Source organism: Pituophis catenifer, unplaced genomic scaffold (assembly GCF_029215685.1).
Source record: "Pituophis catenifer annectens isolate HBS135680 unplaced genomic scaffold, rPitCat1.0.hap2 SCAF_1, whole genome shotgun sequence".
Classification (NCBI taxonomy): Eukaryota; Metazoa; Chordata; class Lepidosauria; order Squamata; family Colubridae; genus Pituophis; species Pituophis catenifer.
This window is the reverse complement of record NW_027256881.1, coordinates 236,938,818-237,082,996: the sequence shown is the minus strand read 5'-3', so window position 1 is coordinate 237,082,996 and position 144,179 is coordinate 236,938,818. Positions and strand designations below refer to the sequence as shown.

The window sequence follows — 144,179 nt, the reverse complement described above, 5'->3', positions numbered from 1 at the left end:
AATTAGACATGCAACTTGGCAGATCTTTAATAACAGGAAACAAGCTATGATCAAAAAACGTTTAAGCCTGGTTCTCTTTGGATTTAGTACAAACCAAAAACTAATTACAGTAGCTAGTTAAGGAGCAATCAATTAATCTTTCTTCCTTTTCTTTTCATTTCTCCAAGTTGTATTCCCTCTCTGCATGTACCTGAGGAGTTCTGAGTAGAAACACCAGTGATTAAAAGTAACAAAGCCCATATTCTTAGATGATTCTCCATCGTTCACAGCAACTACTCAAGAATTCTCCCAGGTGGGAACCAAGCCCTCGGGTCTCTCATTGGCTTCATTTATAGCTCATGCAATACTCAGGTGCCTTGGTTTCTTCCAATGAAACTCTATAAACTATTTCCTTTCCTAAATGATGAAGCCATTTCCTCTACTCTGAGAGAATTCAGAAGTGGTATTCAGGCTAGGTTCACACTTGTTTCTGGGATAAAAGACAGGCTGCTTTTTGGTTAATTCATGTAACATACTTTGTCAATAGTAATTCCACCATGTTGTTCAAATACTAAGACATTTTTGAGTCAGGAATAGACTTTGTAACCAAAGTTTATTCAAAGTTACAAGTTCTAGTTTCTATTAATCCAAAATATCAGCTATTCTGAATTCAACATTCTAATATGCTCAACAGAAGTATACAGAAAGTTGTTACAATACATTGTAAGTAAACTCATAGACATAACTAATAATTGCTTTGGCTTTGGCTAGTATGATATTTAAACCCAGCAGTTTGCTTGTTTAGCAGACCATAGCTAAAACAAACCATGGTGGCACAGTGGTTAGAATGCAGTACTGCAGGCTACTTCTACTGATCACTGGCTGCCAATAGTTTGGCAGTTTGGGTCTCACCGGCTCAAGGTTAACTCATCCTTCCATCCTTCCGAGGTGGACCCAGATTGTTGGGAGCAGTAGGCTGACTCTGTAAACCACTTAGAGAGGGCTGTGAAGTGGTATGTAAGTCTAAGTGCTATTGCTCTATCAAGCTCACTGTGTGTTATAAGGAATAAAAGAGCTACAAATGGGAGAATTTATAACACATGTTCAATATAAGTTATTTTCAAACAGTTGTCCATGCATTTTCAACTTGTTCATCTTTCAAGAATGTTGTGTGGCATTAAATATTGGGTCATCAAATAAGAATTCATTTCTTTAGAATACTGCCAGAATAATCTAGTGTTAATGGCAGTCTAATGTTAGTGTTAATGATGGTCACGTAGACCATCAGCATGGCACTTCTCTATCAACTTTATAGGGCAGTGATGGCTAACCTTTTTGTCATCACGTGCCAAAAGCGGGAGTCATGTGGGGAGGGTCACACGTGTGTGTGCCCACACCCATAATTCTAATACGCCCCATGCCCCACCCCCATGCATGCATGTGTGACACCCCCCCCGCGCTCTCCCCGCTTTTGGCATGTGATGGCAAACAGTGTGCTCGGTGGGCCCATTCTTTTGCTCTCCCCAGGCTCCCATTTGCTGACTTCCAGTCCCATCAAAGGGCCTCTTGGGGGGGAGGCCGTTTTTGCCCTCTCCAAACTCCTAGAGAGGCTCTGGAGCCTGGGGAGAGCAAAAAACGGGGCTTCCCCACCCCCCAAGCCCTCCAGAGGCACGAAACAGCCTGTTTTCCTACTTCTGGGTAGCCCAGAAGGCCCGAAAATGTGTGCACTGGAGCTGAGCTTGCGTGCCCACCAATATGGCTCCATGTGCCACCTGTGGCACGCGTGCCATAGGTTCACCATCACGGTTATAGGGAAATAAGAGCAGATGGACTACAGAAAAAGGGACTGGAGAGGAAAGAGATACATCCATAGCTGCCTAAATCAGCCCTTAAAAACTATGATCTCATCCATGAAAGATCAGCTGAGCTCATTTCCTATGTAATTAAATATTAGTATGTAATATGTGCAGAGCAGGGGTGGGTGCTACTTACCTTTACTACCGGTTTGCAATGGGGCCGTACGTGCACACGCTCTTCTACGCATGTGTAGAAGCGTTCCAATGATGTCGGGGTTGGTGGGCGGAGCCTCCTGCCAGTTTTACCACCGGTTCTATAGAACCAGTGCAAACCGGGGACAACCCATCACTGGTGCAGAGGTATTAATTGAAACAACCCTTTTCTTGGGTAACTTATTTAAAAGGACATTGGGTTCTAGTTTTAACCTCATCCTCTCTTACTCTGTTGATCTTTGAAATTTGCCAGTGAGAAGGCACAGATCTTAGTCTCTAATTCATTATCCTACCTGAGTACAGGTAGCTCTTGACTTACGATCACAATTGAACCCAAAGTTTCTGTTACTAAGTGAGACAGTTTTTAAATAAGTTTTGCCTCCTAAAAACAAGTTTTAAAGACTACATGTAAAAATAGAACCAAAGGGACAGGCAGCAAGGATTTTACCCTATCAATTACCTCCATCAGTAACCCCTCCCCTTGGGGCCCAAGGCAACTAGCAAACCAGATTTTGATACTTGTTTTCACATTGATGACTGTTGTAGCATCCCCATGGTCACATGATCAAAATTCAGATGCTTGGCAACTGACTCATCCTTATGACGGTTGCAGAGTCCCATGACCATCTTTTGTAACCTTCTGACAAGCAAAGTCAATGGAAAAACCAGATTTATTTAACAACTGTGTTATTAATAACTACAGTGGTTCACTTAACAAATGTGGCAAGAAAAGTCATAAAATGGGGCAAAACTTTGACTACAAAACTGAAAACTGGGCAAGATAAACATTTGGCTCATCCAATGGTTTTAGTTGAACCTTGTTTTATTATTAAACAGGACTCTCTAGGAATCATCTTTCAGTGGTACTCAGCACCTGCCTTCCAGGCTTACTGAAGTCCAACTTTACAATCACAGTTGTGTCAGCCTGCATGTCTTGAAGGACATGTCCACATTAGGAGGCATTACTCAATACCTCTTGCTTTGTTATGGGAAAGCAACAGGACAAGGGAGGAGCCCTCTGCCCCTCCTTTTCAATCACAGCATAAATACTTCTCTGGTCTCATCACATTGCATGATAGCCCTGCATGATGATGAGAGCTCTTATGGGATTCCTGCTCCTGCTTCTCAGCCAAGGACAGCACTGCCTTAGGTGTGGTAAGTAGGAAAAACTGGATGCGGCCATTTGAATTCCTAGTTCCTTGGGTCCTTATTCCCTTTATTTCAGGAGGTGCTCTTAGAAAACACAATACATTTTCCTCAGTACCACAAATCTGCTGTGATAACTTATGCTTCACTAGCTTCTTTATGGATGTAACCAACTTCAAAATCTTTGTTTTCCTACTGTTAGCTGCCTGTGTTCCACTTTTAAAGGGTGAGTAGTCACTACTCAGCATCAAGTTCCTTGGAAGGAAGAACATAATCTCCTTCCACGATAAAAGGGTTTATTAATACACCTATGCAGATACACAGAATTTAATAATAATAGATTTACTGTAAATGATCTTTATTTTATGTCAGATTCTTAGGGAACCCTTATTGGCACATCATTTCTTACCAAGTTTTTTATTATTTCTTCCCAATTCAGCACAAGTCTACACACTACTATCCATACAACCAGATTCTTAGTTGGATAAGAAAAATGAGTTATCACCACTATCATTGTTCAGGTTCAGTTTCCAATGAGTTATTATAGTTTTCTGGCAATAACTTGACTTATGAGTCATTGAAAAGACAACAGTGGTTCCCAATTGTGCCTTTGTTAAGACAGATTGCCTCAGCGGTAATTTCTCCATTCAGTGCAGTGTTTTGGAAATGAATCCTCAAAAAGAATTCAGATTAATCTGTCCTCCAAAACTCATTGCTCACCTGTTCATTCATACAGCTCTGTTTTACACAACACCATTTTCTTGATCTTTTACTGAGACTCTGCAGCAATTCAGAGAGACTCAAGTTTATCTCCATGCCCTGAAAAACTTCAACAATTTCCTACACATTGGGCAATTAAAAGTCGGATTTTTAATACAGCAATTGGATTAAGTGATTGAATTAGATTTTTCTCGTATCAATTTTGTCAGCTCCAGTTGTCTCCATCTCCATATTCACCCTCATTCTCATCTTCTTGACATTAAATCCTACACTCTTTCTGCTAGAGTACATCTAATTGAAAGTCAGGCAAGTTTCAGCTTTAAGGGGCTCTTGGACAGTACATCATTCTGTGGATAGCAGGGAAGATAATCCTGTTTCTATTTGCATGCGTGTCTTCAAGGAGCCAGAATGAGCAAATCAATTTACCAACAGAAGCAGAAACAAGAGAAAGAATGCAAACTAGTAATTGCAGTTCTAATCTACAGGGCACTGCATCTATTCTATCCTTGCTTGGATTCCAGTTTAGGGAATATCAAATATTTTCCTCATTCTTACATACAGTATGGTTACATTTCCCCCATTTCTCCAAGAGATGAGATGTGCTACTGATACAATGTTTTTTCACAAGTACAATAGATATGTCAACTATTAATAAAATAATTGTATTAATTCCGTTTGTCTTCATTCATAACACTCAAGAAACTTTAGCTATACAATCCTATAGTAACCCTCTTCTGATGCAAAACAATCCATAAAAGCCTAAGACTTCATGAGTAAAAGGAATGATAATGGTTTGCTCAAGACTACACATCATTTGTGGCTGCAATAAAGGTGATATTGGAGGTTCACAGCTCCTTCTTAGCATCAAATTAATTTAATTTCTTATACTTTGCATTTGTTGGATAATTTTTTAAAAAATTAATGTATTTGTATCCTGCCATTGTGGTCCAGTGGTTAAAATGTAGTATTGAAGGCTAACTTTGCTCACTGCCAGGAATTGGATCCTGACTGGTTCAAGGTTGACACAGCTTTCCATCCTTCTTAGGTTGATAAAATGAGGACCCAGATAGTGGGAGCAATATGCTGACTCTGTAAAACACTTAGAGATGGCTCTAAAGCATTATGGGGTGATATATAAGTGGTATTGCTTCTTGCTATTTATTATTTTTCCAAATAACTCAAGGCAACGAACATAATCAACATAACTTCCTCCTATTTTCCCCACAACAAAAACCTTGTGAGGTAGGTTGGGCTAAGAGAGAGTGACTAACCAGCCTAAAGTCACCCAACTGGCTTTCATTGTTAAGGTATGAGATTTGAAAAATAAAGTAAAACATACTCAGTATTAGAATCTAAACAATAGCAGCAGAATTACACTAACTGTAAATACATGCACAGTGTCGGTCTCTCATTTAGTAATCAGAGGAATTGCCCCAAAAGCTCCATTTAAGCTTTGACACTTAAGGAAAAGCTTTTGATCCTCCAGAGAGGTAAGCTCAAGAAGAGTAGTATGCATTCCTGCAATTTGGGCCGGCCTTGATCACCCATTTCTGAAGAGCTTCTAGTATCTGCATGACATTGCTATGATAATTATTGCCAAATTGTGTTTTTCCACATGGTTCTACACTAGCATTTAAAAAAAAAATTGAACAGCCTTATTTCTGAATGTAGGATCATTTATAGCAATAGTATGTTTTTAAGAGGCACGGTTTTGGCATATACAGTGACATATGGTGGTAGTGAAAGGCCTAGGAGAAGCTCTGTTGCCATCTTCTATTTCTCTAGAGTAGCCTAGCAACGCCCTTTCTTTAGCCTTTTTAAGCATGGACCCTGGAGGAAGATACAGTGCTATTTTTCCTGGGCAAGAAAGGTCGGAAGGACACAACTTTCTCAACACAACTTCTCTTCCGTGAAATTTATCTCATCCTAACCATTAACCTATGTGACTCAACAAAGGCTTGCTTAGCAAGTGGCTGTTCTCTCACAGATGGCATGCAACATCTTGCCAAGGTACATAAGTAGCATTCCTCCTGCTAATATGCAACCCACCGATTTTCCTGAAAGGATTTGTTCTTTGGCATCACCTTGCCAGACCTGTTCAGACCCAGTGTTGGGGAAACTGAGATAAGCAAAGGAAAGTCAACAGTGCTAGAAATGAAGTGACTATTCGAAGGTGAAAGGTTGTTAGGGAGGATCCAAAGCTGTCCTAGCAGTTTATATAAAGGAAGACGAGCAAATTTTCACCCTTGACTTCCAATATTCTGCCACATCAAGGAAGATTTGGTTTAAGAAAGGATATACCCACATCTGAGCCCAAAATGTTTCTCTTCACTACTGTAATGTGTGTGTTCTACACAGTCACTAATGCAGCTTCCAGTTCTTCAGGAACTTGCTGTAAGTATTTCAAGTTAATTTTCCTCTTGCATTAGCCCTTCTTAATCTGATGTTTCTCCCTAACTTGATTAATAACTTGAATGAAGGATATGGGAATCAGTCAATAACTTGACTGAAGGAGTTACAGTCCAACACATTTGGAGATCTTCAAATAGGTTGGTTACGGTGATCAAGTAGGGGCAGGATTTACTCTACATTTAAATGGCAATAGGTCTCTTACACAGTCAAAAGCCCATCTTTGCAGCTATGTCCTTTCCAAGGATCATATAACTGTTTCAAAGGCTATCGCTGGGAGTCTCCATATGCTCGCGCAGTCACATTACTTCACTGACAGCCTCAGCTTTGCCAAGGACACGAATGTTTTAACAGTCGAAAGGAAGTGGTTCATTTGCACTAATGTACTGTGCAAAATGTCTCTTTGCACAACCCTAGGTAATGTATGTAAACATTTCAAATGTTTGTGCACTGAATGAAAAATTCATGCATAGAGGGTGTTTAGGCAGGATCAACTTTCCTTCATGAAATAGTTTTGTACAGAAAGGTAACTAAAATGTGAATTTGAGCCTTGTCCATGACTGCCAGTTTCTATTCTCCATACATCATTAATGATGAAACCGAAAAACTTCAGTTTACCTAAATCTTCTCATGTTTAATAAAAGCAAGACATGGCTAGGAAGCCTTCTCTCGTATAATCCACACCCAATTGAACTGCAGAGCTAAAATTCCAAGCCAGCATGCACATTAGCTTTCTGAATATACAAATAGTTTTCAATGCAGATCTAAATAATCACTTACTGTACGTAAAAATATTAAGTAGTATAATGCAGAAACTGGTTTATCTCCTTATGTGCTGTTGATATGAATGTAATAAAATCAGGGGAACCTTCCCTAACCTAGTAGCCTCCCAAATGTATGTGTTCGTCTGATATGCACACCAATGAGTGCCGATGGGATAATTTTCAACAAAATTATCAAAGAATATAAGAAATGACTGAAGGAACTTGAGGAAGCAGCTGTTTAGAGATAATGACCAGCAGCCTATTTAAATCCCCCCCATCCGCAGATCCATTACTTTTGCTATCTGCCTGTTTTCATTGATCACAGTGAGTCAGTAGAAGACACAGAAAATAGGAAAGTAGCCCATCAGAAGACAACATGCAAAAAGTCAAAACATAGTGCCAAGTGTCTCATTGAGCAAAAATGCTTCACGTGTATAGAACTGGATTAATATTAACTTAATATTAACTCAAGTTAACTTACTTGATCTGTATTCCTACTGAAAATAATGGCACTTAAAGTTGCATGTATCTTCTTCCATTGATTTCAATAAGTCAGTTCAGCTTAAAAAGAGCAAGACGGGGTAAGTTTGATTGAGTTAACTAACAAAACCTTGCATGAGGATATGTGGGACGGCAATTTTGGCTAGGATCCAATCCCTTGGTTGGCGTTTAGCAAAATATCCACATTCATAGCTGAAGGTGAGGCTCAGACAATTGTAAATAGCCTCTATCCAAAAAAAAAAAAAAAAAAGGACAGAGAGATACAAAAGTGCAAAAAACTGAAATGTAAACTGAACACGGCTTTTTTTTTTCTCACTGTCTGTGATAAAGTTCACGTGCAACATTTTTGCCCAAAAGCAGATAAATTCACATAGGTCTGGATACCTTTATGAATAACAGATCTGCTGCATGAATATTAACAACTCAGCTGTATGGATCATGCATGATATATGCAAAGTATTTGAAGTTATCCTTATAATTACAGAACTCGCTGCTGAGCAAAAAATTTTGGTGGGCAAAAAAAGGAGCCCCAAATCCTACCAATGCAGAAGAAAAATATAATAGAGATGATTTCTGAGGCTGAACTCTACTACATCAGACAAGCTACATCAGAGTTCTCAAGGAAGAGGTGCTGTTCTTGGTAAACCTCTGGTTTCTTTGTTCTAGATGTCCCGAGTGATCGGCAATGGTTGGTTAAAGGCCTCCAGACTCAACTGGAAAACTCTGCAGCCTGCCTGCAGAATAAACCTGATCCCAGTGTCCTGATTGCTTTGAACCTGGCTGAAGACCACAATCTTAGTGTGATAACACAGTTGGTGAGGCAGATCAAAGAAACAGCTGGAACAGGTATGAGGTTGAAATGAGAAGTTTTTAATAAATGAGTTTATTGATTTCTATAATCACTTCTGAACCAGTTCATATCTTTAAATTGTACCATTTTGTAAAGAGGGAAACATGGAAATAGTTTTTCATGTGTCACTTTTGAAGACTGTGGGTAACTCGCTAAGCTGAACCAATAATGAAAAAACCCACAAAGCTTTATGATTTCTTTTGTTTTTACTAATACCTCCTAGGTTTGACTATGATGTACCTCCCAAACTTAATTAAAACTTAGTAAGTCCAATTCTGATTCTAGAATTGCCACTTTTTCTTTATAATATAATAGGTAGAACACTACAGGTAGTCCTCAAGTTACCACAGGTCATTTAGCGATGGATCAAAGTTATGACACCAGCCCCCAAAGTACTTATGATATAGTCTCAAAGTTACAAATATTTTATTTTTATTTTTATTTATTTTATTTATTTTTGTCAAGCATATATAAGATTACAGATAAAAATATAAACATGATTATGAATACATGAAATGTATAAACATGATTATGAATACATGAAATGGATACGAATAAATGGGGACATTATGACAGGGACAGTAGTCATGCTGGTGCGCTTATGCACGCCCCTTACAGACCTCTTAGGAATAGGGTGAGGTCAACAGTAGACAGTCTAAAGTTAAAGTTATGGGGGTTTGAGGAAGTAACCACAGAGTCAGGTAGTGCATTCCAGGCATTGACCACTCTGTTGCTATAAAGTCATATTTTCTGCAATTGAGTTTAGAGCGGTTTACCTTAAGTTTGTATCTATTCAGAGGTGGGTTTCAGCAGGTTCTGACCAGTTCTGGAGAACCGGTAGCAGAAATTTTGAGTAGTTTGGAGAACCAGTAAATACCACCTCTGAATGGCCCCACCCCCATCTATTATCTGCCTCCTGAGTCCCAGCTGATCAGGAGGAAATGGGGATTTTGCAGTATCCTTCCCCTGGAGTGGGGTGGGAATGGAGGTTTTAATACAGTATCCTGCCACACCCACCAAGCCACACCCACAGAACCGGTAGTAAAAATTTTTGAAACCCACCACTGTATCTATTGTGTGCTTGTGTATTGTTGTGGTTGAAGCTGAAGTAGTCATTGACAGGTAGGACATTGTAGCAGATAATTTTATGTACTATGCTTAGGTCAGACAGAAGGCGGCATAGTTCTAAGTTATCTAAGCCCAAAATTTCAAGTCTGGTGGCATAAGGTATTGTGTTGTGAGCAGAGGAGTGAAGGACTCTTCTCGTGAAATATCTCTGGACTCTCTCAGTTGCAGCACCATAGCAATCATTCACCCTTACAACAGACCCCGCCCCACAGGGACCTAACAGGCATTGGATCTGCTATGCTAGCCCACTGGCTCCTCCCCATTCTATCACCAATCACTCATTTACCTTTCGAAGATCTGCAGAGTCAGTACTCAGGATCATGTGGCAGAAAAGCGGTCAACTTCTCAGACAATGGTGAAGATGTTTTCATTAGATCCTGTGTTCTTACACATCCTTCTGTCCCCTTTGCAAAACAGATGACAGAGGCCTGCAGGAACGCGAGATCAAGCCCCCAAAGGCTTGTGTCCTCTTTGCCAAAGGCTTTTGGCATGGGGAACAGAAGCCTGCAGGGGCGCTTCTGTTCTCCACGCCAAAGTTTTTGCAAAGGGGATGGAAGCCTTCGATGGCGCAATCTTACACTCCTTCAAGTCTCCGTCCCCTTTGCAATAAATTTTGGTTTAGAGGACGGAAGCCTGAAGGAGCACGAGATTACACTTCTTCAGACTCACCAAGGCTCCCTGATGCCCCAAAAGTGGATCTGGTGTCCTGCACATGCAGCCTTGGTGAGTCAGTCAAACTGAGCAGAGTGCACTAGTCCTGCTCTGCCTCTGCAAAGAAACGGCACTGCTGTGCAAATCCCACAACAGAGATGCTGGAGAGGAGACAGACAGCTCATTTGATGAGTGAGAAGGAGCAGTCAATCTGTTCTGGAACTCTGGACATCTTTGAAAGATAAATGAGTCTCCACAGGTCCAGTGAGGATGGGTGGGGGAAGCAACTAGGGGGATCCCAGGGGATTGTAAGCGGAGTATGAGATATTTCAGTGGGTGGGAGGAAGCCTTGGGTGATTGAAAGCAGGTCCTCCATGGTCTTCCCCACCCTGAAATATCTCATGCGCACTTAACAACCTGTGCATTTGATTAACAAATGCATTGGGGAAAGCAGGGAGGGATCACATTCATTTAATGTGATTCAATTAACAAATCCTTGGATTGCAAATGTAATTGACAGGCTCTATTACATTCGTAACTCAAGGATTACCTGTACTAGGCAAAGTTTTCATTATGACCATATGTCCATACTTGGCAAACTTGGCTAAATGTTTCCCTGTTACTGTTTGGCACAAGGAACCAGAACAATTTCATGAATAGGCCAAAACGTTGTTTTTTTTTAAATTGTTGATCACCTATATTACAAGAATAAGCCTTCACAAGTCTGATTTCACTTACTGTATATCTCCAATTTTAAAGCAGCTCTCCCAGAGGTTTTGTGCTGCAGTCTAGACTTCCAGTCAGGACAGGAAAGGGTTCCTTATTGCTTTCGAAGCATTACTTACTCGGTCTTTGTCCTCTCTTATCCCTTCCTGCAGAGATGACCTCTGGCAAAGTGGCCCTTTATGTCCTAGCTCTTCGGTCCTCCTGTCAGAATCCTGCTGATGTCAGGACGCCAGAAAAACATGTCAATCTGGTCCAAGTCCTTGAGGAGAAAACAAAGGAAGAGATTAAGTATATCGGTAAGGAGACAAATGGACATTAGATTCCTACCTTTTTCTCAAATAACAAAATATAAAAGGGATGATGAATGCATGGCTTCTTGACTCTGTGCTCTTCCCCCACCATTGCCTTCAAGGATGGTATTCAGTTGAACTGAAATGCCCAATTGATAGTCTGTTAGAATATCTAGCAGCCAATATCTCTTAGCCATGTTGGCAGTGCCTGTTCTTTGTCTCAGTTGCAAGTAACATTTTCTTTTTTACATTTGAAAGACTGGTACAACTTAAAAATCCTTGTATAACTTTTCCACAGATAACTCAAATCCCTTTGCTCCCTGTTTCGCAATGCAGATGACAGCCGAATCAATCTGCTGTTGGAATACAGATCCTGCTGTGAATTCTGAGCCCATATTTTGCATTTTGCAATATTTTCCTATTTTTTTAAAGGAAGAAAATGCACTTTTATAACAGCTGCAAAATTGATCCAGCCTGGTAATGATAATTGAGGATAGATTTGTAACATGCATTTATTTATTCAAAACTTTTACCTAGCTACCCATCATAAACCAAATTCTCAGCAGCTGTCCACAAAAACAAATCTTTATCTACTGACAATAAAAACCTGATACTATAGCTAAACTTTCCCATGCAGCACATTGCATTTTCTGCCAATCAACACTGTACATAAAAATGAATGAAAACAGCAAAACCTTTGCAAGATCTCTGAAAGGTGATGTTGCACTGATGAAATTGTGGGGAAGATTTGTCTTAGTTCAGGCAATTCTGTGCTAGAAAGAGTAGAATTCATAAAGTACACAATCTAGTTTAGCAATCTGACATTTATCTCATCTATCCTGAATTTCCAACAGTCAGTACAAGTAGTCCTTGACTTATGACCATAATTGGCACCAGACTTTCCATTGTTAAGCAAGATGGTTGCTAAGTGAGTCATGTCAGATTTCATAATCTTTTTTTGCCATGGCTCTTAAGTAAACGACTGCAGTTGTTAAGTGAATCAGGTAGACATTATGCAGATCTGATTTCCCCTATTGACTTTGCTTGTCAAAAGCTGGCTGGGAAGGTTGCAAATAGCAATCACTTGACCCCAGGACACTGCCACTGTTGTAAATATCGAGGTGCTGCAGTGGTTAGGGTACAGTACTGCAGCTACTTCAGCTGACTGCTAATTCAGCAGATCAGCAAATCAAATCTCACGGGCTCAAGGTTGACTCAGCCTTCCATCCTTCCAAGTGGGTAAAATGAGGACCCAGATTGTTGGGGGCAATATGCTATTTAGTATACTGTCTTTGGTGTAAGCTGCCCAGAGTCCTCGAGAGTGGGCGGCATAGAAAAATGACTAATAAAAATAATAAATACGGTACATATTGGTGGCCAAGGCCCTGAATTTTGATCACATGACTATGTAGACCCTATGACAGCTATAAATGTGAGTACCAGTCATCACTTTATTCAGTAGCATTGTAACTTTGAACAGTTGCCAAACAAATGATTTTAAGTTAAAGACTGTCCATATTGAGGGGTAGGTAGTATTATAAATTATGCCTAGGAGAGGTTTATAGCCTTTTGATATATTCTCCCTATAGCAATATAAACTCTAGTGTAGCAAGAGAATGGGACTTCATTTTCTGCCCCTTCTCATCATTTCCCCAGTAGTTAAACCTAACTTGCCTTCCAAATTAGAGGGGAAAATCTGCAGCTACAAACCCAATCATTTCCCATTAACTATGTGGACTTCTTCCAGATGAGTAGACTTCAATTTTGATGCTGGCTGGGGAATTCTGAAATTGATTTCTACAGATCTGGAAAATGCTAGTTGATAAAAAGTTATTTTTCATGATTTAGAATCCTGCACCATTATGATTATCAGTTCCATGGGGAAACCATGGAAGTATAGCTAGTTTGTGATTTCAGATCTCTCCTTCCCCAATAGTACTGTTTTAAATTAGTTTTCCATTTCTGCCTCGTTTTGAACTCAACCTCCAAACAGTAACAGGCTGAAAGTAGATGTCTTATGTGAGCACACAGGAAGTAACAGATAAACATGCTTACTTTTCAGATACCACTGGGACTCCCAAGACAACCTACTACCAGTTGGCTCTAGATACTTTGGCTCTGTGTGTAGAAAAAAGTCCAGAATTAGAAATTACTGCCACCACCCTGGCCAAGGCCGCCCTGAATAATAGTTTCAAATTCGATGGTCGTTTCTCTGTAGGTAAGAAAATGCTTCACAGAGACACAAACATATATATGATTTTGAATATGATTTTAAATTACCTTTTTATTCTGAGCTTCCACATACCTCAGGATAGCTCTTTCAGTGTTACCCTGCAATGATCCTGGCAAACAGGTCAAACTGGGAGATGGTGAGTGGGACACTGGGGAACTTCATGGTGAGAAAATGATTGATAAGCTAGAAATTTATTAACCATTACACCAAGGGTCCTCAACCCCCAGGCCACGGACTGGTACCAGTTGCAAGTGAGCAAAATCTAAACCATTTCCCTCCTCTCCCTCAATCTGTGGAAAAACTGTCTTCCACAAAATCAGTCCTTGGTGCCAAAAGCTTTGGGGGCCACTACATTACACTATCCATAATGACAACTTATAATAAGCAGCCTTTTCCAATTTGGCCTGCTTCTCTCAGATATCTTCTATTATCCAGTATTTAAACCAAAGAGATCCACGACTCTTCCTAGATTGGCAAATACTCCTGACTTTCTCCTCGCTGCTCCATCCCTTGTTTGATGTAATTCACAGATACTGGTGCCGTAGCAAGTCTAGCACTGTTCTGTGTGTATGAAGGAAGGATCTTGTCTCAGCAGAGCAAAATTACAGGAACTATACAAGCAGCCTTAACCCTCATCACAGAGCAGATCCTTAATGAACAACAGACTAATGGCCTCCTTGGAAATATCTATAGCACTGGCCTTGCAATGCAGGTACATCTGACCTTTTATTTGGGGAGGATGAAAATCCAGCTATCTGGTCTTTATCCCTTTGAATCTTACTGAGCATCTCTCTCTCTCTCTCTCTCTTCTCTCTCTCTCACTCACTCGCTAATTTCCAGGCTCTCAGTGTTACTTCTGAGTTCTACTCTCCTAATGCATGGAACTGTCCTAAGACCTTGAATGAAGTGCTGAGTAAGATCATTGAGGGAGCCTTTAGCACTCCAGCTGCTGCTTCTCAGATTCTGCCTTCTCTGGTGGGCAAGACGTATTTGGATGTGAGGGGTCTCACTTGCAGCTCCGAAACTGGTAAGACAGCTTCTTCAGTGGAAAGAAACTACTCTGGAACCTCCCGTGTTCTCTGAAGAAGAAAAAACAGCAGATTTGGCTAGTGAGATAGAGTCATGAATTCTGTATTATAGGTCCACGTTCCCCATCACTACATTTCCACACCAAGAACAGGTACAGTTCTGATGTTATTGATTATCTTGGAGACACTGGAATTATTCTGGAAGAAAGGAAATGATGGAGGTTGGAGATGAAAATAAGGGAACACAGTCATGCCATTTAGAGTCTAATAACATTTGGAATAATCACATAATCCACAAAGTAATGCTATCAAAGTTATATACTATATTCACATAGCATGATTCTAATTTTCACTTAATTCTGGAATCCCCCCCCCAAAAAAAAAGATGTTGTGGGGCTGAGGATTATGTATTGTGGCATGATCTGCTTAATTCACTCTTATGGATTTGCAACTTCTACTGAATGGATCATCCATAATGACGAAAATCAATTGCAGCTGCTAGCAATAGTAATATTTTAAGCATCTTCAAATGGATGCCAATCTGTGCCTCCAAGTCTCAACTCATATCACTGGCTATCCCTCTTCTCAACTGTGCAAGCCCAAGATTGGCATTATATGCTAATGCCAATGAGTTATTTGCCAATAACTCAATGCCAATGTAACGAGTTATTTCGCCTGCCTTCTCTTCTCTCTCTTTGCAGTAACAGTGCATTATACAGTAATCAATGAGCTAATAGGACCTCACTTCAAGTATTCCACAACTGTGAAAGTGCCAAAGGGTTCTGTGCTGCTTGTTGTCTTGGAAGCAGCTCAACAACTTAATGCAAATGAATTCAGGTAAATAGTCTCCTAGTAGATTCATTTTAGATTCTGTCTGTGTCATTTTAAGGGAGGCATTCAACCCAGGATGTGAACTACTGACCTACTGGCAGTTCCTCAGTGAACTTTTTACATTTTTAATTCAAGAAACCTCAAACCTTTATCAATGTAGTTTAACCTGCCTTTGGGCTGGAGGCTGGATAAATCGGAGTATTTGATTTCTATGAATGATTTTCACCTATAACATTCCTGACCTTTTCCTTTTTTTTCTTTTGTGTATATTAAATACCCCTTAAATTACTTCCTTCTTTCTGCTTTTGTAATGAGTTTGGCATCTTGCAGCTTTCAAACAGAGGAGACATCTTGGGGCCCCATGGTCACCTCTATCAATGGCCTCCAAGGCAGCACCAATGAAAAGACCTACTGGCAGTTCCTCAGTGGCAAAACACCCCTTGAACAAGGTACATTTTCTTGGGAAGAAGGAAAGTGCTGAAAGATACAACATAGTTCCTCCAGATACTTGTAGCCTTTATCACACATCTTAATTATGATTAACTTGCTAGTAAATATGCAGCTACTGTATAGGATAATAATAATCTACAAGACCAAAATAATAGGTTGATGCCTGTTCAAATGGCAAAGTCTTCAAGTCGAGCTCAACTCCTCATGAATTCATAGATATATCTAGGTAGTTTTCTCAGTGCAACACGGAAATTATGTGTCTTTGCCTTCTCCTGGAATAAACTTTCAACTTCCCAGTCTACCTTACAGTGCTGGCATGTCCTAGAAATATCCTATCCAGAGACTAATCAGCTTTGATTCTACTTAGCTTTTGACCCCAGACATGCTTCAATGCACTTGGAAATGTGAATATAGTATTTGCTTTCTACTCTTTAAAGCAGCTATATCTTTTGGGAGATTACATGGCAGCTGCATCTTAGGCATGCTTTGAGTGGGGCACAGGGCAAATGAAAAAGTGTGCTTCATGGCTCAAATCCTACAACTTATGCATTTGCATCTAGTATCAGGATGCAACTATAAAAGTATGATGCTGTAGTGTGATATTACTGTATGCATATTATTTTTCATAATCATGATTGGCTGTAACCAGCAAGGCAGCTGAGTAACTTCATATATCTAATCTAAAACTAGTTTTTAAACATCTGCACATATTAAGGCTTATAATAGATCTAATGTAGAGTATGCTGTAGTTTTTCAACATCATTTTTTTTTATGTTGGCAGGTGTTGGCAGCTACAAACCAAGAGATAATGAGCTAATTGTGGCCATCTTCAGTAGATACTGAACTATTACCTATAATAAAGAACTGAGGTTCAAGTCTGTATTTATCAGATGATCTCCCTTCCAGTCAAAAAATTATGGGAACTTAGAGCCAAGCCTTCCTCATGGAATTTGATATGTTACAGTTTTGGCAAGATGATAATAAAATAGTGATTCAATGTGTGCAATGTTCTGTAGGTTTAAAATTGTTTAATAACTAAATGCCAACAACACTAAAGTACTGATTTCTTTCACATTCACAAAGTAAATCATTTTTGCTAGGCCAAAGTAGGTTACAAGACAACATAACACTAGTAAAAACTTCTATTTTGGAAAAAAAAGCCTGCAATTTTTTTATCAGATGTTGCTATGTACACTGAGAGCATATGCACCAAAGACAAATTCCTTGTGTGTCCAATCACACTTGGCCAATAAAGAATTCTATCTATCTATCTATCTATCTATCTATCTATCTATCTATCTATCTATCTATCTGTTGCTATGTATTTATTCAGCATAGGGAAAGAAAAGATAGGCATACAAAATGCAGTTAAATAAATAGAACCCAAAGGCTAGCTGAAACTATTGAAATAAAAAGGCAGTTAAGTAATACTTACAAAGGCTGACTTACATATATGATTACAAATTTAAACAATATGAATATAATTGAAATACAAATACATCTTACTGAATAAATACATAGATTCATAATAAATGAATAGATCTTACCGAAAGGGCAAATATTTTTTTCCCTCTAGTTAACTTGCTGCTGACAAACATACGTCTTTTCTTTTAACTCTGGTCTTTAAATGCACCCTGTCTTTTGTAACAGCTGTTCAAAGAGAAAATTGCCCTCTAAAGGGAGAGACCCAACAGTTTAAACATTGATTTATTTAGCCAGTTTGATGTTGTTCCATCTCAAAAGACACAAAGTGATTTACAATGTACCAAAAATAACATCAACCTTAAACCAACAGAAAAAAAGTGAATTACAAAAAATAGCCCTGAGCTAACCCACAACTGTTCACCAGAATTTGCTTTAATATAATTGGTAATATTCCAATGTTTATACATCTTGAGGTTGCCATTAAATGCTGCTGGCTTTAAAGGAGAAAACATACTTTTATATTGGTGCCACTAAGGACAACTTAACCGATCTTGTGCATGGGCTGAGAAAAAGATGAAAGCAAAAGTCTTTTTGTTTAACAAGATATGTCCTTGACTTATTACCATAATTGAGCCCAAAATTTCTATTGCTAAGCAAAACACTTGTTTTTATCTGAGCATTTTATTTAACCATGTCCTGACAGCATCGCTACAAATCAATACTTTTGAAAGCAAAATTTTATGAAGCCACAGTGGAGATGAACCCTCAAAGGAGATATCTAAAACTTTGTTGGTGGAAGAATCAATGTGAATCTGACTGGACATAAATAAGAGTATTTTAGGAATTAATAAAGATAAGAGTGGCAACTCTCAATGATTATTGTATTGTATTGTATTGTATTATTGCTCTTATTGTATTTACTGATAGCTATTCAGTGGCCCTATTTAGGATGACCTATTTTCTATTGGGTGGAGGGCCCAAGCAGAACATCTGGTGGACCATTGTGAAGATTATTCAGGCTACCTGGTGTTTGTATTTGTATTTATTTATTTGTCAAATAAATAAATCTCATGTATGAGATAATAGGTATAAGTATAAACATGGATATGAACACAGGAAATGAGTACAAATAAATGGGGACAGTAGGACAGGGACGGTAGGCACGCTGGTGCGCTTATGCACGCCCCCTTTAGGGACCTCTTAGGAATGGGGTAAGGTCCATGGTAGACAGTTTAAGGTTGAAGAATCCAACAGTCTTCCTATTGGATCCAACAGTCATACCTATCATCCTTTCCTTTCGGATGTGCAGATGATGAAAACTGGAGGAAATAGATTATCTTGACCTATCTCAGTCAGGTTTCAGGCTGAGATTTAATATTGAGACAGATTTGATGATCTGCTGGCAGAGCCAGGATGGTGGTGATGGTGCATCCAACCTGTTGTGGTCCGCCAGCAGTCTGCGGACCTGGCAGCGGAGTCAGACAGTGAGGAGGCTGGGGAGGACAATGGGCCAGTCCTAGAGTCAGGGGAAGACCCAGATGAGAGCTCTGCATCGGAAGCAGAGATGGGGCCAGGGCCATTTGGGAGCGATGCACGGACTCCAGAGTCTCCAGAGGCGGACAGCAGAGAAGCAGAGGAACAGAAGGAGCCTGTTCCTAGTGCACGCATGCAAAGAGCTGCCAGAAGGCAAGAGCAGTTGAAGCAAAAAGGACGACTCGGTAGTAAGGCCAGAAGATGATTGGCCACTCCCATAAGGCTTAAAAGAGCAGCAATGAGCCGTTGGGTTCTTTGTAGAAAAGCAACATTGATTCCAGTGCTTCTTATCAATGTCTCTTTAACATTGTGGGGTTTTTGTCAAGAAAAGCCTTTGGTACGTTGCCAAAGACATCAAAGGTTGGTGATAAGGCCGAAGAATTTGTTTTGGACTAAAATTGAGAACGAATTATTTCTCAGTTGTTTTAATAAAATAAGTTTATTCAGGACTGAATTGTGTTTGGTAATCACTACGTGAGCCTCGGTCACAACACAACTTTGTGCTCCTTAATCTCTCAATGGCTTCCAGTATCATTGACCATGGTATCCTTCTGAGTTGGATCTGTGAGTTGCGGATTGGGGGCACTATTTTATTTTGGCTCTCTTCCTTTCTCTGGGGCTGGTTCAGTAGGTGCTGGTTGGAGAGATTGTCCCCTAGTTCCTCACTTGTGGGGTGCCACAGGTTCTATTATCTCTCCTCCTTTTCAACATTCACATGAAATTGCTGACAGTGGTGGGTTTCTCCTGGTTCCGCCCGGTCCCGCCGAGCCGGTAGCGGTGACGATATGACATCACCGAACCAGTTCTGGCCTGCCCCCCCGCCCCCCCCCCACATTATTCTTACCTTTTATTTAGCCCCACCCCCAATCTATTGCTGCCTCCTGAGTCCCAGCTGATTGGCTAGAGGGAAAAAACCTGTTTAAACTCTTGCCGCGGGGCCTCAAAGGGCCACCCTACAGCTGATCAGTGTTAAAAGAAAACAAATGAGTAGACCGGTGCCTGCAAAAATAAACGGGTAGACCAGTGCCTGCAAAAATACATGAGTAGATCAGTGCCTGCAAAAATAAATGGGTAGACCGGTACAGCTCTGCAAGCAGTTAAAAGCCTGGTAGACCAGTACTTCTGCTAAATCCTAAATAATTGTCACATGACCATCAAGCCATGCCCACAAAATAAGCCATGCCCACAGAACCGGTAGTAAAAAAATTTTAGAACCCACACCTGATTGCTGAGTGAGCTCATCTGCCACTTTGGGGCTCACTATCATCAATACTATATATACTGACGATACTCAATTATATCTTTCAACTCCAGGCCAGCCAAGTAAGGCTGTCACAGTTCTATCCCAGTGTGTGGAGACTGCAGGTTTGGATGGAGACAAACAATCTTAACTTAATTCTGCCAAGACGGAGTGGCTGTGGGTGGACCACCCAGATCTGGAGATGTTCCAAGTTTGATCTTGGATGGAGTTGCACTTCCCCATTCAACAATAGTGTGCAATTAGGTGGCCGCTGTGGACTCATAGCTCTTGCTCAATGAGCAGGAGGAAGCTGAGACTAGGACAGCTTTCCTCCAGCTTCAACTGGTACATCAGTTTCACCCTTTCCTATATTGGAAGCCCTCCAGGCAAATATTCATGCTATAATCACCTCATGGCTAGACTACTGCAATGCGTTTTACATATGGCTGCCCTTAAGACTACCCAGAAGGTTCAGCTGGTCCAGAATTCAGCAGTGTCGACAATGATGGGCATGCCTAAGTTAGTATGCTCATGTAATATTTCTGCTTTGCAAGCTTCACTGATTGCTTGTTTGCTTCTGGGAATGACTCACAGTGCTAGTGGCTATCTATAAAGGCCTACATAGCATAAGGCCTGATTACCTGAGGTACTGCCTATTTTCTATAGTATCTGGCCAGCCAGTTTGAATTGGCAGGGTTGATGTGTTCCAGATTCCATTGATTAAGCAATGCCATCTATTTAACCCTGCACTTGTGCTTTCCATGTAGCAGCAGCTATCTTCTGGAATGAGGTTCCCTCCAATTTTGAACAGCTCCTATCCTACTGGTATTTTGAAGAGCTTTAAAAACCTGGCTCTTTGCCCAGGTCTTTGGAGAGAACAGCTGATGGCCCTTTCTTCCTTTCTGTTCCCTTCTGGTTTCTTTTCCCATTGTTGTCCTTTAGTCTTGTGTGTTTTTGCATTTTTTGTATCATTTTTAAATGTTTTGTTTTAAAATGTAAATCACTCAGAATTGCTGGGAGTCAGTATATAAATTTAACCAATTATTATGGCTTGCCACACAACCAGCCAGATATTTAGGCTGGATTTGGCATTTTTATCAACCTATTGAGTTCTTCCCAAGGACCTAGGAAAGGCAGATGTGTGATGACATTGAAGGTATTGTAGGGTGTAAGCTATTTCAAGTAAAATCTCCTCGCACTATGACTGCATAACTGTAACTTTGTTGCTTGTATCCTTACGATTTATATTGATATTGTTTCCTGATTGCTTATTTGTACCCTATGACTATCATTAAGTGTTGTACCTGATGATTCTTGACGAATGTATCTTGTCCTTTTATGTACACTGAGAGCATATGCACCAAAGACAAATTCCTTCTGTGTCCAATCACACTTTGCCAAGAATTCTATCCTATTCTATTCTAAAACTGTTGTTTGCAACTGACTGGTGGTGATTTTATCAATACTGATGGTGTTCAAGTGGTGCTTCACTTGTTTTGGGATTCCAGCCAAGGTGTCTATTACTATTGGTACTATCTTCACTTTCTTTGCAAGTCTTTTGTATTTTATGATTTTCTTCAGTTCATTCTCTTCTAGTCTGCTGCCTACAGGTACTGCCACTTCCACCATCCAGATCATTTTGTCTTTCCTATTGTCTTATTATAAATATTAAAAACTACTATGGTGGGGCTTTGCTTCAATATTTTTATTCAAAAGGGGGAAATTTGTCCCTGCAACAATAGACATTTTTAATGCAAAGATTGAACCTCAAATTTTATATGGAGCTCCAATCTGAATCACAATTGTCAAGAATAACATAGCCCAATTGCAGAAGTTGTTTTAATATCTCCTTTAAAAGTTCTAAGTATTGTTCCAAGCTCTTGTTTCCCTGGAAACTATACAATGTCCTTTGAACAAACACTTCAGTGATGGATTGCTCCCAGTTCAGTCCGGTTCTATAGAACCGGTAGTAAAACCGGCGGGAGGCTCCGCCCACCCGCCACAATATCGTGGGTGATCTGCGCATATGCAGAAGCTTCTGCGCATGTGCAGAAGTTCATATGCACAAAGCAAGCGAGTGTGCATGCTCCCGTTGTGAACTGGTAGTAAAGATAAGTGGAACCCACCCCGAAACACTTGGCTAAGTATTATTAAGTTTCGGTCACAAATATACGTTTTTGAGAACAAGGAAGGATTGCTATGTGAAACAGATATACTGTAGATAGAGATACATGATGTAAATAGGTGGCCCAAAAGATTAATCAGATTGGCCTTGACCCTGATTATTTGTTTTAAGGTTATGACATCAGCATTTTATTGTATTTTAAAAAGATTGAGGGATAATTCAGTACAGAATGGCAAAGGCTAAACTTCTATGTTTACCTATGAATAAATTGCAAATATACTTTTCAGCTCCCTATGTTTATATTTAATTAGATACAGAACAGCCTTTTCAAAAGCCAGATTAAATGTGTCGCCATAAAATATGCTGTATGGTAGATTTCAAAAGACCCTCAGAATTTGTACCTGGAATGTGTGAGAGAGTGTATGTCTTTTCAAGTTGGCATTAACAAAAACTGAGGCACACGAGACCTTATTTCTGATGCACATTGGATAATTAAGAAAGCCAAAGAACATGAAAAAAGTCATTATGTGCTTTATTAAATTATAGAAAGGTCTTTGATTGTGTCAATCACATAAAGCTGTGGAATGTTCTAAGAAAAATGGGAATCCCAGGACATCTCATTGTCCTCACCAAAGAAATGTTTACCTGAATGGGCTGCCCCCTTTGGCCAATTTCAACTTCTTTGTCAAGTTTGTTAGCTTTTGTTTTAGTGTAATTTCTCACCTTTTTGCCCTGGAAATGTCTGTGAGGTTGGGATTGAGGAACAAGGGAAGATTGAATGTTAGGGAACGTTTGATTTCCTTTCCATAATTGTATAGGTGCTTTTGAACTTTTGTGTTAGAGAAGACTCCTGAGAATACCACGGACAGCCAAGAAAACAAACATAAGAAAATGCCCTATGCCACCTGACTTGAAATTCTGGGTTTAGAAAATTTAGAACTACGTCACCTTCAATGTGACCTAAGCATAGCTCATAAAATCATCTGCTACAATGTCCTACCTGTCAATGTATACTTCAACCACAACAATACACGAGCACACAATAGATACAAACTTAAAGTGAACCGCTCCAAACTTGATTGCAGAAAATATGACTTCAGTAACAGAGTTGTTAATGTCTGGAATACACTACCAGACTCTGTGGTCTCATCCCCAAACCCTCAAAACTTTAACCTAAAACTGCCTACTGTTGACCTTTCCCCATTCCTAAGAGGTCTGTAAGGGGCGTGCATAAGAGCACCAGCGTGTCTGCCATCCCTGTCCTAATGTTCCCTTTAATTGTATTCATTTTATGTATTCAATTCATGCTTATACTTATATATGTTATCTAATATGTACTCAACAAAATAAAATAAATAAATAAATAAAATAAAAAAATATGGAACATTGAACAAATTAGCAGAGATTTCTCACTGGAGACACAAATGATCAGGCTCAAATTATCCTACTCTGAAGACATTATGCAACACCCTAACCAGTGGTGAAATCCAATTTTTTTTACCACCGGTTCTGTGGGTGTGGCATGGTGGGCATAGTGTGGCTTGATGGGCATGGCTTGGTGGGCGTGGCAGGGGAAGGATACTGCAAAATCCCCATTCCCATCCCACTCTGGAGCCAGCCAGAGGTGGTTTTTGCAGGTTCTCTGAACTACTCAAAATTTCCCCTACCGATTCTCCAGAACCTGTCAGATAGAACCTGCTGGATTTCACCCCTGGTCTAACTCTCTGGGGGAGGCTTTAATGCTGAGAAAAATGGAAGGAAAGAGAAGAGAACAACCAGTAGCAAGATGGGTGGACTCAGTTAGTTATGATAGGTTTGCCTTGGAAAACCTGAAAAACCAGGAATGGATCATCATAAAGCAGGGGTCCCCAATCCCTGGTCCGTGGACTGGCATCAGTGTGCAGCATGCCAGCAAAGGTCCATCTGCAGGATGCAGGCAGCATGCAAAACCACACCCCTCCAGTCCTTGGAAAAACCTCTCTCCACAGAACTAGTCCCTGGTGCCCAAAAGGTTGGGGGCTGCTGTCATAGAGAAAATCTGTGTGATTGCTAAGAACTGTCACAAGGTGGATTGTATTTTATTGTATTATGAATTTTCAGCAGGATGTTATCAAACCTACTTTAAAATCAAGACAGGTGGAGACATTTCTGGATGTGTTAAAAGTTTTACTCACAAATAAAAATCCTAAAATTATAACAGCATCAGCCCAACTTTTACTATGGCAATAAAAAAAAAGTTCTCTGGTAACACATCAATAAGAGATAGTTTAAAATGTTTTATGTAATATTTGCCAATTATTTTACATGTTAAACTGTTTTATCTAGTGGCAATTTTTAGATTATATTTGCACTTTGCTATTTGAGGTTCGGTGGTAAAATTAAACAAAAACTCCTAGAAGAAATGTATACATTGTGCTAGCTTGTAAATTTATAAGTACTATCCCAACAGTAATGTCTACCTCTGTTGGAGAAATCCAACAATTATGGAATAATTTTGCAGACAATCCAAACCTGGGCAGGATGGCTAATACTTTAAATGAGTTTGTCACCCCTGGTCTAGACAAAGGAGTTCTTGAGAATTCAAAAGCTGCCCCAGTGCTGACATTTGAATGGATTCTATTTTTAACATCTTTTATTGGCTCTTAATCCTGGTTGGCCCAGCTTTGAAAACAAACACGTTTAAATACACAAAGGTAGATCCAAAACCTGGTGGACTGCCATTTGCTAGCTGCAGATAATACATATTTTTAGAACCTACATATCCTCAATCCTGGGTATTATTCCAGTCGAACTTCCATTTAAAAAGTTCCACTAAATAAATGGAAGGATTACATGTTTCTTTACTTCTATCTCACAGAATCTATGGGTTGTAGCAGATTCCCCAATGTTCCCCCTTTTTACAACTTGGAGCGATGTCCTAATAAATATACTTTATTATCCCCTAACCCAGTAATGGTTCACTAGCCTGGTGAGCTGGGTGTTTTCTATTTTGAGCACATTAAAGGAAGAAAACTAATTCTTCTGTTAACATCATGTAATGCACACCAGTATGGATACAGTTTCCTAAAAAATATTTCATTAATTCTCATTAAAAATAATTTTCATTAGATTTGTATCTTGGTAGATCTTTACTAATGGGAAACATTTTGTAATAAGAGAACATTTAAGTCTGTTCCTCTGAGGGCATAGTATTAGTATAGTGCACACAAGAAGCAACCAGCCAAAGCAATTTCTTTCCATATCTCCAAGTTGTAGTCCCTCTCTGCATTTACCTGAGGAGTTCTGAATAGAACTCAGTGATTAAAAGCAAAAAAGCCCATATTCTTAGAAGATTCTCTATAGTTTATAGCAGCTATTCAGGAATTCTCTCAGGTGGGAACCAAGTCCTGGGACCTCTCATTGGCTTCATTTATAGCTCATGCAATACTCAGGTGGCTTGGCTTCTTCCAATGAAACTCTAAAAGCTATTTCCTTACCTAAATGATGAAGCCATTTCCTCTACTCTTGAGACAATTGAGGTAATATACTACATACTCAGGCTGGGTTCACATTTCCTTCTTGGATAAAATACAGGCTGCTTTTTTGGTTAAATCATATAACATACCTCATCTATAGCATTTCTACTATGTTCTACAAATCCCCAAACTAAGAAAGTTTGGAGTCAGGACCCTGGTGGAAGATACAGTGCTATTTTTCATAGGCAAGACAGCTCAGAGGAACAGGTCCAATTCAGTTTTATTTCCTCTTTTTCTCAACCCAGCTTCTCTTCCATGAAAATTATCCCTTCCTAGCCATTAACTCAGCAGGGCTGAGCAAATGATTTCTTAGCAAGTGGCTGTTCTCTCACAGATGGTTGTCAACATCTTGCCAAGTTACATAAGCCATCTTCCTTCTGCTAATATGTACACCTGCCCCACCAATTTCTCTGAAAAGATTTGTTTTTTGGCATCTTCTACTCAAATCGGTTCCCACGAAATGTTGAAGAAATTGAGATAAGCAAAGAAAAGTCAACAGTTCTAGAAATGGAGATAAAAGGTTGGCAGGGAGTCTATATAAAAGTTGTACCAACAGTCTATATAAAGTGGGGGGGAAAGCATGCTTTCACCGTTGACTTCCAGTATTATGCCACATCAAGGAAGACCTGGTCTAAAAGGAAGGACAAATACAGATTCCTATCCCAAAATGTTCCTCTTCACTATTATCTTATATGTGTTCTGCATAGTCACCAATGCGGCTTCCATTTCTTCAGGAACTTGCTGTAAGTTTTTCAAATCGCTCTTTCTCTTCTATCAGCCTTCCTTAGCCTGATGCTTCTTCCTAACCTGAAGATCTGTTGACTGATCTTCACAGTCAAATGAGCCTTGCAATGGACTTTGATGCAGGAATTGGGTATGTCTAGTTTAATGAAAAGAAAGACTATGAGTGATATGATAGCAGTGTTCCAATACCTAACGGGCTGCCACAAAGAAGAAGGGGCTAACCTATTCTCCAAAGCATCTGAAGGCAGGACAAGAAGCAATGGATGGAAGTTAATCAAGGAGAGAACCAACCTAGAACTAGGGAGAAATTTTTTGACAGTTAGAACAATTAATCAGTGGAATTACTTGCCTTCAGAACTTGTAGGTACTCTGAAGAAATTGGACAATATTTGTCCGAAATGGTACATGATTTCCTGCTTGAGCAGGGGGTTGGACTAGAAGACGTCCAAGGTCCCTCCCAACTCTGTTATTCTGTTATTTTGAAAATAAGTGCTTCATTTGCAAAACTATACTATGCAAAGCACCTTTTTAACAGCCCTAGAAACATAATATTTGTGCACTGTGTGGATTATTGATGCATAGAGCATTTATGTTGGGCTAACTTTACTTCATGGAAATAGTTCTGTACAAAAAGGTAATTAAAATGTAATATTGCATAAAACTCAATCTGTCGTTATCTCTAACCTCTATTATTTTAGTTGATCTTAAGTTTCTATGAAAATAATGGACCTTATGCGTGTGTGTTTTCCTGCATTGACTTAAGTGAGATTTCAGAACAAGAGAGTATACTCCATTGAGATAACTGTGACTAAGCCCTACATGAGAATACTGTACATAGGATGGCAATTTTAGCCTGGATCCAATGCCTTGGAATCAAAAAAAATGCAGAAAAAAAAATGTATTTTCACCCAATAATGTTTTGCTTCTTTACACAACCACCACATATGGTAATATGATCCTGGCAATTGGTGGCCATTTCCAACATTTAGCTGATTTATTTTCATCTACATCTTAGCTAATCTTTCTGGTGGCATTATTGGGTGAAAATACAGGCATGGTTAGAGGAAATGTTGCAGCAACATATAGAGTTAAAAATATTCTTATTGGGAATTTTACCGGAGAACTATAGTAAAGAAGATACATATTTGATTATTCATATAATAACAGCAGCTAGAATTGTATTTGCACAAAATTGGAAAGCAGATAAAGTCCCGTTGGAAGATAAAATTATAAAGAAAATTTTAGAATGTGCAGAAATGAATAGATTAACATTGAGAATAAAAGATAAAGAAGAGTTGATGTATTTCAGGACGTGGGATAAATTCTACGAGTGGCTAGAAAGGAAATATGAAATAAGGGTATAGAGATAAAACAGATAGAGAAAAGATGGGAGAAAACAATGAGAAAAATAGAAACCCAGATGATGCCTAGGTAAAAGGAAAAAGGGGAGGGGGGTAAAAGAGAAAAAGTGAGATTATTATAAAAATGTACACAAATGATGAAATAGGTATAAATATTAATCAAATAAGAAATTGAAATGAGAATAGGGATAAATAGAAAATCAGGGCTGCTCGAATACCATTCTAGACTGAACTGAAAAGAGAAACAAGAGAGAGGAGAAGGAATAGAGAGAGAGGAAGGGAGAGGAGAGGAGAGGAGAGGGAGAAAGAGAAGAAAGGGAAAAGGAAAGGAAGAGAAGGGAGGGGAAAGAGGAGTAGGAGAGAAGGTTAGAAGGGGGAAGAAGAGAGGAGTGGGGGAAGGGAAGGGGAAGTAGGAAAGAAAAGGAGAGGAAGAACAAAGAAAGTAGGAGGAGAGAGAGGAAGGAAGAGAAGAGGGGGAGTAGAAGAAAGGTTGTAGCAAAATAAAGAAGGGTAAATGGTAAAAGAGCAGCCCCGAATAAGCAAAAATTGAAAGTTAAAAGATAAGATGAATGGAAAATGGTGGATAAATGACTGTACATGTAAATATGTGTATGAGAAATAAAAATAAAATTTTTTTTGAAAAAAAAATGTAATACAGGGAGTCTTTGAATTGCAACAGTGCAGTTAGTGACTGTCTGAAGTTACAACAGCAGTGAAAAAAGTAACTTATGACCATTTTTCACACGTATGACTGTTTGCAGCATCCCCATAGTCATGTGTTCAAAATTAAGGTCCTTGGGAATTGACTCATGCTTATGACACTTGCAATGTCCCGGGGTCATGTGATCACCTTTTGTGACCTTCTGACAAACAAAGTCAAGAGAAAGTCAGATTCACTTAACAATCATGTTACTAATTTAACAACTGCAGTGATTCACTTATGGTAACAACTGTGGCAAGGAAAGCTGTAAACTGGAGCAATATTTACTTAACAAATGTTTTGCTTAGCAACAGAAATGTTGGGCCCAATTGTAGTCATAAGTCAAGGACTATTTGTAGGGACAATTTCTGAGGCTGAATTGTAATTCTGTTGACAAGCTACATGAGAGTTGTCTAGGAGCAAATGCTGTTCTTGATAAATTTCTGGCTGTCTTGGTTCTAGCTGTTCCAAATGATCAGCAAGGGTTGGTTAGAGGCATCCAGAATCAACTGGAAAATTGGGCCAGCCTGCAGGGCAAACCTGATCCCAGTATCCTGATTGCTTTGAACTTGGCTAAGGACCACAATCTTAGTGTGATCATGCATTTGGTGCGGCAGATAAAAGAAACAGCTGGAACAGGTAGGATGCTTGCAATGAGAAGCTTTTACATAAACCAATTTACTGGTTTCTATAACCACTTCTGAACCAGTTCAGTTCTTTAATTTGTTCCATTTTGTAAAGAGGGAAACATAGAAATAGTTTTTCAGCGGTCACTTTTAATAACCGGCTAACTTACTAAACCTAACCTGATCATGAAAAATACCATGAAGGTTTGTGATTTTGTTTTTACTAGTACATCCTAGTTTTAACCACAATATATCTCCCCAAATTAAATAAAATTAAATGTCCTATTCTATTTCTATAATTGCCTGTAAGCTTTTTCTTGGTAGTAAATGGCCACTAAATGGCAAAGTTTTCATCGTGATCATATGTACACACTGGCAAAAGTTCATCTGCTAAATGTTTCCCTGTTACTATTTGTCACAAGGCATCAGAACAATTTTGGGAATAGGCCAAAGCAGCTTTTATTGTTGATCACCTGTATTAAAAGAATCTTGCCAGACTGCATTCCTTTGGGTAAGGCTTCAGTAGTCTGATTTATTATGTTTCCTCCCAGGGTGTGACTCCAGGCCGGTCCCCCTTTTTACTCTCACTTCTCGTTTAGCCGGTGATTCCTCCATGGTCACATAACTATTAAAGTAGATATTTAAATATAGGATATAATAGGAAGTATGTATCAGTGGTGGGTTGCTCCCGGTTCGCACCGGTTCTATAGAACCAGTAGGAAAACCTGTGGGAGGCTCTGCCCACCGACCCCGACATCATCAGAACACTTCTGCACATGCGTAGAAGCTTCTGTGCATGCACGCAGCCCCGTTGCGAACCAGTAGTAAAGGTAAGTAGAACCCATCCCTGGTATGTATGTATGTATCTCACTTTTGAACCCTAACCTACTCTGGATTATAATTCTCCACTCATGTGGAATACATTGTGGATCAATATTAACTATCCTCAAAATTTCTTTCTCTCATATTTAAAATAAATTTCCAGACAACAAACAGTCCGTTGGGTGGCATAAATACAATTGATTTATTTATAGTCCTCTCAGAAGTTTCATTAAGTCTAAAGAAACCTGCTGTACTGTAAGTGGTGTTAAATTGCAGCTAAAAATCCCCTCAACAGACTAAAAGCAGTAGGTTCCAATGATGATAAAACAGAAATTAAGAACCTCATGGCAAGAGCAAAATAGTTTTGATTAAAAGGCTTAGAACCATTTTTTCCTGGAGCTGAAATTATATTAACATATCTGAGTCAATACTAATTCAGCCATATCTGTGTCTAGACTTTCACAGATTGTATTATGGTGCATCTGACACCAGGAACTCCAGTCCATGAAACTTTATATTATCATTGGTTTGTCTTTAAAATATCAACCATATGGTTCTGCAATGTATGCAAGGAAAAAGAATTAGAAAGGGTGTCCAATTATATCCCAATTTTAAAGCAGCTCTCCCAGAGGTGTTGGGCTGCAGTCTAGACTTCCAGCCAGAATGGGAAAGGGTTCTTTATTGCTTTTGAAGCATTGCTTACTCAGTCTTTGTCCTCTCTTATCCCTTCTTGCAGAGATGACCTCTGGCAAAGTGGCTCTTTATGTCCTAGCTCTTCGGTCCTCCTGTCAAAATCCTGCTGATGTCAGCACGCCAGAAAAACATGTCAACCTGGTCCAAGTCCTTGAGAAGAAAACAAAGGAAGAGATTAAGCATATCCGTAAGGAGACAAATGGGCATTAGATTCCTGCCTTTCACTCAAATAACAAAAGGGATGATTAATGCATGGATCCAACTGTCTGTGTTCTTTCCCCACCACTGGCTTTCAAGGATGGTACTCGGTTGAATTGAAATGTCCCTCTATTTTAGGAATGTTATCTATGCAATTCAGATAGCTCCAAGCAGTTCCAGGATCAACATCAAGTTAGCACTCAACTGTCTATCTATGGATACAAATACTCAAACAATTTTATAATTATTTTCTTAGCCAGTCTGGCAATTACCTGTTTTTTGTCTCAATTATGAGCATTTGAAAGACAAAATCTGCATTTGAAAGACAAATGCAAGTTTAATTGCTTACAAACATTCTTAAACTCTTAATTAAGGCACATTTTCATCAGACAACTGAATCCAGTTCTCCAAGTACAATATCTCACAATTTCTATTCATTCTGATCTTCATGCACATTTATTCTTCAGAAATCAATTTTCTGAATAAAATGTACTTTTATAACAGCTGCAAAATTGATCTACAATACTGATGACATAGCTCATGGCTTTGTAATATAACAGATTAATATTAACAGCATTAACAGATTGTATTGTATCAATACAATAAAAACATTAAAACCAAAAGAACCAACACCACAGCTAAACTTTCTCATACAGCACATCATATGTCCCAGCCAAACAACGCTGTACATAAAAGCTAATGAAAACAGGAAAATCTTTACAAGATCTCTGAAAGGTGATGTTGCACTAATGTACTTGTGGGGAAGATTTGTCTTAGTTCACGCTGAAAACATGTTCTGTGCTAGAAAGAGTAGAATTCATAAAGTATAAAATGTTGTTTAGCAATTAGATATCTGTATCTTTGCATCCTGAGTTTTCAACAATATATCTCACAGACACTTTCCACAAAAGTCAGTATTGTGGGGTAGGTAATATTATAAATTATGCCTAGGAGAGATTTATAGCCCTTTTGAGATATTCTCCCTATAGCTGGGGTGAAATCCAGCAGGTTCTGACAGGTTCTGGAGAACCAGAAACAGAAACTTTAAGCAGTTCAGAGAACCGGGAGCGGAAATTTTGAGTAGTTTGGAGAACCGGCAAATGCCACCTCTGGCTGGCCCCAGAGTGGGGTGGGAATGGAGATTTTGCAATATCCTTTCCCCAGGAGTGGGAAGGGAATGGGGATTTTGCAGTATTCTTCCCCTGGAGTGGGGTGGGAATGGAGATTTTGCAGTATCCTTCCCCTGCCACGCCCACCAAGCCATCCACATGCAAGCCACGCCCACAGAACTGGTAGTAAAAAAATTTGGATTTCACCACTGCCCTATAACATTATAAACTCATGCAGCAGGATAATGGGACTTCATTTTCTGCCCCTTCTCATCATTTCCCCAGTTTTGATGCCAGCTGCGGAATTCTGCAATTGATTTCTACAAATCTAGAAAATGCTAGTTGATAAAAGGTTATTTTTTGTGATTTAGAATCCTGCACTTTATGGTTATCAGTTCCATGGGGAAACCACGGAGGTATAGCTAGTTTGTGATTTCAGATCTCTCCTTCTCCAATAGTACTGTTTTGAATTAGTTTTCCATTTCTGCCTCATTTTGAACTCAACCTCCAAACAGTAACAGGCTGAAAGTAGATGTCTTCTGTGACCACACAGGAAGTAACTGATAAAAATACTTGCTTTTCAGATACCACTGGGACTCCCAAGACAACCTACTACCAATTGGCTCTAGATACTTTGGCTTTGTGTGTAGAAAAAAGTCCAGAATTAGAAATTACTGCCACCATCCTGGCCAAGGCAGTCCTGGCTAATCGTTTCCAATTCCATGGTCATTATTCTGTAGGTAAGAAAAAGCTTCACAGAGACACAAACACATATATGATTTTGAATATGATTTTAAATTACCTTTTTATTCTGTGCCTTGAAAATCTTCAAGATAGACCTCTTAATAATACTCTGTAATGATCTTGGGAAATAGGTTGGACTGAGAGATGGTGAGTGGGACATTGGGGAACTTCATGATGAGCAAGTGATTTATAAGCTTGGAATCCATTATCCATTGCATCATCCACAATGACAACTTGTAATAAACAGCCTTTTCCAATTTGGCCTGCTTCTCTCAGATATCTGCTATTGTCCAGCTCCTATACCGAAGAGATCTATGACTCTTCCTAGATTGGCAAATACTCCTGACTTTCTCCTCACTGCTCAATCCCTTGTTTGATGTAATTCACAGATACTGCTGCTGTAGCAAGTCTAGCACTGTTCTGTGTGTATGAAGGAAGGATCTCGTTTCAGCAGAGCAAACTTGTAGGAACTTTACAAGCAGCCTTGGCCATGGCCACAAAGGATATCCTTAATGAACAGCAGACTAATGGCCTCCTTGGAAATATCTATAGCACTGGCCTTGCAATGCAGGTACATCTGACCTTTTCTTTGGGAAGGATGAAAATCCAGAAATCTGGTCTTTATCCCTTTGAATCTTACTGAGCATCTCTCTCTCTTCTATCTCTCTCACTCACTCACTAATTTCCAGGCTCTCAGTGTTACTTCTGAGTTCTACTCTGCTAATGCATGGAACTGCCCAAAGACCTTGAATGAAGTGCTGAGTAAGATCACCAAGAGAGCCTTTAGCACTCCAGCTGCTGCTTCTCAGATCCTGCCTTCTCTGGTGGGCAAGACATATTTGGATGTGAGGGGTCTCACTTGCAGCTCCGAAACTGGTAAGGCAGCTTCTTAGTGAAAAGAAACTCCCCTGGTATCTCCCTTGTTCTCTGAAGGAGAGATAGAGAAATGGAGGCACAGTCTAATGAGGCCTGCATTGTAGAACCACCTTTCCCCATCACTGTATTTCCACACCACGAAAAAGTACAGTTTTGCAGTTATTTGTTATGCTGGAATTCCTGGACCCCATAACAAAAAGGAATGATGGAGGTGGAGGAAACAGTGCTATTTCCAGGTAATATTTATGTCACCTGAGTGCATTTTGGGTAGTTCCCTGGAGGGCGCCAGAATCAGATAAGGTAAACAAGGACAAGCACTTTTTAGCCATACTTTCAAAATGTATTTATTTGAGGTGTTCAAAGATTGAAAGAGGCATGATGGGAACACTCTAAAGCCATTGGAAAGGCATGGGGCACAATTTTCAGCATTTTTTATTCAAATCTATTTTTATTCAAAATAAATTTTATGCTACCAGAAGTTTAAATCACAAAAATTAGTGGCTTGTGTCCCTATTTAGAAAGAATTGCAGAACTCTCCACAAAATTATGCCACCAAAGCCAAACAGATTTTTCATCTAATTTGAATGCTTCTTGGATCCCAAAAAACAATGGTGATCATGTAGGTGATCATTGGAAAGCCCAGCCTGTAATGATCCAATTTATTCAGTGTTATTGATCTGCAGCTTCTGCTCAATAACTCATCCATAATGATGAAAACAGTGGTGCCTTTAGCATCACACTTCTTGTCATACTGGCCAGGGTTGGTTCTGGAGTTGTTGTACAGTGATTCTGGAAAGTTGTACAACAGGAGAGCTGTACACCATCGTTGTTATACCAGATGCAAAGAAAAAATGGGTAATATAGATATGGAGCTCTGGAATAACAAGCATATTTTAATTCTGCCTATGGATGTACTTTCACTGCACCAAGAAGGAGCAATCTTTAAATTTGCTACCAAGTCTAGCTCATATTGCTGACTCTTCTAAATCTCAGCTGTGAAAATCTAGAAACAGCCCTAGGATATTAAGGTGTAATAAATTAGTTCACCTGCCTTCTCTTCTCTTTCTTTGCAGTAACAGTGCGTTATACAGTAATCAATGAGCTAATAGGACCTCACTTCAAGTATTCCACAACTGTGAAAGTGCCAAAGGGTTCTGTGCTGCTTGTTGTCTTGGAAGCAGCTCAACAATTTAATGCAAATGAATTCAGGTAAATAGACTCCTAGTAGATTCATTATAAATTCTGTCTCTGAACTTTTGGGGGGGGGCATTCAGCCCAGGATGTGAAACTTTTCTTATTTTCAGTTCAAGAAACCTTAAACCTTTATCAATCTGTTTTAACCTGTCTTTGGGCTGGAAGCTGGATAAATTTAAATATTTGATTTCTATGAACTATTTTCACCTATAACGTTCCTGATATTTTCTACTTCTTTCCATTTTTCTTGTGTATACATTAAATATCCCTTAAAGTATTATGATATAATTCACCATTTTCTTATTCATACTTCCTTCTTGCTACATTTTTAATGAGTTTGGCATCTTGCAGCTTTCAAACAGAGGAGACATCTTGGGGCCCCATGGTCACCTCTATCAATGGCCTCCAAGGCAGCACCAATGAAAAGACCTACTGGCAGTTCCTCAGTGGCAAAACACCCCTTGAACAAGGTACATTTTCTTGGGAAGAAGGAAAGTGCTGAAAGATACAACATAGTTCCTCCAGATACTTGTAGCCTTTATCACACATCTTAATTATGATTAACTTGCTAGTAAATATGCAGCTATAGAATAATAATAATCTACAAGACCAAAATAATAGGTTGATGCCTGTTCAAATGGCAGTTTTCAAGTTGAGCTCAACTCATGAATTCATAGATATATCTAGATAGTTTTCTCAGTGCAACACTGAAATTATGTGTCGTTGACTTCTCCTGGAATAAGCTTTCAACTTCCCAGTCTACCCTACAGTGCTGGCATGTCCTAGAAATATCCTATCCAGAGACTAATCAGCTTTGATTCTACTTAGCTTTTGACCCCAGACAAGATTTCCAAGTGCGACAATTAATTGAGAGCCTACTCAAATGCACAATTCCCAAAGGGCAAGGTGTACAGAGGAAACACAATATACATATTTTACCTATTTACCAAAGTGACTGATATGCAAGTCCAGAAAAAAAATCAAGGTTGTTAATCATTTTGGCACACAGTCTAGTTACATCAGCAAGGGCATCAATCAAATGAAGTTAGGGATTAAATGTAGTCCCAGAAAAAGACTGAGCAAAGGATCAAGTTGAAGAAGAGGTAGAGGAGTACAATTGCAAAATGAAGATTCAGTGAAAACAGAGGGACAGAACCTTAAAGGTTGAGAAGACTAACTGGTGTTCTAATTAATGGATGCCTAACATTATCCGGTAATGTTTAGTTATTGATATGCATAAAGCTGACACAAATATATTACTGTATAGAAGATACCGGTAGTTGTCCAATCTTTTAGCTTGCATTGAATGAAGAGGAATTGTCTTGAACCACACATAATGCATATAATATAGTTAAGGTATATAAATAACAAGCTTCCTTTATTTTTATTATCCTGTATGATTGCATTACTAACTGTCTAAGGCCACATGCAACTCATGGGGAATGTGTTGGACATGCCTGGTATAGTGGATAGGTGCATTCGATGCTTTGGATTTGATTCTAAAAAGATGCTTCAGTGCACTTGAAAGTGTGAATATATCTCAAAGGTGCTTTTTCAAGAGGCAACTGGACTTCCTTGTTTTTCTTTGAAGACGTTTTGCTTCTCAACCAAGAAGCTTCTTCAGCTCTGAATGGATGGTGGGGAATGGAAGGATTTATATTCCTTGCAGACAGATGGTTGTGTGAATTCTTCTAGATAGTTGTTGAGGCCACTTGGAGGTTTATCTGTGTCCTCAGGATCATCTGAGTAGTGCAAATGGGTGTGGAGCCTTCTTACAACTGGAGATAGATGATGTCATGTCCCTCTCCCTTTGCTGAGAGAGGGCTGTTCAATTTTGACATAGATGGCCTCTTTGACCCCTCTTTCAAACCAGCGGTCCTCTCTCCAAAATGAGGACATTGCTGTCTTCAAGAGTGGTCTTTGTCTTTTAAATGCAGATGGATTGCTAACTTCTCCTGATGGGTTTGTTCTCCTATGATGTGCCATGTGTTTCATAAACCTCCAAGTGCCTCAACAACTCCCTAAAATAATGCAAATGACCAGCTGTCAGCAACGAATATAAACTCTTCCATTCCCCACCATCCAGTCAGAGTTGAAAAAATTGGATGAAAAGCAAAACATCTTCAAAGAAAAACAAGAAACTTCAGTTGCCTCTTGAAACAAAGCACTTTTGGGACAATCATGATCTGGATGACTGAGAATCCCCATAAACAAGTGTGAATACAGTACTTGTTTTCTACTCTTTAAAGCAGCTATGCTTTAAATAAAAGGAATTATTTGTTTAGCAGTGATGGCATTGGGAAAAAACTGTTCTTGTGTCTAGTTGTTCTGGTGTGCAGTGCTCTATAGCGTCGTTTTGAGGGTAGGAGTTGAAACAGTTTATGTCCAGGATGTGAGGGGTCGTCTGTAAATATTTTCACAGCCCTTTTTTTGACTCGTGCAGTATACAGGTCCTCAATGGAAGGCAGGTTGATAGCAATTGTTTTTTCTGCACTTCTAATTATCCTCTGAAGTCTGTGCCTGTCTTGTTGGGTTGCAGAGCCAAACCAGACGGTTATAGAGGTGCAGATGACAGACTCAATAATTCCTCTGTAGAACTGGATCAGCAGCTCCTTGGGCAGTTTGAGCTTTCTGAGTTGGCGCAGAAAGAACATTCTTTGTTGTGCTTTTTTGATGACGTTTTTGATGTTAGCTGTCCATTTTAGATCTTGCGATATGGTAGAACCTAGAAATTTGAAGGTCTCTACTGTTGATACTGTGTTGTCTAGTATTGTGAGAGGTGGGAGTATGGAAGGGTTTCTCCTAAAGTCTACCACCATTTCTACAGTTTTGAGTGTGTTCAGTTCCAGATTGTTCCGGTCACACCAAGAGGCTAGTTGTTCAACCTCCCATCTGTAGCAGGAAGCAACTCTGACAGGACAGGGTTGTATTGTGATATTACTGTATGCATAACCTATTTTTCATCATCATGACTGGCTGTGGTCAGGCATGCAAGGCAGTTGAGTATCTGCATATATCTAAAGCAATATTAGTTTTCAAACATCTACACATATGAAGGCTTATAATATATCTAATGTAGAGCATGCTCTAGTTTTTCAACATCATGTTTTTATCTTTCCAGGTGTTGGCAGCTACAAACCGAAAGATAATGAAGAAATTGTGGCTATGTTCAGTAGATATTGAATTATCACCTACAATATAAGATAGGACTAACATTCAAGCCTGCTTTGTATTAGAGGATCTCCTTTTCAGACAAAAAATGTGGCAAGATGACAATAAAAATGTTGATTTGATGTGTGCAATGTATTGAATGTTTCAAAATGAATTAATAACTGAATGCCAACAAAAGTAAATTATTATAAGACATTATATATTGAAATACTTATAAAAGGACTGACAATTTTATTACATATTGCCAGGCATATTTTCAGCATAGAGAGAAAAAGATGAACATGCAAAAGAGAGAATCTCAGAGATCTTTGCTTCTACAAATTGAAACGTATCAAAATAAATGGAGAGAGACTAGAATAACACTTGCATATACTGGTTTACATATGAGTATAAATTTAGCATGTATAATATAATTGAAATGGACATGAATACATCCTAGTGAAATGGAGAAGACTATGTTCAGTTTCATTAACTGCTGATGGACAAATGTTTTCTTTTTAACTCTGATCTTCAAATGCTTGTCTTTTATAATAGTTGTTGAAATAGAAGGCTGCCCTCTAAAGGCATCTTAGATATTTTTTTTATTAACTAGTTTGATGCTTCCCCATTTCAAAATACTCAAAAGTAGTTTATAATACTGTACAGCAAAAGTAAAACTACAACTACAAACCAACCAACAGAAAAAAATAAATGATCTCTTGTGCTCTGTAGGGTCCCATCCTGCATTTCTTGCCTGGGACTCCTGCCTCTTCCTGTTTAATGATCCATGTGGTCCTGAGGCTACAATGACAATCAGGTCTGCCAAAATTGCTGTCACTAAGCAATATAGTCACATGAACTGTGCTTTACAATGGCATCACTTAGTAAAAGCAAAACCAAAAGTACACATATCGACTGGGTGAAACTAGGCTTAATAGCAGTAACGGTGAGAGGGATTTTGGTCTTAGTGGACAACCAGCTAAATATGAGCCCACAATGTGCAGCTGCAGCCAAAAAAGCCAATGCAATCCTAAACTGCATTAACAGAGGGATAAAATCAAGCTCAAATGAGGTACTAATACCACTCTATAAAGCCTTTGTAACACCACACCTGAAATACTGCATCCAGTTTTGGTCACCACACTATAAAAAAGATGTTGAGACTCTAGAAAAAGTGCAGAGGAGAGCAACCAGGATGATTAGGGGACTGGAGACTAAAACATATGAAGAACGGTTACATGAACTGAGCATGGCTACTCTAGTGAAGAGAAGGACCAGGGGAGACATGATAGCAGTGTTCCAATATTTAAGGGGCTGCCACAGAGGAAGGGGTCAAGCTATTTTCCAAAGCAACTGAAGGACAGACAAGGAATAATGGATGGAAACTGATCAAGGAGAGATTCAACCTAGAAATGAGGAGGAACTTTCTGACAGTGAGAACAATCAACCAATGGAACAGCTTGCCTTCGGAAGTTGTGGGAGCTTCATCACTGGAGGCTTTCAAGAAGAGATTGGACTGCCATTTGTCAGAAATGGTGTAGGGTCTCCTGCTTGAGGGGGGGGGTTGGACTAAATGACCTACAAGGTCCCTTCCAACCTTAATCTAATCTTTATCTAATCTAATCAAATCTAATCTAATCTAATCTAATCTAATCTAATCATCTAATCTAATCTAATCTAATCTAATCTAATCTAATCTAATCTAATCATCTAATCTAGTAACGGAAGTTCCACTCCCAATTGCTACCATAACCACAAGACCACCTAGAAGGTAAGAATTAATAACATTATTTTACATTCCTTCAAAGGAATAGGTTGAAACTTGTAATTAAGTTATAAATGAGGCTTAGTGAGGGGGTGCATGATTTTCCTGCTTTATTCCTCTCTAGATGACACTGCTACTTCCAAATGGATCTTTTAATGTACAGCAGTTTTACAAGTCATCTGGATGACATTTAAGGCAGAAATATGCCAAAATATACACCTTCAAAGTCATTACAAATCATTTTCTTTCTTTCTTTCTTTTCTTTCTTTTTCTTTCCTTCCTTCCTTTTATTTATTTAATACCTTGCCCATCTAACCAATAAAGCAATTCTGTATGGCAGAGTTCCTGCTTTGAAAGACCTTTATGCTGATCATTTTTTATTTTAACATTTTCCCCCTCTGTATTCTATGACTGCCTATTCTTTATTAACTAAAGAATCCACCATCTGCTAGTAGTATTTCTCTCTCCTAGATAAACTTATCCTAGTCCCAAACAGCCCGGGAAGGAGGGGGCGGGGGGCGGGGGGGGGAAGGAAGACAGGATCCGGTAGGTTTTATTTTTTTAAATAAAATAAAATTTAAATAAAATACCCATACACCAACAGACTGTAATAACTATACTCTGTGCCTTGAGATCTGTTGATATTAAAGATGCAGGATGATTTACTGCCACAAATTTAGGCTGTTTCAGTACAGCATGGTTATTTTACTGTCACACCCACACACATTCCCCTTATTCGCCGTAATGTCATAAAAAAATAAATTAATTCGGGTAGATCAAAAATATACAAGGAACACTGGATGAATCGAAGTTCGCCTTCTCAGCAGACTCTCTCTCCCAGCCACCCCAGCGGCGTCACGCATGTGCCTTTCCCGGAACCAAAGTGTCGCAGTGCTTGTTTCCTGGGGATATGCCTAAAGTTCTTCCTACCGGAAGCGTTGCTGCCCGGGCCGGATTAGACCCGCGCCCTTCGCAATACAGCCGAAGAGAGAGAGAGAGAGAGAGAGAGAGAGAGAAGTGGTAACTCTCTCCGTGACTTTGTCGGAGCGATAGAAGGGACCACCTCGCCCGGCGTTTCTACAAGGGTGGCTGGTCTTCGGGATTAAGGGAATGTGGAGGCTGGCTAGGCGCCCTTTAAGCGCCCTCGCGGGGACGCCGACACCGACAGGTCAGAAGGAGGTCGAGCCGTCTTCTTTTATGAATCGTGGAGGGGAGGATGCATTGCAACGCCTTATGCCAGAGGTCTTCAAACTTGGCAGCTTTAAGACCTGTGGACTTCAACTCCCAGAATTCTCCAGCCAGCTATGCTGGCTGGAGAATTCTGGGAGTTGAAGTCCAGAGGTCTTAAAGCTGCCAAGTTTGAAGATCCCTGTTTTATGCCTTTTGCAGCGCAGCCGTTAAATCTTCCATACAGCAACAAGAGCCAGTTTCACCACCACCACCACCACCACCACCACCACCTCTTTTCAGGGATATGGAGTGAAAAGGTTGAGCACCTGTCGCTCGAAGGAACCAGGTTAACTATGCGTCATAACTGTACAGCAAAGGCAGTTATTTCGGATCTATAATAGTTATGAAAGGAGACAAATGTTAACCGGTATAAATTGTCCACCCACTGCAAGTCTAGACTTTGGGAAAAAAGTGCAAAGAAGAACAACTAAGATGATTAAAGGCCTGGAGACAAAAACGTGTGAAGAACGGTTGCAGGATTTGGGTTTGGCAAGTCTACAGAAAAGGAGGACCTGCCAGGAGGGTGGGGGGAGAGGAGGGAGATGACATGATATCAGTATTCTAGTATTTGAGAGGCTGCCACAAAGAGGAGGGGGTGCGGGTCAACCTATTTTCCAAAGCACCAGAGGGCAGGACAAGAAACAATGGATGGAAACTAATCAAGGAGAGAAGCAACCTGGAATTAAGGAGAAACTTCCTAACAGTGAGAACAATTAACCAATGGAACAGCTTGCCTTCAGAAGTTGTGGGGGCTTCATCACTGGAGGTTTTTAAGAAGAGACTGGACAGTCACTTGTCTGAAGTGGTATAGGGTCTCCTGCTTGAGCCAGGAGTTGGACTAGAAGACCTCAAAGGTCCCTTCCAGCTCTATTCTGATTGATTGATTGATTGATTGATTGATTGATTGATTGATAATAAAGTTTGGAAGGCTGGTGCATTATCTTTAAGATAAAAGTCCTTCTGTCCTCGGTTGTCAGCTTGGACAGATGGGTTGGCGATGGTCTTGAGAAACAGCAGTTTATTCTGTTAATTGTTCAACCTTTTGTGTTTGATTCCTTATGGTTTTCTTTTAATATGATATTGTAACTGGTTTTTGCCCATTAGTTGGTGCTGTTGAGTATAATTCTTTCCAGTCTCAAATAAGCTGCTGTGGCTTGTAGAAGTATTAGGACTATAATTCCCATCATATCCAGTCAGCGTGTTTGATAGACTACACAACCTGATGTCTTCAGCGGAAATATAACTGTAACCAACCTCCTACCCTGAAGTACATCCCCTGATTATAAGCCCAATCAGGCTTTTGAGCGCGTGGCAATAAGGCCAAGCACTTATTTCAAGGTTCAAAAAAATATATGACAGGGTCTTATTTTTGGGGAAACACGGTAATATGAGAGAAATGTTTCCAGGATATGCTACCGGTTTGTTAGATGGAAGATGCCTTTATAAGAGTTGTGTATGGGCCAATTCCTTTTTGGCAATAACTTTTTGTGCATTATTTTGTTTTAGGTTTTGGTGGAACCAAAATTCTCACTGCTGGTTACAAGAAATATGATCCACTTCCAGATTATACAGGTACTCTAAGGGATAGAGGAGAATGTTACTGAAATGATGTTACTTTTATTGCTTTTAAATGTATGTGTATAATAATACACTGAAAGTGAGAAATATACCATTCTTTTGGTTTGGTACTAACACATTCCCCCTCCCCCCACCCCATCCACTTTTTACTTTTAACATTCCAAACTCTTGTTGCTGACGTTTGGCAGCAAATCACTGAATACCATAAAGATAAAATATTTTTCTATGAATGATATTTGTTTAAGGTGTTTCTAGAGAATTAATCATTTTAAGAACAAATTTTGAAGCAGTACAGTCAATTAAAATACAAAATATAGATAATAAATTTAAAAAATAGTATAGTTGAAAACTGAGGAAAAGAAGGAAGAATACAAGTGAAGTCCACACACACACACACACACACACACACACACACACACACAAACACAAACAAACATGCACACATATAAATACGAATGAAAAGCATGAGGGAAAAATAAGTGTTCAATAGGCCCCTAAAAGTATAATACACGGCCTCATTTATTTCAGAAGGGAGAATTTTCCAGATTGATAAACAGATACGTAATTTGAACACTTTTACTTTGTTATTTTCTTCTGGTGGAATTGGGGAATATGTTTCTAAGATATTTCCAGTGTGTGCCCTTGAGGTATCATACAATTAATGTACATGGTTATCTTTATATGCTTTGTAATACTTAGCAAAGCAATACTGTGACATCTGTTAAAAGTTCTTTGTATTAGAACTGAAATCAAACTAATTATAACATTTTTAGTTATGCCACTGATAGTTCTTTAACTAAGGCTGAATCAGAACTTGCTCCTAGATCATAACTTTAGTCCACAGAGCCTCTTACATTATTTCAAATGTGAATTTGAGCCTGCTTTTTTAAATTTCAAGAGATAGCTTGCTCAATTTAAAGTAAATATGCAATCTCAATAAAGGCAGTGGACAGTAGACAAACCACCCTGTCTTCTGCTGCTTTTGAATTAAGCATTAGCAACATGATAGGCTCTTTCCTTGGTCCCAGCTTAGATTTAACTGAACGGAATAAAAATATGTTTTGATACGTATGAATATCTCCAAGTAGTGTCACTGAAATGTAAGGGGAAATCTACTTCTAACTTAAGGCCAATTTAGACTACTGTAGTTGCAAAGCTGAAATAAGCACACATTTTTTGCAATCACTTCTAGTACTCCCTCTTTTGGTCAATACAATGTACTTGCCTGCTGTATGTAGATGTTATTTATCACTTTGGATTAAGTTGCTGGCATGTACTTCCTCCTCTATATTGCTTCAAAGTTGGTTCTTACATAAAACTTAAAAGGACAGAATTTCTGTCAACCTTTAAGATACATTTATCAGAACTTTAACCAGACACTCTTAAATAAGATGCCTTGGTCTCTTGACTTAGTAATTGTTAAATAATGTTTTGTTTTAAAAGATAGTGATGGTGCTTTTATATAATTGTGGTAGGGAGGCAGTTAGAAGGCACAAGCATAATTCATGAGCTGAAATTCAAAAATTTGAGCACCTCTCCTGAGTAGTCCAGCAGTTGTGAGAAAAAACTGAGTCTACAATTCCATTCTTTTAGGAATTATCATTCCTGAGAAACCCAAACTGAAAATGGTTGAGAGAGCACCAAACTTGATTAAGGTTAGGCGACAGCCCAAGAATTTACGTGACATCCGGGGTCCATCTACCGAAGCCACTGAATTTACTGAAGGAAAATTTGGTATTTTGGTAAGTAAGAATCTTTTTAGTTCTTTATAACAAATATAAGATGGTGGCAATTGAATGTGAAAGAGGAGATCCCCTCTTGCAATTTCAAAAATGTTACTTAATGATGGTCTTTCTTATTTGAAGTATTAAAAAAAAAAATTCCCCCTCAACTTTCCTTGGCCTGCAGGCTTTGAGTGGTGGCTATCTCCGCTGGATTCACTTTGAAGTGATGCGTCTGAGTATTAATCGGCACATGAATTCCAAGACAATGTTTGCACTGTGGAGAGTCCCTGCTCCTTACAAACCCATTACTCGCAAAGGACTAGGACATCGTATGGGTGGTGGCAAAGGTGCAATTGATCACTATGTGTCAGCAGTGAAAGCAGGTCGCCTCATAGTGGAAATTGGTGGGCAATGTGAGTTTACTGAGGTGAAACACTTCCTCACTCAAGTGGCCAAGAAACTGCCTTTTGAAGCCCAAGCAGTCAGCAGGGAAACCCTTCAAGAGATGCGGGACAGAGAAGAGGAGAGGCGGCGTAATAACCAGAATCCATGGACATTTGAGCGGATTATTACTGCCAATATGCTGGGAATACGGAAATATCTGAGCCCTCATGATTTACAGTACAAGGGTCGCTACTGGGGAAAGTTCTTCCTGCCTGACAGGGTGTGAGTGGAGACTTTTGGAACCTGATCTGCTGCAGCCATTCTTTGAAAACTTTGTCTTTCTCAACAGAGAGATTTGTGCATGAAGAAACAAGCGAGTGTCTATATATCTGGAAGTCCAATAAGTATGGAGGGTGATGGAGTGGTGATAATGATGTAGAACTTGGGATAAATAAACTCACCCTGGAAGTTTGTTACAGTGTTTGATATTTTGACCTTCATCTGAGAAATTCTGTGCACCTTTTATTTGCAAAAAGGGTTGGGACAAAATTCGCAAAATCCAGTTTAAATATTTGGATGTGTAATGAGTTTGGTAAAGAAAATATCCTCTCATAAACTGGAAGCATTTTTTCCTGTAAGCCACCCAGCTCAATAGATATGCTGGGCATTTTAGAACATTTTATGGGAGTTATTTCCTATTCACAAAATGGTTGCAATCTTTCTCAATAGAGATTTACCAGATAGTAAACCAGTGAAGTACTTGCTACCCTTCCAGCATACCCTTTTCTTTGAGTGAGTGCATTTCCAAGCACAAAGCACCAATTATGGCTACTCATCATTTGTAATGATATGTGGGAATGACCTGCAGCCTAGGCAAGAATCTTCCTCCTGTTTCCCAAGGACATACCCACATACCATCACACCATTATTATTTACTACAATAAAAATGTCTCTGGGATCAATATAGATGTAAAAATAAAGCTGTCATTTGCTGCTGCTACTCTTACGTGTTAATTAAAAGACTAACAAATACTAGTCAGATGGTATAGGCAGCTTTTAATAAAAACTAGACTATTGGGTAATTGTTTCAGAGATATTTTCTTACCTAAACAAATGGAATGGCCACAGCAAAGAAAATCAATAGGAGCAGGAGTGATTTCCAATTTCCTGTCAACTTCCCCAGTTTCCTTATGGGACATTGGCAGGAAACAAGGGAAATCTCCTTCCCTCCCTCTCCTTCCTTCCTTCCTTCCTTCCCTCCCCTTTCTTTCCTGCTCCTTTCTGCCAGCGTCTCCATTGACTTCATAAAAAATAGGTACTATGTGGGTTGGGAAAAGGGCACATATGCAGCATGGATGAGGAAGAGTATATCGAGTGCACAAGGGATGCTCAGCAGGTGGAGGAGTGAGTTGGGGAGGAGGCACAGGGCTGCACGAAGTATTACACAGGACAGGAAGGATGCATGAAAGTGCTGCATGGGTTGGGAAGTGTGTGTGAGGGTGTATGAGAATTGCCAAGTTGATTTAGGGCGTGCCATGATTTAGCATAGGTTGGAGAGGGTGCACAAGAGATGGAGGAATCAGGGAGGGCATGAGGAGTGTAGTGTAGGTTGAGCAAGGTGCACAAACGTGCAGAGGCACCTCCTAAATTGGGGAGTGTGTGCAGGATGCAGCATGGGTGAGAGAGGTTGTGTGAATGATTCGTATGGCATGAGCACAGAAGGGAATGGGGAGATTGTACAGATTATGTACCTGAGCAATATGCGATCTCTCCTGCCTGCTTTCCTGTTCCTGATACTCTCAGCCAGCCACAAGCAAAGACATGGCTTGTGGGAAATTAGCAGAGAGCCTGGACAATTAAATTGAGTTTATACTTCCAGCTGGTTTCTCCATTGACTTGTGGGAAGTTGACAGGGAGCATTGGAAATTATTATTAGTCATATTTCTATGCTGCCTACTCTCCAAGGACTCTAGGTAGCTTACACCAAAGACAGTATACTAAATAGCATATTGCCCCCAACAATCTGGGTCCTCATTTTACCCACCTCGGAAGGATGGAAGGCTGAGTCAACCTTGAGCCGGTGAGATTTGATCCGCTGATCTGCTGAACTAGCAGTCAGCTGAAGTAGCTGCAGTACTGCACTCTAACCACTGCGCCATCTCGGCTCTTATTACATTATGACAATAATGTAACTGCAGCTAATTATGGCAGCACTAAGTGGCCACAAATTTGCCACATTTCAATCCCACAGGAGTCATGGGTCCTGGACTTGGGACACATTCTGTAAATTAGTCCATTTGAGGTATGTTGATTCAAAAATTGTTGTCCTGTGATTTACCACTTTGCCCAATTGAATGTTACATACACAAAAGTTTTAGTAGTATATAGATTTTTAAAAAATGTTTATTTAGGACCATTCCTGCTGTAAATTTAGATGGAAAAGAAGTTATTCCAGTATTTGCAGCTAAACTGGGAAGATCCTAGGTCCTAGGAGATTCTATGACCCAGATTCCTCCCCCCCCCCAATACTAGTGTATCTGATGAATTCTTTGTTGACTTAGTCCATCACACATGATTCTAGATGAAATAAACTTTTTATTCAGGAGAATTCCTTTGTTAACATCTATGCTTTTGGAACAGTAGCAGAATAACTTAAACCTGGAATTACTAGAATAGTTAATTATATAGTTACAAATTCCTCCCTTTCCTTATCTAATAATGAATTCATTTCAAAGGGGAAAATAGATGTTTACCCAAATGGAAGCGAAATGGGTATCATTGGACCAGGATAAAATGAATAATATGCTAACCTCTCATCCTAACCAGGGCCATGATCCAAAGCAATATTACATGCTTGAATAAATAAGTTTTAATTCTTTAAATAAAAGACAAACTTTCTCTCAATATGTAAGAAATGTATTAAGTCAATATGTAAAAATATGTTGAAACAGTTGATGTCCAAACAAATCTTCGTGAATATTGAAGCCTTGCCTCCACTACAGATGCCTGCAGCTTGGTTCAAAATTTGCCATCATACAGTTAAATGAGCTAGAAATATATACATATCTGTGACTGGAATCACAAGGTTTATGAAGATTGTTCTGGATATTATTCAGAAGGTGAGAAAATATGGGACAGATCTTTGTCCAGATGTCTAATTTCATATCATTGTAGCAAAAAGAGTCTTGGAAGGAGTCTTGGAACAAGTCATTCCTTTTGACATTTGACATAGCACAAGCAGAAAGTACAGCCAGGGAAAACACCTCACATTTAAAAGCAAGGAGGTGCATATAGATTTTGACAGCAAAGATAAGGCAGGGGAATATGTAGCTTATTGTCGTCTTCCATAAGAATCATTTAAAATGTCTCCCAAGAATTGGGTTTCAATGCCAAAAAGTTTACACTGGGTAGAAGGAGCCAGCATAACTGGTAATGATGTTCCATAAAACCTAAGCATTAATGTTGACCGATCAATCAAGAGTTAGGTTGGTTGGCTTTCAGTAGATGTTATAAAAAAAGACCCTTATGTTCTAATGTTCACTTCTCCCTTCCAAGCTGAAGTTTCTAAGCATTGCTCTATTCTGGCTCCTTCTTCCCCTCTTTGTACCAACTAAGACGTTTTGATAGGTTAATCATTGGCTATGACATCTCCAAAAGTGGGAGAACAGTAGATAAAGGATTGGGGAAGCCTGAAAGGCCAAAAACATCTTACAGATCCATCCTGAAAGGAAAGAAAAGAAAAATTAAAAGATATAGAGATCATAAGTCATGTCTGAGCATATTAATCAAAAAAGTTCCTGGAAGTTACTATCCTAATATGTAGATAGTTTCCCTCCTGTTAATTAGAATAAGATATCTTTTATCTTTTCACTTGATTCAGTTTAAGAACATGATATTTAACCTCACTTACCTAGATTGCATAAACTTATATAAGTAGATGGCTATTTTTGTGTAAACAATTACTGTGGAGAAGTATCAGGTGAAGCATTTTCACCACAACTAGGCATGCACTAGTCTAGGTGGAAAATAGAAATATAGCCCAATACAACCGTAATCTGGAGGATCCCAATTGCCCTGGTTAAGATGATAACACTAAGCTTCTGTATTTGCATACAACTTACCTTAGACAAATGGCAAAGAACAAGTAATGAGTGTTCACATAAAGAAGCTCCCAACAGTAGAAGCCAGGATAATGATGAGGATGATGCAGCATAACATAATCATTATCTTCTTCTGCTCAGCAAAAGGAAAAATACCCAGATATATTAATAAACATGGAGGTGGTAGAATTGGAGGAAGAATGGGACTTATTTTATATGAGTTTACATAGTACAGGTAAAGTCTTCAACTTACAACCAGTATTGGGACCAGAATTTCCACTGTTAAACAAGGTGGTTTTTAAGTGGGTCACATTTACAACCTTTTTTTCCATGGTGGTCAGGCAAATCATTGTAGTTGTTAAGTGAATCATGTTCTTCGTTAAGTGAATCCAGCTTTCCCCATTGACTTCGCTGGTCAGCTCCTCTCTGGGAAGATCACAAATGGCCTTCACGTGATCCTGGGACTCTACAACTGTCGTAATTACATGCCAGTTGACAAGCATCCGAATTTTGATCATGTGATTGTGGGGATGCTTCGATGGTCGTACGTGCGAGGACTGGTTGCAAGTCACTTTTTTCAGTGCCATTGTAACTTTGACCGGTCACTAAACAAATGGTTGTAAGTAGAGGACTACTTGTAACTGATTTTAGACTATACAATAGGAAGGTTGAGACACAACACAAGAGGAGTTGAAGAAGATACAAACTATTCTTTCACAGACCCAGATTATATTGCAAAATTCTCTTCATTGAGTTTTTGTCCCCTAAATTCAGTTCATGTTGGGAACTTGTACAATTCATAGTTGTTTTAGATGGAAAGGGTACTATCCAAAAGTCCATTTCTAGTTGTGCATTTATTTACCAGGACATCTCCGTATAATTACTAGCAACGAGAGGAAAATATTCAGCTAAGGTTGGTGTCCTAAAAATACATAGGGTGAGTAATTCTATGTTCATAGAACCATTCTTACCACACCTTCTTATAGATGCTGCAACCATATGGCAAACATGATTCAGGCCAAAGGAAGTACTGTACATGTTCCTCAAAATTAATTGTATGGTTATACCCACTATTTCAGGAGTTCAGTGGACAGACGCAAAAATTACAGACTGATGTTCCAATAATTCATTTATTCTTAAGCATTTCTTTAAAAAGTTTAATCAAAAACAATTTCCTAGAATCTCCGCTGTCCATAGGCAGCTTACTATGTTGAAGTGCAGTTTTTCATCTTTATAGATAGTTTTCATAAATGGTTCTTTCACTGCCACTCCCATTTACAAGTTACAGACATCAAAGCCAAGAGACTACCACACTTTCTTAGCTCTGTCTGTGTGCCCTTGAAAGTGTTATATAAATTGTTTATTCATGGTTAGACAAACTAGAATCTAAACGGTGGAACTGGTGGAGAAGTTGATAGGTCTTACTTGGAACTAGTACGTAGTCATCTCTCCCCAGATAAAATGGGAATCACTTTCTCTTTGGTTCCAATCAAAGGACTGTTATGTCTCATATAATTAGAAAGTAAATAATCGTTACAGAATTTGAATATGCTGCTGATCTCTAAATCTGCATAAAACACTAATGCCAGAGTCCCAAAATCTGCTATAAAATGAGCCGTCTGCATCCCCACATCAAAGATCAGGTGTAAGCAGAGAATTTGGTTGATTCAGTCTCTGAGGTAGATTTCCATGCAGCAAATATACTGATTTTGAAGGCAATAACAATTGTGTTAACTTTCCCCCCAGGGAAAAATCTGGCACTCTTCTGATGATATAACTAGCTTCTCTAAATAAACAAAAACTATCCCCTCAACTAGAAAAATTCACACACTTTTTAGGCAATACACAAATATTTCCATTTCCATGAGTTATAACACTGTAGGAATGGAACAGGTGCAGCTGAGCAGGCCAAAAGGCATACAAGTTGTTAATCACAGCAAAATGTTCTTATATACAAAAACAAAAGTTAAAAAAAGTTGGGATTTCTATCAGAAAAACATTGCTATAACCATATTCATAAGAGAAAGATTCTTTCTTTTTCATCTTTAACAAAACAGAAGGATTTTACCAAGTAATAAAATATCTTCTATAAACAGATTAGATGTTAGAAGAAATGGGTCTCAGCTGCCATGCCACATCTACTAAACCTAATGTTTTTCTCCAGACCACTTTTTCTGCCCTGCAAACCTTGGTCAGATTACAAACAGCAAGTTCAGTGATGGGTGCAACATTTATCAACCAGAAACCGTCAGCACAAAATTTAAAATATTAAAACAGAAAGAACCCTCCCAGACCCCAATTTCCCTAATCTTCATGTCCTCAAAAAGATAGACCATAAAAATAATTATACATTAGAAAAAGAGATGAGATACAATTGTGCCTTCAGTATTTGATTTGAAAGAAACTAAACTTTGCAAATAGAGCTGTACAAAACATGTTGGGTTAAAATGGACTTTCAAGTGTACTGGAAATGGTCCTATCTCAAGGTGACATATTCATTTTGGTTCCAAGGTCAAACAATTTTAGTGCACTCAGAGCAACCGCTCAAAACTGGATTGTTTCAAACTCAAAACACTTTGAATACACCACTACTTACAGCACCTCAGAAATATAATTGCTTTCCAAAAGTGAAAGGAGCTGTCTAATATGAAGTAACACATATCCCAAGGAGTGTCTTTGTTAATGAGTATTTGAAGACAGGTCTTCCTTCTTACTTACTTAAGCCTGTTATATGTTCCCAAAATATGGAATATCCATGGATATACCAAAACATTTGAGCTGAGTAGTTAATAAAACACAAGCAACTCAGACTTGTGAGGGTGTGAGTGCTAATAGTCCATCTCTAATGCAAAACACAGATATTGGCCTGATTTAAAACATGGACTGAACACCAATTGGAGTGCCTCAATTTTACTTGTTTGCTTAAAACCATTGTGTCTTCCAATAATAGCTTAACTGACTGCAGACTCATTTGTCATGTTCATAGCTACCATTCCCTCACTTGATGTGGACTGAAGAATCCCCTCTGGGCTATCATCTCATGTTTTCTGTAAAAAATACAAAACCTGCTCCAGCCTGTGGAGTATAAAATGGGGTAAAGATTAGGGGTTACCTAGCGGTTTAAGTCTTAGTTCTAAATGGACTGTTTGAAAATAACATCGTCTGACATCTCCAATAATCTGTACAATGTTTTTGAAAGGGTTAAATCAAAGCAGTGAGGTAGGCAATAAGGCTCCCCAAATTCCTCTCAGGTTCATTTCCACCGTGTTGTTGATCATTCCAGAAGAAATCCTTGAATTGAAGCCAGCAGGTAAATCAGGAAGGAAAGGAGGAATGGATAAGGAGTAGATCAGATGGGAACTCCTCTCTGGAATGCCAGGAGATTTCTGGATGTTCTGGTTGCAGGAAGGTACATTAGGGTCTTCAGGCTATGGAACTGGAACAATCTGGCTCTCACAGGAAGCACAGGTGCAAGTGCACTCATCAGGCAGAGCACCATTCATACTTCATCCAAGCAGGGTAGGGAAGGAAAGCACAAACCATGGCATTGAGGTTCAAGAAGGGAAATCTTGCTACTGACTTAGAAGGAGCTTGGGAATGTCTGGAAGATGGAAAGGAACAAAGTGGGAAAAGTTAGGTCTTAAAAAGGAAAGGGCAGCCTACTTTATTTTAGTCATATATCAATATAAACTCCTATGGGAGTGATAGAGCCTGAAAGGAATCATCCCCTTACCTGGCTTTCAGTATGCTTAATGAATTAAAATTCTATTTTTTTCCCCATGATGGCCTTCCTTATTAGCCCTGAAGCTTCAGTCTACAAAAAGGCAATGAGAGACCATCACCATCATCTTTGAGGTATAACAAAATTTACACTCTGAGTGAGGTGCTCAGAGAACAATGTTGAGGGGAAGTGATGGGAGTAATATGAGGAAAAATAGCTGATCTGTTATCAGGGACCTATAATATCATGGGAAAATTTCACAGATCAACCAAACATAAAAATCAACTAATTTCTACAGATCACCTTGTAATATTTTACCAGAGGACAAGTAATACTGTTAATACCATTCTCAAATACAATTTATTTCTGTGAAGGACCATACAATAGATTCCTATTCAGAAAGTATACATCACTTTTGTGGGAAAACACAAACTTCTCCAGACTATCAAACATTTGCAAGGTTTATTTTAAGAGTAGTTGACTAAGCCATGGTGACCTAGTTCATGTATAATGAACTTAAGCCATTGTTTGTTAAAAGAACAATGGCAGAGAGGGCATGTGGTACTAAGCTAAAACCACACAAATCATACCACAGCTTAGTTTGATTCATGAAGCTGGTCATTCTTTTCTACCACTTTCCAGTGCTGGGAAACCAAATTCAGAATCTTATGTAAAAGTGCAAATTGGACATCAGACCCTTGTCCCACAAGTTGTAGAAAGACCCATATTGGAGTATATGCAGTTCTTTTTATAAACCAAGGGATACATTTGGGTACTGTGATTAAATAAACCAATCAGCCCTGACCCAAGTATTATGATCATCAAACCGAGAGGAAAACATTAAAAATTTTCACTGGCAGTGGCAGATTAAACTAATCCTGAAAAAGCAGTCAAGAACTGAAATAATAATTCAGCTTTCCAGGCTACTTACGGTTCAGTGCCAGAAACCCAGTTGGTTACATTTATTTCAGTCCGACTGAAAGTCCAATAATGAGAGCTACAATTCCCAGCAAGACTACTATTACCACAATGATAATTATTGTTTTCTAGAAGAGTGAAAAAAGGAAGATTTAACCAGTGTGCCGACAAATGGGAGGTAAAGTTTGAGCAAATTGGATGGATAGCATTTGATTAAGTTAATGCACTTTGTTTGTAGTATTACTTCAATAGTACTATTAATAGTAGTAGTAATGTACTTTGATACTATTGAAGTAGTATTAGGTAGATCAGGCAGGAAGCACATCCAGATGAATTAATTATACTTCATTGTAAGATTACATTAACAGAATCTTGCAAGTCTGGAAGTACATTTCTTCTCCTCTTGCTTTTACAACCCAAGAAACTAGGAAGTGTCCCTTCTGAGATGTTTGCCATGTCCCCATTTCTTCTACAGGCTAAGCTGCCTTTTATTTCCACATACCATCACAGAACAGATATTTGCATTTCTATGACTTAGTAGAATTGATCATCTATATGTATAATCAACAAATGATCTAATCTATCTAATCTAATTTATTTCTGCTTTTTAAATTTTGTATGTATGTATTTTATTGTTGGCTGTTCACCGCCCTGAGTCCTTCGGGAGTAGAGCGGTATACAAATCAAATAAAAGTAAAGTAAAAGTAAAAAGTAATCACCACTGAATATGTTGCCAAATGTATACACGCTCAGTTCTATTCGACAGAAGCAAGTAATCATGTAAGGAAAAGTTCAAAGGTTAAGCTATATTGTCATGGGTATGAATGGCTTTAGAACCCTCCATCCAACTGTTCAATTTTTAGAATAGATTGGATTATCAGAGCCAACCAGACAGACAATCCCTGGTGTACAAGACTGATTTTATTTTTTAATTATTAGGCGGAGTTCAGAAAGATCAGGATGACAGGGAATAGGATGGAGGCTTCATTTGGACTTGGTAGCTTCTGTTTATATTAGTTTATATTAGCAGAATAAAAATTCCAAATTGGATCATTTTTCCAATATAATGGAATTTTGGAAAGAATTAGTGTAAAGAGACATTGGAGTCTGTTAGCAGATAATTCTGAAATTTGAACAGATTGGATTCAAATTTAATATGGTCAGAGAAATCAGATAAAGTTTTAAAAATAGGCTGGATCTGTCTAGAAGCTGCTGGGAAAAATATTTCAGAAAAAAATCCCTAATGTTCTCTTATGGGAGAAGCAGTTGGGCAGGGTGTAGGAATATTGCTGACTGCTCAGTTCTGAGTTTCCCCTTTGAACCTTTCCTTCCTCCTGGTCCTGTAGCCCTCAGCAGCACTATTATTAAAGTGTGAGAAAGAATTCCAGAAACCATGATCTCTATGCCCTTTTTATCTTGTTTTTAAAGAATTGTAAGAAAAGAGCTACTTGTAAGATATATTTCAATACAAAGTTTGCCTTAGATATTACATACAGACACACAAACACATACTGAAGCCAAGGATACAATATAATACAGATCCTTATCCAGTTTTCACTTTAAAATGGGATTTGCTATCCAAACCTGCGCACCTGAATCAGTAATGTGTGTTAATTAGAGCTATGCAGGACTTTGGAATCAAAAGAAAAAAGATGCTCTGGCATGCACATGATTGTGCACCATTCAACAGTTTTTTTTAAAGCAGTTGAGTCTTTTCCAGGAATCATTTAAGGATAAGGAGTCACCCACAGGTGCTACTTGCATGCTCATATGGGCTCCTAAACACCCATTTTCCTTAGAACTCAAAAGCTCTGCACAACCTTGTTACCAGTAACCCAATCTGGGTTATTTCTTCAGCCAACTATCAAAGCTATAAAGAGGATCCTTTCCTCTGTGAGCAGAATGCCTGCAATTGTCAATTTAGAGTTTAATGAATTCATTTTCCAAAGTTCAGGTTTACAAATGTGGACAAACCTGCTTTAATGAATGTATCTTGATGAATGTATCTTTTCTTTTATGTACACGGAAAGCATTTGCACCAAGACAAATTCCTTGTGTGTCCAATCACACTTGGCCAATAAAATTCTGTTCTGTTCTATTCTATTCTATTCTATTCTATTCTATTCTATTCTATTCTATTCTATTCTATTCTATTCTATTCTATTCTATTCTATTCTATTCTATTCTATGGTGAATGCTGTACAAAAAAGCTATAATTCTTAGGCTTTCTTATGCCACATCCCCCAAACCAGCTAATTTTCTCAGCATAAAAACATTTTATTCTTTAATATAGTTTTTTAAAATTATTGTAAGCCTTTCAGAACTATTTATTTGAGAAAAGCGGCTATAAAAATTGAAATAAATAAGCAACACACTGTTCTTGAACAATGAGTTTTAACTACTTACAGTTTCTGGCTTTCTTACAGCAGGAAGTGAAAACTGGAAGCAAACTAGTCCTCTTTGCCATTTTCAACTGAGCAAACCTTCTCATCTTTTACCAGCTACAGAACTTTCAATATCTTCTACTTACTGACTCCTTAAGCCAAAAGCATTCTTAGGTGAACCTCTGCCTACCATATAGTTATTGAAGTTGAGGGAGAATTTTACTACAAATTGGTTTATTGACAGTCATGTGCCATACCCTTTATATAGTTTACCAAAACCAACAGGGATAAGCCTTCACATAAGCCACAATAATAGAAAGAAAAGACAACTTAAAACAGAAGATATTTGGAGTAGCGTTTGAGAGAAGTTCAAGCCTCACATACTTTAAAGACATTTAAAACATTTTAAAAGGAGCTGTGAAAGAAGAGATCATCTTCAGGTTGAAGGGAAGGAACAGAAGAGGAGTACTCATGAAACAAAACTGCGCTTAGCAAAATAACTAATAACGTTTATTGACAAAGTGGGAGGGTTTGAAGTGGTTGCAGGGTAGGCTGAGGTACAGAAAGGGAGCAGGAACAAAGAACTGAATCTGAATCTAAAATACAAAGCTGACAGAAAGATGTCTGCAGGAGGTGACTTCAACAAACAGTGGGACAAGGGTCTAAACCAGGTGAAATGGGGCTGGGTTCCTGTAATTCTTCTCACCCTTCGTGCTTCACTCTGAAATTTTACAGCCTTTTTGGTGTCAGCAACAGCCCTCTCCACAAAGCCTACTGACTGGTCCATATTGCTCTCTATGCGGTCAATCATGGCTCCCTTGAGGAGGAAGAAGATGGCAGAAGCCAAAGAGAGAGGCAGAAGCAAAAAGTGTAAAGTGGCAAAATGGCGGAGAGTGCCAAGCTGGAGGTCTGTAGGAGAGGCTCACCTTGCGTGCCCTAGTCTTATATTTTAAAGCCTTCTTGGTTTCCTCACGTGCTTTCTCTATGTGGTCCATGGTGTGCATCATGTTGAGTTCTATATTATCTACAATTTCACCCTGTGAAATTTTAAAAAGGGAAAGAGAAAGAATATGAATACACTAGAAAGTTACCCCCAGCTTTCCAACCATCCTGCCTCTCTGGTCCAGCCATCCTTCCATAACAGTGCTTTCTCTCTCCCCAAAGCATGTCAATTCTTCATCTTAGCTACTGTAGGTGCCTCTCTGGGTAAGAATTTGTTTCAGGTCCACAGACTTTCAGCCACAATAATCAAGCATAAATTCCCTTACATTTTCTGCCTCCCTCCCAAACTAAGTTTATGGTCTAAAAATATACTCACCATAAACTGACTTGCTTGCCATCTCCTCAGCAATGCATTGTGAGCAAAAAACAAGAAAAGACCCTTAAAGACTGGCATCGAAGCCTAAATACTATTAAACTGACTGCTTCTCACCCATAATTGATTCTAACAAGGATTGTGTTAATCATCATCATCATGTGAAGGGCCTTTTGAAAAAATTCAAATTATAGTATAATTCATTAAAATGGTGCAATGCAGTAAGCAAAAGTGTAGATAAATCTTACCTCTGATACCATATCCAAGTTATTTCAGCTATGTTTCTAGCCTCCCATTATATATGCACAGCCAACCAAACCATAATGCAAATCAATAAGCCACCAAATTTGATAGTATGAGCTACAGCATTCAAAGCCATGCTTAAATAAATTCAAGTGGGTCTGTTCTGTCACGTTAAAAATGGAGTGTCTTTAATCAAGTTTTAAATTTGCCTTCTAGTGTCTTTTCAGCTGTAATTAACAGACTAACAGATTAACAGAGTTGGAAGGGACCTTGCAGGTTTTCTAGTCTGGTCAGGCAGGAAATCCTATACCTGTGATGGCGAACCTATGGCATATAGCCATATCAGTGGGCATGCGAGCTCAGCTCCGGCGCAAAACAGGCTGTTTCCTGCCTCGGGGGGGGGGGGAGGCCCGTTTTTTGCTGTCCCCAGCTTCCAGAGCCTCTTTAGGAAGTTGGCAAACAGGCCATTTTTGGCCTCTGGAGGGCCTCCAGGGGGGTGGGGAAGGCCGTTTTTGTCCTCCCCAGACTCCTAGAAAGGCTCTGGAGCCAAGTGAGAGAGAAAAACGAGCCTATCGGGCCATCATGTGCCAGGAGTGGGGGGGAGCAGGGGGGGTCACGTGTGCATGTGTGGGGTCGGGGCGCATAGAATTATGGGTGTGGGCTGGGCACGCAACCCCTCCTCCTGGCACACGATGGCAAAAAGATTAGTCATCACTTCCTATACCATTTCAGACAAATGATTGTCCGATCTCTTCTTAAAAACTTCCAGTGTTGGAGTGTTAATTAGAATTATTTGATTCCAAAAACATACTTAAACTTACCTTAATTGAATCTCATTCGCTATTTTGCCATCCGTTCACTCAATTTCAAGCTAATTTTTTTCCCAGTCAATTTATGTCCCAGTTTTTCTCCAACACTTCAAGGAGTATTCCTTTTCCAATTTTATTTCCGAACTCCCGTGTATAATGGATTAGGCCAGTGTTTCTGAACCTTGGGAACTTTACAATGTTTGGACTTTAACTCCCAGAATTCCCTACTCAGCATGCTGCTTAAAGTTGCCAAGATTGAGAAACTGGGTTAGACTGAGAAATAATGACTAGCCCCAAATTACCTAATGGGTTTCTGTGGCTGATTGAGTAACAGAAGCAGGTCTCCCAGGTTTAGACCAACATCTCATCCACTGCATACCTTCTTAAATCCTTATACTGAACAGTCTATTTTGGATTTCACTGTCCCATGCCTAAGTCCTCCCTTATTTTATGATGACAATGCCGTTGAATGCCTCTTTCTTCCCAAGCTCCTGATGTATTATAAAAAAAGGCCTAGTCTTATTTGGGGAACACACATTGTTCTTTTTTTTATTCATATTTTGCTTCATCTAGAAATGATAATGCCAGATAATCTGGAGCGCTGCCAATATGACAAGACCTTGAGGTGGACTGGTAGAAAATGTATTCATTGTCCTTTCCCTTTCCTGGTTCTTGCAAGACTCTGTCATTTCAGTCCCCCAAGGTGATTGGTTTTTTTTTCTGAAACAGGTTCTTTTAATTTTCTTGGCTATTTTTCCAGCCTCCTTCCACCAAAAGTCAGTTACCTGATTTTCTACCAGCATGGCAATGTCCACAAACATGTCGTGAAGCTCCTTGATGCTATTCTCAAGCCGCAGAATATCTTTATGTCGTCCCTCAATCTCACTCAGCGCTTGCTTCGAGATCTGGGAATCCATGATCTAGAGAAGATCCAGAGACCATTGCATGGAAGAAATGCCTTTTCTGCAATAATCCCAAACAATATTCAACAGATGTTTGCTTTTGCCCCAATATAGCATCTTCTAAATGCTAAATTCTATTGAGAGAGAGAGAGAGAGAGGGGGGGGGGGGGGAGGGAGGGAGGGAGGGAGGGAGGGAGGGAGATGGATAGATAGACAGACAGACAGACAAACAGACAGACATTTCACTTTCACTTCCCATCCAACTCATTCATCCTTCTATTTCTACAATCAATAACACTTAATGCCATTTGGGAAAACACTCCAAACCATCCTTCTTGCAATTCATCAGCATTTAGGATCGTAAAGTTATTTCTTATGAAACCCCACCAGCCTGCTTCATATACACACTCACCCCAGAGGTGAATATCGATGGATTCCCACTCTCTAACATTTCCTCTAGTTCTTCATCTGTTGTATTTTTTCCAGCTGTAACCCAGGGGAAAGAGAGAGAATGTCAATTTTTATAATATGAACGAACATTGTTCATACACATTGTAAGAAATAACACACAATAATAATAATATTCATTTTTGCACTTTTCTGTTCTCAGATCCAGGCAGGGGGAAATGTAATTCGTAACTACACTAATGACACTAATTACAACAGTCATTATTCTGTTATAATTTATTGTTCCATAAAAGCACATCCAAAGTGTATGAAATGAAAATAATAAAAAAAGAAAATCAGATAAAGTATTAGTTTTAATGTGAGGGATAATATGATTATTATACATTTACTAGTTTACAAAAACATTTGATAGATTTGATGATCGCACATTTTGTATAATCAGTCGAAGATTGGTAAAGGAAAACAGGAGATATTTGCAATGAAAATAAAGCACACATGAAAATACATAGAAGGCTTAGCAAATGGTTCAGCACTGAGCAAGAAGACAGCCAAGAATGTCTGCTGTCACTCAGTTTATTTAATGTTTTTTTATGGGTGAATATTTTGGATCGGGGTCTCCAACCTTGGCAACTTTAAGACTTGTGAACTTCAACTCCCAGAATTCCTCAGCCAGCAAAGCTTCACTAACTGAGGAATTCTGGGAGTTAAAGTCCACAAGTCTTAAAGTTGCCAAGGTTGGAGACCCCTGTACTAAAGACAAAGCCACATGTAGCTTTTCTCCATAATGGTCTGTCCTAACCCAGACCTTCAGGTCTTCCAATGGTGCATCTGTTGCTACTATAACTGAATCCATCCATTTTTCTGGTTTACATAATATACTAATATTATCAAGTCAGCATCTTGAGGATTCCAATTTTCATTTTAAAACTATTCCTACTTCTTAAGGCTAAAAAATGTAGGGCAGGTTTAAAACATTTTATTTATTTTATTTTATTTTATTTTATTTCCAATTTATATACCGCCCTTCTCCCTGAGGACTCAGGGCGGTGTACAGCCAGAATTAAGAACATGAAATACAAATATTAAAAAAACAATTAAAATATATATAAATTTGGCCCAAAAATTAAAAATCACAAACCAATTTAAAACTTTTAAAAATTTCTTCTTAAGCCAGCCTGGCTTGCTGGAAAAAGTGGGTTTTAAGGGCACAGCAGAAGGCGCTGAGGTCTTGGATTCTCCTTATCTCTGGGGGCAACTGATTCCAGAGGGTAGGTGCCCCCACAGAGAAGGCTCTCCCCCTGGGGGTCACCAGCCTACATTGTTTGGCTGATGGCACCTTGAGGAGGCCCTCTCTGTGGGAGCGCACGGGTCGATGAGAGGTCGTCGGTAGCAGCAGGCGGTCTCGAAGATAGCTAGGCCCTATGCCATGGAGCGCTTTAAAGGTGATGACCAACACCTTGAAGCGCACCCGGAAGACCACCGGGAGCCAGTGCAGCTCACGCAGGAGCGGTGTTACATGGGAGCGCCATGCTGCTCCCGTCACTACCCACGCTGCTGCGTTCTGGACCAGTTGGAGCCTCCGGGTGCTCTTCAAGGGGAGCCCCATGTAGAGAGCGTTGCAGTAGTCAAGGCGAGAGGTGACGAGGGTGTGAGTGACTGTGCACAGGGAATCCCAATCAAGAAAGGGCCGCAACTGGCGAATCAGGCGAACCTGACAAAAGGCCCCCCTGGTTACAACCGTCAGATGTTCCTCCAAGGACAGCTGCATATCCAGGAGGACTCCCAGATTGCGAGCCCTTTCTGTGGGGGCCAAAGACTCGCCCCCAATAGTCAGTGATGGAGTCAACTGACTATATCGGGATGCCGGGAGCCACAGCCACTCAGTATTGGAAGGGTTGAGCTTGAGCCTGTTCCTCCCCATCCAGATCCGCACAGCCTCCAGGCACTGGGACATCACTTCAAGGGCATCGTTGGGGTGGCCTGGGGTGGAGATGTACAGCTGGGTGTCATCAGCGTACTGGTGGTATCTCACCCCGAAGCCACGGATGATCTCGCCCAGCGGCTTCACATAAATGTTGAACAGAAGGGGCGAGAGGACCGATCTCTGCGGCACTCCACAGATGAGAGGCCTCGACATCAACCTCTGCCCCCCTGCCAACACAAACTGTGACCGGTCGGAGAGAAAGGAGGAGAACCACCGCAACACGGTGCCTCCCACCCCCAACTCTTCCAGCCGGTGCAGCATGATACCATGGTCAACGGTATCAAAAGCCGCTGAGAGATCTAACAGGACCAGAACAGAGGAGCAACCCCTGTCCCGAGCCCTCCAGAGATCATCAACCAACGCAACCAATGCCGTTTCCGTGCTGTGCCCAGATCTGAAACCCGACTGGAACGGATCTAGATAGGATGTTTCCTCCAGGAATTGTGGAAACTGTCGCACGACCACACTCTCAACAACCTTCGCCATGAAGCGAAGGTTGGAGACAGGACGATAGTTGGCCAATATTGCCGGATCCAGGGATGGCTTCTTGAGGAGAGGCCTCACCACCGCCTCTTTCAAGGCAGCGGGGAAGTGACCCTCACTCAACGAAGCATTGATAACACCCTGGAGCCAGCCTCGTGTAACCTCCCGGGAAGCCAGTACCAACCAAGAGGGACACGGGTCCAGTAAACATGTGGCCGCACTAAGTCTCCCCAAAATCCTGTCCACATCCTCGGGAGTCACAGCATCAAACTCCTCCCAGATAATATTCTCAAGACTATTCCTTGTCACCCTGCCCAGTCAGAGTCCAAATCCCCCCGGATCTGAGCGATTTTGTCATACAGGTATTGTCCGAAATCCTCCGCCCTGCCTTCCAAGGGATCCTCCCACACTCCCGGATGGAGCAGGGAGCGGGTCACCCTAAACAGGGCGGCCGGATGATTCCCTGATGACGAATAGAGGCGGAAAAGTAATTAAACTTTGCCGTCTTTATTGCCACTAGGTAGGCCTTAATATGCGACCTTACCAGTGTTCGATCAGATTCAGCGAGACTGGCCAACATGAGCAACAGCCAACTGATTTTCAAAAATCAGCAGTTTAGGATGGAGGTAACTAAAATAAAGTCCTGGTGGCACAGCAGACTAAAGCACTGCTATTAACATCAGCTGCCTGCAATTACTGCAAGTTCAAATCTCACCAGGCTCAAGGTTGACTCAGCCTTCCATCCTTTCTAAGGTAGGTAAAATGAGGACCCGGATTGTGGGGGCAATAAGCTGACTTTGTATAAATATACAAAAGTATGAAGGCTATTGCTTAACACATTGTAAGCCGCCCTGAGTCTCCAGAGAAGGGCGGCATATAAATAAATAAATAAATAAAAAGTCAAGAGATGAAGTTTGCATGGCATTCTTTTGCTGATACCTGTCCAGCAATACTGAAATGAGTATCCAAATTCAGTGCCATTGAAATGTCATGAGAGATGAACGGCCAATATCAAATAAATGGTGCAGAGCCATTTTCTCAACTTGGACCCTTGCAAAGGGTATATATTTTGATTCCAATGATTGGAAACATTGTACGGAGAATTCAACAAGAAATTTCTGGAAGATTCCAAGTTTGTGTAATGCCTATCAAAAGAGTCCCATTTTTAAAAACAAGGCAGAATCATTTCTCTTCCACGCTTTCAAAATCCTACATTACTCAGGTGATGTGTAAGGCAAACAGAAAAAGCCTTACTGATCTCCAGCTGCCGTTGGATCCTCCCTTTACTCCGTTCCCGGAAGTCAACCTGTGCCTCATTGTATTTAGTCATCACCTCCACAAATTTTCGAGAAAGAACTGAATGCTGGTGGATAAGAAAAATAAGTTATGCTTCAGTGACCCTGGCTTTCATTTCATTTCATAAAATCTACAGCCTTTGTTTTGTTTTTGGCTTTTTGGTAAATGAAAATTTAAATATGCCTTAATTTGTGTCTAAAATAGTTACTAAATAACTTCTAGCTAACTTATTTTTTCCTTTTCCTTTTATTTTGAAAAACGTGAAAAATCACAACTTCTGTTTGTTCCCCAAAACTACTTTCAAGGCGTTTAAAATCACTACATTTTTGTCAAAGCATTAAAAACGGCTCCCATCCTGCAGTCCTTCAAAATTAAAAGGTATTTTGTGTCTGGTAATTCACCTGCTACATTTGAACCATCACTTTCTTTTACTTCCCCTTTAATTAAAGCTGGGTTTCAGTGCTTAATTTGGACATTGGAACAGTTAAACCCTAGAGCTTCTCATGAAATATGCCTAGGAATCTGAACATGCTAGTCCTCATAATTTCAACTGGATTGGAATCAAGGTTATGTTCATGAGCGGACAAGGGCGTCAGCACTAGCAATTCAACATTGCTTCATCAAAAAATATGGTTCTGTCTCATCCATATCATTCTGTATCATTCCCTTACCCCTTGCTAACAGCTGGTGAAGTCATTTTAATCCAACCACCGTGGAGCTCCACTTACCTGGGACTTCCGTATCCGCAAGTCAGCCGACGATCGAGCTGCATCCTGCTCTATATTCTGCTCCATACCTGAACAGCCAAGAAAAATGAAGAGTTATCACAGTCTGAAAGGAATTCTGGCTACATTCTGCAGAGTTAATCCCTTCTTTGGATTGTATTTAAGGGGCTTCCACGGATTCTGTTGATACTCTGATTGTTCTGGCCTGCTTCAGAGGGATTTAAAGCTAATTTAAAGGTTTTATGATGTGGGAATTTTGTACAAAGTTTACATAGCAAAATGTTTTATCTAAATTGTTTTCATGGTTGTATCCTCAGGGTGGGATTGTTTTATCAATGAGAAATGATTAGAAACTTTTAAAATAGTTAAAAGGTATCTAGATAGGGATATAGGCATGGATAAAGATCACTCTCTATGTGCCATATAAGTAAACATTCAGTTTTTCAATACACCTAATTGCAGAGGGAAAGGCAAGGAAAAGCTTAAGAAAAAAAAATACCAATTTCAGAGTGGACACTAGTACAGTATTGTACCGTAGTGTAGATTGACTGAATTTATGATATTTCAAAACAAAGGAAATAGAATGCAGATCTAAACTGGGAAGAATAGAAACTCACAATGATTTCTAATTAAACCCAGTACTATATTCTTGTAAATCTTAAGTTGTTTGTTAGCATTTGGAGCAGTAGGTTGTTCAGGTAGGAAGAGCAAACCTAATGGGGATTTCTTAGCTTTGAGCATGGATTTGGTTTTGGGACTTAAAGAGAATAGTACCCTCCCTTCATGTAATGGCTACAAAACTTTTCCTGAAGCTGGGCATCCTTCATTGGGGTTGGCTTTCAACTCCACACATCCAGAGGACAGAGGGACTGGGAAAGGTGTCTATAGAATTTGTAATATGCTCACAGGATTTGCATCTGGCATGTAAAGGCAACTAAGTAAGCAATAAACATTTAAGCAACACAAATAAAATTTAGTAATTGTTTAAGTAATATTGTACAAATAAAACAAACCCAGCCTGTTCCAGGAAGAGGTCTCTTACTTTTAAGCTTGTTTCGAACAGCATTGGCCGTTTTCTTGATTTCTGATGTCAGCTGCTCCAGATCATCCTTTGTCTCTACAGAACACAAATAGATTTCCTCTAGTAGGAGAATAGCAGTAAAGACCCTTTCTCCGCTGCACTACACACAGCACTCCCCACCCCCAGTCTGGATGAATCAATTCAAGTATAAAAGGGGAAACATTTTAGCCTCTTCCAGAAGCTGCAACCATCTTTCTACTTCTACCTGACACAGAGTTCATCTTTAAAGAGAATTGGGGAGAAGGGTTTAGGATCAGAATTTTCAAACAAAAGTTGGTGAACACTGCATCCTACTCACTTGGTTCAGGGATAGGAGCAGACAGGATAATGCTGTAGAGCTTTTTTGCCTCTTCTACGCTCTTTGAAACTTTGTCAATATTCTGCCGAGTCTCTTCAATCTGCAAATTATGAAAAGATGCTGAGAAGGAATCACTGCCACAGGTCAAGAAGGGAAGACCAAATTCCATCAAGTCAGCTCAAAGCTCATTTTCATTACAGGAATTCATGTAGAAACATAGCAATAGCAGCAGCCATGACCATCGTGCATGTAGTGGAGAGTGCTTTCTTATCATTGGAGGCAATTGTATGACGTTCCTGTCTTATTCTGCAGGCAGGGACTTGAAGGGTGAATTTTACAAAACAAGGCAGACCTTTCCCCTTCTTCTGCATCAAGCAAAAGTGCAGTTCATTTTCTATCTACCCCCACCATCCCCGCTACAAAGCTGAAAAAAATAAATCAATATTCAGTTGAAGTGTTCTATTCTTTTCAGCAATGTCAGTAAATGTGTGAGCTTCACTTCTGGTTCGTACAACTGAAAGGTGCTCTCTTATAAGGTATTTTGATCTATCAATAGAATCAGTTTCCCTGTTGTGGCCCATCAGCTGCCCCAGAACATTCCCAGATGGCCAATCTAGATGGCCAATATATATATATATATATATATAAACATACACACACTAGGGACTGACCATTTACCCCACACTCGTATATACAAATGACTTACTATATATGTTTAAATGCAAAATTTTAAGGATTATGTTCACATTCACTCTTTAGGGCTTCATGAACACTAATGCAGAATTCAGATCTATATGTTCTTCGCTGCTCATAACATCACAACAGTTTGCCTCACTCTATCATTATAATTATTATCAACCTCAACAACTACTCAAGGCAAGGAGATGTTGTTTCCTTTGTCATAGGTAACTGCAGACCAGGGGTGAAATACAGCAGGTTCTGACAGGTTCTGGAGAATCGGTAGCGGAAATTTTGAGCAGTTCAGAAAACCAGCAAATACCACCTCTGGCTGGCCCCAGAGTGGGATGAGAATGGAGATTTTGCAATATCCTTACCCCGGGAGTAGGGAGGGAATGGGGATTTTGCAGTATCCTTCCCCTGGAGTTAGGGTGGGAATGGAGATTTTGCACTATCCTACCCCAGGAGTGGGGAAGGAATGGGGATTTTGCAGTATCCTTCCCCTGGAGTGGGGTGGGAATGGAGATTTTGCAGTATCCTACCCCTGGAGTGGGGTGGGAATGGAGATTTTGCATTATCCTTCCCCTGCCACGCCCAAGCCACTTCCACCAAGCCACACCATGCCCATCAAGCACCGCCCACAGAACCGGTAGTAAAAAAATTTGGATTTCCCGACTGCTGCAGACCTAGTATTAGCAGTTGATATGGTGGGGAAAATGGTGCTCATGGATCACGAGGGCCCTCCAGTAACCCTTTTTTTAAGCTTAAAACTTTTTTAGGCTATACCAGACATAGTCATTTTTTCTTTTGTCAAAGATTCCAGGTTCTACTTTTTATTTCATAGGCACTGGAGATAAGAAAGGTAGCAGCAGCCGTGACTGTAGTTTATTTTGCCCAGCATCTCCTTTTAAAATTTTGGGCTAAAGAAAATAGCAAGTGATGGAAGTTGCACTGCTTCCTTTATTGCTTCCTGCCACCTCTCTCTTGCCCCTTGCTGATCTTCCAACAGGCCCACAGCAAGGAAATATAAGAGGGCTATTGAGAATATACTGACCAGAGCCTCCCATTTAGTAAAATAAAAAATGAAATGGGAATCAGGAGCATTCTACCAAGTCTGATTAAAATAAAATAGTTCTCTCAAGTCTCTTCTTCCTGAACTTTAACCAGCAGGACATTATAGAAGACCTCCAATTGAAATTGGTCTCCAAGTTCAATTATCTCTTTAATTTTTCTCCCAGGCTAGGGATAGGCTGAAAACCTGTGGAGAAGGCCTTACACTCACTCTGACTCTTGCTACATTAAATGTATGAACTCCACTCTGGAGACTTTTTTGGGGGAGTGGGGGGAGGGGAAACAACATGCTATAAGGAAAAAAATAAATAAATCTGACCTTTGCCCAATGTGCTAAAGAAGCTGGAACTGGCTACCTCTGTTTCAATCAGGACTACTGGAACCAAGCAATCATTTGTTCATTGTGATTGTACCACCAGGATTCAGTGGCAAAATGGCTGTTAGCCAAAATATGGGAGGAGGAACCCTCTGAGAGTCAAAATGTTTACATCTCCACCCTTAAAGAATTCATAAAGTGCTTCCCAAGCTAGAAAAAAATGCCAGTTTGGGGACCATTCTTGATCACATTACCACATTGCCAATGATCTTTTATGGCCCCTGGAAGATTAAGTGGGTTAGTTGCAGCCCATGGCTCCTCCAGCATTAGTCTCTTTTGGTCTCTGAAGTTTTTGCATCTCCTCAAACAAGACCTTTTACAGCATAATTAAATAAGTCTCACAATGTTCCACAATTTTATTACTCTGAAGCCCCATCTTTAATTTCTGCTTTTTCTTTTCTCAGCAATGTTTACCTCTGAAAAGAATTCGTCCATGAAAGCAGTGTTGTCAATAGCAATTTCCAATTCATCTTCAGCTTCATCATCGCCCTGCTTCTGTAAAGAGACAAATAACACCAATTAGAATCATATGGTTCTTGATTTCTTAAATCTGGCCTGATGAAGGAAAAATGCAGAACCTACATGGGTAGTATTCACATTGACAGAATGACAATAATCAAGTATATTAATTTTTTAAGCCACAGAAAGACGTGCAAGTTGATCCACATGAGGAGATCATAAAAACTGTCTCCTGCAGGTGTCGGCACCAGAAGCGACATCTTTCTTCTCCACAGTGGTGAGGCCTTTCGTAAGGACATAAATCCAGCCAAATTCTAAACACATTTGGAAATGTTCAATTTAACCACTTTATGGATATTAGAGACCTTCCATACAGCAAGCTTAATTTGACACTTTCTTCAGATTTAAGAAATTTTAAACAGAGACTTAAGAATTTAAAATAATATGCAATTGGCCAAAGGCAAAAAAGGGATTTTAAACAAATTGGGAGTCCAAAGAGATTTGGAATATTGATTATTTTTGCTATAAGACTTGCAAAGCAAATATATACCCTGTTTCCCCCACAATAAGACATCCTCTGATAATAAGCCCAATCGAGCTTTTGAGTGCATGGCAATAAGGCCAAGCGCTTATTTCAGGATTCAAAAAAATATGACAGGGTCTTATTTTCGGGAAACACGATAATTAAATAATAAACTTATGGAAATGATTGAAATTGAATTAAACCTGTTAAAAACTGAAGGTTTATACAGATTACAAATAGACACTAGAGGGAACTAAAGAACCAGGCAGCAAAGAATTAAAATGACTAAGATGGCTATAGTATATAACCTTGTATTATTTTAAAGAGTTTTTTTAAACTGGATTGAAATATTAATAACTAAAGTCTCAGAAAGAATAGAGATTTCAATAGATAAACTTTTAGCATATGGTGAGAAAACTTTTAAAAACTTTTATCTGACATAGACATGATAGAATTTGAAAGTATGGAAGAACAACAAAATTGAAATTACTAAAATGGGAACACAAAAGCCAAATCAAGAAAAGGATCTTGACACAGAACAGCTGCAATAAAAAATTCTGAAGCCTCTTTGTGGGATTTACAAAGTAAGCTGATAAAAGCTTCGAAGACTCCTTTTAAATGCTAAAGAATGATGAAATATCAAATCCTGGATGTCACAGAAATAATTTAAAGATCAAGATTGTACAGAGCAAAATGAAAGCATATAAAGTTTGACTATTTGATTAGAGATAAACTATTTAATATTTCTGGCAACTCCTAATTGGTTTTTTGCTGAACTAGGATTAAAAAGATGATGATTTCTAAATTGTGTATAGATAAAAGTCTATGTGGAGAAAATATTTTTTTATTTATTACTTTAAAAGAGGATAAAAATATTAGCTTCTGCTCAGTGTGATGAAGGTTGGAAGCCACTTATTTAATATTTTCTTTGTTGCCTTTTTCTTTTCTATGTTTTTCTTTTTTTCTGTACTTTTTGAATTTTTCCTTTTCTCTTTTCTTCTAGTTTAGTTTGTATTAGTTTTTACTGTGCTTATTAAAAGTGTCAATAAAATTATTAACAAAAAATGAAAAGACAATAAAGCTAGAGAGAAATGGCACAGACCTTGCATTCAGCCTGTTCTGTCTCCACTTTGCCACTCATATCAAAGCCAGAGATAGTTTACAGAAACAGAGTTCAGTTCCACACTCATAAATTACAATAACTTCATAGAATATGCCAACCATGATTTAAAGGATATAAAGCCTGCCTGAATTATTATTATTATTATTATCCAATAATGGTTAAGTGGCTCTAGAAGTGCTATAAATCACTATCAAGGAAATAATCAGAGAGACAACCACGTCACTACACGATTTCCAAAATAATACACTTTTAAATTATTGCTGCAGGTTATCCCATCCTGATGGTCTCAGGTATATCCCTGCCCATTAATTATGTTGACTGAGTCCGAGAGCAATTTTAGCCTAAAACATAAGAATGACATCAGGCTGAGCATCACAAGTTTGTGTGTTCCTCCACTCTGATAAAGAAACAGTTACAGACTAAGAAAGTGCCCCAAGTCCATTATAGGAAAATTTAACAATAGGACAGGAAGAGGAAGAATCAAGATGTATTTAGGCAGATACTTGCTCTGTCTCTGTTCTGATTCTAGCACTTAGTTCTGCAGCCCTACATGGAATGGACTGGAACAGTGGCTACAACCCCACTATTCTAAATTGGTGCTGTCTGAGAAAAGGGGGATCCTCTGCATGAAGAAACAAAGCTAAAAGCACTGCACCAATCTGGACTATGCAGTAATCAAGATGAAGAGATGTTTGGAAATTGGGTCTGGGCTTATTTCCCTTGCATCCCCAGTTTTTACCCATCTGTACCAGGGGTGAAATCCAGCGGGTTCTGACAGGTTCTGGAGAACCAGTAGCGGAAATTTTGAGTAGTCCAGAGAACCGGCAAATACCACCTCTGGTTGGCCCCAGAGAGGGGTGGGAATGGAGATTTTGCAATATCCTTCCCCCAGGAGTGGGGAGGCAATGGAGATTTTGCAGTATCCTTCCCTTGCCATGCCCACCAAGCCACACCATGCCCACCAAGCATGCCCACAGAACCGGTAGTAAAAAAATTTGGATTTCACCACTGAACTGTACCCATAATCACCCCTTCTTTTGCCCTGTGCTAACGTACGCTAGCTCTTCTTTTACGGTTAAAATGTAGAAGCATGGGGTGATGGTGTTTACTGTGGCTTTCATTTCCTTAAACATGCACACAAAAATGAATGACCAATTGGGGAAGTAGGTTGATTTGATCTTAATCTGCTCAACTAAGAAATAGTCTTAATTTAAACAACCGTAAAAGGGCCATTTAAAGGAAAGCTTTTGGTTTTGCTTTTGGGGGTGGGGATTGTCCACGTGTTTTGATGCTTAAATGTCAAGTTGGGATAAAGATAAACTTAGGCATTTCTTTCTGCGCATATTTTCTCATTTTTCGCAATTAGTTTCCATACGTATTTTGTTTTTCAGTCCTCCAACTTTGCGTTTTGCATTCTAAGAGGAGAAAAAGCCCAAGTGGTAAAAACACAATTCCTTACAATATATCCACAAGTACTTTGAGGCCAGGTTTTTCATTAGCTAAAATTAGAGAAGACAGGTCATATATGGCATTATTTATTTATTTTCAACATTAACATAGTATCATCTCAATACAGTACTCTACCTGATTTACAAACATTCAAAACACCATTACACATTCATTTTTAACTATTCACAGAGAAAAAAAAAGTGAATAAAAAAGATAGCAAAATATTAATCCTAATCTATTGATGGAAAGGTGGAAGGTAAAAGATTTTAATCTTTTCTTAAAATGCCCCCTACCACTGCCCCAATTTCTTAGCCTTTTTTTCTTTGTGCAATGGCAATACATCTGCTATGTCTGATTTTGTTGCACTTCAAATATCAAAGGGATATGTCTGCTTCGGTGCCTGGGTTTCAATCCTGTGATAGTTATTCATGTTGTTATTCATGATTCATGTTGTTCATTGAGGAACATTAACATTATCATTAATATTAACATTAGCTAAACAATCCCCATCTTTGTAGCAATTTATCCTGTCTTAGGTAGAAAAGTTACAAAAGGATGCCAGGCTCTTAGGTCAAAGGATTTTAAGTCACAAAGTCAGTTGATTGGGAATTCAAAATATATATATATATATATATATTGGTCCTTTATCCCAAGCAGAAACACATATACAAGCTGGGGAAACAAAAAGAACTAAGTGTGAAGAACAGCATCTAAAATGGCTAGAAGGAGAAATTAAAAGATTGACACTTGGGGGCCAAGCACAAACCACCAGAGATATTGCTAGTTATCAAATTGTCAGTGTTTGATAAATGGGCTTTCTTTCTCTGCTTATTTTATTGGAATGATTATTCTACTTCAGGGAGGTGCTGGAGGAGGAGATTACATGTCCTTTTTACAGAAACCAAAATCTTGAGAACAATATTCAACCTAGTGTAACACTTCAGCTACTTCTCAAGTCACAGGGAAAAAACACTTCTCCTTTTTTGCCTTTCTGTATTCGTTGTTCTCACTTCTCACTTCTCTATGAGCACCATATCCAATAAGCATCTTCTATGCCCAGCAATTTAAGCACTAAGTGATGATAATACAGAACCTGTATCAGATATATATTAATGGTCATGCTCATTTGGTTCTATGAGAAAGTTATTTGGTCAACACAGCTTCAGGTTCAAAAGGTTGTTTTATTATTTACAAATATATACATGCATACAATAATGAACAGGGTGTCCTGTTGCATTTTTACCCTAACTGTATGACTCAGATGTTGAGAGGAGAGAGAAGTTCACGTGTTGTCTCGCTGAAAGATAGATGAGAGAGAAAAAAGGGGAAGATATCCAAGTGGTTTCTAGGTAAGAGTCCAATAAGAGAGTTCATTGGCTGATATAGTCACATGTGATGTCTGTAAAGACTTAACCCCTTCTAGTCTCTGGTGCATCATATGCAGGCAATATCTGACAACCTGTTTGGGTGTCTGCAGGCCTTCAGGAATATGTAAAAGATACAGTACTATGGTGATGAACAGGCACATCTCAATGACCATTCAATCACTGGGAATATAAATATAAATATTTCTGGTAATTCCTGGTGATGATTGCCTGCCAGTCCAAAAATAATCAAATATAGTTACGTATTGCTGCCTAATTAAACTAAGTTTCCATATTACTACTGGAAACAGAGGGTTCATTAAATCCTTCTCCAGGGGACAAACTTCTTTTCAGATAAATAGTTCCACTTCAAAATGCTTCCATTTGTATGACAAAATAAATTTGGGAAGTACATATATTTTTCTTGCCTACAAGCCAAAAACAATGTGTGTACAGAAGACTGAAGCCCCAAAGAAAGGAACAAGGATGAAACATTTCCTACTTGTACTTTTTTTTAATGCAAAAACTATATTAACCACAGGATCTCTTCACTTAGGCTGGTGTCAGTGACCAAAAGTTAAATATTTATTTTTTAAAAATAGTCTTTATTCAACCTTTTTTAGTTTTAAAAGCACATTTCCATTTTTACAGCTTTCAACTATCGGTAACAATTCAAATTTCATAAATCCAATCTATGGCCTATTATTTTATGCATCATGTACATCTTTAAAAATATAGTATCTTTTACTATATTCTGTTTTTGTTCTTCATTAACATCAATTTAATCTATTCTTCATATATGTAGTATATCTATATGTATTTACATATTCCTTTTATCCTTTAACAAGTTTTATCATATTTATAAATATATATAATTTTCAATTTTACGTACTTTCTATATCATCTTTATGCATCAATTTCACATCTTGTTTCAAGCCATTGATACCACATATTCCAACTCTTGTAATACTCTGATTCCTCTCCGTCTTTAAGCTCCATGGTTAATTTATCCATTTCTGCACAATCGAGGACTTTTTTTTTATTATCATTGAGATTGTTGGCATGTTTTCATGTTTCCAAGTCTGGGCAAATAAGATTCTTGGTGCTGTTGTAATATGAAGTATAATATATTGAGCCCTTTTGCTTACATTTCCTTTTATAATACCCAATAAGAACAACTCTGGCTTCACCTCAATTTTTTGTTTTGTGATTTCTTCTAACCATTTTTTAATTTTCATCCAATATTTCTGGACTTTCGGGCAGGTCCACTACATGTAATAGAATATCCCTTGTTAGTGGTTAATTGCCAACACTTTGGTGATCTATTGGGATACATTTTGGCTAACTTTGCCAGTGGTAAATGCCAATGATAAAACATTTTATAAATATTCTCTTTATATGATGCCGACATCGTTAATTTATAATTTTTCTCCCATATTTTTTCCCAATATTCCAAATCTATATTATAGGCCCAGGATATCTGTGACCAAAATGTCAGTGACCAAAAGTTAAATATTTCACACCCAACCTCTTATCTCAGTTAATTCATCGTGTACTCCTTTACCCCTATTGAAATGGGTTTTTAGTAATATTGTGACTGAACTTGCCATCAAATCTCACTTCACGGTAAAACAAAATTTCGTACTATTTTGGAGAGTTTTGCCGAGAGAAAACAGTATAGCAGGAATGTAAAGGTAAAAGGGTGAAAGATATTGACCAACGATGCTTCTCATGAAGTTTGTAATTTGCTATCACTACAACCACAGCAGTTCTGTGCTATTTACCAGGAAATAGAAGGAAAAGACAAGATGTCATCTCACCAGTGACTATCCAATGCCGAAAGAATCCAAGAACAAGCAAACTGAATAGTTCCCTTTTCCCAGCATCTTTTACAGAAAAAAGGGAGGAGAGAAATACAGTAACCCAAACAGGCATAAAAAGTCTCCAAGCAGCAGAAGTCCGGTTTCTGCAATGAAATGTTTTCAGAGTCTTACAAAATGGAGGTCAGAGGTTACATTAGTTGAACAGTCACTGAGTCATCTGGCTCAAAAGGAGCACAGCTAATCTCCCATCTAGTCCTGAATGTGCCTCACACTGAACAAGCAGCATTAGCAGACTGCGGTTAGAGGAGACTTGTTTGCTCTCACCAATTTTAGGAACACAACAACTACCTGCATATAATCACCTTCTCCTTTGGAGAATTTGTCCCTCTTCGAGCTTTTCTTGCAAAACTGATGTGAGAGGGGCTAAGAACTTTCTTCCATTTTCTCCTTCATCTTAACCTACATTTGTTTTACAAAGTGGCACCACAGAGATTCTCAACATTCTTATCCCTCTAACATATGTTTTTATAACACAGAAAGCAAACAGAGTCTCATCCCTTTCCCAGCATCACCCAGTGCCCCATGCTCTCAACATGGTGGGAAAGGAGAAAATGCCCCAACTCAGCCTTTGCAAGGAGCGTGTGCATCCTACATTCTTCAGCCTGAGAAAAAGCTGACCAGATGGCTGCTGTCCTTATTTAATTGCATTACACCAACATGCTTGACAAAGAAAGCCTTTAAGCTAATGAATGGGGTGGGTGGGGGTGGGGGGTTGCACACTAGTTTGTATACAGAGAGAAGACCCCAAGTTGGGTTGAGGAGGATGGCAACTCTGGCCACCAACGTAGGCACTTGAGGGATGGCATTTTAGAATCCATTAAAATGAGATAGCCTACAGAACCTTTTTGGTCCATATATGTAGTCACATTTGTAGTAAATATTAAATACTAAACATGCAAAATGTTAAAACAATGTCACACATGCATGCACACAAATAAGGAAATCATTTTGTGCACATTAATTTCAGCTTCTACATTTCTATGTCTTCTAGTAGTTACCGGACTGGATCGCATAGGATTTCCCATTTCTAAGAACATTCTTCTTAAGGCATTCCCAGTCATAAAAATAAAAGGTGTGTATGTCAACATCAGCAGAGATACAAACTGCTATTTCCCTTTGCTCTAAGGGCATGGGGTGTGGAGAGGTTGCACTTGTCAACAGTGATTCATCCCTAGTACTGAAAACAGATACCTGGGCCCCATCCATCGCACCTGAAACTCAAGGGAGGATGCTGTTTCTTACATGCCACTGAATTATTTTCTTTGAGGAGCTAAACAGTAGGATTGAAAGGCCACCAGAATATCCTTCTGTGAATATGTTATTAATCCATTGCCAAGTACAGAAATCTCATACAAATGGTCCTTAAAGTATGGCAGTAATTGTGCCTGGAATTATAGTCATAAGTCATGTTGGTCATTAAGCAGGTCACCATGCAATCACACCCAATTTTATGATCTTTCTTGTGGTGGTCATTAAACAAATAACACGAGTAAGTGGACCCATTGTACCCAAAGGGCATTTTGCTGGAAACCAGAAGTAAATGCTGGTTTCAGGCAAAACCATGTTAAATCGTGGTTACAAGGGATGCTTCAAACAGCTGTTAAAGTATGTGGCTGCCAAGCATCCAAAATATAATCACATTACTGCTGGGGGGACGACAGCCATTGGAACTTTGAAACCAGGTTGTAAGTAGGTTAGAGGAGACTTGTTTGCTCTCACCAATTTTAGGAACACAACAACTACCTGCATATAATCACCTTCTCCTTTGGAGAATTTGTCCCTCTTCGAGCTTTTCTTGCAAAGCTGATGTGAGAGGGGCTAAGAACTTTCTTCCGTTTTCTCCTCCTGGGGAGGTCTGTCATAACTCTGTTTGCTAAGCAACCAAGTCATAAACTGAGGACTTCCTGTATATATTTCAACACCATCCCTGTTCTTGAATTCTTTGGTACTAAAGAGCAAGTTAGGGATAGATTAAGTGCATATAATAAATATATTTATCCTGAATAAATCAACTAAAACTGTATTATAGTTTTATAATACCCTAAACCCGTAAAGATGACCTTGAAGAAAATATGCAAGCTTTGTTGCCAAGTTGACAAGAAATATAATATATGTTATAAGTAAACAAAACAGTCAGATAACATCAGGAAGTGGCTCTGGCAGATATCTCCCTAATTCATTGAACTATAAATAATAGGAGGAGGGCGAGCATAATCAGATTTCTGAGGTTCTGTTATTATAGCTGATCTCAATAAAAGTAGTTTTAACTTTCCTCTAGAGTTGATTTTTTGGTTTGTTGTGCTCAGTCAGGCTTACAGAAATGGCAGAGTCAGGGCTGCTGTCATTCACAATTGATATCCACGTTTCTACCTAGACAGTATTCAAGATAGTCAACAAAACATAACTTATAGGATTAAAATCTTATTAAAATGTTTTAAATGACTACTACTAATCTGCTTCAAATGAAAGGTTTTACTTCTTTTCCTAAAAAGCAGGAGGAGTGAGACCAAATACAATGTCTAAGGGAATGCATTCCAGTGCTTGGGAGCAACACAGAGACAGTATCTTTAACCAGATGGAGCACTGATCCCAAGTTTATTTATAATACCAGGAAAGATTATTGAGAAAAGGTGGATTATAGTTTGGCATGTGGAAAAATCAGAACATCTAAAATGAACATATGTACTCCCAGAACTACAAAAAATGCAGCGACAAAGATTTGGAACATGTCTATCTATTAGCTTAAAATATTCTTCATACCTTCTTTTCCTCCTTTGGAGCTAAAGCCATGTCTCACCTAATGATTGTTACAGACTATATTTACTGACTTTTTCCTACCAAATACACAGCAGTTCTACTGAGACACCAGCGCATTTGAATCTTGGAAATAAGAATGCTGCAAACCAATGCAGTCAATATTTTTATTCAGCTTTACAGGCTCACATTTTAGTACATCCTTCAATTTTTTCTAGTCTCCCACACCTATTTTGTTGAAGGTCAAAAGTCAGGGGTGGGTTTTAAATTTTTTTACTACCGGTTCTGTGGGCGTGGCTTATTTTGTAGGTGTGGCTTGGAGGTCATGTGACTAGGTGGGCATGGCTAGCTGGTCAGAGTCATTTCTGGAAGGTCCTCGCACTTACGACCCGACTCATTTGTTTGCTTTTAACATTGATCAGCTGTAGGACGGCCCTTTGAAGCCCCGCGGCAAGAGTTTAAACAGGTTTTTTCTCCCTAGTCATCAGCTGGGACTCAGGAGGCAGCAATAGATTGGGGGTGGGACCAAATAAAGGGTAAGAATAATGGCGGGGGTGGGGGGGTGGGAGAACCGGTTCGGTGACATCATATCGTCACCGCTACCGGCTTGGCCGAACCGGACCGAACCGGGAGGAACCCACCACTGTCAAAAGTACTGATAAATGTCTAACATTCCACTTCCAAGATGCTGCCATTAATAGCAAAACTTTCTATGCCAACTCTTGAAATTGAGTTTCCTTGGTACAAACTACAGAACTCTCCCTGTTGGCAGGCATTGCCAAACACATATTTAACCAGTCTACAAATTAGGACCATATGGTTGATATAGAGTTGGAAGAAAAGAGCACAACACGCTGAGTTGCAGGATGGAACAATGTTAATATTTCTCAACTTCAGCACCTTTCAGATGTGAGGACTTCAGCTCCCAGAATTCTCCCAGCCAGAATGTTGAACAGGACAATGACCAGATGAAGAAACAACAATGAGCAAGCTGGGGGAATTCTGAGAGTTGAAGTGCATCTTAAAATTGCTGAAGCTGAGAAACCCTGACAATGGGAAATATGAACTGGAAGTACTAGATATTTCCATTATTGCACTAAGCACTCAAGATATTTTGTGTTTCTAAAAATAGGCTAATTAAAAACAAAGTTCTACAAGGGATGCTTTGCCTTTAATGAATCCAATATTTTCCATCGTTGTTATTAAGCTACAGTATAATCAGTCAGTTGACTTTTAATGTCACACAGATTCAAAAGGTAGAGTTCTCGGTTTAAATTCTGTTCTGTGGGCAGAGTAATGTTTCTACCCTTGGGAAAATCATTTAGTACAGAAACAATGAAGTTATTTAAAAGCATGTATAGCCCTAACCCTAGCCTTCCTGCTTTCCATGATTATGATATTGAAAAACTGGTTAAGTGAAAGTGCAATCTGCCCACTCATATTCCTCAGATATCTCACATCCTAAACATGCTAGAGGGGAAAAAAACACCTTTACTTTCAGGAATATAATGATCAAAATAACAAGTGAAGTTATTTGCTCCTATATTTCAACCCACATTTCCCAATTCCCAATTTTTAGTTATTTTGTAAAATAAACTTGTAAAATAAAGGGGAAATATGTAGTGCACAACTGCTGGAATTGTTCCAATCACTTTACCAGCAGTGGGAGTGTTTCTATCGTGTTTCCCCGAAAATAAGACACAGTCTTATATTTTTTTGAACCCTGAAATAAGCACTTGGCCTTATTGCCATGCGCTCAAAAGCCCAATTGGGCTTATTATCAGGGGATGTCTTATTTTGGGGAAAACAGGGTATTTTCTTCTGAATAACGAAATAACAAGCTGTGATTTCATTTACTGGTGTATACTGGGGAAGCACAGGCAGACTGCATATGTGCAGCTCTAGGTCATCTGGTGGGAAATGTCTTAGACTGGATGTCTTAGACTGGAACAGTCAGCAACATACTAAGTCATTGCCTAACTGCTTCTTCCATAAGGATGCATTGAAGAAAATTAGGGGATTCTTTTCTCTGCAGAGGTCCATTTTCAAACTCGTTTTTTTCTAAAGCTGGCTTCTTCCCACACAGCCATTTGATCCTGTTCTGTTTGAGGAGACAGGCAGGCAGAAGCAGGATCCACAATCTATTTCCAACATTCTGTTGGGTTGACAGAAGTAAAATTCTATAGTGTCTGTAATTTCTAGTCACTGCATACAAGTTAAGAGAGGAAAAACAAACCTAAACATTTACACATCAAGCTGACAACTACCATCCAAAGGTTTTACTCAAAGAAGGCTTTTGAAAAGTTTTGGATCAAAAAGCATATTTCACTGAGAGGTTCCTTTGTTGTTTTGTGCACAAATTTACTGTTGATGTGCATGAACAAAAATTGGCTGCATCTTCATGCTTACAGTTACAATCCTAACCACATTTATATGGAAATTCCCATCAGTTTCAAGTGTTATGACATATGTGCCACAGCTGGTTAAAACAAGGACTTCCTGAAAAGGACAATGAGTTTTAATCCACACTTTTACTGATGAACTTTCTTGAGTGTTAACATTAATTTTGGCATTTGCCACCTCTCAAAGCCAGCACGCTGGGGGGAATGAACATGTCATTAATGTGAATTCCTGGTATGACAGTTGCAGTTTACTATCTGTGATTTCCTAAAAACCAAATTTAATTATGGATTTTATTAAAGTGACAGCTATTTTTCAGGGGGTTGGGTATTAAGTAAATGGGAGTACTTTGATCCCCTCAAATCCCCCTGCTCCCAACCCTCCAATTAATTTTTTAAAAAAGCACAAAATATTGCAATTGGATCAGTTTACGACCAAATTCTGGTAATGCGGGGCAACAGATTGTCCACCACTATAATAAATCATCATGCCTTACCATGCCTTACACAATATGTCAGCCTAACTATTGTCTATCAGGTTGTACAAGCATCCATATGATTCTGGAAAGAAAGATAAGACTTGTAAGATCATTATTTGATGCCAATCATCATAAAGTATTTTCTTTAGCAACCTTTAAATTTACACTGTGAAAAGAAAGCTTACTTTCAGTAAAGAAAATATCAACAGAAAAGAAAATTGCTCCAAAACGAAGCAAAGATTCAACTGACATGACAATAATTTATTTATTTATTTATTTATTTATTTATTTATTTGATTTGTATACCGCCCTACTCCCGAAGGACTCAGGGCGGTGAACAGCCAAGCAATAAGATACATAAATACAAAAATTTAAAAAACCAGTTAAAATCGAATTAAATCATTTTTTGGCCCAGACAAATTAAAACACCCCAATAATTTAAGAACAGATTTAAAATTTATATATTAAAAGAGGGAGGAGATTAGGCCAAGCCTGCTTGATGGAATAAAAGAGTCTTCACAGCGCGGCGGAAGGTGCGCAGATCCGGGATCCTCCGTATCTCTGGGGGGAGCTCATTCCAGACGGTAGGTGCCCCCACAGAGAAGGCTCTCCCCCTAGGGGTCGCCAGCCGACATTGTTTGGCTGACGGCACCCGGAGGAGTCCCTCTCTATGAGAGCGTACTGGCCGGTGGGAGGCTATTGGTGGTAGTAGGCGGTCCCGTAAATAACCAGGTCCTAAGCCATGGAGCGCCATGGTTCGCGAATCAGGCGAACCTGATAGAAAATCCTCCCGGTCACGGCCGTCAAGTGCTCTTCTAAAGACAGCCGTGAATCCAGGAGGACGCCCAAGTTGCGAGCCCTCTCCGTGGGGGCCAGTGATTCGCCCCCAATAGTCAGAGATGGCGTCAACTGACTATATCGGGACGTCGGAAACCACAGCCACTCGGTCTTGGATGGGTTGAGCCTGAGCCTGTTCCTCCCCATCCAGATCCGTACGGCCTCCAGGCACCGGGACATCACTTCAAGGGCATCGTTGGGGTGATCCGGGGTGGAGATGTACAGCTGGGTATCGTCAGCGTACTGATGGTATTCCACCCCGAAACCACGGATGATCTCGCCCAGCGGCTTCACATAAATGTTGAACAGGAGAGGCGAGAGGACCGACCCTTGCGGCACCCCACATATGAGGGGCCTCGGGGTCGACCTCTGTCCCCCTGTCAACACAGACTGCAACCGGTCAGAGAGAAAGGAGGAGAACCACCGCAACACAGTGCCTCCCACTCCTAACTCTTCCAACCGGTGCAGCATGATACCATGGTCGATGGTATCAAAAGCCGCTGAGAGATCTAACAGGACCAGGACAGAGGAGCACCCCCTGTCCCGAGCCCTCCAGAGATCATCAACCAATGCGACCAATGCCGTTTCCGTGCTGTACCCGGGCCTGAAGCCCGACTGGAACGGATCCAGATACGTTGTTTCATCCAGGTGCTGGGGGAACTGTTTCGCGACCACACTCTCAACAACCTTCGCCACAAAACGAAGGTTGGAGACCGGACGATAATTTACCAACATTGCCGGGTCCAGGGATGGCTTCTTGAGGAGAGGCCTCACCACCGCCTCTTTCAAGGCGGCAGGAAAGACACCCTAATGATAATAAGGAAGCAGCAGTATTTTGCCTACTGCCTACATTGGTCTCATTCTTGTCCTGTAGGGAATAAGGAAATGATTTTAGGGATATCAGCAAATCATGCTGAGAGGGGCTAAGGGTGTTTTTAAAATCCAGAACATCCATGTAACATTCAGAAATAGCTGAGATGGACACCTCCCTAATTCACTAAACTAGAAGGAGGTACAGAAAAATCAAGAGTTGTGTGTCATTGTTATTCTAACCAGTCTCAATAAAAAAAGTTGTAGGGAGTCCTAGGGAGTTGAATTGATTTAATTGCCTGGTCTATTTAATGAGGCTGACAAGTACCAGTTGAAGACCTATTTCCCCAGGCTTTTTAATTGCCTTTTAACTGTAGTTTAATTGTTTTTAATTCCTATGGTTTTAGATGATACTGTCTTGCTTCTATCTGGTTTATATGTATTTTATTTTCCATTTTATTTGATTTGTAGATGTTTTTATTCAAACTGTATTGTTCAGTGTGTTTTATTGCAAAGTGTCCAGGGAGCTTTGGCTATTAGGTAATTAAGATATTTAAATAAGTAAAATAATTTGTCATCTGTTCTTGTAAGATCATAAATCTTACAATCCTATAGAACCTCCTGTACCTTTCAAATAGTATACTGTACTGTCATAGTCCAAAGACTTTAGGCTTATGTTCCCTGCAGCCTTCAACTGTGAAATGTATCCAGAAGTCCTTTGCTCTTACTACACTCTGCAAAACATTACCTACTGAAGCAGCTATCTAGCCAGTTCCCCATTCAGAGGGAGATGGGAAGAAGTAGCACCCTCCTTTACCAGATCATGCTGATTATCCCTGTTCAGCTTCCACATTTTTCAGTTCACACAGCAATCGCTGTCCATACACCCTCTAACATACAACTCAGCTTTTTAAAAATCTTTTTAAGGAAGTACATCTACAGTTTTTAATTCAGGAAACCACAATGAACAGCCTGCATTCTGTTATCTGACAGGGACATATATGCTATTTAATTGTGCTTGTGTTTTCTCCATAAATGAATATGCTGAGAGTTTAAGGGGTTTATCTGTATGTATCTGTCTGTCTATCTTACCCAGAAGAGTTGGTTCTGTTACTGGCAGTACCAATTCTGACAAACTTTCATAATAGCAGATGTTAGGGTGGGGGCCCAAATGTCAAGTTCCTGCTTAGATGAATGAACAAATCATGTGTTTTAGACCAACTCACTGTCTCACAGGGCTGCTATGCAAGCAAATTAAAAAAGTCTATAATTCTGTTTCCCTCGCTTCCACACCATACACCCAAACTATTCCTTTGGTCGATTTGCAAGCTGACTTCTACAGTTTAGCACAAAGATTCTGTATGCTACAGAACTGTTCCAGCAACAACCTGTAATTAGATTTGTCATGTAGGAATCTTTACATGTACTGAACTGCAGTGGTAAATAAAAAGACTAACTCTTGCAAAACCTGCTTTAACCATTTGCTGTCACTATTCCTTCAAAAATAATTTAAAATATGGTCTAGTGGTAAAGGCAGAAAAAGGGTACAAACCAGGAGACTGTGAGTTCTAGTTCTGCCTTAAGCATGAAAGCCAGCTGGGTGACTTTGGGCAGTCAGCCCAACTCACTTTACAAGGCTGTTGTTGTGAGGGAAATATGAAGAGAAGGTAGTAGGTGTGTTCACTGCCTTGAGTTATTTACAAGAATAATAATAAAGGCAGAATATAAATAAATATAAGTACTTCTTGGTATGTATAGAGCACTACTCCCTACAGATGAGTAGGAGGCTTGCTTTCCAAGATCAAAGCTTCCATATATGCTGGAAGCTCAGCTGGATGGAGTGACCAGTGTCTCTGAAGAGAACCTGTTGATGAGAAAAAAATAAAAACAAATGCCCTTAAATGAAGCTCATTTTCTGGAGTTTCATGCAGTTTTCCTGGTAGTTGATGGAAACCATTTGCTATTGCCACTTTTGGGATTTTTTTAAAATTTCCCAGTATAGTCTGCAATCTTGGGATTTCCTGATAGTCTCCAATCCAAGTATAATATTAACTTGGTCCAACTCCAGTTGAGTTCAGTTGGAGTCAATAAAGCACTTCAACCTATTGTGAATAGTACAGATGCTATATTTTTTTAAACCTATGGTTTAAATTAATAGGACAGTAACCACAAATGATGCGTAAACTTTTTAGAAAAGGACAATAAAATTACAGTTAAACTTATCAGAATTGATTTTGTTTCATTTTAATTTCTAGCCAAAGAAAAGGTGACCTTGGAAATGAAAGGGTGCTTCCAGCAGTGCCAATTAATGATTTTTTTTATTTTCTAGACCTCTTTAAAACATCAAGAGTCTGATATTATTTTCCTCCTAATGCAGATTTGAAACTTTTGCCTTTTAATTATAGGTAGATCCATCAAGAAGCTTTGTTTATTTTGCTTTTAATAATTAGGTTTTTTTTTTAAAGACAGGAGCAAAAGATTTCTAAATATGTTGAAAAATAAATCTGTTTTGAGCAGTGACACCCCTGTCCATCTGACTCATTCTTTCCTTTGTAGTTTCAGCTCCGTTTTTAAGTAACTTGTAGTTTAGTCTAATAAAAATGTAACTTGCTCATTTTGTGGGAATCTTGCAAGACACACACATTCCAATGAAGCAGAAAGGATTAAAGGTCCTGCCGTTTAGATTCAGAGATGGAATTTATCATAGCGTGAAGAATCAAAATCAGAAGAAATGCCTTCTCTCTTTATTTCTAAATCTTATTCCGAAGGGTTTTCTTTGGATAACCAACCAAATTATTCAAACTCAGCCTGTATTTTTGGCTTGATCACTGACGAGCCAAAGCAGTAAAACCAAATTCCACTTGACAGAACAAATTTCATCTGTTAGTTGGCAGGCATTTTTTTAAAAGAAAAATTACCTCTTAAAAAAATAGTAAGACGCCATTACATTCTGTCTGATGATCTTTTCCCAGGAGTGGAGTTTTAAGCTTTAGGAGTTTTGTTTTTTTACACAGAAAATCAGATATTCTCATGATTTTAGGATTTAAATAGTTCCTAAAAGGAAAGATTTTACTCATGCAAAGGCAAGGAGGGGGCACGGAGGCGGGGGGGGGGGGGGGCTGAAGGGAAAGAGGAATTCACATAAGTTCCAGATCTGATATTAAGAGCCATATCAGGAACATACTTTATCTGGTAAATATAATTATAATTATTTATAGTTGCACAGTATTTCACTCTTAAAATATAAGTTTTTTTTTTTAAATTTGATTTATATGCTGCCTTTCTCTGAAGACTCAGGGTGGCTTACAATGCGTTAAGCAATAGCCTTCATACTTTTGTATATTTTATACAAAGTCAGCTTATTGCCCACACAATCTGGGTCCTCATTTTACCTACCTTAGAAAGGATGGAAGGCTGAGTCAACCTTGAGCCTGGTGAGATTTGAGCTTGCAGTAATTGCAGGCAGCTGATGTTAATAACAGTGCTTTAGTCTGCTGCGCTACCAGGGCTCTTTTGCTCTACTTCTGCTAGAGTTTTGAACTCTAGCAGAAGTATAGTGCTTCTGCTTACAAGCAGAGAAAAATACCTAAAACATAGTAACAGTGTCTTTTCAATGCCCACAAGTCATAATAGTTTAAATATATTAAGATTTTATTAAGACAAGAATTGGGTACCAATTAAGATAGTTAATTTAACATGGAATTTATGATATTGTCTTATATGTAAATATAGAGGTATAGATAAGAATATAAATATAATCTACCGATGTGACAAATTGGAAAAAGAAGTCGTAAGACTTGATTTATGTTTATTTGTTTTGTATGTTGTATTGTTGTATCTATGTTTGTTCGTTGTTTTTAATAAAAAAATTTAAAGAAATAAAAAAAGCTTTTATTGCTGACAGTGATATATTAGATGGATGAATCTTGGGCTGCGGTCAATCTAGAACTGTCTTCAATTAAAAAAAGGATGGTGGTAAATAGCAGGTAAAATAAAGGAGAATATTTGTAGCTCAGGGTTGAAATGAGGAGTCCTTGGTGTTCTCTGAGCTTGCTTGTTTTCTTGCAGATGTTTCATTACCCAAACTAGGTAACATCATCAGTGCTAGGTAAGGATTGCTGCTTGCTATCAGTTTATATTCTGGTGACTTGCTTGTCTGTGTGGGTGGGGGTAGCCTTAGACAATAGCAGGTAACTTGAAATAATTTAAACAAAGCTAGCGGGTTAGTTCTCAGTAGTATATTCTGAATTGGGTATTGGGTCAGATTGATTAATTAGCCCCCAATTAAGTCTACAACTCTTGTGTGAGAAAGAAATGGACTTTTCACATCTCACCTTGTTGTATTACTAAATTGTAAAGAGATGGGAAAATTGAAGCTTTCCTCTTATAATGGAACATCCAAATTGTAGAGTTTAATCTGTATGCATCCACTTCAGGAACTAAATATGAAGGAATGGGGGGGAAGGGTACAGTAATATATTCAGAACAGTAATATGTGCCCCCAAAACAATTTCATTTTCCCTTTAAAGAAAAGTAAAAGCATGTTTATGGGCACATCATTTCACATTTCAGATAACATAGTGAAAGATTTACATGCTTGTGGAGGCAGCGCACAAATCATTACAAAGAGAAATTATGTGGCCCAGATAGTGAGGCTACATGTTTATCCAAACCATCCAGGTCCCCAAACACAGAAACAGCATCCGGCAATGTGATTGTTCCTCTGATATTTGAAGGAATATCCTCTAGAGCCAATGTTCTCACTCAGATGAGACCACAATCGAAAGCACCGCAGGACATAGGCTTCTGCTTCTGCCATGGATATAACCCTCAAGGAATGTTATATGCAGTTATATGCAAGGAAGCAGGAAAAAAACTCCATGCTGGAATGTTTCTCTTCTTGAATGTTCCCCCTCCACCTGGAACCTTTTCCATCAAGAAGGGGCGGGGGGGGGGGAATGTCATAAACTATTGTCCAGAAACTCCCTCCCTAATGGTAGTCCTCCATAAAAATCACTGCCGGTTTGGAACTTAAGTTCACACAGGAATAAAAATAAAATTAATCCCCTTCTCTCTCCCGAGCATTTTATCTTCTCCTGATTGATGGTTTTATAATCCTGACTAAATCTGTCACTCCTTTCCTCCCTTCGCCAGGCTCTTTCTGAAGCTGGGCAGAGAAACAAGTAGTTCATTTGTGCAAGGTCATCATAACCATGGGTCCATTCCCTCAAAATGTTTCATGGACTTTGGACCCTCCAAATACAGGAAAGCGTAGAGTTCACCCCTTCAAGTTCAGCAGGAGAAAACAAAAGGTGATTTCTCTCACTGTATTAACTTTTGTGCCAGGCAAAAAAAGATAGAGGTGTAGGGAACAGGCCATGGGCCAGTAGCACCCTGTGGACCAGGGGTTGGGGACTCCTGAAATAAAAACTTCATAAATCCCACACTTCTCCTCAGAGCTATCCAGAAAGAAGAATTTATAGAAAGTGTAAGGAATCAAAATTCCAGGTATTCTGGTTCATAGGATTACCATTACAATCTAGTACAATCCAAAACACTCAAATACTCACAAATATTTCAGATTAAAGATAATGAGAAAGAGAAAGATAATTTACTTGCTCCCAATCAAAAAATTACCACCATATTTGCTCCAAAATTCTGTTCAAGGGCAAAATAGGTGACGATTCATTATTTTACTATTTAAAATCTGCACTTAAAAAAAAATATTAAAATGCCTGGGAGGTTTTTACCAGAAGGAAATTCAGTTCCTTTTCCTACAGTCGGGTTTTTAATATGCAGCACAGTCAGTTATATTGCTCAATGACTTGAGCAGAAAAAATGAATTACACACATTGAAAACAAAATGCAAATGTGCAGAATTTCTGCAGAATTCAGGTTGCCTAATTTAAAATTTGTAAAGAAAAATAATTTAATTCCACTTTATTATAAAAATCATCTTTATCTTATAAGCAAAGAGCACAATTTGTTTTTAAAAGAGGAACTTTGTTTGACCTTAACAACTAACAGATACTTTTGTTTCACACATTTTCAGTAAAAGTAGAAGATTCATTGTAACCTACTGTTGAAAGCTGAGTAAATGCTTACAATACTTTGGTTGCTCTGAGGAGACACAAGATTACAAACTAAACAATAAGTAGGCACAAATCTAATGTCTATTTTAATAACAAGCAAATATCCCCAAGAAATTAGATTACTGACCCCAAATCAATATAATTCAGCAAGCATAGCCAATTTTCAAGGCAAAAGGCAATTGAAACAGCTCAATTAAAAGTAATTAACAATTTGATTTCATAATATTCATAAATCTTAAAGCAGGTTTCTCATTCATTTTAACAAGGGTACTTAGTCTTTTTAAGAAGCACTATTATGGGCTGTTTAATGCTGTGCTAGGGATCATACTATCAAAAGTGGACCAAATCAAGTCTTTTTAGGTATGGGAATAGAATTATTCCCAGCATAATTAATAATCTCCTCTTTTATCACATGAAGAATTACAGGTGGTTACAATAGTTGGAGGAGCTTTGAAAAATGAACCCAGAGTTTTAAGGATGCAAATGTTATTTTGATGCTTCTGTCACAGAGTTAATTGTTGCATTATCAAAGCTGGAGAATTCTTATCGTTGCTAATTTCTATGATGGGTAACTGTTACTGGTCTTCTTTTGTATGTCTTCCTCTAAAATCTGAATTCTAACTTCAGCTGTTTGACAGTTTTATTTAATATGTTATCAGCTGAACTGGAAAACAAGCCTGATGAAAAAGTCTACGGCAAATTTAATTTACTGAAATAAATTAAGCTCACCCAAGGAAAGCTATCAATCCAACTCAATTCAAAGACTAAATTGACCCCACACAAAGTTTAAATTTAGAAGCCTTTGGCCTCTAGATATTGCTGAACTAAAATTTTCAGCATCCTCCATAACTGCCCAGGCCGCCTGAGAGTTGCAATTCAGCAACATAAGAAAATTCACAGGTTCTTTTTCTGTTAGCCAGCATTATTTCTTCTGTGGGTTTTTTGCCTTCCTATTTTCATCTCCTGCAGATTATCTGCAGTCACATGGTCAGAACTTAATCTCAGATCATGTGAAATGTAAAAGAAATGCACGTTGGTAGCACCTACCAAGTACTGGTAACCTCCCCAGCACCCTCCTTCCTATGACGCAGCCTTTTCTTTTTTGCAGGATTGGATACCAATACCAAGCCGAAATGTGGTTTGTTTCCTTGGGTTTTATCATACATGTGAATTCAACTACTATGGCATGTAAACAATCCTTTCTTGTTAAATATACGGGGTGAATTCAACAAATTGTAGTTTCTTTAATAAATCATGATTATGCAAACTGCCGCTTTGCATGTGTAAAAAAACTGTAAATTCACAAAATGACCTGAACATCTCTTCTTCTATAAATTAAGCCATGCTTGTAATAATCCTAACTTTACTTCCTACTTCCAGTGACAGGGCCACAACGTCTGTTGTGGCACTAAGCAACTGGTTCATTTCATGAGACAAGCAGTACTCAGTATGCCAGAAAATGGCTAATTCTGTATCCCAGCAAGTATAAAGATCACATATAACTTTATTCTTAGAAAACAACCAGCCTACCTAGGAATTTGACAGTACAAAAGGCCTTCCCAGCAGGTTAAAACATCTGGGCTTCTACAAAGCCTGGCACACATACTGAACTAACAATATATTTTGGCAATGCAACCAATGAGAAGCTGTGCTTGTGCCAATGACCTGAGCTGAACAACCAGCCTTATGATATCAACCACATGCTAAGAACAGGTAGTTTACACAAGAATGATGCACTGGATGAGAATCACAAGCAAACTTGTCTTACAAGACAGCTGCTTTCCCCCCCCCCTTTTTTTTTTTTTTGCAAATGGCTCAAACACTTTAAGAATGGAAACTATAAAATGATTAGTTGCACCACATTTTAACAAAACACTCGTTCCTTATGCTCCAAAGGACCTTTAAAAGAAAATACGTTCTAAATTGTGTGACCTTTGGCAGCTGCAAGTCATTCAATAAATCAGTGTAAGAGATAAAATAAAGTAGGAATCTCATGATATGCCTAACCCTCTCATGACATCTCAGTACAGCTTTGTTTCCAGCCTCATAGTTTAGCAACAAGGCTACGTTTACCAGATAAAACCCGAGTGCCACAAAGAGGGAAATCAAATAGGAGGAAGCTGCAGATTCTATTTATGTTCTTCAGGCATGGAAAGAAATGGGTGGCATTCCTCTAGCTTCTGAAGACTACCAAGGCATTACTTTGCCACTCCTTCTCCAACTACTTGAATTAAGTTTGTTAATAATGGGACCTACAGTGCTACAACCAGATGCCTCTTCTCATTGACTCAGAAACACAGCCAGCGGTTGATAACAGTAGTGGGCCCCTAGGATTTTTGTGCCCTGCAGGTTGTACCGCAGACCCTGGGTGCTAAGGAGTGTTGGCATTCGTTCAGAATTAGCCTGAATGCCTAGCTTCAGACCACTGTGTTTCCTCTTCCCACACCTTCTACCTTCACTTTTGCAGCAAGTTTATAGCCTACCAGACTAACCCCTTTGCTATGTTTTAATGGAGACATCAACAGACAAGGTATGTTCTCAGCTCGCTTTTACCTAAGAAGTGGGGCAATACAGGCAGTTCTCGATTTATAACAGTTTGTTTAGTGACTGTTCACTGAAAGGGACGTTTTTCACAGTTACAACCTTTCTGGTATTCCCCACAATCATGTGATCAAAATTCAGATGCTTGGCAACTGTTTTTCATATTTATGACCATTGCTATATCCCAAGACCTTGGGACCTTTTGACAAGCAAAGTCACCGGGGAAACCAAACTCACTTAACAACCGGGTTACTAACTGCAGTGATTCACTTAACAACTGAGGCAAGTAAAGTCGTAAAATGGGTCAAAATTCACTTCACAAATGTCTCAGTTAACAACAAAAAACTTGGGCTCCATTGTGGTCGCAGGTTGAGGACTAGCTGTACTGTCCCTGAATTATATATTCCCCCCACCTCCCAAAAATGACTCTCTAGGTGCATCCAGCTGGATTTGGAGGCGACCGAATGCCTGTTTTCCGCCTCTGTGTCAATGAATTCCGGCTGCTGGATCTGGGGTATGTTTACGAAGTAAAAAGACTTAAAGGGGGTTTCCATTCCAGGTTCTTTTTTTTCTCCCGGATCTCCCTGCAGCTCCTCCGGGTGGGAGATCTAGTGACCGGGTGGGCGATACTCACCGCTTTCAGCTGCTCCAGCCGGTCCTTCATTGTGGTCGGGTGCGGCTCCTGTCCCTCGGCCAAGCAGGGAACCCAGGAGACCTGTGCACCGGGAGGGCCCCTCCAGGAAGTGGAATCCCAGCGCGAAGCCCAAAGCTGAGCTTCCTCCTCTTTCGCCTCCTTTGCTCACTCTCTACGGGGAGCGTCCGAGTTGCACCAGGGCGGGAGGGCGAACGTACATGCCGGCATCCCCAGCCCACCCCGCGCAATCTCAATCTGGCTCTCGCTGCCCCGGCGAGCCTGATCCTCCGGCGCTGAGCTGGTTGCAGCTGCTAATCCCCGATGACAGACGCGGAGGGAAGGAAAAGGGGGAGGGGGGAGAGAGAGAGAGCGGAGGCTCCGCCCCCTTTACCTGGGCAGAAAGCTCTCTTAAAGAGACAGCGGCCGCACCTAGCGGCTCTGTCGACGGGGAGTCGTGGCTTAGCCCGGGAGAGCATTGACGACGCGTTTGTATGACTCCCGCGACTTCCTCTTATTCTAGGCTGGGCTGTTTTTTAACAAGCCGACCGGCAAGGCCTTGAAGTCACACCGTGACCAGGTGAGGACAGGGCAGAACATCCGCCAGGTGCGGTTTGGCTTCCTTGGCTTTTATGTGGGGGGGGGGGAAGAAGCCTTGTAGGAACAAGCCAAAAAGGTGAGTATCTGGGAAGTTTTAAAAAGAGAATCAGCGTTGGGAAAGGTAGTGGGATAAAGGTATAAGGGTCGGAAGGTAGAAATGGGTCAAGAGAAGAGGGAAGGACACTGTTTCTTGTGAGCTTTGGAACTATCACCTATGTAGTAATTTCCAGAGCCCAAGATAAGAATTGCACCACCTGCCTTTCATGCTGAGGCTGGTCCAGGGCCAGGCCAATGTTTCTCTCTGCAATAGAGGAAACAGCAGAACTTCTTAAGAAATTTGCCAGAATTTCCTCCGCTTACAGTTTGTTTAGTGACCGCTCAGAGTTACAACAGCACTGAAAAAAAGTGACTTGTGATTGTTTTTTCACAGTTACAACTCTTGCAGCATCCCCATGGCCACCTGATCAAAATTCAGATGCTTGACCACGGATTGATGTTGATGAGGGTTGCAGTGTCCCGGGATCATGTGATTCCCTTTTGTGATCTTACGACAAGCAAAGGCAATGGGGAAGCCAGATTCATTTAATTTATTTATTTATTTATTTATTTATTTATTGCGATTTATATGCCGCCTTTCTCCCTAGGGACTCAAGGCGGCTTACAAAATGACAGCTTCAATACAAATCACAATACAATACCAAATTAAAATCAGTAACCCAATTAAAAACGATTTAAAATTATACCAGTGTACCCCCAAACGGATCAGTTTAATTGGCGGAAGAGCCACGTCTTCAGCTCGCGACGGAAGGAAAGAAGGTCGGGGGCTGTCCTGAGCTCAGTGGGCAATCCATTCCAGAGGGTCAGGGCTCCCACAGAGAACGCCCTCCCCCCCTTAAAACTAATAACCATGTACTAATTTAAATGCAATGATTCACTTAACAAATGTGACAAGAAAGGACATAAAATGAGGCAAAATTCACTTCATAAATGTCTCACTTAGCAGTGGAAATTTTGGGCTCGGTTGTGGCCGTAAGTCTAGGACTACCTAGGACTAAGAGCGTATCTGCTCTTCGGCTGAAAGATGTCATGAGAGGGGAAAGAAGCAGCCATCTAGAAAAGGAAGAGTGAATCATGCTATATAAATGTACATACTAAAATCATATCTGGCTTGCAAACTTTCCATGAAAATAGGGGTGAGTAGCAAAACTGTATACGATTTAAGTATACAAAAACTATACATACATCAGATACATTATATAAAATTGGACCGTGGGTAATTGTGTATAGGAAAATATTTTTTAAAAGAGGGAGAAAGGGACACCAGCCCATTAACCTTTCCCCACCCCCAGGAGTCTAAAACTGAATCCTGTCCCGGAATTTCTCCTTGCTTAAAAGAAGTGGGGAGCCTGCAGCCAGATAGGAGTCATCATGAGATGGAATACTGAACTTGTAAGATATCTTACTTCCCCTCCACCTCCAAAAAAAAGTTATATTAAATTTAGTCTTATGAAACCTCTGAATCCCACTCAGAATTCTGCAATCATTGGTAGAGAAGTTTCTCCTATAAGGAAACAGAACGATCTTTATTTGAAAACCTCCAGAGATGGAGCACCCAGAACTCCAGGAAGCAAGCTATTCCATTGATTAATTGTTCTCAATGTCAGGAAATTTCTCCTTACTTCTAGGTAGGATCTCTCCTTGCCAACCTTTACCCCTTACTTCTTGTTCTGCCTCTGGTGCTTTGGAGAATAAGTCAATCGCTTCTTCTCTGTGACAGTTGAGTAATGTTAAACTGTTTGAATTACATAAAGCTTCTTGATAGTCTTTGCTTCCTTTTTCAGCATTATATATTTGATATTTATCCCTTTGTTCAGTTATTTCATCATAAGATATTGTCTCATTTATAAGACATAAGCAGATTGTGTCCCATTTAAAGCACTGTGCGTTTAAAACTTTCCCTCATGAAAAGAAACCCAACGTTATTTATAAATTATAAGTGATTTATTCTAGGCAGTGGGCCTTTTCTGCTGTGGTGCCCATATTATGCAATTTTCTGTCCCCAGAGATAAAGTTGGCCTCCCAACATCTGAGGGGACAGGTGAACTCATGAGGTGGCTCTCTTCTTATTAACATGCTTCCCTTTGTTATTTTCTTCTCCATTTTTAGCTCTGCTTTTATAATTTCTAATTCTTGGTAATAATTATTATATAATGGTTTTAAATAATGGCTATTATATTTATTTACTGTTTTTACTGGATTGGTGTATGCTGCCCAAATAAATAAATAAATTTGAAAGTAATAATATCCAAGCCATTTTTTTGCTATTCGGTTTTTAGTAAGGACAATCAAATAAAGTTGCTTCCAACTTCATGACTTTCTTTTTTTGTTAGCAGCTGCAACAATGAATGAGGACCCCAACAGCCATTCTCACCAGTGGAAAAGTTATGGGAGACCCGTAAGCCAGATTTCAGTGTTCAGGGTATCAAACAGTATCCAACAAAATTCTTGATGACATGCTACACTGAGCACCCCACTTAATTTGTAAGAGCACAGTTGCTACCATCTTACCACCAGCTTTTTAACTGTCACAGCTCTTTAAGTCCACCATTTTTTGCTTTCTACTTCAATCAAATTGGCTTCTATTTCCAGTTATCGAAATGTGAAAGCAGCAAATTCCAAAACTTAACTATGCTCTATGTGTATATGAAAGAGTGTTTCTTTTTGCCTGTCTCGAATCTGCCATTATTTAACCTGAAGAGGAGAATTAGAATAAGACTAATGGTTCCAGCCATCTGTGGTGTCTACTGTTTGTGACCCAAGTATGGAGAGTTTTAAACTGCAGGGGGGGAAAATCATTGCATTATTTTTTCTGAATTCTCAAGAACCTTGGAAACTTATAATTCTAAATGTGAGAGAGACATTCAGAGGATAGAGCAGATTCTCTGGTGCAAACTAATGGAGAAACTAATGTTCTCCCTCATCATGTGTCAAACATACACTTGCTAGAATATATTGTTGGTCTAATGAATTGCAATGCTCAGGGCAAAATGGTCTCGCTGCTTGCCACCATCTACAATGTAGTGGGATTGCAAACCCCAGTGGCCCACCCGTACCCCTTATTCTATGAAATCTCTGCTGCTTGATTTTAACAATCATAGGAGTCCCAGTGTTAAAACCTGCTTTCTCTCACAACTAGTTAGACTTAATCCCAGTGGTGGGATTCAGCCAGTTCACATCACTATGGGAGAACTGGTTGTTAACTTTCTGAGCAGTTTGCTGAAGTGGTTGTTGGAAGAAATCATTAGGGCAGAGAACCGGTTGTTAAATTATTTGAAACCCACCACTGCTTAATCCCATTATGTAGTCAGAACCTCACAATTCAGGACTGTAGTCTCCAAAGGCAGGCTGGTTGGACATAAAATGTAGGATACCTACATTTCTTACAAGCTGAAAATATTTTCTTTGGAACTAATGTTCATTCAGAGCTTTGTTGGATAAATGACACAGAGATAGGTCCATTGCTTAGATGATAAGTGCTGTGGCTCCTAATGATTGTGTATGTTTTAGTCATGCATGTTGCCTAATGTGATATTTATTTGTTTGTTTATTAGATCTTTAACTTGCCTTTATTATTTTTATAAACAATAGGAGCCTTGGTAGTACAGTGGTTTAATGCACCCTGTTATTAACACAGCTGCCTGCAATTACTGCAGGTTCGAATCTTACCAGGCTCAAGGTTAACTCAGCCTTCCATCCTTTCTAAGGTAGGTTAAATGAGGACCCAGTTTGTGGGGGCAATAAGCTGACTTTGTACAAATATACAAAAGTATGAAGGCTATTGCTTAACGCACTGTAAGCCGCCCTGAGTCTCCGGAGAAGGGCGGCATATAAATCAAATTAAAAAAAAAAAATTAAAATAATTTATATTTTTTATCAATTATAAAAAATATTTTATATGTTTAAAAAACTTGCGTATACTCTTTTGTCCTATTTTTTCCCCAAAAGAAATTTTCTCATGACACAATTAATCTTTCCTTGAGTAAAATCCACCAGCAACTGGTGGATCCACCAGCAAAGGCACTGATAACTATTTGTATAAATACAGGTAGTGCTTGCAGTTCGTTTAGTGACCGTTGAAAGCTATAACAGCACTGAAAAAAGTGACTTATGAACCATTTTTCACACATACGACCATTGCAGCATCCCTATGGTCACATGATTTACATTTGGATGCTTGACAACTGACTCAGATTTATGACAGTTTCAACATCCTGGAGTCATGGGATCCACTTTTGCGCTGTTCTGACAAGCAAAGTCAATTAGGAAACCAGATTCACTTAACAGCTGTGTTACAAATGTAAGAACTGAAGTGATTCACTTAACAAATGTGGCAAGAAAATTCGTAAAATGGGGCAAAACTCACTTAACAAATTTCTCACTTAACTACATAAATTTTGGGCTCAGTTGACTCCAGGATGCTGCAACCATCATAAATATGGATCAGTTGCCAAGCGGCTGAATTTTGATCACATGACCATGGGGATGCTGCAATGATTATAAGTGTGAAAAATGGTCATAAGTCACTTTTTTCAGTACTGTTGTAACTTTGAACGGTCACTAAACGAACTGTTCTAAGTCAAGGACAACCTGTATACCCTATTTGAAAAGCATTTTCCTTAAAGAAAAGTATGTTGTCTTTTGTGTTCTCCCAGCAAATATTTTCCAATTTGTGTTCCATAGTGCCACCTTTTCTTTGCAGGAATTAGGAAAGACCTCCCTAACCTTGAAAAATGAAAACCTTAGAGCAGGGGAGTCAAACTCAAGGCCTGGGGGCCAGATCCAGCCCACAGGGTGCTTAGATCTTGCCCTCAGGGCCACCCTGGAAGCAGTGAAGAACTGACCCACGGTGCTTCTTCCAGAGAAAATGGAGCTCGGGAGGGCTGCACACGGTCTTCCCGGGCTCAGTTTTCGACCGTGATGGACTCCTGCAGCCATTTGCTGCATGCACACACACACCCCTCGAGCTCCATTTTCACTGGCAGAGGGCTGGAGGAGGCAGTCACAGCTGCAAATGGATGTTGAGCTGGCCACGTCCCCTGGCCATGCCCCCCGCAACCCCTGAGGTCAAACACAACCCTAACACGGCCCTTAATGAAATCGAGTTTGACACCCCTTCCTTAGAGGATATTTAAAATCCTCCCCTCTGCCAGCACAACCACTACATAAAGAAAAAAATCCATTGTAAGAGAGCACTACCTACTTCCAAGAGTTATCCTTGGAATCCTGAAGATCAGCATTCCATTGCTAGCTGAGAAATAGACTTTGTACAGTTGGGGGGTAGAAAAGCCATTTTAGCTGCCTGCGATCCTAACCATTTCCCTGCCAATCAACACCAATAGCAGGGGTGAAAACCAGCAGATTCTGATAGGTTCTGGAGAACCAATAGCGGAAATTTTGAGCAGTTCGGAGAACTGGCAAATACCATCTCTGGCTGGCTCCAGAGTGGGGAGGGAATGGGGATTTTGCAGTATCCTTCCCCTGGAGTGGAGTGGGAATGAAGGTTTTGCAGTATCCTTGCCCTGCCATGTCCACCAAGCCACACCCACCAAGCCACACCATGCCTACCACACCATGCCCACAGAACCGGTAGTAAAAAAAATTGGATTTCACCACTGACCAATAGCCCTCTGAAATGGTACAGCTGGTACCATTTCAGCTTTTTTAGGACTATTAAGCATAAACATGTTTTTAGCATTTGGGCGGGATCAGATTTAACATTCCAGTACATCCTGCAGTAGCCTCACAAGACAGGCTGATACTGTCTCCCTCAGGCTGGGAGATGAGCAACAGTGGCTTATTCATGATTGTCTAGCATTTTTGTGGTTAAATATTCCTTCCCGCTTATGTACCACACAGACTCTTTCAAGAGTAATTCAGCCTTCCAAATGCCTGCATGACATGAACAGCTTCTCCAGCTGGATTTTTTAGGAAACGTGCTAAGAAAAAATGTGGTAATTCTAGACCTGTCTATATATTTGTATCCTATCTTTCTTGAGGAAGCTTCGGGGTACACGGCAGAATCTCTTCACATTTTATTTTCCCCTCATTGGACTGAGATAAAATGGGCCAAAGTCACCCAGTGAATTCCATGTCAAGTGGGGCTTCACTTTGGGTCTCTCTGATCTCACCCCAAATGTCCTTAACTCTAATAGTGTATATTCTTATGCTGCCAGTTGTTTTCTATTACTTTCCATCTATTAGGCTGTTCCTTGGCAACAGCCCAGATCTAAAGGACACTCAGTTCAGGATCTAAGACAGTGCTACAACTGTAGTTTAAAAATCTGTCTATTCAAACCTTTGAGTTTCAAAAAATAGAAAATCTGACAACAGCAAGAAAGAAAAAAGTTTAACATGACCAAATATAATCAGGAACAAAAATGGAATGTTTTAGTAAGCCGCTGTCTAGGATAGAAACTTTAAGATGGTGTCTTTCCTGACTGCATTAGCAAGCAGAACTTGAGAGGAAAGATGGAAGGATGGAAACAGTGGAGAAAGGCTAGAGATTTGGGGTGCAGGTTTTCTTGGGTTCCTCTTCTCACAGATCAGGCAGGATTAAGGCAACTACCTAAGTGGGTAGTTGTGCCTTTTGTGATTCAAGGCAAAGCAGCAAATGCTATCTATCCTCAAGGCAGGTAGTAGTTATTGGGTGCCTGAAGGAGATCTCAAGAGAGTCCTTCAGAACACAAAGTGAGGGCCAGCTCTACAAAAAGCAAACAGCCTGAGACCATTACAAGAATAAGACTCCTCCCATTCAAGACAATAAGGCCACCTGTTGTGCCTCATGGGCAGGAGTAAAAGGCCCATGAAATATTTGATTGCAATCCACCCAGAGTTCAATACAAGATGGGCAGCTATACAAATGTGACACATAAATAAAATTACCCTACTATTATATAGTAGGGTATAGTAGGGCCTTGTATATTACATGATCCTGGCTGGATTTCTTTTTAATGGCTTCCTTAGTACTTGCAATAAACATGTTTATTAGAAAGCTGTGTCCTTAAATCTCTACCTGCAAGACTTCTAGTTTCCTTGGTAAGAAGCCTAACAGTCCTTTCACTTTGTTTAATGATTGGGCCTTGCCTGACCCTCTTCCGAATTAGTATGCCTAAAACCAAACATTACTCCAGTTATTTGATAGACGGGCTAGAAAATTCTGAAAATACATATCCAGCTCTATGGCTGTAACAGTGCAAAATTATTCAACAGATTAAATCAGTGTTTCTCAAGCTTGGTGACTTTGAGATGACTTTAAGATGACCACTTAAGTTTGAGCCAGCAATGTGTTGCCGCTGCCAAAAAAGCCAGTGCAGTCTTGGGCTGCATGAACAGATGGATAACATCAAGATCACGAGAAGTGATAATGCCACTTTATACCGCATTAATGAGGCCACACTTGGAATACTTCATACAGTTCTGATCACATCATACAAAAAAGGCACTGAGATATGTGTGTACAGAGAAGAGCAACAAAGTTGATAAAAAGGTCTGGAGGTCTAAATTGTATGATGAATGGTTGAGGAAGCTAGGAATGTCTAGCCTATTGAAGAGAAGGATTGGGGGGACGTGATAACTGTCTTCCAATATTTGATGGGCTATCACAGAGAAGAGGGAATTGACTTTTTCTGCAAAGCAGAAGAAGACAGGACAATAAATAATGTCGGGAGCTTATTAAATTAAACCTAGAATTAAGGATAAATTTTCTGACACTGAGAACGATCAGTGGAACAGCTTTCCTCATGGGGTTGTGGGTGCTCCATCACTGGAAGTTTTCAAAAATAGACTGAACAACCATTTGACTGGGATGGTGTAAGGCAGGGGTCCCCAACCCCCAGGCCATGGCCCACTACACAGCTCCACTTGCACAAGTAGCAGGCGAGGGCACACGCAAAGCTCCATTTGTGCAAGCAGCTTGCTCATGTGCTTGCTGATTATGCAAATGAAGCTGCGTGCGCATTTGCCTACCGCTCACATGTAACCATTCTCTCTCCTTCCCCCCTCCCCTTGGTTGTCCGCAAAACTGGTTTGGAGAATTGCTGGTGTAAGGTCTCCTGGACTATGAAACCTCTGAGGTCCCTTCCATCCTTATGATTCTATGTTCTAAAAAGTGGGGATTTCAGAATTCCCCATGCTGGCTGGGGAATTCTGGGAGTTGATGCCCCCACCTCTTAAAAGTAGCCAAGACTGAGAAACACTGGATTAGACAATAACTAGCTTGTTCACCTTGCTTGATAGTCAGGTTCAGCTGCTTCAGGAAGCAGTCTCTGGTAGACCCAGAGGCAGCTATGGTTAAGGGATGCTGTCTTTGCTTAGGAACAGAAAAAAGGGCAGTGCTTACTTAGTGCAAACAACTGAGAAGGAGTTAAAAGTTGAGATTCAAATGTACTAATAAAAGGGAGATCTACTGTCACTATCTTTAATACTGATTTTTGAAGTGAATCAACTGATAGATTGCTTTCGAAGCTTCCTGGTTTAAATTTTCTCCAGCTCCAATCAGGAAGGTTTATCATTCTGTAAAAAGCAAAGGTAAATAAAGTTTTCAAACAGTGTTTAACTTTAGGAAAAGGCCAAAATACAAAGATATAATGCTTAAAATTATACACTGGTACTAAATCTCATTAAAAAACAACATAATGCATATAGTTAAAAACATTGATTTTAGCAGTGATTGAACTTTTTAATTTTCTTTTTTACAGTTAACAAATCTACATACTGAATCTCAGTAGGCCCTATTATTTGTTCAGTTTTTAGACAGCTGCTTTTCAAACATATATTTTCGGTCTCCTACCCATTTTAAAATTTTCTTCAGAATTTCATAACAAGATGAGAAAAGACAGTTAATATCTACTGCAAGCAGTAACATTTTGGCATGCTTATCCAACTGCCACCTGTAAATAAAATGTTGACTTCTACATATAAAACAAGCTCCACAGAAGACCCATCAGTCTCAATAAGCAACATATCTTGCTGCTCCTTGAAGAAATTAAAATTCCATTTTGATCAATAAGTTTGAACGCCTGTGAGCAATCAGTGGAAATATTATCTGTATAAACCTTGAATAAATCTTTCAGTCCCATACACTCTGTTGTTTTGTGATATCTTGCATCGTGTTTCTACCACACGGTGGTGCTAGTTGGGATTACTACACCCTTCATTTGCACGACAGATTCTTTCTCAGGATTTTTTGGTCACTCCATCTTTTAACTCCCTGTTCTGCATGGTGTACATCAGGGGATTTAACACAGGAGTGCCAAAGGTATAGAATATAGATACCACCTGATTTTCCTCTGCTGAGTAACTGGAGCCAGGCCGCAGGTATACTAAGCCACCATAGCTGTACTGCATAACGACAACCATCAAGTGAGAGGAACAGTAGAGAAAGCCCTTTGTCGACCGGAAGTGGTGCTAATTCGCAAGATGGCCATCACAATGAAGATGTAAGAGATCGAGACTAAGAGAAATGGAATAGTCAGGACAATGGCACAGATGAGGATGAATGTGGTTTCATGAGCATGGGTATCCCCACAGGCTAGTTTTAAGACAGCCGGGAAGTCACAGAAAAAGTGATTGATCTCATGGTTGCCACAGAATGGGAGGAATAATATCAAGATAGTGATCTGCTTGCCAAACAAGCAGCGCATGGTGAAGGTCCCAGCTACAAGGGACACCTTCCAGCTCATAATGGTTGAATAGTGCAGGGGGTGGCAGATCGCCACATAGCGGTCATAAGCCATGACAGATAGCAAGACACAGTCACTGCTTCCCAAGAAGATAAAAAAAAAACATCTGGGTGCCACACCCGGCCAAGGAGATGGAGGGTTTCTTTGCAGAGACGAGGTTGGCCAGGGTAAGGGGAGCAAGGACAAAAGAATAGACCATTTCCAGCATGGCCAAGCTCGACAAGAAAAAGTACATGGGTGTGTGGAGGGAGCGTTCATTGTGCACACTGAGTAAAACAGCAGAATTCACCCAAAGACTGAGCAGGAACAAAGCTAGGAAAAAAACAAAAATCAACAAACGCACCTCTGGGATGGTTGAAAAGGGATGAAAGTAGAAATAGGTCAGTCTGTCATCATATTCACTTTCCATGTACATTGCACAGTATGATTTGGTGGAAGATAGAAACGAAGATGTTTGATCTTATCATATATTAATGTGTTTATTTACCTGTATAAGTCTAGTACTACTATATGTTTATTAAAGTTCATGGATATCCTTCTCAGATGTTCAAGCTACAACTTTTTAAAGATGGAATTTTTATTTGGGCCTGTTAGTGATTAATTCGCTGCCGAGGTCAGGCCTTTAAAGGAGGTCAACCTCAAGGATATATGGTGCTATATCTCCTTATCTCTTCTGGTTCTAAATGCAGGGTCTGCTTATTAGAATAACACTTAGGGCAGGGGTGTCATACTGAAGGCCCGTGGGCCAGATGTGGCCCATGATGTGGTTCGATCCAGCCTGCCCGGCCATCCTGGAAATGGTAAAGGGCCAGCCCACGCCAGTTTGGCCCAGCCCAGCCCAGCCCATCCTCGCGGGCATGCATGTGCGAAGGAGGCGGCAGTCGCACACACACACAGGCCCAGCTAACATCATCCCGGCAGGTGTGTTTACGCAGAGGAGGATCCAGTCCTCAATGAAATTGAGATTGACACCCCTGACTTAGGGCCTCAGTTGAATGTGCATATTGAAGCTTCTGTGTCCCCTTTCTAGAAATGTGTCTGTAATGTTTTCACACCCTGAAGAAAATCTGCCTCTCACTTCTGGGGCTGTCCTATTTCCTTATCAGTTGTGATTCCTTCCTTCCTTCCTTCCTTCCTTCCTTCCTTCCTTCCTTCCTTCCTTCCTTCCTTCCTTCCTTCCTTCCTTTTTAGTTTTACACCTGCTGTTAGAGTGTGTGCATGCTCAAATTGCCTGTGATGACTTGGGGCTGGCCACCGGAAACAACACAGCCAGAACAAAGGCTTAACTCCCTTTTATTGTTCCAACTTTTCCCCAAAAGTTTTACCATTAACCAGAGCAGGCCAGCACGGCAAACAAGACAAGCACAGCAAAGTATCCAGACATCGGTAACAGCATATGAGACTGGAAAAAGCAACACTTCTTACTGACAAACGCCCCCCCCAAAACAGTGTCTCCTTAAATCTCATTCCCCAGGTGAGCCTTGTGAAGAGGGGCCCTCCTCCCAAGTTGTCAGGTTGCTCTGCACTGATCCTGTTTCCTCTACATTTTCCGTGCTCAGGGATCAGAGGGGGCAGGTAATTACTTGTCACCGGAATTCCAGAGCTCCTCTGTTCCACTGCGTGCCCTATTCTCCCCCCTCACCTGGTCCTCCTGTGCCCCCTTTCCCTCGCTGGCAACCCTTCCCAGGTCTGAGGAACCCGGGACGTCTTGTCTTGTTCCTCTGGTCGTTCCTCCATTGGCCCTAGCTCCATCTCATTCTCCTCCTCAGACTCAGACTCTGATGTGGCCATGACACTATCCCTCCCCTGCAGGGCCCCCTCCCAGGACCAAGCAGATGAGGGCATTGCAGGAACCCGATATGAAACTCCCAAACAAGACGAGGGGCATGGACATTGGAGGCATTCACCAAGTGAAGTCCTCTGGACCCTAACCCTTCCATGCCATACTGAAACCAGGCCCTGCACCTAGTACTCCACTACTCCTTGAGGAGCTATTGATCTAGCTGGTGGAGGCTCTGGATGATGCAGACTATTGGCTGCCACAGGTACCAGCAATGACCGATGAAACACCAGGTGGATCCACATGGTATGTTGCAGAGTCAGCTGAAATGTCACTGGGTTGATCACTGCTTCAACCGGGAATGGTCCCAGGTAGCGGTGGTCAAGTTTCTTAGAAGGCGAGCTGTCAGCAGGTGCCATGTAGAGAGCCAAATCAATTGCCCACAGCTAGTGGTAGACCCTCTTGGTGGTCTGCAAATCTCTTTTAATTCTCCTTTGCTAACTCCAATTGGTTTCTCATGACTTGGCATACAGCACACAGCTCCTGGAGAAACTTGTCCACTGCCAGTACTGGGGAATTTGATGGGGCCAATGGGAAGAGCCATTGGTGGAACCTGTAGCTTGCAAAAAATGAGGACATTCTGGTGGATGCATGCTAAGAGTTACCATAGGTGAATTCCCCTAATGGCAAGCCTCCGCCCAATTGTCTAGTTGATTGCTGAAGCACCTGAGGTACTGCTCCAAGATGGTGTTCACTCTCTCCATGTTCCCATTGGTTTTGGGATGATGGGAGGATAACAGAAAGGCTGCCAACTCTGATTCCAAGAGTGAATAAATCCGGCCAACTGGCAGCTTAGCATCAGGCATGAGCTCAATCGGGCAGTCATAGGGTCAGTATGGAGGCAACTGATCTGCCTCCTTCTCCCTGAACACATCAGTGTAATCCATCAACTCTGCTGGTAAGTCCAGGTCTGGCCCCTCCATCACACCCCCTGAGCAAGTATGCAGACGGAGCAGCACACTTCAGGTTGGTGAACTGCACCACTCCAGATGGCCAAATGGCCTGCAGATCATGGGCCTGCAACCACTCCAACCCAAGCACTAATAGGAAGGGTGGCGCCGCAGCCACGTAAAATACCAACTCCTCCACATGAACCCTGATACTCATGTGAAGGGGTCTCATCGACACAACCACCGATCCCAACCACAGTGACCGACCGTTGAATTACTGGCTGCTGAGGAATGGCCCAATGCATGGCAAAGTCTGACTCCATAAAGTTGCCATGGCCCCCGAGTCTACCCTGGCTTGAACCAACCCGGCAAGGAACAAGTACTGTGAGAATGAGATGCTGAGAAGCAGTTGATCGTGGAGGCTGGGGACAGTGCACATCCAAGGGAGCCTGGCCTACAGAGCCCTCTAGGCTGGACCCTGCCCATTTCCTGCCACCAATCCCACCATCAGTTTGGTCGCCTTTGTGGATCACATGGCCGCTATATGACCCTGCCCACCTCAATGCAAACAAAGGCCTTTGCAGCACCATTGGTCTTTCTTGGCCTGGGTCAGGCATGGTCAGGCAGCCCCCAACTACATAGGCTATTCCAGTGGCGGTGGCAGTGCCAGTGCTGTCTTGGTGTGTGTAGGCAAGGCCTCTGTCTGTCGTCACTGCTGGAGCCACACATCAATGCGTAGGCATAAGTGTATGAGATCCTGAAGTGTGGAGGGGCAATCTGTGTGCATCAGCTCATCCAGCATTTCTGAGGAGAGGCCTTCCTGGAACTGATCCACTTGCTCCATTGAAGGTCCTAGCTGGCCACCTGAAATTCATTAATATAATCTGTGAGCGGTCCTTGTCCCTGCTGCAACTCTCTCAGATGCTGGTTCACTGTCTGGGCCTTAGCTGGTCTTGTCTGGGCCTTAGCTGATGGCAAAATTCAGCATAGTTGTTGAACAGCCAGTTGAGCTGGATTAATAGGGGAATTGCCCAGCAAGCCGCTGATGTGGTCAAAAGGCTAATCAAAAACCCCACCTTGTCCTGCTCAGTGGGGATATCCTAGGACCAGAGGCTCATGTACAGCTGGCACTGCCCAAAAAAGCCAGAAATTAAGCCAGCAAGTCATTGAACTTGTCTGGAACAGCTACAGGGAATTTGTGGCTGAGCAGCTTGCAGCTGTGCAAGCTGCACAGGGAGGAGGGCAACTTGCTGAGATAAATGTGCGTTGTCTGCGTGAAGCTGCTCCATTTTCTCCAAGCACACAAGGGAAAACAAGTTGGTTTGTGCGGTTGGGAACAAAGTGTGATGACCTGGGGCTGGGCACTGAAATAACTCACCCAGAACACTTAACTCCCCTTTATTGTTCCAACTTTTCCTCAAAAGTCCAACTGTTTACTGCAAGTTCAGAAGCAAAGCTCTAAACACAAATCTCAATAGTTCCTGGCTGCTATTAGTCCAGAGGAGCTGCACAGTTCTTAAAGCAGCTACAATTCAGGGAATTTGGTTGCACAGAATCCTTGTCACATGAAGACTTCACTGGGACTGCAGCCCCACCTGGAGTATAACTGTGTCACTGTAACCTCACCCATAATCAGAGCAGGCCAGCACGGCAAACAAGACAAGCACAGCAAAGTATCCAGACATTGGTAACAGCACGTGACTCTGGAAAAAGCAACATTTGTTCCAGACAAATGCTTCTCCCAACAGCATCTCTTTAAATCTCATTCCCCAGGTGAGCCTTGTGAAGCGGGGCGGGGCACCATCCTCCCGAATCATCGGGTTGCTCTGCACTGATCCCGCCTCTTCTCCATTCTCCTTGCTCAAGGATAGAAAGAGAAGGTAATTGCTCATCACTGGAGCTCCGTCGCTCCTCTACTCAGCTGCCTGCCCTGTTCTCCCCCTCACCTGCTCCTCCTGTGCCCCCTCTCCCTCACTAGTGACCCATCCCAGGCCCGAGGGACCCAGGACTGCCTTGTCCTGCTCCTCTGGTCAGTCCTCCATCAGCTCTAGCTCCATCTCATCCTCCTCCTCAGACTCAGGCTCCACCGGCGCCATGACATTGCCCTGCTCAGTATGCTATATAAGATCTATAGAAACATCTGGCTTTTGCCCTTGAACCATTTCCTGGTTCAAGAAAGACAAGGAGTTTTAAATTATTTTTCCTTTTATTAACTGAATACCAAACATAAGGGGGGAAATACCCACTCAGAGCTCTGAAGCAAAAAGGCAAAACAAAACAACCGCTACTCTCAAAAAACATACCAAAAATATGAATCCATGCATAAACTTTCCACCTATGCATTTCAAAAAAGGGTAGCCATATTTCCTTGTAGGTTGACTACAGGGGGAAGTGGATGCGTTAAATATGTAAACTGAGACAATGATGAATACTAGGGTGCTGAATGAATGTGGATTGACTACAATAGTGACTGACCCATACAAAAGAAGTATATTGAGGAGGTTTAATCATATAAAATGAACAAATATGGACTGAATCAGGAAACAAGTTTATGAAAGAAGACCAGATGGGTTAAGTGAAGGACAAGGGGAACTGCAAAGCCATCACAATTCGATCTCCCTGATCAGTTTAAAACAACTGTGAAATCAGAGTGTGAAGCTGTGGGAATTTACTCTCTGCAGGGAAGAGGTGGATTAAAAAGTTCAGGAGAAAGAAAATTGTGCCAACAGGGAAGCATTACCTGCTCCCAAGATTCCCAGAGCACCACACTTGGAATGGAAGACCAGCTGCAAGATGCCAGATGCATCTCAGCTGAGATGGGCAATAAGGTAAAGGTTCCCCTCACACATAAGTGCTAGGTGTTCCCGACTCTAGGGGGTGGTGCTCATCTCTGTTTCAAAGCTGAAGAGCCAGCGCTGTCCGAAGACGTCTCCGTGGTCGTGTGGCCTGCATGACTAAATGCCAAAGGCACATGGAACACTGATACTTCCCACCAAAGGTGGTCCCTATTTTTCTACTTGCAATTTTACATGCTTTCGAACTGCTAGGTTGGCAGAAGCTGGGACAAATAACGGGAGCTTATCCCATTATGCGGCACTAGGCATTCAAACCATTGAATTGCTACCTTTCGATTGACAAGCTCAGCATCTTAGCCATTGAGCCACCACATCCCTGAGATGGGCAATAAATGGGCTCAAATGCTGAAAACAGAAGTGTCCACAATGGTGGAATCACATGAGCATGGGGCTGATTTGGGAGCTGCACAAACACTATGCATGGAGGTGGTTCCCAAGAAGGGTATCCTAGCAGAGTAATGTTTGCTTGCCTCACAAACCAGAATATCCATGTTTTAGGTCTAGGGAAGTGGCAGGTAATGCAATTATACAACATACACAATAGACAAAAGACATTTTATTTATGTGATGAAATGTTGGGAAGAAGTTACAAAAGAGAGATTAAGTACATAACTTTATCTCTCCTACCACCAGCAGAAAAACTCTCTGAAAAAGGAAAAGAACAAGACCAAATTTGGTGCAGTGGAGTGAAGTCAGCAAAAAAGAAAAGGAAAGGGAAAAAAAGGGGGGGTTGAATTCAAATCTTTATTTAGCTGTAGAGAGAAAAAAGTCCTGAAACCATTATCCACAGCATCCCAATGGAAGAAACAATTGGTCAGCAGATCAGAATGTTGCTGATTTCTCCATTCTAGGCCCCCTCCCTCTTGTTTATAAGACCCAAAGTGAAGGATATGCAGTATAGATGTATAAACATCCAAGTACCCAGACATAAAAGAAAGAGGGAGTAGAAACACAGAAAAGTAATATATATTCACCCATGTTTTCTCTCTCATACAGATATGAACATATACTCAGAGGCAACATGCATGCACCCTGATTGGTTTTTGGGAGAAAGTTTGTGTGCGTGCAGTATACACACATATGCACATTATTACTGTACAGCAGCACAGCATGGGCATCTTCTATGTCTACTGCCAATAAAAAAAGGAGTTGGAAAGAACTTCAGATATTGGGCTCCTCAGAGATTATGATAATACAGAGAATTTTTAAGCATGCGGATAATCTACCCATCCATCAATTTCTTGTCTTCTTGATCCCACCATATTGTTATTATAGTTAGTGCGCCTTTTCTCCCTTATTGACAAAAGTGTCTCATTTCTTCTGACGCAGAATTATTCTTCTCAAGGACCTGCTCATTGCCTCTTTTAACTCTTTGCTCCTCATGCTGTAAATCAGAGGGTTTAAAACAGGTGTGATGAAAGTGTAGATGACAGACACCACCCGAACTTGAATGGCTGACAAGCAGGAAGCAGGGCACAGGTATATTAAACTACTACAGCTATACTGCATAAGGACAACCATTATATGGGAGGAACAAGTAGAAAAAGCTCGTTGACGCCCCAAGGAAGAAGGGATGCGTAGGACGGCCATTGTGATGAAGACGTAAGACATGCAAATTAGTGTGAAGGGGACAGTCAAGAAAATAGCACTTGTAATAAAAAGACCCTGTTGCTGGCCAAGGGTGTTTCCACATGCCAGTTTCATTAGAGCAGGAAAATCACAGAAAAAATTTCTGATTGCCATATCATTGCCACAGAAAGTCAGTGTCATTATGAGGAGACACAATTGGAAACTAAGGAACCCGCTCATGGCCCATGTTCCAACTACAAGACTCACACACATTCTCCAGGTGATAATGAGGGGGTAGCTTAGTGGGCGGCAAATCGCCACACATCTATCATAAGCCATGATGGCCAGCAGGACGCAATCTGAGCCCCCCAGCAAGGTAAATAAAAAGAGCTGGGTGCCACACCCACTCAAAGAAATGGAGATCTTTCTCACTGAAGCAAGATTAGCCAAAGTTAAGGGGGCAATGGTACAAGAGTAGGTGATCTCCAGAAATGCCAGGTTAGCCAAGAAAAAATACATTGGGGTATGAAGAGAACTTACAGTGTAAATGATGAAAGAACGGACACATTCCCTAGCAGGCTGAGCAAGTAGAGAATCAGAAAAATCCCGAAAATCAGCCATTTCATTTCTGGGATGGTTGTGAATGGTTGGAAATAAAATTCTGGATTCACAGTTTGATTTTCACTCTTCATTTAAGTACTGTGGTCTCTTAAAATGAGAAAGAACAAAAATGTATGAAAATGACAAAAATGTATAAAAGTGTGGGTTACAGAATAGAGGATATTTTCATTTCTTACCTGTATTTTTAGAAACATAACATCAGCTTCTGATTTCTTTCCTTTGCAGCTTCTGGTTCTGAAGTCTTCTTAAATAGTCCTTGGGGGTGGGGGGGAATGTCTTTACTAGTGAGGAATTTTCCCTTTAAAGCTACCATTAGCAACTTGGCATATTATTATCTGATTATTGCTGATCACGGAATGAATAGTTTTGTTTTTACACACAAAATTCTTATCACACTTTATGTGAAGATTTTTCAACGCCATACATTATAGATTAGTCATGTTGGATGAATTATAATGTATCTCTGACAAGAGAGCCCCCTTTGTATAATAAATTGCCTATTAAAGAACTTCCAAGTTGGATCTTTATTCCATTTCAGCTTTCATAACAATCATGTGCAACAATGCAGCATGTGTTTATTGATTTTCCAAAATGTTTTCATGAGCCTTGATAGTACAGGGGTTTAGTGCACCCTGTTATTAACACAGCTGCCTGCAATTTCTGCTGGTTCGAATCTCTCCAAGGCTCAAGGTTGACTCAGCCTTCCATCCTTTCTAAGGTAGGTGAAATGAGGACCCAGTTTGTGGGGGCAATAAGCTGACTTTGTATAAAATATACAAAAGAATGAAGGCTATTGCTTAATGCATTGTAAGCCGCCCTGAGTCTCCGGAGAAGGGCGGCATATAAATCAAATTAAAAAAAAAAAAACTGTAACTCCAAACGCTCAAAGCACTAATCAAAAGAACAAGTTGTCATCTGTCCTTACCAAATTTTGTGGATGAGTTCAGGCAATCCCACAATAAAATGTTGTACCAAGACAAAACCTATAAAAGTATGACAATGCAAATAGGTTGGGTTCATTTATGAATAACAGGGGAGTATAAATATTAATTAGTTCTACATAGTTTCTCAGCAAGGAAACTGACAGCTCATTTTTAGTCCTTTTTCACAACCTAGTTATAAACCATATGTGGACCTAACTTTTTAAATTCAATTTCTGATCACCCAGAGTGATGTTGGTTTCAACATTGACACAAAATACTGTATGGAGAATCTTATGTGGAAAGTTTTCAGTGAAAACATTTCAAATGGATTACCTCACTCCTCTTTGTTCTAAATAACAACAACGCAATAAGTTCTTGCAAATTCTAATTCCAACTGGAATTAATGTAATGAATGTTGTTTTACATAATGTTGCATTTAAAGATTAAATATAACCTTGAAATTAGTTCCAAATTTGGCAATACGTATCTTTAAATCCAAGCTTTCCAAATAATGATGATTATTTGAACAACCTTTTATATAATTTGCAGAAGTAGTTAACTAAGAATCTCTTGGGTTGAAGGATGACACAATTAGGAAAGTTTTTAAGTAGTTATACTTTTTTTTTTCCTTCGTGGGGAGTTTCTTTCATTATCACATGCCTCGGAGACTTGTTAAAATAAGGAAGTCTCTTATGTAAGGTTTCCTCCATTCAAGACAATAAGGCCACCTGTTGTGCCTCATGGGTTGGAATAAAAGGCACATGAAATTTGCCTGCCCAGAGTTCACTACAAGACAGGCAGCTATATAAATGTTACACATAAATATAATTACCCTACTATTGTAACTGCGCCTTGTATATTTCTTTTGAATATTTTGTATATTTCTGGATTTCTTTTTATTGGCTTCCTTAGAACTTGCAATAAACATGTTTATTAGAAAGCTGTGTCCTTAACTCTCTACCTGCAAGACTTCTGGTTTCCTCAGTAAGAAGCCTAACAGTCCTTCCGCTTTGCTTAAATATTGGGCCCTGCCTGACCAGCTCTATGGCTGTAACAGTGCAAAATTATTCATTAAATCAGATTAAATCAGGGTTTCTCAAACTTGGTGACTTTGAGATGACTTTAAGATGACCACTTAAGTTAGAGCCAGCAGTGTGCTGCCACTGCCAAAAAGGCCAGTGCAGTCTTAGGCTGCATGAACAGAGGGATAACATCAAGATCTTGAAAAGTGATAATGTCATTTTATACCGCATTAGTGAGGCTACACTTGGAATACTTCATACAGTTGTGATCACCATGAGACATTTGTGTGAGAGTGATAGATCAAAGAGCGGAATTTAAAGAAATGCTATCAATGTTAGTGTCCAGGCAAAATGGGAAAAAGAAAATAATAATAGGCATGAGAATGTTCAAATGGAATTGAGTGACATCTTTATCACAGACATAGACCAGCATAAACATGAAAAGACTTGTCTAATGTGTGTGTGTGAAGAATACATCTGTGCCTGTGGAATGGAATAATGCTGCCATTGTTTTGTTAGACAAAGCAAAGAGGAATGAATGCAAAAACTAGAGAGGGATTATCATGTTTGATGGAATTCTGATTGAAAAGGCATGAGCGGTAGCAAAGAGTAAAATTTGGAAAGTGAGGATGCCATAAAGATGCTTGATCTTATGGTGGGTTATATTAATGTGTTTATTTATTTGTATAACTCTAGTATTACTATATGTTTATTTAAGTTCAGGGATATCCTTCTTGGTACTGTTCAAGCAACAACTTTTTAAAGATAGAATTTTTATTATTGTGCTAAATTTGGGCCTGTTGGTGATTAATTTGCTGCAGAGACCAGGCCTTTCAAGGAGGTCAGGCTCAATGATATATGCTGCTATGTCTCCTTATCTCTTCTGGCTCTAAATGCAGGATCTGCATATTAGAATAACACTTAGGGCCTTAGCTGAATGTGCATATTAAAGCTGCTGTGACCCCTTTCTAGAATGGCTGTCTCTAATGTTTTCACAGCCTGAAGGAAATCTGCCTGAAGGAAATCTGTATCTCACTTTTGGAGCTGTCTTGTTTCCTTATTAGTTGCGATTTCCTTCCTTCTTTCTTTCTTTCTTTCTTTCTTTCTTTCTTTCTTTCTTTCTTTCTTTCTTTCTTTCTTTCTTTCTTTCTTTCTTTCTTTCTTTCTTTCTTTCTTTCTTTCTAGTTTGGCACCTGCTGGTAGACTGTATGCATGCTCAAAATGCCTTTGGTCAGTATGCTGTATAAGATCTATAGAAACGTCTGGCTTTTGCCCTTGACATTTTCTGGTTCAAGAAAGACAAGGAGTTTTAAATTGTTTTTGCTTTTATTAACTGAATACCAAATATAAGGGGGGGGAAATACCCACTCAGAGCTCTGAAGTAAAAAGGCAAAACAAAACAACCGCTACTCCCAAAAAACATACCATAGTTATGAATCCATGCATAAACTTTCTACCTATGCATTTCAATAAAGGGTAGCCATATTTCCTTGTAGGTTGACTACAGGGTGAAGTGGATGCATTAAATATGTAAAACAAAAATGGAGACAATGACAAATAATAGGGTGCTGAATGAATGTAGATTGACTACAATAGTGACCGACCCATACAAAAGAAGTATGTTGAGGAGGTTTAATCATATCAAATGAACAAATATGGACTGAATCAGGAAACAAGTTTATGAAAGAAGACCAGATGAGTTAGAGAAGGACAAGGGGAACTGCAAAGCCACCACAATTCGATCTCCCTGATCAGTTTAAAACAACTGTGAAATCAGAGTGTGAAGCTGTGGGAATTTACTCTCTGCAGGGAAGAGGTGGATCTAAGAATCCAGGAGAAAGAAAATCCTGCCAACAAAGAAGCATTAGCTGCTCCCAAGATTCCCAGAGCACCACACTTGGAATGGAAAAGCAGCTGCAAGATGCCAGATGCACCTCAGGTGAGATAGGCAATAAATGGGCTCAAATGCTGAAAACAGAAGTGTCCACAATGGTGGAATCACATGAGCATGGGGCTGATTTGGGAGCTGCACAAACGCTATGCATGGAAGTGGTTCCCAAGAAGTGTATCCTAGCAGAATAATGTTTGCTTGCCTCACAAACCAGAATATCCATGTTTTAGGTCTAGGGAAGTGGCAGGTAACACAATTATGCAACATACACAGTAGACAAAATATATTTTATTTATGTGATGAAATGTTGGGAAGAAATTACATAAGAGAACTTTACCTCTCCTTCCACCAGTAGAAAAAAACCTCTCTGAAAAAGGTAAAGAACAAGAACAAACTGCTGGGGCTGAGTGAAGTCAGAAAGACAAAGAGAGAGAGAGAGAGAGAGAGAGAGAGAGAAAGGGAAAAAAAGGAAGGAAGGAAGGAAGGAAGGAAGGAAGGAAGAAAGAAAGAAAGAAAGAAAGAAAGAAAGAAAGAAAGAAAGAAAGAAAGAAAGAAAGAAAGAAAGAGAAAGAAAGAAAGAAAGAAAGAAAGAAAGAAAGAAAGAAAGAAAGAAAGAAGAAAGAAAAGAGAAAAGTGGGGGAGAGGCCTCCTCCCTCTTGTTCATAAGACCTAAAGTAAAGGATGTATAGAGGTATACACATGCAAGCACACAGACGTAAAAGGAGAGAGTAGAAGCCTAGAGAAGAAAGATATATGCACCCATATCTTCTCTCTCATACAGATATGTACATATACTCAGAGGCAACATGTATGCACCCCAATTGAAGAAGAAGAATACTTTATTGTCATTGCACCTAGTACAACAAAATTAAATGCCATCTTCAGTCTACAAAATAAAACAGAAACACAAATCCTTCACATTTAACACAGGGGTGATGAAAGTGTAGAAGACAGATACCACTCGAACTTGCTCCGCTGAGAACCAGGAACCAGGGAACAGGAATATTAAACCACTACAGCTATACTGCATAAAGACAACCATTATATGGGAGGAACTGTTTTCAAGGATCTTACCCAATGACTCCAACACGAAATGCAATGAATCAGATCTCTTTATTAAGCAGATGTTTCTATTACAGGTATACATCTGGAAGTGCATCTGGATCACCTGGACCACATCTTATAAACCTGGGAGGCGGAGCTGAGGCAAGGAGGGGTCAGAGGGGGGTCTAGGTGGGTGGATGGGAGTAGTTAACCCTTACTCAGCCAGTGGACAACGTTAGGCATTTACATCCAACAAATCCCCCTCTAAATGCCTAACAGTTGGACCTGTGTGCGTATTTTGTCTGTGTACACCTAGTCTTGAAGTTAGGTAGGTGTGCTATTTATTCTGCAAAGGTTTGGTCAGGATGTCAGCGATTTGCTCTGCAGTTTTGCAGTGTATGGCCTTGATAAAACCAATGTTTGTTAGCTGTCTGACGTGCTTGTGCTTAATGTCTATATGTCTAGATCTTTGGCCCACTGCGTCTGCCATGGATATATCTATGGCTGCCTTGTTGTCCTCATGTATCATTATGGGGTAGATTGGTTCAGTCCAGATGTTGGAGAGGTCGTCAAACCATGTCAGGTTGTTGGCTGCCTTGGAGAGACAGATGTATTCTGCTTCGGCCGTAGATGTGGCCACCAGGTTTTGTTTCCTGGTGTACCAATGCACTGGGCAGCCGTTGATGAGGAATACATAGCCAGATGTGCTTTTCCTGCTTTTTGTATCACCTGCCCAGTCAGCGTCGGCATAGCAGGTTAATATGGGCCTTTTGGAGTTCGCTGGCTCTAGGTTTAGGTAAGCATCCACGCTATATTTTAGATATCTGAGCACGCGTTTTACACCTTCCCAGTGGTACGTTTTTGGATCGCTCACGTGTCTAGACAAGAGGTTGACTGCCAGGAGGATGTCTGGCCTAGTCCAGTTGGCTATATATAGGAGGGACCCAACAACAGACCTATAGAAGGTATTGTCCTTAAATGTCTCACCTTCTTCGTTCATGTGTTTTAAAAAGTCAATTTGCATGGGTGTTTCACAAGGCTTGGGATCCCTCATGTTGCATTTGTGTAATAGTTCTAATATTTTCTCCTTTTGGGAGACCCTGAACCCTTTCTGCGTTCTGTCAATCTGGACACCCAAGTATTTGTTTACCTTTCCCAGAGTTTTTAGTGTGAAATGCTTCCCCAACTTGTCAGCGAACTCATCACATTTTTGTTTATGTTGGCCACAGTACAAAATATCATCCACATAAACAAGCACGTATTCGATGGATGTGCCCTCCCCTTTTGTGAAGAAGCATAGGTCAGCGGAGGTGGCTGTGAACCCCATGTCCCTGAGGATTTTTGCTAGGCACTCATACCACCTCTTACCGGATTGTTTCAGCCCATACAGACTCTTGTTTAACAACCAGGTATCCCCTTCCTGTGTATTTCTTCTTGTCTAGCTTCGCATGGAGATATGCTGTGTGCACGTCAAATTGGTAGATTTCTAGTCCTAGAATTGTTGCTATCACCAGGGCGCTCTTTACACTCTCAGCCCTGACCATGGGTGAATATGTGTCGGTGTAGTCCTCCGGGTAGTTTTGCGCAAACCCCTGTGCTACTAACCTAGCCTTGTACAGAGTCTTATTGTCCTCGAGCTCCTTTATTTTAAAAACCCACCTTGTCCCAATGGGGTACCTTGTTGTCTGGTACCTTGGATGGGGTATACACATTTAGCTCTCTCAGGCTGTTCATTTCCTTGTCCATGGCTTCCTCCCACCTAATCCTTTCTTCTCGTGGCAACCTAAGAATGTCCTCGTAAGAGTTGGGTGTCGTGGTGTTCGTGTGTACTGAGAGTATGTAATCTTCAAACTTTTTTGGCATTTTGTTCCTGTTGTGTCTGACGGGCCTGTTGGGTAGTGTCTCTGTGTCATGCATGTATTTGGCTTCCTTCTCTGTGAGTGCATCTACCTTTATGACAGGGTGGTCCTCTTTCCATCCCTTGGTGTCTACCCCTTGGTGTTTGGATTTGTGTTTCTTGTGTGCCTCGGTTTCAGCTGTGTCTAGTCTACTCATGGCCCTTACATTGTCTGAGGTTTCCTGCCTTAATAGCACTTCGTTGAGATGTATTTTTGACCAGTTTGTGTTTTCATGGAACACTGCCGTTCTAGATACAATAAATCTATTGTCCTTATCAATAAACCTGTATCCTTTTGTCCCGGACTCGTATCCCATAAATCTTAGTCTCCTTGATACCTTGTCCCCCTTTCGTCTTAACTGCTTTGGTATATGTAAGTCCGCAGTGACCCCAAATACGGGTAGGTGAGCTATTTGGGGTTTCCTATTGTACATAATCTCATAGGGAGTTTTGTTCACCACACTTGACCATAGCCTGTTCAGGGTGTAGTTTGAGTATGTGAGTGCCTCTGCCCAGAAGTATTGCCCCAGCCCTGCGTCTTCTAATACGCATCTTACCATTGTTTGTAATACGCTGTTCCTGCGTTCTGACACTCCATTCTAGAATGCAGAAAAAGGCGCCGAAGTAAAGTGTAATATCCCGTGTTTCTTTATCCAATTGGAGAAGTCCCTTGATAGGAACTCTGACCCTCTATCTGTCATAATTTGTTTTATTTTGATGTTGTGTTGTGTTTCTACCCTTCTGTAAAATTCTTTGAACTTTTGAAACACCTCATTTTTGTGATTGATCGTGTACACGAACCCGTAACGACTGAAGTCATCAACTATAGTTAGAAAAAACCTCTTTTTGTACTTAATCGAGGGTTTCATGGGGCCTACCAAGTCCATGTGGACTAACTGAAAGGTCGAATTGGTGGTGCAAGAGGCCTTTTTTGGTCTAGGTTTTGTTTTTAGTTTAGAGCATTTGCACATGGAACACTCTAGGTCAGTGGTTCTCAACCTTCCTAATGCTGCGACCCTTTAATACAGTTCCTCATGTTGTGGTGACCCCCAACCAGGGGTGGGTTCTAAATTTCTTTTACTACCGGTTCTGTGGGCGTGGCTTATTTTGTGGGCATGGCTTGGAGGTCATGTGACCGGGTGGGCGTGGCTAGCTGGTCATGTGACCGGGTGGCCATGGCTATGTGTATAGGGACTACTCAGAGGGCTGAAAAAAAGTCATTTCTGACAGGTCCTCGCACTCTTGACCGGTCTTCGCAGTTATGACTGGTCATCATTTATGCCCATTGTACCATTCTTAACAACCGTGTCACTCATTTCACAACTGCTTCTCTTCACCATGGTGACAAGATAGGGCAAAAACATAAATTGTGAGGACAGTCGTAAGTTCAAGGACTGGTCAAAAGTGTGAGGACCAGTCAAAAATAACTTTTTCAGCCCTCTGAGTAGTCCATATGCATAAAAGGATACAGCAATAGAGAGGGATGAAGGAAGGGAAGGGAAATTAGAATAGGAGTGAAGGTAAGAGAGGGAGGAAGAGAGGAGGAGAAGGAGAAAGAGGAAGTAGGGAGAAGAAGAAGAGGGGGGGGAAGAGAAAGTAAGAAAGAAAGAAAAGACAGAGATGGTAGGTTTGAGGAGAAAGATTGCTGTACAATAAAAAAGATGAAAGGGAAGAAAGCCAACCCCAAACAAATATAAAGATATTAAGATAAAGAATGAATTGTTAAACTTTAAAGAATAAAAGAGAACAAATAGGAATAAATAGCAATAATTAGAAACACACATACAAACATACAACATATTTTCTTTGAACAGAGTATTTGGCCGGTCCACAAATTTAAACAGTTGTAGGAGGTTAGCAACCACCCCTTTCCTAGAAGAATGAAATATTTTGGGAAATATTAAAAAGGCAGAATATTATATTTCCCTGGATGAGAAATGGAGAAGCATATTTTACAGACAAAGCAGCTCCCACCTTCCTGCCCCCCACCCTTTGTTAATGGGCCAGAGGCAGAAAGTCAATCCTTTGTCAAAGGACATTTGCAACACAATAGCAACAGAAACTAACACAATGGGCCCATCAAGCCATGTGATCCTGTCCACCATTAAAACATCTTTCCAAACAGTCTCCATGTTTCCAGTGTCTTTTTCCCCACTTGGAGCAGAACCCAGAAGGATATTTCTTCCAACACAGTATTTAGTCATTTCAATTAAATTTACAATTTCTATATTTCCTTTTTACCATATTTATTCCTCAACTATTTTTTAAAAAAACCAATATTACCCTTCATCCTCATCTCTAATCTTAATCAAATTCAATTTTTCCCTTCTATTCTATATTATACCCCTTCGCATTGTCATCTATTTTTATATCCATCCTCACATTGGTTAATTATGTAATACAGCTGTTTAATACAAATTCAACATTTTAATATAAATCAATTAGTTATATAACTATCTTTTTGTATATTTATCAATATGAACATGAATATTCCAATTATTTCCATGCAATCCAATTTCTTACAAATCAATTAATTATATTTACCAATAATAATAAACCAAATAATTTCCCCCATATATTCCTCCAAACCACAACTTAACCATTTCTGCTTTCAACACAATATACAATTAATAGTATCTCAATTATTACAATTCCCTAGTTAAATAGAGCTTTTTTTCTTTTGTGTTTTAAAATCTTGAACCTCCTCTTGCCCTAAATTTCCCATTGTTTGCAGTTTTGTACCTACCTTTTTTGGTGAGGAAAAAGAAAAAGAAACCTCTCTGCCTCATTTTGTCACGTTGCAGCTAAGACCCTCTTTCGCTTTCTCTTTTCAGTATAGCTAGGGGGAAAAAAATCTGCTCCAGGAATTTACCTCTTTGCAGCTAGCTCTTTGAAGCCCCTCGGCAAGAATTTAAAGTTTTTTTTCCCTCTAGCCACCAGCTGGGACTCTGGAGGCAGCAATAGATTGGGAGTGGGCGGGGTAAGCGAACGGCGACCGGGCGATCCAGCAGAGGCAGAGGGTGAGTGAAGGGGGGGGCGAGAGAGGGCTTTGGCGACCCCTGGGAAATGGCCGTTCGACCCCCAAAGGGGTCGCGACCCCCAGGTTGAGAACCGCTGCTCTAGGTAATTGTCACAATTCTTTACTTGCAAACCGTTTGTACATTCAGTCATTTTTTGTACAATTGGGAAACTGGCGTGGCCCAACTTCCTATGAAGTAGGTGGGCGCATTCATCATGGATGGGTTTGCCAATGGATGGCCTCCCCTTGTGTGCTGTGTTGGGAATATGTTTGTCCTCAGTGGTGTGCTTGGCCCTGTCCCCTTTTGTCTTCCTGAGGGTACCTGTTTTGCCTTCCCTATCTTCTAGTTGTGCGTTTGCGTCTGGATAATCTTGGGGTTGTAAGTATGTGAGCCCCCCTTTGATGATGATTTTGCCTATGTCCTTATTTCCTTTTGTCATGTACGCTTTCCCTCCCTTAAAGGTTGTCTCAATGCCTAAGTCTTTGCTGAGCTTGAGAGTTGCCAGTATATTGTGGGGTATCTCAGGTATGAGCAATACCCCCTCTATTTTCCCTATCCCATCTATGTGTGTGTTCCCTTCTCCCGTTACCAGTACCTTGTCCTGATTGGCTACCTTAATGTGGTATTTCTTCGGTGTGAATGATGTTAATATGTTAATAGTAAGATCCCACATTAGGAATTACTTAGTGGTGATAAAAGCAGCGAAATGTAGCTATTTTGCTGCTCTTATTGCATCATCAGATAATTGCCCGGCCGCCCTCTTTAGGGTGACACGCTCCTGCTCCATCAGGAAGCGCGGGAGGACCCCTTGGAGGGTAGAGCTGAGGATTTTGTTCAATATCTGTATGACAAAATCACTCAGATTCGGGAAGATTTGGACTCCGACTGGGTAGTCTCAGGGGGAGAGACAGGGGCAGGTCTTGAGAATGTTATCTGGGATGAGTTTGATCCTGTGACCCCTGAGGACGTGGACAGGATTCTGGGTAGACTGAACGCGACCACTTGTTTATTGGACCTGTGTCCTTCCTGGTTAGTACTGGCTTCCCGGGAAGTGACACGAGGCTGGCTCCAGGGGATTATAAACGCTTCGCTGGGTGAGGGTGACTTTCCCGCCGCCTTGAAAGAGGCGGTGGTAAGGCCTCTCCTCAAGAAGCCTTCCCTGGACCCGGCAATGTTGGTAAATTATCATCCGGTCTCCAACCTTCGCTTCGTGGCGAAGGTTGTTGAGAGTGTGGTCGCGCAACAGCTCCCCCAGCACCTGGATGAAACGACGTATCTGGATCCATTCCAGTCGGGCTTCAGGCCCGGGTACAGCACGGAAACGGCATTGGTCACATTGGTTGATGATCTCTGGAGGGCTCGGGACAGGGGGTGCTCCTCTGTCCTGGTCCTGTTAGATCTCTCAGCGGCTTTTGATACCATCGACCATGGTATCATGCTGCACCAGTTGGAAGAGTTAGGGGTGGGAGGCACTGTGTTGCGGTGGTTCTCCTCCTTTCTCTCTGACTGGTCGCAGTCTGTGTTGACAGGGGGACAGAGGTCGACTCCGAGGCCCCTCATATGTGGGGTGCCGCAAAGGTCGGTCCTCTCGCCTCTCCTGTTCAACATTTATGTGAAGCCGCTAGGCGAGATCATCCGTGGTTTCGGGGTGGAGTACCATCAGTACACTGATGACACCCAGCTGTACATCTCCACCCCGGATCACCCCAACGATGCCCTTGAAGTGATGTCCCGGTGCCTGGAGGCCGTACGGATCTGGATGGGGAGGAACAGGCTCAGGCTCAACCCATCCAAGACCGAGTGGCTGTGGTTTCCGACGTCCCGATATAGTCAGTTGACGCCATCACTGACTATTGGGGGCGAATCATTGGCCCTCACGGAGAGGGTTCGCAACTTGGGCGTCCTCCTGGATTCACGGCTGTCTTTAGAAGAGCACTTGACAGCCGTGACCGGGAGGATTTTTCATCAGGTCCGCCTGATTCACCAGTTGCGTCCCTTTCTGGATCGGGACTCGTTACGCACGGTCACTCATGCCCTTGTCACCTCCCGTCTGGACTATTGCAACGCTCTCTACATGGGGCTCCCCTTGAGGAGCACCCGGAGGCTTCAACTGGTGCAGAGTGCGGCCACGCGGGTGGTAATGGGAGCGACATGGCGTTCCCATGTAACACCCCTCCTGCGCGAGCTGCACTGACTCCCGGTGGTCTTCCGGGTGCGCTTCAAGGTTTTGGTTACCACCTTTAAAGCGCTCCATGGCTTAGGACCTGGGTACTTGCGGGACCGCCTACTACCACCAATAGCCTCCCACCGGCCGGTACGCTCCCATAGAGAGGGGCTCCTCCAGGTGCCGTCAGCCAAACAATGCCAACTGGCGGCCCCCAGGGGGAGAGCCTTCTCTGTGGGGGCACCTACTATCTGGAACGAGCTCCCCCCAGAGATACGGAGGATCCCGGATCTGCGCACCTTCCGCCGCGCTTTAAAGACCTTACTATTTCACCAGGCGGGCCTGGCCTAATTTTCTCCCTCTTTTATAAAAGATTTTTAATTTTTAAATATCTTTTAGTATTTTATACATTCAATTTTAAATTGGTTTTAAAAGTTTGGGGTTTTAAATTTGTTGGGGCCAAAATTATTTAATTTGATTTTATCCTACTTTTAAATTTTGTATGTATGTGTTTTATTGTTTGGCTGTGCACCGCCCTGAGTCCTTCGGGAGTAGGGCGGTATAGAAATCAAATAAAATAAATAAAAATAAATAAATGTCTCTGTTGTTGGTGGTGTGGTTGGTGGCTCCTGAATCGATGAGCCATGTGTTCCCTTTCCTTGGCTGCATGCGTGTGGGTTGGTGGTCTCCAAGGCCATACAGTGAACCTGTTTGGCTGTCCCTGGAGCTGTCTCTATGTCCCCTCTTGTCTCTGGGATTGGGTGAGTCCCTGCGCCTGAACCTTCTGTCTGATGAGTGCCTATCTGGGTACCCTGACTTCCGGCCTTGCCTTTCCCTCTGGTGATTGTAGTCTCTTTCCCTTTGGTTTCTGGGACAGTCCCTCTTATAATGGTTTCTGGAGCCGCAGATGAAGCATTCTGGGGTGTTGTGATCCCTGGTTTGAAACTCTACCCTTTTTATTGGTCTACTCTTTCTGCGGCTCGTGGAGCGATCCCTTCTTAGGCTATCCTCCACTATCAGCCTGTTGGTAAGTTTTTCTAGGGAGAGATGCTCTATGTTGAGGCTATCTAGTTGTAATATAAAGTTTTCCCAGCTAGAGTCCAGGGAATTTATGATTATGCTCTTCATGCTATCTTCTGAGATAGTCTCCCCCCTTTGTATGAGTTCTGCCCTGGTGGCATTTAGTTTAAGGATGTGTTCCCCCATGGGAGTTCCAGCCTTGTGCCTAGCTGAGTAGAATTCCCTAGATATCTTGGTGGTTGTGGCTGCACTCTTACTATAGAATAGATTAAATATTTTTTGCAATATCTCAGCCACAGTCTGGTAGCGGCCAAGGCTAGGGTATATGCTGGGCGATAGGCTACCCATTAGCAAGTAATAGGCCCTGTGGTGCAGGCAATCTGTATCAAAGATCCAGGGTTTTCTGGGTGGATCATCAAGTAAAAATAACATATTTTCTCTTAGAAAGATAATTTGTAGCTGATGATTCCACTCTAAGAAATTAGTTCCATCTAATTTTAACTTGTGGAAGTCAGCAGGCAAAATCATTGAGCTGTATGGTAAATTACTCACAGTCTGGAGCTGTCCATGGTGGTTTTGTAGGTGAGGGAACTCGCAATATGCTGGAGGGATGCTTGTTGCTAGTCTGTATGGATTTATCTCTATGCTCTTTGTACTTATCTCTATGTTCCTCTCTCTTCCTGCAGGTGGTGACTGGGCATGCGCGAAGCTCATTTCGCGCCGGAGATCGTCAGGTGAGGAGCTCTCTGCTGTTGCTCTCAAGCCTAGGCCTAGGCCTGCCGGTGGGAGGCTGGGCTCACTCCTGGCGGGCCTGTAGCCCTCCCTGGATGACGGATGCCATGGCTGGGTCCCTGCATCTCGGGCGAAGAATGGGAAGAGGTGAGGAGGCAAAGCGGTCGCAGGTCGAGGACCTCTGGAGCTCGGCGGTGTAGCGGCGGCGGACGTAAGTCGAGGATCCTCTGGGCTCGGCTGTGCGGCGGCGGTGGTGGCAGCAGCGGCGGCGGCGGATCCTGGGCGATGCTGGGTGGTCTCCGGGAGAGTAGAGAAGCCTGGTGGGGGTCGTGTGGCTGGTAGGTAGCTGTTTTTTCTTCTTATTTCTGGGTCCGATGAAGTTGGTGCAGCAGGGGGGCGAGTGCGAATCCTGAGGTCAATCGGTCCTGCAAATGGTCGGGTTCTGGTGGTCACTTTCTGGGAGCGTTGTCTCTCGGGTCGTCGGCTGGGTTGCTGCATGGGTTCCGGTGTTCATCCAGATGTCCCCTTGACCTTGCGGTGCCTCGGGGCATTTCTTTGCAGGCGCGGGAGGCTTGAATGCGGAGCCGAGTGCTGCCGCTAGAGTCTCTATCGTTTTTTTCCATTTCGGGCCCGGTAGGTGGGCCCTTGTAGGCCTGCGGTGTTGTCTCTGCTTGGTATTTGGGTTCTTCTCCACTCGTGTTGGGGTCCCTGCAGGTTCGCGCCATTTCTTTCAAATCTAGGATCCCCATTGGTTGTCGGCCATTCCAAGATGGCCACCGGGAACATGGCGCGGAAATGAAATCTTCCAAGTCCGGAGCTTCAGCTTGGGAAAGCCTTTCCCTTGCCGGACTGGCGACTTCATTTTCTGGTTCCTGGGTGCCCATCGCTGCTCCATGGCTTTCCAGGAGGCCCTGGAGTTCTGCAATGAGCTCCCCTTTGCTGGTGGGTGCTTCCAACATCTTCAGAATAGCCAATCGGAAGTCGTCTCTGCTCTGTGGCTCCTTTCTCTCTTTGCTGCAGGTTTCCTCTCTTGGTTCCTCGTCCCAGAGCAGTAAGTTCGGGTCATCTCCCTGCTTACTCTCGTTTGGGCCGATTTTTGCTGTGGTGCCTTCGAGGGCCTGCAGCTCCTCCATCTATTTCATATAGACTCTGGTCCACATCCTGTTCTCCGCTTCGGACTGGATTCCTGATTCTGCCATTTCTGTGAGTTGTGGGTAAACCATCCTCTGCTACCAATCTGTGAAATGTTTCCAAGGATCTTACCCAATGACTCCAACACGAAATGCAATGAATCAGATCTCTTTATTAAGCAGATGTTTCTATTACAGGTATACATCTGGAAGTGCATCTGGATCACCTGGACCACATCTTATATACCTGGGAGGCGGAGCTGAGGTAAGGAGGGGTCAGAAGAGGGTCTAGGTGGGTGGATGGGAGTAGTTAACCCTTACTCAGCCAGTGGACAACGTTAGGCATTTACATGCAACAGGAAGAAGTAGAAAAAGCTCGTTGACGCCCCAAGGAAGAAGGGATGCGTAGGATGGCCACTGTGATTAAGACATAGGACATGCAGATTAGTGTGAAGGGGACAGCCAAGAAAATAGTACTTGCAATATAAAGGCCAAGTTGCTGGCCATGGGTGTCTCCACATGCCGCTTTCATTAGAGCAGGATAGTCAGAGTAAAAATTTCTGATTGCCATATCATTGCCACAGAAAGTCAGAGTCAGTATGAGGAGACCCCACAGTAAAGCACAGATCAGACACATGGCCACTATCCCAACTATAAGACTCACACACATTCTCCAGGTCATAATGAGAGGATAGCTTAGTGGGCGGCAAATTGCCACGCATCAATTATAAGCCATGATAGCCAGCAGGAGGCAATCTGAACCCCCCAGTACAGTAAACCAAAACATCTGGATGCCACATCCACTCAAAGAAATGGATATCTTTCTCACTGAAGCAAGATTAGCCAAAGTTAAGGGGGCAATGGTAGTAGAGTAGGCGATATCCAGAAATGCCAGGTTAGCCAAGAAAAAATACATTGGGATATGAAGAGAGCTTACAGTGTAAATGATAAAAGCAACGGACACATTCCCAAGTAGGCTGAGCAAGTAGAGAATCAGAAAAGTCCAGAAAATCAGCCATTTCATCTCTGGGATGGTTGTGAATGGTTGGAAATGAAATTCTGGATTCACAGTTTGATTTTCACTCTTCATTTAAGTCCAGTGGTCTATTGAAAGAAGAAAGAACAAAAATGTATAAAAATGACATCTTTGGAAATTAAAGTTGAACTTAAGAAATTCATCAAGAGATAATTAAACCCCCAACATCTGTATATTAGTCTATTGTGCTGTACTTTATGATGGCTGAGAGGTAGTAATCCTTTATTAAATACTTCACCAACTACTCTTTCTGAGTCAAAAGGTAAATTTGGTCTCATAGGTATGTACTGTAGGTATCTCTTCTTTTATTAGGTAAGCAGAACATTTTGATCAGGCATTAAGAGGCCAAGAATACTAATTTTTATTGCTAAATTAGCAGCATTAGACTGGCTGCCTGGCTTATTCCATTTATAAAACATTTGCTTTAGGAACAACCAAAGCATATACAATTACTTTATCATATATAGTCTTGGATTATGAAGTGTGGGTTACAGAATAGGAGATATTTTCATTTCTTACCTGTATGTTTAGAAACATAACATCAGCTTCTGCTCTCTTTTCCTTGCAGCTTCTGGTTCTGAAGTCTTCTTAAATAGTCCGGGGCTGGGGGGGGGGGGTGTCTTTACTATTGAGAAATTTTCCCCTTAAAGCTACCATCAGCAACTTGGCTTATTATTATCTGATTATTGCTGATCACAGAATGAAAATAGTTCATCACATTTTATGTGAAGATTTTCAATGTCATACATTATAGATTGGCCATGTTGGATGAATTATAATGTATCTCTGATAAGAGAGTCCCCTTTGTATAATAAGTTGCCTATTAAAGAATTTCCAAGATGAATCTTTATTCCATTTCAGTATTCATAACAATCATGTGCAACGATGCAGCATGTGTTTATTGATTTTCCAAAATGTTTTCATGAACTGTAACTCCAAATGCTCAAAGCACTAATCAAAAGAATAAGTTGCCATCTGCCCTTACTAAATTTTGTGAATGAGTTCAGGCAACCCCACAATAAAAATGTAACAAGACAAAGGATATAAAAATATGACAATGCAAATAGGTTTGGTTTCATTTATGAATAACAGGGGAGTATAAAAATTAATTAGTTCTCCATAGCTTTTCAGCAAGGAAACTGACAGCTCATTTTTAGTCCTTTTCACAACCTAGTTATAAACCATATGTGGACCTAACTTTTTAAATTCAATTTCTCGTTAGCCAGAGCTGTACTGGTTTCGACATTGACACAAAATACTGTATGGAGAATCTTATTATATGGAAAGTTTTCAGTGAAAACATTTCATATTTGATTACCTTACTCCTCTTTGTTGTAAATAACCACAAAGCAATAAGTTTTTGCCAATTCTAATTCCAACTGGAATTAATGTAATGAATGCTGTTTTACATAATGTTGTATTTAAAGATTAAATATAACCTTGAAATTAGTTTCAAATCTGGCAATACGTATCTTTAACTCCAAGCTTTCCAAATAATATCTCTGATGATGATTTGAACAACCTTTTATATAATTTGCAGAAGTAAACTCTTGGGTTTGAAGGATGAAACAATTAGGAAAGTTTTTAAGTAGCTTATACTTTTTTTTTTCTTTGTAGGCAGTTACTTTCATTATAGCATGCCTCAGAGACTTATTAAAATAATAAAGTCTCTTATGTGACAGGTGAAAATTAACACAATTCTCTGATGAACATCAGTGATTTTTGTAGTTTAAAAAAAAGTCATGCAACAGAGACCAATTTCTATTGCCCATATAGAAAGGCAATTGTCTCTCTTCTGCAAATTTAGATTGCAACTCTCATGACAAATGCTTAGGCCCAAAACTCATGAGGGGGTTGCCATTTCAGAATTAAACCAATTTTATATTAGAGAGTTTTGATGTGAACATTTGTCCAATGACTTCTTCTTTAATGGCTGGGATAATATTCTTGCATTTTGAAGAACTATGTTTAAATCCAGCATACCAATGAAAAAGCACCATCAATTTGTTAAAGTTCTTCATCTGGGCTGTACATATATTGTACAAAACAATGCATGCTTCTACCATTTCCACTACTATCCCTTCTTTGCCTCTCATGAAAGAGCTTGTAACTGCCTTGCTTTGCTTTTTACAATTCAAGCTTGAAATGCAGACAGCAATGTTAACACTCATATAACATTTCTTTCCCTCCAGTTGCCAATAGGAGTCTACAAATAACATTATCTAATTAGTGTCCCACCCACTGAGCTATGCCTAATCCTGAAGCAACAAAATTCCCCTCACTTCTCTTTTACACAGAGAGAAAATACAAAGATTTCCTGAAGTGATTCCTATTCAACATTTTCCAGTACATGTTGTACAACCTAAGGTCCTATGCTATAACTGAAAAAATGTCAGAAGTTGCGTTGCAAGTCTATTATTATTATTATTATTATTATTATTATTATTATTATTATTATTTGATTTATATGCCGCCCTTCTCCGGAGACTCAGGGCGGCTTACAATGCGTTAAGCAATAGCCTTCATACTTTTGTATATTTATATAAAGTCAGCTTATTGCCCCCACAAACTGGGTCCTCAATTTACCTATCTTAGAAAGGATGGAAGGCTGAGTCAACCTTGAGCCTGGTGAGATTAGAACTTACATTAATTGCAGACAGCTGGTGTTAATCACAATGCTATCAGTCTGCTGAGCCACCAGGCCCTATTTATTTTTAAAAGAATACTTCTGGGATATCTTGCTCAAGAATTTTTTTTTAATGAGTATATTTGAAGGCTAGCATTTTACTAGCTGACTTCCCATTTTAAAAATAAAATAAAATAAAAGCCCTTTAAAAAACCCTTAGATTATTAAAAGCTAGTAAAAGAAATAGCTCAGCTTGTCTGATCAAATTACCATCAATAAAGGTAAGACAAGTGCTGAAAGCGTTCTCTTTATTATCAGCTATTCACTGATATCCCAATAATACTTTCTGAACTTCCTCTTTTCCCTCTGAATGGAATTGCCAGACTGATCCAACATATTGGTAACCAGTGCAGCTCCCACAGCAATGGTTTGACAAATAGTAAGAATAACTTGTAAGCATGTAGATTACTGCATTTTGGACCATCTGAAGTTTTCAGGGATCCTCAAAGTCAAACCCATATAGTCCAAATTACAATACTCCAAATTGGGTTCTAAGAATAGGAGTGACTAACCTCTGTGCATCCTGTTCCAAATAAAGTTTCTGTTGGGGCACTGTCTTTATAGTGGGGTAAAAGCAAGACATGAGCATGATATGTGAGTCGAGTAGACTAGGGCCTCAAGATTGTGAGACTACTGTCTCTAGGGCTGCACAACCTTATTGAGATTCAAAGAGAACCTGGAATCAGTAGGTTCCTAAATTAATAGCCATCCCATTTTGCTTAAATTGTCTCTAGGTCTGTCTGTCTATCATCTGGAACTTGACAGCCTCTAGACACAGAGTTAGGACATCTAAAGCATCTCCCATTCACTTGCAGTGCAGATGAACAACTAGATATCTTTGACATACTAGCTATATTTCACACTCAGCTGGTGAATTATCTTTCCTAGCAGTTTCATGTGAAAGTTGAACAAGCTAAGGGAGTAAGCAGTGGGGTAAAGTGTTAGTATCACGTGAAATATTAGTACCGCTTTATAAAACCTTAGTAAGACCACACCTGGGATACTGCATCCAGTTTTCGTCACCACATTACAAAAAAGATGCTTAGACTTTGGAAAAAGTACAGAAAAGAGCAACTAGGATAATTAAAGGCCTGGAGACAAAAACATATGAAGAACAGTTGTAAGAACTGGGTAGGGCTAGTCTAGAGAAAAGAAAGATTAGAGGTGACATTATAGCAGTATTCTAGTATCTGGGGCTGCCACAAAGAAGAGGGAGTCAACTTATTTTCCAAAGCACCAGAAGGCAGGACAAGAAACAATGGATAGAAACTAATAAAGGAGAGAAACAACCTAGAATTAAAGAGAAACTTCCTAAAAGTGAGAACAATTAGCTAGTGGGGCAGCTTGCCTTCAGAAGTTGTGGTACTTTATCACTGGATGTTTTTAAGAAGAAACTGGGCAGTCACTTGTCTCAAATTGTATAAGGTCTCCTGCTTGAGCAGTGGGCTGGACTAGAAGACCTCCAAAGTCACTTCCAACTCTGTTTTGCTTGCTTGCTTGCCTGCTTGCCTGCCTGCCTGCCTGCTTGATTGATTGATTGATTGGAATAAGCTGTAGTACTGCATAACACAGCATCCAAGGATCTGACCACTTCTTTTCCACTAGTGACTGGTCATAACCACTTAAGCTTGACCGTGCATATGCATTGATGCATATCTATGCTGCAAAGGGATTGGTGGATAAGCATAGGTTGCAGATGGTCACAGACAGACCAAAACTCAGCTACACGTTTATGAAGATGCACATCCTGCATGCTGATTGGTTGATCTGACTTCCTATTGGGAGGGGGGGCAGCAGGCAAGGCACATTCACCCCTAGCCAGAACATTAACATTCACAAAATTATAAATGCAACAGCTATGCAACCATCTCTGACTGATGGACACATGTGTTCCCTGTTGTGCAGCATCGGTGATATCCAGGCTTCAGAAAGCAGTATAAACATTGTAAAATACTGCTTTCGACTGTATTCTGTATTCTGTAAGCAGTACAGAAGGATACTGAGGATGACAAGACCAAAAGCCTCCAAGAGATCTATGAGAAAAAGAAGGGCATGTTGCTTCTACACAAATCCTTCCACAGGTCATCCATTAGTTTCTGACTGAGGCAGCCCTGAATCTAGGCTTGTAGGTTCAGTTCAGAGGATTCTGTAACTCTAGCTCTTTCACTTTCTCTACAATATTTTCTGGATGTGTTGCTGTAGATGTTACTAACAACTGCAGTGATTCACTTAACAACAGTGGCAAGGAAAGTCATAAAATGGGGCAAAGCTCACCACAACTGTCTTGCTTAGCAACAGAATTTTTGGGTTCAATTCAGGGGTGGGTTCTACTTATCTTTACTAACGGTTCGCAACGGGATCACACACCTTGTTTCTGCGCATGCACAGAAGTTTCTGATGACATCAAGGTCAGTGGGCGGAGCCTCCCACCAGTTTTACTACCAGTTCTATAGAACTGGTCTGAACCGGGGGCAACCCACCACTGGTTCAATTGTGGTTGTAAGTCAAGGACTACCTGTACTGCGTATTGCTGTGCATGGAAAACAGGCACAAAAAAATAAAGCTCAGCAAGACAAATCTCAGGTTCAGAACAATGATTGAATAGTCCATTTCCAGTCCATTTTCAGGTAACCAAATACAGTGATACCTCAGTATTCATTGTTAATTGGTTCCGGGAGGCATGATGAGTACCAAAGATGCTGAATACCAAACAATTTTTCCCAATAAGGAATGGTGTAGTCAGTCACAAAGCAGCCGACACTGACAAGTTCTAACTTGAGTGATGAGTACCAAACAAACGATGAGTACCAGGACAAAATTTTCATATCAAAATGTGTTGAGTATCAAATTTGATGAGTTTCAAAGCAGTTGAGTACCCAGGTACCACTGTAACACTATGCAAGCATAATCATAGATGGGAAATTAGAATTGCTACATTAGAATTAGAATTTTATAAGTCAAGTGGGTAAGCTTTTATAAGCTTACCCATTTGACTTATTGGCTGAGTCATGCTTCTTTCTTTTAAGTAGATGCTTGACTTCCATTGCTCTTCTCTTTATAATTTGTGACATGTTCCTGGGCTCAAGATCTTCTCTGGGTCAGGATCTAGATCAGTTTACTGTAGAGTGACCACACACACAAAGGTTGAGAATATATGTGGTAACTTTATTGCCTTACATAGTGACGTTATATAGTTTGTTACTTTCAAGTTACAGCATACTTGGCAGAATATCACTGGCTCACAGAATCTTCCAGGTAACTTAAATCATAGGTTAATCATTACTGCTGGCTTAAGCACTTCTAATATTTGGCTATAATTAAAATCTAACACACATCCCACTTCCTCTCCTCCTGTTCCTCTTGTTTACAGAGTTAGGGTCTTATCTTCTAATGTAATTTCCTGGCACTTACGTGCAAGTAACTTTCCTTATCTGAGGTTTGCCATCCAAGATAGGAAAATCCCTGCACATATGCAGATTGCGGATTCCTACAGTTTACTCAGCCTGCATTTCAGTGGTGAAATCCAATTTTTTTTACTACCAGTTCTGTGGGCGTGGCTTGGCATGGCAGGGGAAGGATACTGCAAAATCTCCATTCCCACCCCATTCCAGGGGAAGGATACTGCAAAATCCCCATTCCCACCCCACTCTGGGGCCAGCCGGTTGAGTAGTTCTCTGAACTACTCAAAATTTCTGCTACCAGTTCTCTGAATGGCTCAAAATGTCCGCTACCAGTTCTCCAGAACCTGTCAGAACTTGCTGGATTTCACCCCTGCTGCATTTGGTTCTCCTCAGATAGGTTCTCTTCAGCTAATTCCTGTGACGGAGGCTGAAATTCAGTCTGACTAAACTCTTCAACTTCTAAATCTGAAGAATAAGACCGATCCCTAACGCTATCCTTCTCCAAGCACTCCTCCTGCTGCTCTGAGGTTTCAGGGAGTACAGTATATAATATTGACAAGTTAACATTCTCTGTATTTTCCCACACAAAGAACTGCAGAGGAAAATGCAAAGACCAAGCTATTCTGCAGTCCCACGTCCTTTCCTATCAATGAGACTTTGGAGCTTTCTATGTCAATGATATGGGCTACCTCATATCTCTGGCTCATCCTGGATCTTGTCACAAGGTGGAACAACAGCTATTAGCAAGGATCTGTGGAATATCAGATGGATTTTCATGGGCACAATGAAGAAATGTCCAAAGTATCAACTGTCCATCTTCTTTGAGGGTTGTTTCTGATTGCAGATACAAGCACCCGATGTTGGAGAAAATAGATGTGATACTGGACTGGACGGACCTGGTGCTAGAGAGAATGGGCCTGATGTTGAAGAGGATGATGTAAGATGCAGGAAACCATGAACCACACAAGTAATTGCTCAATTAGTTACTTTATTGCTGTTCACCTAATAGACAGAATCTTGCCAGATTAAAACACAGCCTGCATAACTATCTGATAAGTGCTGTGAAGAATTAGGCAGGATCCTTTCTGTGTTTCTTCCTACATAGAAATGATTCAAGGTTTTTTTAATTATTATTTCTTCCTCTCATACCTCAGGGCCAGATTCCACCACACATGGGCCTGGTGCTGAAGAGGATGGACTTGATATCGAAGAGGATGGATCAGTAGAGCCAGAGAGGATGGACCTCATGTTGGAGAGGTTGAGCCTCGTGCTAGAGAGTCAGAGTTTGATTCTACTGCTGGAGAAGAAGGGTTACAAGAGCCGTGATGGCGCAGTGGTTATAATGCAGTACTGCAAGGCTAACTCACTCCAGGAGTTCAATTCTGAGTGGCTCAAAGTTGACTTGGCCTTCCACCCTTCCGAGGTTGGTAAAATGAGGACCCAGATCAGTAGGATGACTGTAAACCACAGAAAGGGCTGTAAAGCACTGTGAAGCAGTATATAAGTCTAAGTGCTAGTGGTAGAGCTATTATTTATTTATTTATTTATTTATTTATTTATTCATTCATTCATTCATTCATTCATTCATTCATTCATTCATTCAATTTGCATGCCGCCCCTCTCTGAAGACTCAGGGCGGCTCACACTGCATTTAAAATCATTATAAAAAACATTTAAGAATTAAAAACATTAAATGTTTTTAATTAAAGCTACTGCTATTACTGGAGCCAATTACTTGAAGTTGGCGTCAAGAGAGGTTTGTATGACCTTATAGAGCTGAAGTCCTTGATAAGTATATAGTAAACTTTGGTGAATCTCTTTGTATTAAGATCTTTCTCTGCCATTCCTGATTCGATGAGATGAAAGGCTTCATCTAACTCTTTCATCAAAACCTTTTATTTTGGAGTTTTAAGGTCCCAGTCTTCTTCTTTAAATGCTATCATCTACTGTTACAATTTTCTAAAGTCTTCATTGGTCAGTTCTTTGGCATGGGAGTCGTCTAAAATTGTTCCAATCATTGACAGGTGGCAGCCTAATGCTTTTACAATGACCAATGGCATTTCACTTCTTTCTGATCACTTTATTCTTTCCATTTTTTTTCTATCATGATTGTTTTCCTAAACTTTGAAGGGTCATCAGCACTTGCATTGGATTTGCCATTTAAAGGCATAATTACAATAGTAAATAAGGTTTTAAAAAATTAAGCCAAGTACAAAGTTACAACTCAATGCATTATTAATGGCAACATGATTTAAAATGGCAGAGGACACTCGATTTCTTAGAGTTTATAACTACTGAAGCCGAAGACCATTTTTAGGGGTGGCACAAAATGTGTGCATTTGTTATTACGAACCATTGTATTTCACTCGCATTTTTAATAGGCTTTATGGCAGTCTCTTTTTGTTTGATCATTCCCTAGGCAGCATCCCTTCCCCTCATCCCTCAAGGTCATTCTCAAAAATGTTATGCCACCAAATCTGACATTCACTCATCTTTCCAGGTGTTCATAGGTATTCAGTGTTACAATGGAATATTTCCACTCTATGTTGAGTTTTTCCTTCAAGTTTCAAAGATTACATTTTAACTGGCAAGGATTCCTAATAATTGGTGCTGTTCCAATGTATTTAACTTGCTCAAATGATAAGCACAGAAAAGTAAGATCTGTGCTTTTACTGCAGCTTTTAACAAAATAGCCCCTACTGAAACATCAATATTTGTTTATTTGTTAAAAATGGTCAGGTAGGGGCATAGCAAACAATCTCACTGTTGTTGTTTCTCTGTCTATTACTTTACATTTTCCCTGTAAAGCAAGTTTTTTAAGTAGGAATGAAGTGACACTAAGCTTAGTGCAAACTCAGAAGCTGTCTGTGTAAAACAACAGATATGAGACCTGTCAGAAGTAGACAACATCAAGAAATAAAAACAGCATTTATTGTTGTAGAGCAGGATAACAGAATCTTGAAAGCCTGTCTGAATTTCTGTCAGAGTTTATTGATATCAAAAATAATCAAGGCAAGATTATTTTCAGTTTCTTACTCCCACTTTCTACTTTCTCAGGACTGAACTGACGTTTTTTCCTCTAAATGTTTAGTTCATCTATTTTCCTATTTTGCAAGAGAGTTTGAAGAGATAAGTCTCAAGGTCAGGAATAGTCTATTTTAAGTCCAGGGCTCCAGGTCATCCAGCAACAGCACATGGGCAGAGCCACAGATAGGAAATTAGAAAGTCATTCTTACTTATAATGTATACAGCCACCCAATTTACAACAACCCAACAGCCAGTTGATTTAAAAAAAAAAAACATTATGCCAGAGGAAAATTGAAAACCTCAGCCATATTAACACAATCCCATTCAAGCAGGCACACACCCCACATAATCCAGAGCCTGGAGGAAAAGCCTGGTCTTCAAATCTTATTTAAAGGACAGCAGAGTCAGGATTGCTCTTAATCTTGTAAGCCGCCCAAAGTCACTTGTGCGAGATGGGCAGCTGTATATGTGATATAAATATTTAAATGAATAAACATCTCAGGGGAGGATCCTATTCCAGAGGGCGGGAAGCATTCCAGAGAAAGTACACCTTCTGCACCCTGTCAGGTGGCATTGCTTAATAGATGGGAACCAGGAACATGATTGGATCTTACAGGACAGGCAGAAACAGTGGAAGAAAAAGCTGATCCAAAAAACCCTGTGCTCAGAGGTGCTTTCTGGATGACAATCAACACCTTCAATTGCAGGTGTTGGATGACTAGTGTAGTTAAAATAAATGGAAGAAAACGTTTGCATAATTAAAATGAATCTTCCATTCTCCACTATCCGGTCAGAGCTGAAGAAGCTTGTTGTCTGAGAAGTGAAACATCTTCAAAGAAAAAACAAGAAATTGTCTCCTGAAAAAGCACCTATGGGACAACCATGACCTGGATGATTGAGAATCTCTACAAAATTAAAATAAATGCATTATAGTGAGTAAAGTAAGCTAAACTTAAGAGGAAAAGTAAAATGAAAAAAAAACCCAAAGCAGATAAGAGATAATATTAGTCTAGGAAAGATTTATTTCATTTGTCAGGGACAAATCATGATGTCCAGGCTAACGGGAATCATAGCCTTGAAGAATGCATGCTGCACTCATTTCAAAAACATCAGCTTAGCCTTGAAAGATAGGAAGGGTTGGGGGAAAAAACTCAAGAATGGCTTTCTTTGACTGTTTTTTTATATAAGAGGAAAGGAAGAAAAATTCTGTCAGGCTTTCAAAATGTTGTTATTTCCTATATCAATAAAGCAGAGTACTAACATCTGTTGTAGTGGATATTTCCTAACCTGCAGCCTCTAGAAATATGATTTTATTTTTTATTTGTTTTAATTTGTATACCGCCCTTCTCCAAAGACTCAGGGCGGTGAACAGCCAGAATAAAACAGAACATACAAAATTTAAAAACAGTTTAAAAATAATTAAATATTTTTGGTCGCAAATTAAAACAACCCAATTAAAATCAATTAAATTTAACCAAAACTGTGGGATCAAGCCAGCCCGGCTAAGCAAAATAAATAAGTTTTCAGGGCCCGACGAAAAGTCCGGAGGTCTGGTATTGTACGTAACTCTGGGGGGAGGTTGTTCCAGAGGGCGGGCGCCGCCACAGAGAAGGCTCTCCCCCTGGGGGTCGCCAGCCGACACTGTCTGGCGGACGGCACCCTGAGGAGGCCCTCTCTGTGTACTGGCCGGTGGGAGGCTATTGGTGGTAGAAGGCGGTCCCATAAATACCCCGGCCCTAAGCCATGGGGCGCTTTAAAGGTGGTCACCAACACCTTGAAGTGCACCCGGAAGACCACTGGGAGCCAGTGCAGGAGAGATGTCACATGGGAGCACCCCGTCGCTCCCATAATCCTCCGCGGAGCCGCATTCTGGACCAGCTGGAGCCTCCGGGTGCACCCCAGGGGGTGCCCCATGTAGAAATCATTGCAATAGTCCAGGCGGGAGGTGACGAGTGCCTGAGTGACCGTGCGTAGGAAGTCCTTAAAGTGATGAAGCTTTCATATAGTTTTTTTTCAACAAACATCAGATTAATTCATTTTTCTCATACTAAACTGACATTTGCGTATTAGCTGCATCATCCCTGACTCTAAATATTACTTTGCTGCCTTGGAAAAAACATTGCTTGAACTCACAGCTCCTGATTGAAAAAACAGGGGAAGACAATAGCCAGGAGGACATTTGCAACCCTAATCCTAACCTGGAATAAAATGCACTGGAGATGATTGCCTGTGCACCTTGTTGCAATTTACTCTACACAGGTTGCCCTTAAAGACCTCCTGGAAACATCAGCTGCTCCACAACACAACAACACATATACTCAATGGTCAGCAGCAATGCTTCCATATTGTCCATCTGCTACAGAAGCTGCATTGACTATTAATTTCTGAGTGGAATTCCAAGTCTGGCTCTACCTATAGAGTCCTACATAGCTCAAGGCTTGGGTGTTTGGTTTCTCTCCATCTTACCCAGATGAGTCCCCACCAGTGGTGGGTTTCAAATTTTTTTACTACTGGTTCTGTGGGTGTGGCTTGGTGGGAGTGGCATGGCTTGGTAGGCATGGCTTGGTGGGCGTGGCAGGGGAAGGATACTATAAAATCTCCATTCCCACCCCTCTCCAGGGGAAGGGTACTGTAAAATCTCCATTCCCACCCCTCTCCAGGGGAAGGGTACTGTAAAATCTCCATTCCCACCCCACTCCAGGGGAAGGGTACTGCAAAATCCCCATTTCCTCCTGATCAGCTGGGACTCGGGAGGCAGAGAATAGACGGGGGCGGGGCCAGTCAGAATTTTTACTACCAGCTCTCCGAACTACTCAAAATTTCCACTACCGGTTCTCCAGAACTGGTCAGAACCTGCTGAAACCCACCTCTGGTCCCCACCTTATGGTAGGAGACAGCCTGATGGTAAGCATTCTCTGCAGCAGTCTCCTCTTCTGGAATAGCTTGCCCCATGAGCATGCATGGCCCCTAGCCTCATAGCCTTTTGGAAGAGATGGAAACATGGCTCTTCCAGAGGGCCTTTTGGAATCATCTGTATACAGAAGTGGTGTTTTCCATAACTGGTAACATAACATATATGTTGGCTAAGGCTCCAGGCTAGAAACCAGGAGATTGTGAGTTCTAGTTCTGCCTTAGGCACGATAGCCAGCTGGGTGATTTTCTGCCAGTCACTCTCTCTCAGCCCAACCCTTTTCATAGGTTTGTTGTTGTGGGGAAAATTGGAGGCAGTAACCTGGCTGGCAAGTGGTAGTATCCTTATAAATTTAAGAACAAATTAAGAAAAGTGATTGGTGGATTCTTCTGGCTTTGTATCTCTCTCACCTGTGGGTGACAAAAGCAACTACCGGTCGTTCTCCCTAATGCGTTTATATCAGGCTATGAATGGGAGTCTAACACTCTTTTGAAAGAAGTGCTAAAGTCATGCCCCACCTCCAAATAACTCAGCTGATGGGTTGTAAATGCAGAAGGAGGGGTTTGGAAAGATTGGGAATGATCTTGTGAGTTTAAGAAGCCTGCATAAACCCAACAATCATGTTGAAAAGTGCTGATCATCTGTGGAGGGCAGGGGTCTAATCGGACCTGCAGCCAAAACCAAAATGTTTAGGAACCAGAGGCACAAAAGGGCATATTCCTGGCAGCCTAAATGTCACCCTTTGGAGTTGGACAGGTCCCAGCCATTACTGCGCCATCAGTGACCGTATTGAGGCAGCATGGTCAATAGTTTCCACTATTAGCAGAAATCCCATTAGCAGAAATTGTGTTAGGGGAAGATTGAAAACATGGGTTGTGTCTGGAGATTGAAAACATGGGTTCATCACTTGAACAGCTTAAGGAAATTTCAAGCTACCTTACCTACAAGTTTATTCTATTTATTTATTTGTTTGTTTGTTTGTTTGTCAACCATGTATAAGATAGCAGGAATAGGTATAAACATAAGCATAAACAAAGGAAGGCAGTACAGATAAATGGGAACAGTAAGACAGGGACGGTAGGGACGCTGGTGTGCTTATGCATGCCCCCTTTACGGACCTCTTAGGAATGGGGTAAGGTCCACGGTAGACAGTTTGAGGTTGACGCTGTGAGGGTTTGAGGCTGTAACAATGGAGTCAGGTAGAGCATTCCAGGCGTTGACCACTCTGTTGCTGAAGTCGTATTTTCTTCATGATAGAAACAAAGAAAGCCTCATGAGAATTTGGCATATAAAATGGTTACAGGGGCAGGTTCATGGCCACAGACGGGAATGGAGAATGTGCTGAAATTACATTTGCTTTTTGTAATTTGATAGTGTTTTGATTTTGATTTAACTTCACTGCCCTCTAGTGGAATTTTTAGTTTTGATTCACTAATCTTCATATTTTAGATCAGTAAGTATAAGACAATGAATTAATTTGATTTTGTTAATAAATTTATGTTTTATTGTACCTTATAAACTAGTGTAGGAAGAGAGTACCCACCTCTCTCCTAGAAGAATGAAATATTCTAGGAAATATTTAAAAGGCAGACTATTATACCTCCCTGGATGAGAAAAGGAGATACATGCTCTTGGAAAGCAGCCCCCACCTTTGTTAATAGCCCCAGAAATACTGGGCCGTCCTATCTACAGGACAAAAGGCTGGGCCAGCTTATCTACAACACAAAAGACCTTCACCCTCAGGACATAATAGGACTAGCCCTTTACCCAGTGGTGAAATCTGAATCGGTTTGCTACTGGTTCACTGGCTGTGCATGCGCGCACGCTGTGCATTTAAAAAGTTACCGGTTCGGGTGAACCGGTAGTTACCTAACCCTTCCCAAGCCTCCTTTTGGCATGTGCTGCATGCACGCGCATGCGCAGTACAGTATGTGCCAAAAGGAGGTTTGGAAAGATAAGTAGAACAGCGAAGGGGGGTTAAGCTGTGCCGCACGGTTTAGCTTTGCTAGAAAGCAAGAAATCCTGCTTTCTAGCGAAGGAAAGCAGCAAAGCTAAACCGCGCAGCACAGCTGATCGTCAGATCATAGCTTTTTTAAACTACCGGTTTGACTGAACCGGTTGCTAACTACTGGTTCACCCAAACAGGTAGCTTTTTTTACTACTGGTTTGCCCGAACCAGTAGTTTCTATCACTACTGGTTTGCCCGAACCGGAGCGAACTGGTAGCATTTCACCCCTGCCTTTACCCCTCTCACCACATGGCACCTGGGAAGATTACATTACTCAGCAAGATTCAACCAAGCCTGGGACTCAAGACAACCTACAAAGTTACCCCTGCATGGCCACATGGGAATCTGACAACCAATCACAATACATTTCTTACACAGGAACAGAAAGCTCTAAGGCAGGGCCCAAGAGAGGGTATAAGTACCCAAAAAACCCATGTGGTCCTGTCCACCATTAAACCATCTTTCCAAGCAGTCTCCATGTTTCCAGTGTCTTTCTCCCCACTTGGAACTGAACCCAGATGGACATTTCTTCCAACACTAATAAGCTTTCAAATGTTAACAATGGATTTTTAAAAGGATTGTTAGCTGTTTAAAGAAATGATACAGTATTGATATACAAACGTTATTTGTTTTTCTTGAAATCCAGGTTGTTGATGTAATTCATAGGAGTTACCTTCCATAGCCCTGATTTATGTCTCTAGTAGTTAAGCTACTGAAACTTAAAAGGAATTGGCTTGTAAATCAGTTTAGTAGGTTTTGAATATTCAAATGCATAATGAGTCCTGAGCTGTACCAATTTATAATTCAGTCTCAGATTATTTAATTACATTATCTTCACATGCTCATTCTGCATGCCCAAATATCTAAACGACACCTCTTGTTGTATACTTAGATTGGTAAAAGTCCTGCTTCTAATAATGCATGTCTAGTTTCATACTAATCAATCTACCAGCACACTATTGCTTATGAGGCACACATTTTAATGGAAAATTTCATCATGATGAGCAGGATAGAAAACATTGTAGTTCACCATTTCCTGAATAAACTTCAGGGACGATAGATGATAGATTAGATAGATAGATAGATAGATAGATAGATAGATAGATAGATAGATAGATAGATAGATAATGTGTGTATATACACACACACACACACACATACTGGTTAGTATGTATGTATGTATGTATGTATGTATGTATGTATGTTATGTATGTAAAAACACCTGTAACAATTTAAGGGTAATATAAATATTTGAACAATAATGTTTTCTTTTGAATGTATAAAATTGGATTTATAACATAGTGAATAAATTATGAAATTGTAATTATCTTTCTCATGAACAGTAATTTACTGTCTGCTGTGCTGATACTTTTTTCCTTTCTTCCACTTTCTAATATAAGAAACATTTATCTCTATATTCATATAAGTTTTAATTGTTATATTATTTCCTTGATGTTTATCAGTAACTTCTCTATTAGATACAGAGGAACAGGGACTGGCAAAACTTTAAATATTTGTTTAAATAATATACTGCATTATTAACTTTATATCAGCCTTCTCTCTCTTGGTACCCTTAAATCCTGGTTGCAATTTTAATATTTGCCAGTCAGCATGACTAAATGGTGGCTGGGTGCACAGTTATTTCTCCCCCAAATTTATATTTAATTTTTCCATTATCAACATTCATTGGGACATAACCATACAATTATCACTATATGCATCCACTAAACCTAGATACCATTAATAATCAATATGTATAACCATACATTTTTTAAAAAATGAAGTTTATTTATGATTAAAACTTTTCATGAAATAAATTCCATTCCACAAGATCAAACCACTTTCATTTAAACTGATTACATTTTACCTTTATTTAATTTCAGTCATGCATCTTATACATATTTCTTTCTTTCTTTTCATCCATTTATTTGTGGTTTTATTTTATCACTGGCTCCTTTTAGAAAGCAAATTGCAGTCTTCCATGTGCTATGGTCATCAATAAATGAGAGTAGAGATTGACTTCTATATTGCCCATCATGACTTTCATCAATGAAGCTTTCATATAACTCAACTTAGTAAGTTAAAAGATCGACTAGGCACCATATTTAGGGCTGATCTGCATGGCCAGGTTGCTCCAGTGAGAACACTGACTATGAATCATTTCTGGAAGGCAGAAATGCACATTGACCTCTATCCATCCTAGCCCATTGGAAAGGTAACCTTGGCCTTTCTGCTACACATAAAAAGTTGTATTTTTTTGGCTTGCACTGGCTCAGGTCACGTTGGCCTGCTGTACTTCCTTTTATACCTATTGTACACAAACCTTTGTATTTTGATATGGCCTATGATCTCATCAATAAACTAAACCTTTTGTACACATCCTCCTCCTCTTCCATCATTGGTCATTGCCCTCCCCGGCTGTTTTGTCCTGGGCTAACTGGGATGCCTTCCCATGTTGGAAAACAGCTGGACCAGTGGGCCTTTCAGGTTGTTTTTACAAGTCGGCACAGTTGTTGTTGTCCTCCAGCTCCTCCAAATTCTTTTAACAGGATGGCAAAACTGTGAATCTTTCTAAAAAAAAAGAAGAAGAAGAAGAAATCTGGGAAATTAGCAAGATTTATGCCAGTTTCACCCAAGTGAGAGGAGGAAGAATGGTAAAAAAAAAGTGTTTTCTTCTTTTCTGTTTCTATAACATTACTTATGGCCGGGCAGCGATTCGGATCCAATTTTGAGCACACTTTTGAGATCCTCATATTACTGGTTGGGAATATCTTAAATCAAAAGTAGGGGGGTGGTTGGGGGGGGGTGGAGACTGTGTGCCAGTTATTGCGGAAGGAAACCGCAGGAGCCCAGAAAAAGACCTGGCTGTTTTATGTTCTTCCCAACAGCTCTTACAGCCAGGTCAAATCACATTTTATATTTTGAAAACAGCCCTAATGAAACTTCAATGCATATACAGTAATGATCCGCAGCAGCAGCAACTGATACGGAGCCTTTCCATATATAGCCGGCCAAAGAGCGTTTCCTGTAGAGAAACCATCGCCTGGCCCTTTAAGGCGGCACTCCCCCTGACGAGGGAAGAAAAAAAAAAAAAAAACAAAACCATTTTCTTTTTTCAATAGCGGGACCGGGTGGAATGGCGGCCGCCAGTACGCATGCGCGCCGAATTCATCTACGCAAGAGGAAATCTGTGTGGTGGACTTTAGGTGATACGTCAAGACGCGGAGCACGTACCAGAGGGGCGGGGTTCCCGGGGTAGAGCAGGGTCCGCGCGGAGCCTCCCGGGCAGCGGGGAGGGGGAGACCCCCGCGCCCCGCCAACCATGTTCCGCTACCAGGTGAGAAGGTGACGGCAGTGCGCGGCGGGGGCTGCCGGAGTCCCGCGCAGGCGGGGCCTCCTCCGTCGGGAGGGGGAGGCGGCCAGGGACCACCCTTGCGGTGACCTTTGACCTGCCGCGGGAGCTCCCCGGCATTTGCGGAGTAGAAGCTCGATCTACCAGCGGAAGGACCCCCCCCCCACTTCGCCTGCTTGGGGGGAGGGAGCGATTTAGCCCGGCCTGGCCAAGCGGAGCAGATCTCGGGGGTGGCGGGTGGGGGTGGGCGGCGGAACCGGGCTCCTCTTGGTCTTTTCTTTGCTTCACCCAAGTTCCGGCTTGCTGCGCACCAAGGGGGCAAAGGCAGAGATGACTTGTAGGGCGGCCGATGCTTGAGGAAGAAGGCTGGTCGCTTCCTCCGACTCTCGGCAGCCGGTTTGCCGCACCAAAAAAAATAATATTTTTTTTTTAGCTTTTGCTGGAGCTTCTTTGGCTGGCCAGGGCCTTTTAAGGATCTCCCCGCTTTCCTGTATTTCCCCAAGGGCTGATAACTTTTGAAAGCACGTGGAGCTGGATTTAGAGACCCCGGCGTGAATTACAGCCTAGAGAGTTATATTCCTTTTTCTCAGTTAAGGAAATCGTTGAAAGGGGAAACGTAGCTAGATGTAAATCCACGTACATTAATATGCCGGTGACATAAGTGCTTCAGGATTGGAAGGCAAGGGAACAGGAGGAGGTTTGGTTTGTGGGAGACAAATCTAAGGAAATTTGGAGTAACTCTTATTAAGTGAAGGTGTGCAACTGGCCGATGCCTTGGAAAGTTCAACCATCAAAATTATAAATGTTGCTTATGGATGATGCTTTTGCAGCGGTGTGGAAGTAATCATTTGTCTGCAGGGGTGAGTGTGTAAAAGGAACTTTTTAGAAGAAATGGACATTAGTTGATAATTCCATTAGTGTTTTGATCTCCGTTTACATTTGGATGTTGCCTATGGAGGACAGGATTGATGCATTTTGAGGCAATAGATTATGTTCCTCTTATTCTGAGCATTTGATTTAATGATGTTTGTAAGATTCAGACCTGCAGAAAAATATTATAAGTGCAATAAGCTTTTCCAACCTGATGACCTCTGCATGAACCTATAGCCATCAGAGTTCCTAGTCAGCATTGCCAATACTAGCTGAAAAGACTAGGCGTTGCAATCCAAACATTAAAGGACATACGCATAATGGATTAACTTTAAGTGACAACTTGGATGCTGGAATTTTGTTTGATGGTTCAAGCATGACTGTTGAGGATATGAAGCTCTTTTCTCTGGGCAATTTAATGAGCTAAGCTCCATGTAACACAATCTTCATTTTACTTCAACTTTAGTCTTCCCCATAACCAACTCTGCACCTGGGATCATATACTAATTCATGTTTGAAGATCTGATGAACAGAAGGCTGTTTAGCACAATGTACTAAACCAGGAATCCTCAGCCCTGGTCTGTGAACCGGCACCAGCCCGCGGCATGCCAGAAACCCATCTGCACAAACAAGCGAAGCCCCATCTGTGGCATGCAGGCAGCACACGTAACCACATCCCCTCTGGTCCGTGGAAAAACCTCTATCCACAGAACTGGTCCCTGGTACCCATATGGTTGGGGGCCGCTGTACTAAACTATAAGATGGAAAAGATAACATTTGTGAGAGACAGCAGTCACAGGAGATTCAGCATTTTCATTGTTACCTATACATTTGGAGAGGATGGCTTTCCCCCATGGTTTTGTGTGTGTGTGTGTGTGTGTGTGTGTGTGTGCCTATGAAAGGTTTATCCTATGCTTTAGAGATTTCCAAACTTTCTCATTTACACACTCTTAGTATCTCTAATTTTTTTCACCCCTAGGCCAAAAGACTATCCAAAAATCCAGCATTGGAAATGTATGTTGCAAAAATTCAAAGTGTCCTATGGCACCCCAAAGTGTCATACCACTAGATTTGGAATCATGGCTATTGTTACTGTGTGCTTACTATTTTAAAATTATGAGAAGTGACTAGTTTTTTGGCAATATAGTGTGGATGTGCCCATATGTGACTCTGGCTTCAGGCTGTTCACTGTAAATGTATGTCACATTATAGTTAGTCTGTATTTCTAGAATTACTAAAGTGGCTCAAGCTTTTAGGTGGTTCAAGTACAATTTTCCCAGATCAATCTAAGAACATGAAGTCATGATCCCTTAATTTATAAGTATGCTTAAAATTCCATTAAG

At 40.5% G+C, this 144,179-nt stretch overlaps 6 protein-coding genes and 2 pseudogenes across 7 annotated transcripts in view; 4 read left to right on the top strand and 4 right to left on the bottom strand.

Moving 5' to 3' along the window:
* Positions 1-3,077: 3,077 nt before the first annotated feature.
* On the top strand, positions 3,078-16,721 carry LOC139327446 (cobalamin binding intrinsic factor-like). The gene is made up of 9 exons (XM_070957276.1): positions 3,078-3,143; positions 8,195-8,374; positions 11,036-11,179; positions 13,236-13,391; positions 13,937-14,118; positions 14,247-14,433; positions 15,136-15,271; positions 15,596-15,714; positions 16,497-16,721. The coding sequence occupies exons 1-9, from the start codon at positions 3,080-3,082 to the stop codon at positions 16,556-16,558; spliced, it is 1,230 nt and encodes a 409-aa protein (XP_070813377.1). The 5' UTR covers positions 3,078-3,079; the 3' UTR covers positions 16,559-16,721.
* Positions 16,722-26,160: 9,439 nt separating this feature from the next.
* On the top strand, positions 26,161-37,823 carry LOC139327445 (cobalamin binding intrinsic factor-like). Its single transcript, XM_070957275.1, has 9 exons — positions 26,161-26,296; positions 28,821-28,997; positions 30,543-30,686; positions 32,391-32,546; positions 32,940-33,121; positions 33,240-33,426; positions 34,500-34,635; positions 34,972-35,090; positions 37,742-37,823. Exons 1-9 carry the CDS (start codon positions 26,161-26,163, stop codon positions 37,801-37,803), a joined length of 1,299 nt encoding a protein of 432 aa, XP_070813376.1. The 3' UTR covers positions 37,804-37,823.
* Positions 37,824-40,491: 2,668 nt separating this feature from the next.
* Positions 40,492-45,402, top strand: MRPL16 (mitochondrial ribosomal protein L16). Its single transcript, XM_070957274.1, has 4 exons — positions 40,492-40,703; positions 42,272-42,337; positions 43,937-44,085; positions 44,252-45,402. Exons 1-4 carry the CDS (start codon positions 40,646-40,648, stop codon positions 44,735-44,737), a joined length of 759 nt encoding a protein of 252 aa, XP_070813375.1. The 5' UTR covers positions 40,492-40,645; the 3' UTR covers positions 44,738-45,402.
* A 6,662-nt stretch (positions 45,403-52,064) lies between these two features.
* Positions 52,065-90,661, bottom strand: STX3 (syntaxin 3). Its single transcript, XM_070957273.1, has 11 exons — positions 90,591-90,661; positions 67,658-67,738; positions 65,119-65,218; positions 64,782-64,856; positions 63,743-63,810; positions 62,973-63,081; positions 59,256-59,329; positions 58,727-58,861; positions 56,501-56,611; positions 53,204-53,318; positions 52,065-52,152 (listed from the first exon to the last, which is right to left on the bottom strand). Exons 1-10 carry the CDS (start codon positions 90,618-90,620, stop codon positions 53,235-53,237), a joined length of 867 nt encoding a protein of 288 aa, XP_070813374.1. The 5' UTR covers positions 90,621-90,661; the 3' UTR covers positions 52,065-52,152; positions 53,204-53,234.
* Positions 90,662-100,421: 9,760 nt separating this feature from the next.
* Positions 100,422-102,718, bottom strand: LOC139310627 (olfactory receptor 10V1-like; annotated as a pseudogene).
* Positions 102,719-107,823: 5,105 nt separating this feature from the next.
* LOC139327442 (olfactory receptor 10V1-like) lies at positions 107,824-108,773 on the bottom strand. Its single transcript, XM_070957272.1, is given in 2 exon segments — positions 107,824-108,638; positions 108,641-108,773. Coding segments are annotated over 2 exon segments (948 nt in total).
* A 4,651-nt stretch (positions 108,774-113,424) lies between these two features.
* On the bottom strand, positions 113,425-124,635 carry LOC139310618 (olfactory receptor 10V1-like; annotated as a pseudogene).
* Positions 124,636-141,861: 17,226 nt separating this feature from the next.
* The window catches only part of PATL1 (PAT1 homolog 1, processing body mRNA decay factor), a 19,534-nt gene continuing 17,216 nt past the window's right edge, over positions 141,862-144,179 (top strand). For both annotated transcript variants that reach the window (XM_070931451.1, XM_070931440.1), the window contains exon 1: positions 141,862-141,951. In XM_070931451.1, the coding sequence (XP_070787552.1) occupies positions 141,937-141,951 (15 nt within the window). In that variant the 5' untranslated portion in view covers positions 141,862-141,936. The remainder of the gene's footprint in view (positions 141,952-144,179) is intronic.

Bases quoted from the DNA above. Each gene is read 5' to 3' on its own strand.
- LOC139327446 (XM_070957276.1), top strand. From the start codon at position 3,080: ATGAGAGCTCTTATGGGATTCCTGCTCCTGCTTCTCAGCCAAGGACAG. The intron at 13,392-13,936 runs GTAAGAAAATGC...TGTAATTCACAG, and splicing joins CGATGGTCGTTTCTCTGTAG to ATACTGGTGCCGTAGCAAGT. The intron at 14,119-14,246 runs GTACATCTGACC...GCTAATTTCCAG, and splicing joins GCACTGGCCTTGCAATGCAG to GCTCTCAGTGTTACTTCTGA.
- LOC139327445 (XM_070957275.1), top strand. From the start codon at position 26,161: ATGCCACATCAAGGAAGACCTGGTCTAAAAGGAAGGACAAATACAGAT. The intron at 26,297-28,820 runs GTAAGTTTTTCA...TCTTGGTTCTAG, and splicing joins CATTTCTTCAGGAACTTGCT to CTGTTCCAAATGATCAGCAA. The intron at 34,636-34,971 runs GTAAATAGACTC...GGCATCTTGCAG, and splicing joins TTTAATGCAAATGAATTCAG to CTTTCAAACAGAGGAGACAT.
- MRPL16 (XM_070957274.1), top strand. From the start codon at position 40,646: ATGTGGAGGCTGGCTAGGCGCCCTTTAAGCGCCCTCGCGGGGACGCCG. The intron at 42,338-43,936 runs GTACTCTAAGGG...CCATTCTTTTAG, and splicing joins TCCACTTCCAGATTATACAG to GAATTATCATTCCTGAGAAA. The intron at 44,086-44,251 runs GTAAGTAAGAAT...CTTGGCCTGCAG, and splicing joins AAGGAAAATTTGGTATTTTG to GCTTTGAGTGGTGGCTATCT.
- STX3 (XM_070957273.1), bottom strand. From the start codon at position 90,620: ATGAAGGACCGGCTGGAGCAGCTGAAAGCG. The intron at 59,330-62,972 runs GTAAGGCTTTTT...CCTGGGTTACAG, and splicing joins CCAACGGCAGCTGGAGATCA to CTGGAAAAAATACAACAGAT. The intron at 53,319-56,500 runs GTGAGCCTCTCC...TCACTCTTCTAG, and splicing joins ATAAGACTAGGGCACGCAAG to AAAACAATAATTATCATTGT.